General features: G+C 43.8%; 1 protein-coding gene and 1 non-coding gene across 3 annotated transcripts; both read left to right on the top strand.

The window, feature by feature from the left end:
* Positions 1 to 407: 407 nt before the first annotated feature.
* On the top strand, positions 408 to 92,963 carry YTHDC2 (YTH N6-methyladenosine RNA binding protein C2). Of its 2 annotated transcripts, XM_051834534.3 has the most exons (30): positions 408 to 818; positions 1,722 to 1,812; positions 10,997 to 11,193; positions 12,470 to 12,669; positions 25,928 to 26,094; positions 27,150 to 27,252; positions 28,468 to 28,624; positions 36,588 to 36,695; positions 38,296 to 38,444; positions 39,266 to 39,401; positions 42,688 to 42,814; positions 42,986 to 43,051; positions 51,182 to 51,360; positions 51,916 to 52,012; positions 52,094 to 52,181; positions 52,259 to 52,339; positions 56,345 to 56,427; positions 60,169 to 60,274; positions 63,750 to 63,869; positions 64,171 to 64,443; positions 66,444 to 66,570; positions 67,954 to 68,159; positions 68,507 to 68,702; positions 73,230 to 73,339; positions 76,987 to 77,279; positions 81,087 to 81,264; positions 88,195 to 88,398; positions 89,369 to 89,551; positions 91,103 to 91,190; positions 91,296 to 92,963. In XM_051834534.3, the coding sequence occupies exons 1-29, from the start codon at positions 626 to 628 to the stop codon at positions 91,181 to 91,183; spliced, it is 4,299 nt and encodes a 1,432-aa protein (XP_051690494.1). In that variant the 5' UTR covers positions 408 to 625; the 3' UTR covers positions 91,184 to 91,190; positions 91,296 to 92,963. The 2 variants fall into 2 exon arrangements, 1 of the variants encoding a protein (XP_051690494.1); XR_016235034.1 differs by lacking the exon at positions 76,987 to 77,279 and having other exon boundaries at positions 494 to 818.
* A 37,314-nt stretch (positions 92,964 to 130,277) lies between these two features.
* Positions 130,278 to 142,605, top strand: LOC127487802 (uncharacterized). Its single transcript, XR_016235035.1, has 3 exons — positions 130,278 to 130,508; positions 137,826 to 137,923; positions 141,376 to 142,605. It is a non-coding gene; the product is annotated as an uncharacterized LOC127487802 (transcript).
* The last annotated feature ends 1,574 nt before the right edge of the window (positions 142,606 to 144,179 follow it).

Genomic DNA, 144,179 nt, shown 5'->3' on the forward strand with positions numbered 1-144,179 from the left:
CCCGCCCGCTGAGGAGGGCTGAGGAGGGTCCGGGGCGGCGAGGGGGCGCCGGAGGGTCCCGGGAAGAGAGGGGCGCCCTCCGCGGGGGCGGGCTGAGGAGGGTCCCGGGAGGCGAGGGGCGCCCTCCGCGGGGGCGGGCTGAGGAGGGTCCCGGGAGGCGAGGGGCGCCCTCCGCGGGGGCGGGCTGAGGAGGGTTCGGGCGGCGAGGGGCGCCCTCCGCGGGGGCGGGTCCCAGGAGGAGGGGGCGCCCTCCGCGGGGGCGGGTCGCAGGAGGAGAGGGGCGCCCTCCGCGGGGGCGGGTCCCGGGAGGAGGGGGCGCCCTCCGCGGGGGCGGGTCCCGGGAGGAGGGGGCGCCCTCCGCGGGGGCGGGCCCCGGGCGCCGCGGCTGCTGACGTCATCACGCCCGCGCGCCGCCTCGCCGGGCAGTGGCGGCTGTGGCGGCTGTGGCGCCGGCGCCTCCGCGGCTGTGGTGGCGACCGGGGGCTTTCCGGCGACCCGGGCCCCGCGCAGCCGCTCTCGGAGCCGCCCGGCGCCGGCGGAGGCCCCGCTGCCTGCGGTCGCTGTCCCTGGCCGCCCGCCAGCAGGCCTGGCCGCTGCGGCGCGGGGAGAAGCGGCCCTCAGGGCCATGTCCAGGCCGAGCAGCGTCTCCCCGCGGCCGCCCGCGCCCGGCGGCGGCGGCGGGAGCGGCGGCGGCCCCGCGCCCTGTGGCCCTGCGGGCGGCGGCAGGGCCAAGGGGCTGAAGGACATCCGCATCGACGAGGAGGTGAAGATCGCGGTCAACATCGCCCTGGAGCGCTTTCGCTACGGGGACCAGCGAGGTGAGGCCCGCCCCCGCCGCGGCCGCGGCCGCCGGGCCCGCACCCCGAGCGAGGGGCGGCCGCCGGGCTCCGGGCCGAGTTCCCGCAGCCCGCGGCGGCGGCGCCGCCTGCTCCCGCCGTCGGCAGCCCCTGCCCTGTGCACAGAAAAAGTTGAAGGGAGTGAGCGGAGGACTCGATACATTCGTGGAAATGCACGCTGCGAAACGGCTACGCCTGGATTTCTTTCTTTTCTTTCCTTTTTGCAGCAAAAGAAACGTCTCTTTAGTTCCACTTTCTGTGCGCTCGCAGACAAGCAGGAGGACGCCGGTGGCTAGGTGCGCCGGGCGCAGCTGCTCCGGACGTGGGAGGCCCTTCCGCGCTTGGCATTGGTCGCCGAGGGCAGGGCCGGCGGCCACCGTGGGCACCTGCCCGGGGCGCGGTCGGTGGGCCGGCTTCACCCGGGACCCCGCACTGGGCCGCCGGCTGACCCGGCAGGTGCCCCGAGCCTACCTTCCACAGAGGGGAAGCCGAGCAGTGGACACAGCCCAGTCTGTTCTGCAATGGCGAGATAAGAATTGGTGCAGCTTTGGGAGCCGAGGCAGTGCAGTTTCACGTGGAGGATCGCTAATGCTGGGCGTCCTCGGAACACAGTCCGCCGTTCCCTCCGCAGGGGAGGACTAATAGTAAAACAGGTCCATCTGTCATTTACTGACCCCAGATTCCAGCACAAATAAGAGGAGCAGTCTGGTGAACATCAGAGGCCTTTGTCACAATTGGGTTTAATTCTGGTAGACATTCTGTAGTGATTGAATTAAACTTTTCACATAAGATATAAATTTGTATGTAAGTTTTTTTTTAATCTGTGTATTGCTTGAAAGAAAATTGCCTGTCCACACTGCACTGCTTTTTTTTTTTCCCGTGTAGAAATGGAGTTTCCCTCTTCTTTGACCAGTACTGAAAGAGCCTTTATTCATCGACTGAGTCAGTCTCTTGGTTTGGTGTCTAAAAGTAAAGGGTAAGCGGATAGCTTTCTTATTTAAAAAAGAATTATTTACCAAAAAAGGGGAAGTTGAGAAATGTTTTTGACAATGTTAAATAATTATTACTGTTTATCACTGCATTCTTAGTTATATGTCTGTAGATAAACTGGCTAGGTCCCTGTCAAATTCAGCTCTTTCCTCTTAGGTCCTCCCTGAAAAAAAATGTGAGCATGGAGAAAACTTTTCCTCTGTTATGTTAGGTTCATTGTCTGGGACCCTGCAAATTAGGCTGATAAAAGAGATGAAGAAAAAAATAAGTTTATTAACATGTGCATTGCTCACTCACACAGGGGAGAGCTGATGATGCATAACTCAAACCTGGGGCTTACGTAGCAACAATAAAGACCAATAAATTTGTAAAAAAAAGTGACAAGACAAAGGAAAAGGACTTTGAGCTTCTGGGTGTGGTAAATTATGGTTAGGTAAATATATGGGGAAGCTAACAGAATGGAGGAGAGGTTTTACCAAGGTTTTTTGTATGTGCTCTCCTGGTGCCCTCTCTGGGTTGACGAGTCTGGAGTAGTCTCAGGAGTAAGAACTTCCCTCCCTTCCTATTAAAGAGAGTGAGAACCCAGTTTTCTCTTGAGTCTTTTTCTTAGTTAGCCTCAGCTCCTTATCACTAGAGTGGCATATCTTAGGGTGGTATACTTTGAACCCCTTCAAAGGTAGATTTTAAAATGTAAGAAAAAAAATTTTTAAAGTTGAAGGTAGTTGCTGTTAGCTGGTTCACTCCCTAAATGCCTCTGGTAAGCTGGGTTAGGCCAGGCTGGGTTTCCCACATGGGTAGCTGGGACTCAAGTACTTGAACCATCACCTAGTGTCTTCCAGGATGTGCAGTAGCAGGAAGCTGGATTGTAAGCAGAGGTACCAAGACTCCTTTTTTTTTTTTTTTTTTTTTTGACAGGCAGAGTTAGACAGTGAGAAAGAGAGACAGAGAGAAAGGTCTTCCTTCTGTTGGTTCACCCCCCAAATGGCTGCTACGGTCGGCGCAGTGTGCCGATCCGAAGCCAGGAGCCAGGTGCTTCCTCCTTCCTCCTGGTCTCTGTGGATCCTTTTCATTTGGGAATAGGGATGGTGGGATCTGTGTAGAGAAGTTTCTCAGTGTTGGTGCTGTTGATACTGTGGGCAGTTCTTTATTGTGTTGTGTTCTATAGGTTGTTTAGCAGCATACCTGCCTGGTCTTTACCCATTAGATGCCACCAATGTGCTCAGTCCCAGTTGTGACAGCCAAATAAAACCTGTAGACATTGCCAAATATTCCGCATGGAGCAAAGTTGCACCAGATTGAGAACCAGAGGTATACAGAAAAAAAATGCAGCTTACATGTTTAGGTTACCAAGAATAAAAACAAAACTTTATAAATATGTTAATTAATAGCAGGAAGGTCTTAAGGTGAAAGTAGCTGATGTAGTAATGTCTTGTGTGTGCAGGCCACCACCCTGATAGATCGCTAAGATGGGTTTGGCTTAGGTGAATATACACTGTTAATATACACTGTTAAAGGCTGGAGCTGGAGTGGTTAATTCTTGAACATGCTCATATTGTAGTCCACTAGGTAGATAAAATGCTGCTCTTGACAAAAAAGTAGAAGTATAATATAGAGCTGCAGTCTTTTATCCAAAATCCCCTAGGCCAAAATTTTGAGGTTCAGATTTTTCAGTTTAGAAGGGTTGTTAAGATGTATTTGCAGTGTATGATGTAATAGCCCCAATAATGGATAAGCCATCTTTAATCACATTAATATTTTGCTGGAAAGCATGTGACTATTCACAAGAAGAAGAATGTTAATAACTTCATATCTGTTTAATCATGCTTTCTTACCGAGTGAGATTGCTGCAGACTTCTAAGAAAATTTTGGTTTTCAAAGCTGTTTGGGTTTAAGGGTTGCAGAGATGTTTTGGGCCTGTGCTGGAAACACCTGTTAAAAATGTGCTGTTCTGCAGCCGTCTCATTCTTTGGTTAAATGGGGCTTGAATTTTGAACAGCAGACTTAGAAAGTGATCATGAGAAATTATTCTTAGAAGAGCAGTCCATTACAGTTGATGAGTTTACTTCTGTTGAGTAGCATGCTCATTTAAGAGGTGACCCAGAAAGGAGAAATGTCTAGGGAGAGCAGAACAAGAAGGAAGTTAATGGCACAAGAAAAGGGGGCGGAGGAAACGTTGAACCAGGAAGAGAGAGAGAGAGGGGAAAAGATGCCAAGAGAAGCAAGGCAGTCTCATGTACTTACACAGTCCCTGATGCTTGTGACTGTGACGCCCCCAAGTCTTGTCTTAGGAAATATCTCAGCTCCCTTCCTCTCTTCTTCATCTTTGAACAAACTTTTTCCTGTTTTTATCTAGTAGTCCTTGCAACTTTCAAATGCTTTTCCTAGAGTTTACATGAAGAACTAAATTACTTTGTACTTCTCAAATCTGTTCTTTTCATTATATGAAACTGTACCTGGCTTATATTTTATGGGCTCTTTTGTTCAGCCTTCAGCAAAGACTTATTTTTTAAATCTAGCATTAACTTAGCTAATTGGAGTGTGTGTGTGTGTGTGTGTGTGTGTGTACACATGATAGGCTTCTGTAGTACATATTTGATAGGCAACCTGGTATGGAGCAAAGGGCAGGAAACCTTTTTTTTTTTTTTTTTTAATGATTTATTCATTTATTTGAAAGGCAGAGTTACAGAAAGAGGGGTGGGGAGAGAGTGAGGGAGATTGAGTGATCTCCCCACCGATTCACTCCCCAAATGGCCCCATGACCAGGGCTGGGCCAGGCCAAAGCCAGAAGCCAGGAGCATTATCCAGGTCTCCCATGTGGTTGCAGGTGCTCAACTACTTGGGCCATGTTCTGCTGCCTTCCCAGGTGCATTAGCAGAGAGCTGGATCAGAAGTGGAGCAGCCAGTACACAAACAAGCCCAAAGGGGATGTCAGCATCGCAGGCTGCATCTTAACTCATGATACCACAACTCAGGCGCCAGATACCTGCATTCTATTCCCAGTCTCTCTTTGCTTCATTCTGCAACTTTGGCCAAGTTTCTTCACTTTGAAGGCCCATTTGAAAAAATGTACTGTGCAAGGGCCAGTGCTGTGGTGTATCGGGTAAAGCTGCCGCCTAAAGTGCCTGCATCCTGTGTGGGCTCCAATTTGAGTCCTGGCTGCTCCACTTCCATTCCAGCTCTCTGCTAAGGCCCGGGAAAGCCATAGAAGATGGCCCAAGTCCTTGGGCTCTTGTACCTGAGTGGGAGACCTGGAGGAAGGTCCTTGCTGCTGGCTTCAGATTGGCCCAGTTTTGGCTGTTACAGCCATTTGGGGAGTGAACAAAGAGCTCTCTCCCTCTCTCTGACTCTGCCTCTCTAACTTTACCTTTCAAATAAATAAATACATCTTTAAAAATAAAAATATATATATATATATAGTACAGAGAAATTACGCCTGTGACTGTCAGTGTCACTGCTTATTAGGTACTGATACATGCTACTCATCCTGACCAGGGGGCTTTACCTTACCAGGAAACCCTCCATTTTCCCATTTAGTTATTACCTCGTGCCTGGGAAGATTGCATTGTGCCTTCCCCCAGATAAAATAGGAAACATGGATTTAAAATTATGAACTCTTAGTGAATTTTTGCACATCCATAAAAAAAGAAACCTTGCTGTGTCCATTAATAATAGCAGGAAGTAACATTTATTAAGTGATCTTTTGCAACAGGCATTATTCTAGGTACATTACATGGATTTGTCATTTAATCCTTGCAACAGATTTTTTGAAACATATCTTTCTTAAAAAAATATTTATTTATCTGAGAGTCGGGATTACAAGGAGAGAGAAGGAGAGATCGAGAGAGAGAGAGATATCTTCCATCAGCTGGTTCACTCCCCAGATGGCCACAGTGACCAGGGTTTGGCCATGCTGAGGAGCCAGGAGATTGTTCTAGGCCACTCATGTGGGTGGCAGGGACCCAAAGATTTGGGCGATGGTCTGCTGCTTTCCCAGGTGCATTAGCAGAGAGCTGAATTGGAAGTGGAGCACCCGGAACTGGTATGGGATGCCAGTGCTGCAGGCTGTTGCTAAACTCACCGCACCATAGTGTCAGCCTCTTAGAGAAACAGGGAGAGGGAGCTCTCATCCATCAGTTCATTTCCAAAATGTCTAATGGCTGGAGCTGGGTGGGGTAAATTGGAAGCTGGGACTCTCAATCTAAATGTATGTGGGGAGCAGGAGCCCAATTACTTGAGATACAACCCTGCCTCCCAGGGTCTGCATTGGCAGGAAACTGGAGTCAAGAGCCAGAACTAGGTATCTAACTCAGGCACTGTGAGGTAGGATGTAGGCATCTTAACCGTGAGGCTAGATGTCTGCTCCCACCCTCCAACAGCTTTGTAAGTTGTGTTATATATTATTATTATTATTATTTTTTGACAGGCAGAGTTAGACAGAGAGAGAGAGAGACAGAGAGAAAGGTCTTCCTTTGGTTCACCTCCCAAATGGCCACTACGGCTGGTGCGCTGCGGCTGGTGCACTGCGCCGATCCGAAGCCAGGAGCCAGGTGCTTCCTCCTAGTCTCCCATGTGGGTGCAGGGCCCAAGCACTTGGGCCATTCTCCACTGCCTTCCCGGGCCACAGCAGAGAGCTGGACTAGAAGAGGAGCAACCGGGACAGATCTGGCGGCCCAACCGGAACAGAACCGGTGCCCCAACCGGTGTGCCGGCGCCGCAGCGGAGCATTAGTCTAGTGAGCTGCAGCGCTGGCTGTTTTATATATTATTAATGTCTTGTACCTGTATACCTGATGTGGCAATTAAACTTAGAACTATTAAGTGATTTTCTTGAGGTTGGACAACTAGCATATGGCAGAGCCAGGATTTGAATATAGTTGATGTGTAACTAATTAATTTTTGACATTCACAATAGGTTAATAGCAGTGTACTTGGTACTGTGGAAGAGTTAGAACAGAAATTAGATAGATTTTTACCTCCAGCTTGCTTATAGTCCATTAAGACCATACAAGGAACAAATTTTACTGTAAGCATAGTTAACATGACATGAAAGCAACTGTTCAATTTAGTGACAAAATAAAGTTAATGGGCTGGCACTGTGGTGTAGCTGGTTAAGCCTCTTCCTGCAGTGCTGGCATCCCATATGGTTTGAGTCCCGGCTGCTCCACTTCCAATACAGCTCCCTGCTCATGGCCTGGGAAAACATAGGAAGACGGGATAAGTCCTTGGGCCCCTGCCCCCATGTGGGAGACTGGGAAGAAGCTCCTGCCTCCTGGCTTCAGGTGGGCCTAGCTCTGGCCATTGTGGCCATTTGGGGAGTGAACCAGCAGATGGAAGACCTCTCTCTCTTTCTAACTCTCAAATAAATAAAAATAAATCTTTTAAAAAAAGTTAACAGATTTGATGTATAATATTGTCTAGAGAATCATAAAAAAAGCCAAATTAGTGTGATAGACTTTTAAGAAGTTGTAATTCTGTGTAACAGTATTAGGGAGAAAAGGATCTGGAACTAGATCTTTGCATCTGTGTGCCTAATGGAAGTACAAATTAAGAGAGTGTGAAATTAAGTATTTAGCAGACATCAAACAAATGCCTGTCACATTTTTAGCTCCATGGTGACCGTGACCATTTAAACTAATCATTTCAGAGTTCATTTCTTTAAGTAATTTTTAAAATTGTTCTCAGTTTTGGGAAGCAGGGCATAATGAAGCATACAGTTCTATTTGAGTTAAATATTTACTAATGTTTAGTAAATTGATATATCAACTTTGATTAGTTATATCATCTTTTTTTTTAAGGTTTTATTTATTTGAAAGGGTTTCAGAGAGAGGTAGAGACAGAGAGAGGGGTCTTCCATCTGGTGGTTCATGCCCCAAATGGCTACAGTGGCTAGAGCTAAGACAAAGTGAAGCCAGGAGCTTCTTCTGAGTCTCCCACGAGGGTGCAGGGGCCCAAGGACTTGGGCCATCTTCTCCTGCTTTCTCATGCTCATTAGCAGGGAGTTGGATTGTAAGTGGAACAGCTGGGACTCAAACTGGCACCCATATGGGCTGCCAGCTCTGCAGACTGGGGCTTTAACCTGCTGCACCAAAGTGCTGGCCCCTATATAATTTTTATTTAAAAAGAAAAAGCCATTGAAATGCTAAAGGTTTATTATGGCATGCATTGGTTAGGAAGTTATAAGAGTTATGTAAGTTAAGTTATGATCTTATCTGTGATCTTAATTTTTGTTTATATTTTCTATTTTATTTATATTTAAATTGACAAATATTAGCATATATTTATATGGTACATGTGCTTTATCATGGAAATTGGGTAGTTAGCATATCCATTACCTCAAATACCTATTTTGTTGGTGAAAACATTTTAAATTCTCTTATTTTGAAATATACCCATTGTTAACTATAGTCATCCTATTATGCAATACAATACTGGAACTTGGTCTTGTTGACTGTGACTTTAAACCCATAGTGTCTTCCTTCCCTCCCATATTTATTTTTATGCTTTACATTTTATGATTTAAAATAAATTGTGAAGTTGTCTAACATCTATTCCATATGTAGTTGCTAGTTAATTTTGCTTTGTAAAGCGTACTACTCTTTGGTTTTTCATAAAGACATAGTGTTATTTACCTTGGGATGAATGCATGATGGGATTTCAGTGTATCAGATTATACAGCAGAATGACTCTCTACTGTGTTGTGGACCCAGCATTGTGGTGCAGCAGGTTAAGCTGCCTCTTGCAACACCGACATCCCATCTGAGCACCAGTTCGAGTCCCACTCTGACCCAGTTCCCTGATAATGTGCCTGGGAAAGTGGTGGAAGATGATCCAAATCCTTGGGCTCCTGCCACCTACATGAGGGACACAAATGGAAGTCCTGTCTTTTGCCATCTGGGGAGTGAACCAGTTGATGGAAGTTTCTCTCTCCCTCCCTCTACCTACCTTCCTACCTACCTTCCTCTCTCTCTCTCTCTCTCTCTTCCTTTCTTTGTAACTCTGCCTTTAAAATTAATATATACATCTTTAAAGAAATATCTACTGTTTTGATTGTTTCCATCCTCATAGTGATGAAGCAAATATTTTACCCACAGCTTTATTAATCTTTTTATGCTATATCATAAGATGTGTATCACTGACATCATAGTGCTGAATGTGGTAGGAATGAGCAGTAATAGCCACAGGCAGAATTTTGTATTAAAACATTGAAACTGTCAAGTTAATGCTATCTTTTTGTCCTACCATCTGTATTGAAACTGAATTCAGACATTTTTAAGTGGTAATGACTAAGTACTTGCCCCTGATTAATTTGAGTTATTTTTATACATAAATGTTACAGTATTCTTAGACAGCCTATGTAAGGAAGGTTTCAATGTGATCCATTATTTGAGTTGTCAACTTGTTGAAAAAAGTCTATATTTTACTCAATTTTGTAATCCTAGCTTCTACTATAGTTCCAGGCATATAGTAAATGCTTAATATATGGTGAATGACTGAAAAGATAATCAGGTTAAAGGTAAAATATAGCAAAAGCTTCCTGAGATGATTTTTAAGAAAAAGCATTTTAGAACAAATAGAAATTAGAGATTTTTTAAAAGATTTATTTATTTGAAAGTCAGAGTTACACAGAGAGAGGAGAGGGAGAGAGAGAGAGAGGTCTTCCATCCACTGGTTCACTCCCCAGTTGGCCGCAACGGCCAGAGCTGTGCTGATCTGAAGCCAGGAGCCAGGAGCTTCTTCCGGGTCTCCCACGCGGGTTCAGAGGCCCAAGGACTTGAGCCATCTTTCACTGCTTTCCAGGCCATAGTAGAGAGCTGGATCAGAAGTGGAGCAGCCGGAACTAGAACCGGTACCCATATGGGATGCTGGCACTGCAGGCGGCTGCTTTACTTGCTACGCCACAGTGTTGACCCCAGGTTATGTTTTAACTATTTTATTTTTATAGCCTCATTTTAAGTATTGCTAAGTACCTGTTGAGGAGTAATTGACAGTATATAAAGCTTACTGTTCATTACAGCATTCAAGTAGTTTCTAGAGTTAAAAATCTTGGTAAATTGGAAGTTTCACTTAGAAGACATATATATCTAAAGCTGTATAGGTTAATGCTTAGTTTAGTATCAATCTAATAATGAAGATGTTGACAAAATTTTAATGAAAACTATAAAATTATACATGTGATTTTCACTGTATTTGTGGCTGTGTTGCTCATTTCGATAATATGATAGTGACTAACAAATGGTAAAACACTTCATGGAATATTCTGGATAACTTTACAATTTAAAAAACTGTTTTCTCCTAATTGTGATAATTTTCATTTATTTAGAACCTACTATGTGACAGATACTGTACTTCATATGCATGATCTTATTTAACCATATGAATGATCTTTTGAAACAAACTATTATCTTAGGTGCAGAATCATTAAATAATTTGCTTAGGGTCCCCATAGCTAGCAAGTGGTAGAACTGGATTACAAATCTAGGTCTGTGTGCCTTTAGAGGCCGAGCTCCTAACCAGTATCACACTGCTGGATTATAGGTGTGAACCACTTAGGAAAACAAATATAGTTATAGCAAATCATCACTATTTTACAATTCAAGGGTAGAACCAGAAGCTTTGAAAAAATTCTTTCACTTGAAAAAATGTATATTAAAAAGAGTTACTAGTGATTCAGATTTATGCATTTGTGGTCCAGCTGCTATGCTTGGCTCTCTTAACAGGTGTTCATGGGAGTGTAACATTACCAGCAGACTGTAGAAACATTTAGTGCAACACACTAGTCAGAATAGTGAGCCATCACTTTTTCGTGATCATTTTTAGGTTCCGTAGTTCAGATTGTTTTTTCCCTCTGTATGCTTCCCAGCATGTATTAACTGGTGGTGTTTCATCTACCATGAAGTCTGCTAAAGAACTGTAACATTTATGGGTAAATGATTTTAAAACTGGATCTATAGCATTTTGAAATTTTAATTGAAAATAGTTTTGTGGCTGCTTGAGCCCCAAACCTCTATGTCCTGAATATTTTGGAACTTTTAGCTTAGCTCAAAGCATTTTAATTTGTTTTTCAGTGTTTAGCTTGAGATGTATTTTTTAAGTGGGCATATATCATCTATGAAAAAGTTGACTTACTCTCTCTATATGTGTAGTAAATAAATGATTTCTGTTAATATTCAGAAAGGGAGCAAATAGATACCTAACTGTGAAGAAGAAAGATGGATCAGAAACAGCTCATGCAATGATGACCTGTAATTTGACCCATAATACAAAACATGCTGTTAGGAGCCTAATTCAAAGATTTCCTGTCACCAATAAAGAGCGCACTGAACTTCTGCCTAAAACAGAAAGAGGAAATGTGTTTGCAGTTGAAGCCGGTATGTATTTTCTGGGGAGATTCTTGTTTGCCCTATTATTTGATGATCGTTTTCCATTTTAGATTTATTTTTAAAAACTAAGATGAAGTAAGTTTTCTCAAATTGAATAGTTTTTTAGAAATGAGTAAGAGTTGTGAAAGATTTAAAACAAAATGCAACATTAAGGCATGTCAGAGTTGAACAAGTTTGTTTTTTAAGGAGTTATAATAATAACTACCATTTATTAAGCACTTGCCGTGTGCTAGGGAGAATACTGTGTCAGAGGTCTCATAGCAACAGCCATTGCAAGGTACACATTTCCTCTGTTTCAGAGGGGCAGAAACTGGGGTTCAGACGACTTCAATAATTTACTCATGGCCTCTCAACCAACCAGGAAACCGTAGACCTGGGATTTGACCCTAAGTTCTGCACTTTGCTGCTTTGTACTGTCACGATGTGCTCAGGAGTGAGATTGTGAATGGGGCTTTAGCTTCTGGTAAGGGATGGGACAGACTCATTATTACATTAAATTGCTCAAAGGTAGATGAATAAATGTATTGTAAAATGAAGTTGTAGTTTTACTATTTGGAAATATAACTTCCCTAGTGAGAAAATTGTTTCATTGCCTATGGTGACAGAATTTGCTTAATTATTACCATCTGTTAGAGCAGATCTATAGAATGTGGGAAATATGTTATCCTGGATATTATGCAAAGAATATTTCCAGCTATATGAAGAACATAAAATGCTTCATGCCTCTTTTTTATTCCTGCCTACTTTGTTAATCGTGGATGTTGGCTGAAATGTTTGATCAGGACATTTCTTAAGCCTTAGGGCCCTATATTGATGCATGCTGTTCAGTTTGTCCACTTAGTCTTTTGAGTATAACTTTAAGGATATGTATAGAGTATTTTCCTTTTTTTGTAATGTATTTTCATATTGTTTATAACATTTTATAGTGCACATTAGTTACTGTAAAATTTTACTATTCTATGACATTAACAGAAACTTAGAACAGGTTTGAAAATAATTTAGATTATCAAAATTGTGTTTAAAAATTTTTAATAGTTATCGAATGATTAATTTTTATTCATTTTGCAACATTATGCATCAGAAATACTTTTGAAGGCTTACTTTTTGGAATAACAAGTGTTGTGCAGTAGTTGAGGCATTGCTTGCTAACATTGTCTAAACTAAGAAGAAATGCTTGAAAGGACATTAGAAATGACTTATCTTTACTTTTAACATTTTTTTCAATGTTGGTCATAAATTTTTGTTCTTCTATTCACGTTCAAAGAAAACCGAGAAATGAGCAAGACAAGTGGGCGACTCAACAATGGCATACCTCAAATTCCAGTGAAAAGAGGGGAGTCTGAATTTGATTCTTTCCGGCAATCTTTGCCAGTGTTTGAGAAACAAGAAGAAATTGTTAAAATAATTAAGGAAAATAAAGTAGTTTTGATTGTTGGAGAAACTGGGTCTGGAAAGACCACGCAGGTTTGTTTCTTTTTTGGTGTTTATAGAAGAAATTTAAAATATCCATGTTGTAATTTTGTACAAATGTATATGTGTTATAAAATACAGAAAAAGAAACATCTGGTTATCCTAATGGTTATTTCAGAGATAGATTACTGCTGGGGATACATTTTGAGCATTTGTAAAAAGCAAATGGTTTAAATTATTTATTTAAAAATTACTATTTGGCTTTTATTTAAACAGAGATGATGATGTGACTTGGTGTTATTGTAAGAATATAGGCTTGGGCTTGGGCTCAAATTCTAGTTTCCTCACTTACTGGATATGAAGTTTCAGGCTAGTTTTATACTCTCTGAGCTAGAATCTGGGACTAAAAATTACTGCTTTTCAAGGTGAGAATTAGAGAAAATCTCTGTAGTGTCTGTGTTAGTGTTTCACATGTAGGAGCTAAAGGTGGGACCAGGAATGTGGTATAGTGAGTAAAGCCGCTACCTGCAGTGTCAGCATCCTGTAAGGGCACTGGTTAGAGTCCTGGCTACTCCAGTTCCCATTCAGCTCTCTGCTATGGCCTGGGAGAGCAGTGGTAGATGAACCAAGTACTTGGATCTCTGCACCCACATTGGAAACCCGGAAGAAGCTCCTGGCTCCGATCGGCCCAGCTTTGGCCCTGCAGCTATTTGGAGATTGAATCTGTGGATGGAAGATCTCTGTCTGTCTGTCTGTCTCTCTGTTAACTCTAAAAACAAAAGTAGCTAAGGCTAAAGTAAAAGCAGTCACAACACAAGTATTAATATAATATAAAGTTGATTGAAGAATGGATTAAATCGGATAGGTTTTACTTGGGTATTCAGAATCAAAGTACCTCATCAGCATGGTTCCTATCTGTTCATGGTAACAGATAGGAAGTAAGTGTGGCATGATATGGTGTTTTCTTATATATGTTCTTTTAGCATTTCACTGTCAGCACTAAAATTACTTTGTTGTTAATAGAGTTCAGATAAGATAATATGTTTGCACTTTTTCTTTTTTATGGTATGGACAAAATTTGCTTTTTACAATTACTTAAGATTTCCCATGGTTATATTGATGAGTTTAATAAACTTAGCCTATAGGTAAGGCAAAGTGGTGGAAAAGTGAATTAGTCCATTTTCCGTTGCTGTAACTAAATCCAGTAGATTGGGTTGTTTATAACAAATAGAGGTTTACTTAGCTCACAGTACTGAAGCTAGGAAAAAGCATGGCACTGCCATCTAGTGAGTACCTTGCAATGGGGGAAGGCATCAGTGGTGAGACAGAATAAGTGTACTAGTGTGGGTGTGTGTTCCTTTCTTATACAGGTGCTCATGCCATTATGGGGACCCTATCCTCATAACCTCATCTAATCCTGATTGCCTCCCAAAGACCCTGATTCCAAATACCACTAACTGTGATTTTGGGTGTTAAATTTCTAACATGTGAATTTTGGGGCAACACATTCAAACTGTAGCAGAGAGGTTGACTATCAACTTTCACAGTTACGTACTTATTGGACTTCACTGTTTTCAGAGTAGTACGACTCTTTATCTTTAAAACTTGAGCCTGCAAACCTAAATAATGAAAAAATAATAACATTTTATCTGACAATATATAAAAGTTTTGTTTAGTGTGAGTCCTTTTAGAATTCAGTCAGGCTTTCATGGAGTCATTCTAAAGAATCTGTTCAGATGTCTTTGGTTGTTTTATTTTTATTTTATTATTTTTTAGTGGATATTTGGCATGGTGCTTAAGATACCATTTGGGATGCCTGCATCCAGATTAGAGTGCCTGGATTCAAGTCGTGGCTCTGCTCCCAATTCCAGCTTTCTGCTAGTGCACACCCTGGGAGGCAGGAGGTTATGACTTAAATAATTGGGTTCCAGCTCTCATGTGCAAGACCTCGATTGAGTTCATGGCTACTGGCTTCAGCGAAGCTTAGCCTTGGCTGTTGGGGGCATTTGTAAATGGATCAGTGGGTGAAAGATGTCTCCCTCTGTCTGCCTCTCAAATTAAATAAGTAAACATTTTTTTTTTAATGGAGTAAGTTTACCATTAGGTGTTAATTGTAGCAGTTTTAATTAAACCGAGTGGAGATTACGGAAGTTTTGATAAATTATTAATGCTCTTATTTAAGTTATCTGAATGTCCCTTCTAATGATATTTGTATATCAGACTGATGAAGGGCTGTTTTTCATAATTATATATATATATATATAATTTTAATACTTAATAATTAAACTTATAAGTAAATATTATACTCTTGATTTTCAAGAAGGAAGTAGTAATTTAATAGATTTAAACTTAAGAAATCTATTTTGTTAAGGAGATAAAGTAAAATCGCTAGTGTTTCTTCCCGTGAAACACAAAACAGAAGATAAAATAGTGCTATTGGTCAGTTTTATCTTAACTTTGGTGGTATTAAGAAGTTAAATGCTTTTATGTTTTTCCCTTTTTCATGTTTACTATGTAAAACTTAAACATTGGGGCCAGCACTGTGGCATAGAAGGTTAAGCCTCCGCCTGTAGTGCCAGCATCCCATATGGGAACTGAGTTCGAGACCCAGCTGCTCTTCTCCTGATTCAGCTTCCTGCTAATGAGCCTGAGAAAGCAGTGGAAGGTGACTCAAGTGCTTGGGACCCCATACCCATGTGGGAGACCCGGAAGGAGCTCCTGGCTGGCTTTGGCCTGGACCAGCTCTGACTGTTGTAGCCATTTGGGAAACAAACCAGTGGATGGAGGATTTCTCTCCTTTTCTCTGTATTTCTGACTTTCAGATAAACAAATACATCTTGATTAAAAAGTGTAAACATTGTGGAAAATGTTACATAGGAAGTAAAAGAGAATTGTAATTTCATGCCACCTTTTCTCCTGTATTATTTTCAGAAACTTGAAATACATGTTTTTGGTTTCTTTCTTGGGGATTGATTTGTGTGTTTTTGTTTTCTTTGTAAGACTGATATAAATTACTTTTTTTAAAAAAAGATTTATTTATTTGAAAGTCAGTGACAGAGAAAGATTTTCAATCTGTTGGTTCACTCCCCAGATGGTTGCATTGGGCAGGGCTGAGCCAGGCTGAAGCCAGGAGCTTCTTCTGGGTTTCCCACGTGGGTTCAGGGGCCCAAGCGCTTGGGCTATTATCTGCTGCTTTTCCCGGGCCATTAGCAGGAGCTGGATTGGAAGTGGAGCAGCCAGGACATGAACTGGCACCCATATGAGCTGCTGGCATCACAGGCAGTGGGTTTTACCTGCTGCACTACAACACTGGCTCCTGTTTACTTGAGAGTTACAGAGATAGAGGGAGAGACAGTGTCTGCTGGTTCACTCCCTAAACAGCCACAACGGCCAGAGAAGGCTGGTCCGAAGCCGGGAGCTGCTTCTTGGTTTTCCACATGGATTCAGGGACCCAAGCATTTGAGCCATCTTTCACTGCTTTCCCAGGCACATTAGCAGGGAGCTGGATTGGAAGTGGAGCAGCCAGGACTCAACCTGGTGCCCTTATGGGATGCTGGCATCACAGGTAGTGGCTTTTAACCTGCTATGCCACAATTCTGGCCCCAAACTGATTTTTAAAAAACAAACATGGGATAGTCATATACATAAACTTTACAAGTTGCTTTTTTCTACTTACCAGAAATTGGATGTTTCCCCATACCAGTATGTAGAGATGTATGTTGTTTTTGAAAGAACTGTGTAGCATTCTTGTGCATTTTGGTAATGATAAAAAAAGACACAAAGCTGATAGTTTACTATGTTCTGAGTTTTTACAAGGGTTGTCTCATTTCAGCCTCTCAGCCCTAAGACATGTTACATTATCTCTTTTTTAAAAAAAGGAGTAAAAACTAAAATTCGTGGATGTTAGGAATCTTACTATTAAATTGTACATTCTTATGTTGTATATTGATACTGCTTTCCTTCTTTGTGCAAGTTTTTCAGTAGGGTAAATTCCAAGAATAGGAAAAACCAGATTAAGGGTATGGCAGTTAAAATTTTAATACCTATATGAAGTAGTTATTGTGTAATAACTCTGAAGAGTTTAAATATATGATATTGAGGGGCTGGTGCCATGGCTCACTTGGTTAATCCTCCGCCTGCGATGCCAGCATCCCATATGGGCGCTGGTTCTAGTCCCAGTTGCTCCTCTTCCAGTCCAGCTCTCTGCATGGCCCAGGATGGCAGTGGAGGTTGGCCCAAGTACTTGGGCCCCTGCACCCGCATGGGAGACCAGGAACAAGCACCTGGCTCCTGGCTTCGGATCGGCACAGTGGCGGCCGTAGCGGCCATTTAGGGGGTGAACCAATGGAAGGAAGACCTTTCTCTCTGCCTTTCTCTCATTGTCTACGGCTCTACCTGTCAAATAAATAAATACACGATATTGAAAGTTTGCATTTTCCTAAAGCTTAAGCAAAAATGAATATTAATTTTTTACCCTTATTAAGCTGGTAAGAATACAGTGTTTGATTTACATTTCTTTGATTCTTAGAGAGTTAAGTATATTTTCATTTGCTTGTTATGTGTTTGTTTATCTTCAGTTGAGATTCTTACTTATGTCCTATTTTTCTTTTGGCTTAATTATTTTGAAATTTTTTTAGACCATGTATTATAGATGCATGGGTGTTGTTTTTTAAATATCTTAAAAATAATTTCTTCTTATTTTTGTTTGTTTTTTAACTTTTTTTATGGTACCTTTTATGGTACTTTTATTTTTTTATTTAGTCAAATTTGTCATTTTTTGGTTAGGTTTTGGACTGTGCTAAAGAAGGCACTTCCTATTCTCAAATTTAAAAAAAGAAAAATGACTTTCTTTTTTCTCCTTTCTTTTGTTGTTGTGATCATATTTTTTCTTTTAATTGTTTCAACCAATTTTTATTTACAGAATATAAATCTCTTCAAAAAGATGTATTCCTTCATTTAGCCAGTGGTAAAAAGCCTTATTAAACAGAAACAAAGCCTAAACATCATCACTTATATTTAAACAGAGATACAGATCCTTAAGAATATATGAACATAGAACACAAAATGTGGTTTTTACTTAGGCAGTTACATGGATGAGGCTGTTTTTGTTTCTTCACTGACAACCCCATTTTAACCATTGAACAAATTGTGTTTAATAGTAGTAAAAATATAAAAATTCAAATTTAAGCATGAAAATATGAAAGAATAACAACAAAAGAACAGGAAATATCTTCATTACCAAATAGATGAACAAATTCACAGATACTCAAATATTTTCTGAGACATAGCAAAACACCTACATCAAAGGTCGCATTCATTTGAGAGGTATCAATACGTGTCCAGTCTTGAGACTATTTGTAGCACTTACAGTATATACAAAGCAGCATTAGACTACTTGAGACACAGATTTAAGCTTTATGCTACAACTTGCCAATTTAACATTATAGCTAATGCAGTGACAATTACTCATTTCATATTTTTTCTTCTGAAACTCAGTAAACACATTATCATTTAAGTATGTAGAATAATGCCATGTTTTCTTCCTTATAACAGTAAATTTTAAAATCCAAATACTTTGTATCCTGGAAACATTACCTAGCTGTACAAAGCTCCCAAATATAATACAGTTATAAAGTTTCTTCTTTGTAGATTTCATTAATTCACAGTTATTTTAGTACAGATAAATGTACGACACTACTCCAGATTGTTGGGCAACAAAAATGTTGTTGTGTCACTATCTGTTTTTAAGTACGAGCAGACCACACCACAACCATGGCAAGTAAATGCCCTCCCGTATCCTCCACTGCTTCTGGGGTTCCTTTCCACGTCCCAGGAGCTGGTTTAGTGGACATTGTCACGTCTCACCTATCTGAAAGTCCCTTTCTTACAAATTTTGAAGTTTAATGGAACATCTGCAGTCTCCGTAAGCTGGCATTTTTTTCTTACTCTTCACTAATTCAAATACAACATGTAATGTTTTAAATTTTATAGACGCCTTATTAAAATGATTTAAAGTATCTACAATACCATCAATGGGTAAAATATTAACAAAAATGACACTAAGAGTATTTTTGAGACTTTTTCCTAACTATAAAAGCTTTGGGATTCATAATGAACACAGATATACTGACACTTTAACCCTGCTGCTTTAAAGCATCAGTAATAAGATTAAATGCATGAAGCACAGAAAAGAAGAGCAGGATTTCAGGGGAAAAATCTAGTAAACACTTGATTCAATTTGGAAGCCTCAAACACGAAAGGGTACACAGTGCTTATAAGCACTATCAGTATTTTCATTCTGTAAGTAGTTCAAATCTATATTTCATTTCTATTTTTTTCCAGAAAAATACTTATATAATTCAAATATTTAAAAATAAAAAATGATTAAAAAATATTATACCCCAGTGGGTATAATGTTTGCACTGCCACAAGAGCCACACGCAAAGGCTCTGTGCAATCCTTGGTTTGAGCACCGATCCTGCAGCAATGACTTTCACCAGGGAATCAGGGCGCCCTGAGCATGTGGAGCCTCCCACAGTGACTGCCAGAGTCCCAGCTGCACCCTGTGCCCTCACACGCAGCCACAGTGCTTTCACAGTCCCAGCACCCAGCCCTTTGTCCTGGCCAGACTCAGGCGTCTGCATTTGTCTGCTTGCTGGGTTGCAGACGTGAGCTGGCCCAGCTGTTAGTATGTCCAAAATGGCAATGGTGCTGGGTGGTCGGGAGAGGAAAGAAGTGGCCCCTTTTTCTCCTCCTGGTGTGGCAGGTGCACTGCCTTCCACAGGGCTTCCAGCCACATCCACGCCAGGCTCTTCCTGCAGCTTTGTCGCCAGTGGCTTGGGCTGTTGCATTCTGGTCTTACCTCACTCTCCACTCTCCACTCTCCAAAGCTGGTGTTGAGGCGCTTGGCTGCTGGAGTGCTGAGTTGTATGCATCTACACCCTCTGTGTAGGTTCATAGTGTCCCTCTAATTTGTGTGGTGTTTCCTCTGCTGATTTTTCCTTAACTCTTCCCTGGGATTGCACTCTCTCTATTTTCTTTTAATTACCTTCCCCTAGACTAGAGCAGTAAGCTCCCTCTGTGTTCTGCTGTCTTGGTGTCTCATAAAACCGTTTCTCTTTTTGTTTTTAATTCTTTTTTTATGTTTTTAACAGGCAGAGTTAGACAGTGAGAGAGAGAGAGAGAGAAAGGTCTTCCTTCTGTTGGTTCACCCCTCAATGGCTGCTACGGCTGGCGCGCTGCACCAATCCGAAGCCAGGAGCCAGGTGCTTGTTCCTGGTCTCCCATGCGGGTGCAGGGCCCAAGCTCTTGGGCCATCCTCCACTGCCTTCCCGGGCCACAGCAGAGAGCTGGAGTGGAAGAGGAGCAACCGGGACAGAACCGGCGCCCCAACCAGGACTAGAACCTGGGGTGCTGGCACCGCAGGTGGAGGATTAGCCTAGTGAGCTGTGGCACTGGCCTTGTTTTTAATTCTTGGTTATTTATTTATTTGAAAAGCAGATTAACAGAGAAAGAGAGAAAAAGAGCTATCTTCCAACCACTGGTTCACTCCTTAAATAGCCACAACTGGGGCTAGGCCATGCTGAAACCAGGAGCCAGGAATTGCATCCACGTCTCCTATATGGGTGGCAGCAACTCAAGTACTTGAGCCGTTATCTGCTGTCTCCCAAGTGGTATCAGGAGGGAGCTGATTGGAAGGAGAGTAGCCAGAACTCGAGCCAAGCACTCTGATATGAGATGCAGGCATCCAAGCAATGTCTCAACCTGTTGCGCCATAATGCCCACCCCTGATGCCATTTTTCAATCAAATCTGTTTCTGTAATGCCTGGGTTTATTTCTAGAATTTTTATTATTTGTGTTTGATCTCACTATTCTTGTACAAGGATCCCACTTTTTATAGTTTTCAGGTGTTAGGTAGCATAATATTCCTTTCCATCATCATCTACTTCTTTTAGTGGTTGCCGTACAATTTTTTTCATTTAATTGAAAAACAGAGACAGAGAGGTAAACAGAGATATCTTTCATCTGGTGATTCACTCCCCAAATGTTTACAACAGCCTGTGCTGGGCCAGGCTAAAGCCAGGGTCCAGGAAATCATTCCTGATCTCTCACTTGGGTGGTAGGGATTCAAAGACTGGAGCAGAACCTTCATTGGATGCATCTCAGGGTGTGCATTAGCAGGAGGCTTGATTGGAAGCAGAGTAGGTAGGGCTCAATCCAGGCACTCCAATATGAGATATGGGCATCCTATGTGATGACTTAGCCACTGTGCCAAACACCCACTCTCCGCCCTAGAATTTTCAGTATATGTTTGTAACTCATCTAAGAGCTTTCCAATGACTCTGTATCACTTCACAGGTAGTGTACCTTAAATAACAAAATCATCCTAATAATGTCTTCCTTTTCCTTATAGTATTGCCATCATTCATTTCACTTACATATAAAAAACATACAAATACACACATAGATATAAAGATACATAATCAAATATGTTGTTATTTTGAACAAACTTAACTGTTGATTAAGAATAATAAAAGTTTTTGTTTCACTTATTATTTCTTCAGTGCTCTCTTTATGAAAATCCAAATTTCTAGCCTGTATATATATATTTGAAATATATATATATACACACACATATATATAAATATATACGTGTGTGTGTATGTGTGTGTATATGCAGAGCGAGAGAGAGGGAGAGACAGAGATTTTCCATCTGCTAGGTTACTCCTCAAATGGCTGCAACAGCCAAGTCTGGACCAGGCCAAAGCCAGGAGCCACAAACTTCGTCTGGTTCTCCTGCATGGGTGGCAGGGGCCCACCCACTTTGAACATGATCCACTGCCTTCCCAGGTGTGTTAGCAGGAAGCTGATGTGAGGCAGAGCAGCCAGGATGGGATGCTGGTATTGAAGTGGCTGCTAAACCTGTGCCACAGTGCTTGCCCCCTTCTGGTGCATCTCCTCTAAAGAACTTTTAAAAAAATTTCTTGAAACACAGTTTATTGGCAATAAATTCCCTCAGGTTTTGTTCATTTGAGAAAGTATTCACTTTTGAAGGGGAATTTTGCAAGGAACATACTTTAGCATGGTGGGTTTTTCTTTCAAGACTTTCAGTTTTCTTGCATGTCTTTGAGAAGCCAGATGTAATTCTTATCTTTGTGCTTCTCTAAGTAAGATTTTTTTTCCCTCTTTCTTCTATCAGGGATTTTTTAAAAAACATTTATTTATTCATTTGAAAGACAGAATGAAAGAGAAAGAGAGAAATCTTATATCTGCTAATTCATTCCCCAAATGGCCACAGTAGAGCCAGGAGCTTCATCTGGTTCTCCCCTGTGGGTGTCAGGAACCCAAGCATTTGGGGCATCTGCTGCTGCTTTCCCAGACACATTAGCAGGGAGCTGGATTGGCAGTGGAGCAGCTGGATTATGAACCAGTGCCCGTATGGGATGCTGGCATCACAGGTGGCATTTTAACTTACTACACCACAATGCCAACCTGGGGATTTTTTTTTTTTTTTTTGGACAGGCAGAGTTAGACAGTGAGAGAGAGAGAAAGGTCTTCCTTTTCCGTTGGTTCACCCCCAAAGTGGCCACCAGGGCTGGCACGTTGCAGCCTGCGCGCTGCGCTGATCTGAAGCCAGGAGCCAGGAGCCAGGAGCCAGGTGCCAGGTGCTTCTCCTGGTCTTCCTTGCGGGTGCAGGGCCCAAGCACTTGGGCCATCCTCCACTGCCTTCCCGGGCCACAGCAGAGAGCTGGACTGGAAGAGGAGCAACTAGGACAGAATCCGGTGCCCCGACCGGGACTAGAACCCGGGGTGGCAGCACTGCAGGCGGAGGATTAGCCTAGTGAGCCGCAGCGCCAGCCCAACCTGGGGAATTTAAAAAAAAATCTTTTCTGTAGTTTGAAAGTTATATGCATAGCTTTTCTTTTTATATAGTAATTGGTAGTGCTTATACATTTCTGCTTCAAGGATGAACTGATGTTAAAAAAATTATAGGGGCTAAGATATGTGATGGAACAATGACGCTCCAGCCCCTGGGGGTTGAGGCCTTCTGTCACATGTTCCATCAGTGTGCATGCGGGCAGTTGGTCACCCACCTCTATGGATTTATTTTCTCTGAATAAATTTGGTCTGTCTGTAAATTTGTATACTGCCTCCTCTCTATTCTGCGCCTCTTTTTTTAACATGTTGGTGCCCCATGTGAGGAGGCACCAATTTGCAACTTCTTTCCTAACAATATGTATGAAAAGATGATCTATTTCACTCACAATTAAAGAATGAAAATCAAAACTCTGTTTTAAGCTATGAGATTGGCAGAAATTAGAAAAATTTATGATACCCTGTATATATGTGGGTATTGGAAGATAGCACTTCGGCTTTGTTGGTAGAAGTGTGAATTGTTTTGAAGGACAATTTGATAATTTTTCTATCTACATTAGGGATTTAGGCAGCTGGCATTGTGGCATAGAGGGTAAAGCTCCTGCTTGTGATGCTGGCATCCCACATGGGTGCAGGTTCATGTCCTGGCTGCTTTGCTTCTGATCCAGCTGTCTGCTACTGGCCCGGGAAAAGCAGTGGGAAATGGCCCAAGTGCTTGTATACAACCCTGCCATCCATATGGAAGATCTGGATAAATCTCTTGGCTCCTGGCTTTGGCCTGGCTTAGCCCTGGCCATTGTGACCACTTGGGGAGTGAACTGGCAGATGGGGATACCTCTCTCATATTTATCCTTTTAAATTATTTTTTATAGATTTATTTGAAACTCTGAGTTAGAGAAGAGAAGAGAAGAGAGAGATCTTCCATCTTTTGGTTCACTTCTCCAATGGCTGCAATGGCGAGGGCTGGGACACGCTTAAGCTGGGAGCCAGGAGGTTCATCTGAATCACCCCTGTGGGTGGCAAGGACCCAAGCACTTGGGGCATCTTCTGCTGCTTTTCCCAGATCATTAACAGAGAGCTGGATTGGAACCAGAGAAGCCGGGACAGGAACCTGTGCCCCTATGGGCTGCCAGTGTTGCAGGTGCAGCTTTACCCACTATGCCACAATGCATTCCATCTCTAATCTTTCAAATGAATGGATGGATCTTAAAAAAAAAAGAAAAAAATTTATATGCTTTGAGCATTTTCACTGCTAATGATTTATAATACATACATCTTTACAGAAGTATGTGAAACTAGATGTTCATTGCAGCATAACAAGCAACAACATCAGTAACAACCTAAACAATGGAAATTACTTACATGTGTAGTCATATATTTGTTAAATTATAGCATAGCCATGAGATAAATATGCAGATGTTAAAATAAATTAGGTAGATTTGATACGTTACAGTTGTTAATTGCAAACATTAGTTACAGTAACTTGGTATGAATAATATGTTTCTTTTTTTTAAGATTTTGGTTTTTAATTTTTTAATTTTAATTTATTTATTTGAAAGTGAGAGTTACAGAGAGGCAGAGGCAGAGAGAGAGGTCTTACATCCACTGGTTCACTCCCCAATTGGCTACAATGGACGGAGCTGAGTTGATCTAAAGCCAGGAGCCAGGAGTCTCTTCCGGGTCTCCCACATGGGTGCAGGGGTTCAAGGACTTGGGCCATCTTCCACTGCTTTGCCAGGTCATTAGCAGGGAACTGGGTCAGATGTGGAGCAGCTGGTATTCAAACAAGCACCCATATGGGTTGCTGAAACCATAGATGGTGGCTTTACCTGCTATGCCATAGTACCAGCCCCAAAGATTTTATTGTATTTTTTTGAGAGATGGAGTTACAAACAGACAGAGGGAGAGACAGAGGGAAAGGTCTTCCATCCACTGGTTCATTCCTCAAGTTACCACAATGGCCAGAGCTGTGCTGATCTGGAGCCAGGGGCTTCTTCCAGGTCTCCCACACAGGTATAGGGGCCCAAGCACTTGGTCCATCTTGTACTTCTTTCCCAGGCCACTAGCAGAGAGCTGGGTTCAGAAGAGAGGCAGCTGGTACTTGAACCAGCGCCCATATGGGATGCTGGTGCCACAGACGGAGGCTTTTGCATATTATGCCACAGCACTGGCCCCTAAATAACGTGTTTCTATACACAAATATTCTTAATTGTATACACTTTTCTTGAAAGAATTAATAAGAAACTTATAAGTAGTGACTTTTTTTAAAAAAGATTTTATTTATTTGAGAGGTAGAGCCACAGAGAGAAACAGAGATGGAGAGAAAGGTCTTCCATCTCTTCCCCAGATGGCCACAACAGCTGGAGCTGAGCTGATCCAAAGCCAGGAACCAGGAGCTTCCCCAGGTCCTCCCATGTGGGTGCAGGGGCCAGCACTTTCCTAGGCCATAGCAGAGACCTGAATGGGAAGAGGAGCAGCCGAGACTCAAACCTGTGCCCATATGGGATGGCGGTGCCACAGGCAGAGGCTTACCCTATCACACCACAGCACCGTCCCTAAAGTAGTGACTCTTAAGAGAAGATGATGGGTATTGGTGGTGAGGATGATGGATAAGACTTTTACTTTGTAGTTAAAATTTTTTCTGATCTGTTTGAGTTTTATTTATAGAAAAGTATTTGTAATTGAGTAATTGTAGGCTATTTCTGTTTTCTTTATGCTTTTCACTATTTAAAAAAAATTTTTTTGAGATTTATTTATTTGTTTGAAAGGCAGAGTTAGAGAGAGAGAGAGAGAGAGAGAGAGATCTTCCGTCTGGTGGTTCACTCCCCAAATGGCCACAACGCTGGGGCTGGGCCAGGCCGAAGCCAGGAGCCAGGAATTTTTTCTGGGTTTCCCTTGTGGGTGCCAGGGCCCAAACAATTGGGCCATCTCCTCTTGCTTTCCCAGGCATATTGGTGGGGAGCAGGATTGGAAGTAGAGCAACTGGGACTTGAGCATGCCCATACGGGATGCCAGTGTCATAGGTGGTGACTTTACCTGTGTGCCACAATGCTGGCCTATCAATGGAATTTTTATTGCCATTTTATCGACTTTATAGAATAATTTGGGGAGAATTAATTATTACTAATTATTGCTATCCAAAAGTATGACATGTTTCTTTATATATTCAAATGTTCTTTTACATTTTTCAATGGCATTTTGTAATCTTCATATAGAACTTATATATTTCTTGATAAGTTTGATTTGAAATATTTTAGTTTTTATTATGAACAGGATCTTTTAAAACTACATTTTCTGTGTGAATATTGCCAGCTACACAGAAGTTGCTGATTTTTTGATTGTTTACATTTGGACGTGTTACAGAATTTTTTTGGCTGCAATGGTTTTCAGTTGATTCACTTGGATTTTTCTGAGTATTTTAAAACTTTCATTTCAGATTCCTCAGTTTCTTTTAGATGATTGCTTTAAAAATGGTATCCCCTGCCGTATATTTTGTACTCAGCCACGACGGTTAGCAGCAATTGCTGTGGCCGAAAGAGTTGCTGCAGAGAGAAGGGAAAGGATTGGTCAAACGATTGGTTATCAGATCCGACTAGAAAGCAGGTAAAGACAGTCCTCCTCTATCCTGTATTTCGTCCTACTTAGAAAAGGCCATGTTCTCTTTTATTTAAAAATAGATGGTGTGTTATTTGAAATGTGAGGTAATCATTTTGCTGCCAGCAGTCACTGTCAGGATGTCATGTCTAAACTCAGTGCAGGTTTGAGTAAATAATCTGAAGGCGACTTACAGCACAGCGACTTACATTGATCGCATATCGTAGTTTCATACTAAGTGCAAGTTACTTCACTGAGCCTCAGTTCCTCCTCCATAAAATGAGGCTGATAAAAGCATCTGGAGTGCAGGTCTGATGTGATGATGTTGATAGTAATCACTCAGCAAGTGCTAGTGGCTGAATTCAATATCATTAGTGCAGGTTGAGTATCCCTAAGCCACAGTGCTTGGGACCAGAAGAATTTCAGATGTTGGGGATTTTTAGGTTTCAGAATGCTGTCATAAGCACTACCAATTAAACAGGCCTAGTCCAGAACGCTCTGGAAAGTTTCAGCTTTTTGGAGCATTTCAGGTGTTAGATTTTTGGGTTAGGAATACCCAACCTAGAGTAATACTAGTATTATCTTCTTGACATGTATTGGTAGTTCTCTGATCTGAATAATGATTTAAAAACTGGTTCCTTTTGAGATGTGTTTTTTACCCAAGCAAAAACTGTTTTAGTTTTTTTTATTACAAACCCATTTAAGATCTTTAACTAGATATATCAACTAATAAAAAGTTGGTATCAGTAACTTTGTAAAGTTCTAAGACATGAAATACATGAGAGTACTTGAAAAGTTTGTAGAAAATGAAATATAAAGAAGTTTATTTTGACCCAAAAAACTTGAAATCCATCCTCTTTTTTTTGTAATACACATTTTTCATGAACTTTTTGAAGATCCTTTGTATTTCACAAAACTTTAATAAGCCATACTTACTAATATATTTGTCTAATTTATTAGAGTATATACAAGACCAGCATTTAATGTGATTATATTTTAAGTACATAAAAGATGTGTAAAATGTATAATTGTGCACTTTTTTCACTTTTTTTTTTCTTTAAAAGGGTTTCACCAAAGACACTTCTGACATTTTGCACTAATGGGGTATTGCTTCGTACACTGATGGCAGGAGATAGTACATTGTCAACGGTGACACATGTTATTGTGGTAAGGTTATTGAGACTTTATAATATATAACTCAGATTGCTTAAGATTTAAATATATAATTATACTTTTAGAATAGGGTAAAAATAAAAATCAGTTTATTCTTATGAACAGGCTGTTTTGATCAAGTTATTTTTGTTGTGTAAAATTATTGGATATAACTTTTATATTAAAGATAGTCTTTTTTTTTTTTTTTTTTTTTGACAGGCAGAGTGGACAGTGAGAGAGAGAGACAGAGAGAAAGGTCTTCCTTTTGCCGTTGGTTCACCCTCCAATGGCCGCCGGCGCCCTGCGGCCGGCGCACCGCGCTGATCCGATGGCAGGAGCCAGGAGCTTTTCCTGGTCTCCCATGGGGTGCAGGGCCCAAGCACCTGGGCCATCCTCCACTGCACTCCCTGGCCACAGCAGAGAGCTGGCCTGGAAGAGGGGCAACCGGGACAGAATCCGGCGCCCCAACCGGGACTAGAACCTGGTGTGCCGGCGCCGCTAGGCGGAGGATTAGCCTAGTGAGCCGCGGCGCCGGCCCTAAAGATATTCTTACCATCAGGTTTTATTTGAAGGAAATCAAATGCTTAGGTAGTTTTAAAAAATGTGCTTTTCATGTGAGCATGATTCATGTACTTAGAGTTTTCCTGAAATGTAGAAGTTTTACCTCTATGCCTACTCACCTTGTCCTCCCATACCATGTATTTCCCCATTGCACTGCTATACTCTTGTCATTTAAGTTCATGATTAAGCTGCTTAATTAACAGCTGATGAAATAAGTAGCTGAATTGCCCTCTTATTAAAGAATTCAAAGCTTCTGTGCAGTTTTCTATAAGAGAAACATTGTTTTATAAGCTTACAATAAGCAACTGTTAGAAACGTACCCAAACCAAAGGTTGCTTTTAAGTACTAATGCTAACAGAAGCCTATTTTACTTGAGTTTGTTTACTTTGAAAGTACATCAATTTGGACTTCCACTAATCTAGAACTCATTATAGAGGTTTTATATTCTGTAGGGGGGAAAAAGGCAGTATTTTTTCATCCATGGTGGATTGTTATAATGTGTGATTATTTCTGAATTGTCCCTAATTTCATCTACAAGCTTTCCACTAATATTGATAGGCCTTGTCCACATTTAGCTTAAATTAATATAAAACCTAGCAATGGCATTTTAAAGATTTAGTCATCCATAATATTTTAACTGTTCCATGGTTTTATTTCTGTTTACTGCAGGATGAAGTGCATGAAAGGGATCGATTTAGTGATTTTTTACTTACGAAGTTAAGAGATTTGTTGCAAAAGCACCCATCTTTGAAACTAATTCTTTCTAGTGCTGCCTTGGATGTAAATCTCTTTATAAGATATTTTGGGAGTTGTCCAGTGATATATAGTAAGTTATCAAATTATAAAATTTTTATAACTTTTATGAAAGAGTAATTTGGGTTATGATTTTATTTATTTCATTCAAAAATTGGAGAATGTTCTCAGGTACAGGGCATCCATGTCTGCTTATTCTGAGGTAGATTTCATGGTCGATCTCCCTGTTTTCAACTTCTCCTTTTCCATTTATAGCTCTCTGGTATTGTGTTGGAGCCTAATTCTCTAATCTTAGAAGTAAATGTGTTTTTATTTTGATCTGTGTTCCTCTTGTCACTTCTTCCTATTATTGTTAGATTCCTTGGAAAATTGTTCTGTGTTCCCATATTTACTTAATTTTCACTTCTGAATATGCTGAGACTTAAATTTTCTCTCTGTCCTTTAATAAAAACTGATTTTACCATCAATCCTTATATTTGAAATAACTTTCTGAAAATTATTAAGTTGTGTTTACTTCAGTGAAACAAAATTTGTACAAAGATAGACATTTATAGGGAAAAAGTTCATGGTTGTCCCTATCGTCATTTTGTTCTGTGTTCTATTTTCCCAATATTAAGGATTTTTTAAAAAAAGGATCATTTATTTATTTGAAAGTCAGAGTTACAGAGAGAGAGAGAGAGGTCTTTCATCCACTGGTTCACTCCCCAGATGGCCGCAATGGCCAGAGCTGAGCCGATCCGAAGCTAGGAGCCAGGAGCCTCTTCTGGGTCTCTCGTGTAGGTGCAGAGGGCCAAGGACTTGGGTCATCTTTCACGGCTTTCCCAGGCCATCACAGAGAACTGGGTTGAAAGTAGAACAGCCGCAACTCGAACCAGTGCCCATATGGGATGCCAGCACTGCAGGCAGCGGCCTCACCCACTACACTACAGCGCCGGGCCCCTCCCCCCATACTAACGATATTAAAAACATTGTTTATCTCCTTTCTTATCTTGTTCATGCTCATACAAACATATATGTGGTTTGTAAAAACCGACTTTACAAAAATGAGCATATACATAATACATTGCAGTTTGCTTTATTTGTATAACAGTGCATCATAAACAGTTCTCCAGTAACTGGATCTAGTTAATCATTTTAAGCAGTGCTTTTAGTATTTCAGAGAATGTATGTACTATGATTTACTTAACTCTTTCTTTTGGACATTCAAATTGATTCTAGATCCCCCTCCCCCCAACTATAAACAGTATTGTAATGAACACAAATATCCATATATTCTCTTATTTCTAGGGGTGATTACTAGAAGTGAAATTGCCGACTAAAGAAATATTTTTATGTTAATAGATTTTTCCATTTTTTTTGCACACTTGTAAATTTTTTAAATATTTTTTTTATTTGAAAGGTAGAAAGGGAGGTGTGGGGAGCAACTCGGACTAGACTAAGTTACTGGAATTAAGACTTATTCTATGCATCTGCTCTCCCACAATATGGCGCTGGGAGAGAAGAAAACAGCTTCTACACAGCTGCCTCCAGTTCAGCCAATAAACTGTAGGACTTGCTCCTGATTGGAGGAGAGCAGCGTGCTCGGCGTGTGGGCAGCCGAGTTGGGATTGGCGGAGGAGGACTATAAAGGAGGAGAGAGAGAACATGCACCAGGAACATCTAAGGGGAACATCTAAGGGAACACCTGTGCAGCCCCCGAGAGAGCCGGCCGGCGGTGTGCCGCTCCCCTGCGGAAGTGGGGAAAGTGGCCAGGGGGAACCGCCCTTCCACGGAGGTGGAAGGGACAGTAGCCAACCCGGGAAGAACCAGCAGCAAACCCGGGGAGGGCCGAGCAGACGAAAGAACAGCGCAGGGTCCTGTGTCGTTCCTCCACGAAGAGGGGGAGCAACAGGAGGGAGGGGAAAAAGGAGGTAGGGATGTGGGGGGGAGAGAGAGAGAGAGAAAGAGAGAGAGAGAGAAAGAGAAAGAGAGATAGGTCGAGATCTGTGCTGGTTCACTCCCTGAATGATTGCAACAGCCAGGGCTGGTCCTGGCCAGAGTCAGGAGTCAGGAATTCCATCTGGGCTTTCCAGGTGTATAGCAGGAACTCAAGTACCTGAGCCTTCTGCTGCTGCTTGCCAGGTGCATTAGCAGGGAGCTGGGTTGAAAACACAGTAGCTGGGATTCAGATCAGCCCTCCAGTGTGACGTAAAGCTGTCCCGAGTAGCAGCTCAGCTTCTCCACAACAAACGCCTTAACTTGTGAATTCTTTTTTTTTTTTTAAAGCTTTATTTTCCAGTAATTTTTTTTTTTGACAGGCAGAGTGGACAGTGAGAGAGAGAGACAGAGAGAAAGGTCTTCCTTTTTCCGTTGGTTCACCCTCCAATGGCCGCTGCGGCTGGTGCGCTGTGGCCGGCGCGCCGCGCTGATCCGATGGCAGGAGCCAGGAGCCAGGTGCTTTTCCTGGTCTCCCATGGGGTGCAGGGCCCAAGCACCTGGGCCATCCTCCACTGCACTCCCTGGCCACAGCAGAGAGCTGGCCTGGAAGAGGGGCAACCGGGACAGAATCCAGCGCCCCGACCGGGACTAGAACCCGGTGTGCCGGCGCCGCTAGGCGGAGGATTAGCCTAGTGAGCCGCGGCGCCGGCCTTAACTTGTGAATTCTTACTGGCAGTGTTTGACATTGTTTTGGTGGCCAAAACTGATATATTCAAAAAAATCTTGTTGAGTTGTCTGTGGTATTTCTCATGGTTGGCCCTCCTTTTTGTGTGAAATGCTCAGATCCCTTCATTTATTTGGTAGCAATGCCTCCTGAGTCTTACTCTATGTTATAACCTGTACTTGTTCTTCCTTTTTAACCAGCACAGATCTCGACCTATCTCTCTCTCTCTTTCTCTCTCTCTCCCCCCCCACATCCCTCCCTCCTTTTTCCCCTCCCTCCCTTTCTACCTTTCAAATAAAAAAAAATCTTAAAAAATTCACAAGTGCACAAAAAATGGGAAAACTAATTTATTACTACGTTAGATTCTCAGGGTCACAGCAAATGCATGATAATTATACTATAATTCTCATGTTAAAGTGGTATTAATAAAAGAGAATACATTCATTGTAGTTCATAGATAAAATTCTAGGAATATAATGATGCTTCACTTCCCTGCCTGCCTGCCTCTTTTTTCCTTCCTCCTTTCCTTCCTCCCTCCCCTCCCCTCCCCTCCCCGCCCCTTCCTCCTTCCTTCCTCCCTCCTTCCTTCCTCTCTACCTCTCTCTCTTTTCTTCTTCCCTTCTTTCCTTCCTGCTTTAAGTTTTGAGATTACATTTTTAATTTATATTATACTCAAAAGCCTCCTGCTGCACTAAATAAAGAGTTAAAGTGAAAAGACCATACTTCAGCAGCACTATAGGCAAGCGATATAAAAGTAATGAGAAGAAAAAAATGTTCATTTTGCTCATGTAGTAAATTTTAAAATAATTATAGATCATTGAAACTATGGTAGTTAGTATATCTATATGTATTTACTACAGCACATAAGACAAAATGTGATATTTTTCTTTTTGGGCCTATTTTATTTCAGTTAACATTATAATCTCCAGTTGTTGCAATCCATTTTGTTGCAAATGTCATTCACTGTTTTATGGCTGAATAATATTCTATCAGGAATATATTCTGTATTTTTTTTTTGACAGGCAGAGTTAGAGAGAAAGAGACAGAGAGAAAGGTCTTCCTTTTTTTCTAATGGTTCACCCCCCAAATGACCGCTATAGCTGGCACGCTGCTGCCAGCGCACCGCGCTGATCCGAAGCCAGGAGCCAGGTGCTTCCTCCTGGTCTCCCATGCGGGTGCAGGGCCCAAGCACCTGGGCCATCCTCCACTGCCTTTCCGGGCCACAGCAGAGAGCTGGACTGGAAGAGGAGCAACTGGGACAGAATCTGGCACCCCAACCGGGACTAGAACCCAGGGTGCCGGCGCCACAGATGGAGGATTAGCCAAGTGAGCCGCGGCGCCGGCCAATTCTGCATTTTCTTGATGCAGTCAAGATCAGTTGATGGACATCTAGGTTGGTTTCATATCTTAACTATCATGAATTGAGCTGTTATAAACATGGGAGTGCAGGTATCTCTTTCATATGTTGATTTTATTTCTTTTTGATATATTTCTAGGAGTGGGATGGCTGGATCATATGGTAGTTCTATTTTAGTTTTCTGAGGAATCTCTGTACTGTCTTCCATACTGGTTGTACCAGTTTGCATTCACATCAACACTGATTAGGGTACCTTTTTCTCCATATCCTTGCCAGCATTTGTTATTTTTTGATTTTTTGGATGATACCCATTCCACCTGCGGTGAGGTGATACTACATTGTGGTTTTTATTTGCATTTCTCTAGCGGCTACTGACCCTAAGCATTTTTTCCTGTGTGTGCTGAGTAGAGCCAGGGAGCTCTGGCCACTGTTTGTGGGTGAGATATGAGTCCAGAGTGACACCTATGTTGGGCATGGTGGAATGCCTCTGTCCAGTCTGTGGCACCAGGGGGTGTTAGAGCTGGCTAGTGTGTTCAGATCCCAGCCCTTTCCAAGGTGAACCTGCTTAGAGTGGTCACTGCTTAGAGTGGACTTACAGAGCCGGTGCACTCCACCCACCAAGCGCACGTACGTACTGAACACTGATCCACCTCGTTTTGTGTTCCCCGAGCCTTCTGCCGACCTGTCCCCAGCACGCAGGGAACTCTTGAGATTCTGCAGACTGTGCAGGTCTACAGGAACCCAGGTAACACTTGTGTCCCTGTCAGCCCCGTGACCTATTTCTAGAACGTACAGTCACAGCGTGCAGGGGCTCTGCTCTCCACACAGTGCTTAAATATTGATGTGTTCTAGAATTGTTCCCTTGATCCATTTCCTTTTTTATATCCCCTCCCCCCTTTTTAAGGGGGGGTATTATTTTATTTGTTAGGCAGAGTGAGAGTGAAAGAGGGAGAGAGAAAGAGAGAGTTCTTCTGTCTGGTTTACTGCCCAGATGCCTATAACTGCTGGGGCTGAAACTAGGACCCAAGAACTTTATCTTGGTTTCCCAAGTGGGTGTCAGGAACCCAAACACTTGGGCCATCATTCATTGCCTTTTCAGGCACATTAGCAGAAAACGGATCCGAAGCAGAGGAGCTGGGACTTGGAAGGTACTCTGATATGGGATGTGGGTGTCCCCAGTGGCAGCTTAACCCAGTGTCCCACAGTGCACACCCCCATTAGCTTTCTTCATTCCTGTTCTCTGTCTCTCCCTCCTTTCCTTAATTAATTAATTAGTTATTACTCTACTTCCTTGGAGGCTTCCATTCATGGCCTTGGCTTCTACTTCTTCTTTCATGTTTGTAACTTCTGAATCTTCATTTCCAGTTCATACCGTTCTCCGCAGTTTCGGATCTAGATACAAGCAGTTCACTTCTAATAGGGCCCAAATGGAATGATCTTTTCTACAAAATTTGCTTCTTTTGGTGTGTTGCCTGTTTTGCTTAGCCGTACTATGTAATACTAACCTAATCACCGAAGTCACAAACCTGTATGTTCTTTATTTCTCCCAACAGTGTTCTTGAATGATTAGGCACATAAAATCTAATCGACCCCTAGTTGAGTCTGTTTTGGCACCTCACTTTGATGCCTGAAACCAAACTCCAGCTCCTGCCAGCTGGCCTGTTCTTTTCAGCTGTCCTTGTTACCTCAGAGAATGACATCATCGTCCTTCAGTGTTTGCAAGCCTTACGACGAGAACTGTAAAACTTACCCTTCTTGGCCGGCACCGCGGCTCACTAGGCTAATGCTCCGCCTAGCGGTGCCGGCACCCCAGGGTTCTAGACCCGGTCGGGGCGCTGGATTCTGTCCCGGTTGCCCCTCTTCCAGGCCAGCTCTCTGCTGTGGCCAGGGAGTGCAGTGGAGGATGGCCCAGGTGCTTGGGCCCTGCACCCCATGGGAGACCAGGATGAGTACCTGGCTCCTGCCATCAGATCAGCGCGGTGCGCCGGCCGCGGCGGCCATTGGAGGGTGAACCAATGGCAAAGGAAGACTTTTCTCTCAGTCTCTCTCTCACTGTCCACTCTGCTTGTCAAAAAAAAAAAAAAAAAAAAAAAAGAAAACTTACCCTTCTTTTTTTTCCTTTCTTATTTAATACGATGGTAAATTCTGTGGATTTTACCTCCTGTCTTTGTGTATCTGCCTGTTTTCTGCTTTTACTGTAACTAATCTCATACAAGTTGTTGTCCTTTTTCACCTGAACTGTTGCACTGCTTCCTCCCTGGTCTGATGCACCCCTTCTCCTGTCTGTAGTATCCGTTACATTGTAGCGGCGGCCTTTTCCAAAGTGGAATTCTGGTGGTGCTGAGATTCTCCAGAGTTTAATTCTTCGGCCTTTATTTCAGGAGAGACCTAAACCCTTAGTAAGACAACTGGCAATCTGATTTGGGATGCTGGCATTTCGAGCAGAGACTTAACCTGCTGTGCCTCAACACTAGCTCCTATCCCCTTTTCTCTCTCTCTCTTTTTAAAAATATTTATTTATTTACTTGAAAGAGTTACACAGAGAGAGAAGGAGAGGCAGAGAGAGAGAGAAGTCTTCCATCGCTGGTTCACTTCTCAGTTGGCCGCAATGGCCGGAGCTGAGCCAATCCGAAGCCAGGAGCCAGGAGCTTCTTCCGGGTCTCCCACGCGGGTGAAGGGGCCCAAGGACTTGGGCCATCTTCTGCTTTCTCACGCCATAGCAGAGAGCTGGATCGGAAGTGGAGCAGTCGGAATACGAAGCGGTGCCCATATGGGATGCTGGCACTGTAGACAATGGCTTTACCTGCTATGCCACAGCTCCGGCCCCCATCCCCTTCTCTTGATGTGGTAAAGTCCCACTATTATATACTACCTAATATTTTTCTCTATAGAACTCTCTCATAGAACATTTTGAAATTCTAATTTTTCATTTATATTCTTGATTGTTGAATTAATGTTTGTCTTTTTTGTTCATTTACTGTAAAGCAGGCAGGAGGTAGCTCTGTTTCTACTTAACATTTGTATTCTTGGTGCCCAACGTGATGCCATAAGTAGATAATACACGCTGTATAAGAAGATAATACATACTGGAAAATAACCAAGAAAAATTAATCATTGTTTTAAATAACAGACAGTTATCTGTTAACAGTTGTCTGTTATAATTATTTGTAAATCAAAGTTACATATATATACATATTTAAAAATTATTTTATTTGAAAGGCAGAGTTACTGAGGAGGGAGAGACACACAGAGAGGGAAATCTGCCATCCGGTGGCTCAGTCCCCATTTGATTGCAACGAAGCCAGGAGCCTGGAACTCCATCCAGGTCTCCCTCCGGAGTGACAGGGCCACAAGCACTTGCGCCATCTTCTGCTGCTTTCCTAAGCGCTTTAGCAGGGAGTGAATCTGAAGTGAACCAGGACTTGAACCAGTGCTCACGGGATACTGGTGTTGCAGGCAGTGGCTTAACCATTGCCACAGTTGTGGCCCCCAAAGTAGTTACATGCATATATATGTATATACACACACAAACACATACATACACACACACAAACATATATACATACATATATATATATATTTTAAAGATTTATTCTTTCCTTTGAAAGGCAGAGTTACAGAGAGGTAGAGGCAGAGAGAGAGACCTTCCATCCACTGGCTCCCTCACCAAATGGCTGCAACGGCCAGAGCTGGACTGATATGAATCCAGGAACCAGGAACTTCCTCCAGGTCTCACATGTAGGTGTAGGGGCCCAAGGTCTTGGGCCATCTTCTGCTGCTTTTCCAGGCATATTAGCAGGGAGCTTGATTGAAAGTGGAGTAGCCGGGACTCAAACTGGTACTCACATGGGATACTGGCACTGCAGGCAGTGGCTTTACCCACTAAGACACAGCCCTGGCCCCAAAAGTTATATTTTTAACGTATGGTATGAAAATCTTAAATTTTAGAACTTTTTTTGGTATACTTAGGTTCATGAGCTTGGGTTCTTGTCTTTATGTAAATTATCTTGATACAAGTAAACTATTTCTATTATTTAGTACAGGGAAGACCATTTGAAGTGAAAGAAATGTTTCTGGAAGATATCTTAAGAACTACTGGATATACAAACAAGGAAATGTTAAAGTACAAAAAGGAAAAGCAGCGAGGTAAGAATTTTACTCAAATACAAAAGAAATTTCTATTGATAGTGACTTTTTGTAGTATTTGGAATATTAAATTATGGAGGTAGAAGTATATTTTTTCTTGTGCATAATTATTATAATGTCCCAGATGTACCCTGGCATTCTGGTTTATGTCCAGAAGTTACAATGTATGGAGAAGAACTGCAAGAGGTTGCCAGAATTGAAGATTTGAGTGTCTGCACCCAGAGGTGGAACCAGCATTTTAAGGGAAGTAGATTGGAGGAAGTAAAAGAGCATGTGAGCAGTGACAGCCTTATCTTTCGTAGAAATGTCAAGGTTTCTAAATCCTGCTTTTGTTAGAGGATTACATGTGTACTTTATTTTTTAATTCACTTGCCAGATGCCTGCAGTGGTGGGAGTGGGGTGGGGTATGAGGGGTGGCCCAAACTGGAAACTGAGAGTTGGGAATGCTAAACAGGCTTCCTGTGGGAGTGGTGGGAATCCAGCTACAAGAGACATCACCTGCTGCCTCCCAAAGACCACTGGCCGGAAGCTGGAATCAGCAGCTGGACTGGCCATTGAATTTGGGCACTCCAATATCGGACATAGGTGTTTTAACTGGTGTCTTAACTCCCTGCATCTGTACTTTGAGAGTGTCATTATTTAAAATGTCTTTTATTGGCTTATCCTGTGTCTCAGCTTTTATTTATTTATTCATATTTAAAGATTTTATTTATTTATTTGAGAGGTAGAGTTACAGACAGAGAGAAAGGTCTTCCATCTGCTGGTTCACTCCCTAGATGGCTGCAACAGCCAGAGATGAGCCAGTCCGAAGCCAGGAGCCAGGAGATTCCTCCAGATCTCTTACATGGGTGCGAGGGCCCAAACATTTGGGCCATCTTTACTGATTTCCCAGACCATAGCAAAGAGCTGCATTGGAAGAGGAACAGTTGGGACATGAGCTGGCGCCCATATGGGATACGGGTGCCACTGGCAGAGGCTTAGCCCACTAGGCCAAAGCACCAGCCCCTGTATCTCAGCTTTTAAATTAGGGCTTACATTTCTTTTACTTACCTTGAGCTTCATTATTTATCACAAAAGATGTTTTGATTCTTTTGTTTCCTCTATATGACCTTCCACAAATAAATAATTATTTGGATCCTTCGCTTGAAAAATATAATTAGCAATGCATATTTCACTGGCTAGTGTGGAGTCTCTGATGTGGAAATTATGAAATCTTAGATCTTGAAACTTTTGAAGATGAAAATTGCATATAATTGTTGTATCTCAGACAACTGGCATTGTGGTAGAAGTTCAATAAATGGTTTTCCACAAAGTGATATATGAACGTTAGTACTTGATTTCAACAATACAGATAAAGATTACTTTTAATTCTGGGCTTCTTAGAAGTCACTCCTTACTTCAGGATGAATTAAGGGACAATTTCATGTGTCCTTATGGTTCAGCATAGTATATTTTATTGAATATTCTCAATGTATTTTTAAAAAAGTAACAGCAGAATAAGGCCAACTTAAAGATTCACTTTAATTTTTGAAAATAAGGGAATACTTTTCAAAAAGGAAAGAACTGATACACTTATTTCTTTCTTTGGCGATTAATTTAGAAGAGAAACAACAGACCACACTTACCGAATGGTATTCGGCTCAAGAGAATACTCTCAAGCCTGAGTCTCAGAGGCAGAGAACTGTTCCAAATGTGACTGAGGAGTATGATTTATTGGATGATGGTGGTGATGCTGCCTTTAGCCAGCTGGTAAGACCTCACTGGCTTCACGCTGATACTTTGAGTGAAAATTGTATAGATTAAAGAACATTTTATGAGATTACAATTCTTTATTTCGTAATTGAAGGGTAATTCTTTTAGATTATCCTAGGCTACAACAGATTTTTCCAGAGCAACTTTTCTATGTTTTGGAAAATAATTTTATGACTCTGTGGAAAGGAACTTAATGCAGAGATGCTTGTAGTCTGTTAACAGTTTTTAACAGTTCTGTTGCAACAAATGAGTTATGTAAGTGCTTTAGAAAATACTTCTAAAGAATGTCTAAAAGGTATATTTAGTATGAGGAAGACCCACTGGGTCAGTGAATAGCGTTCTGTCATATAAATCAGTGGTTCTTAAGCACGGCTGCACATTAGATCACCCGAGGAGCTTTATAAGCCCTGTGCGATCTGGGCCCCCAGCACCAGAGATTCTGAGCTGGGGCCTACCATCCGTTTTTAAAAGGTCTAGATGATGCTTCCTCTGATGTCCAGTTGGAAGAGAGAACCAGTGGTGTGTTTGGTCCATTTAGCAACATCTATCAGAAACACATCTATGTGAAGCACAGTTAGTATTGTGACCAGGTCATAGTCCTTTGTTGACAAGCTCATTCTCACCTAAAGGATGAGTGTAAGGACAGGATGTAGTATTGTGAATGATAATGTTTGTGATGAAACGAGAAACTTCTGTGTCGAAACTTTAAATGCTATAATATTATTTGGTGAGTAGCTCTTGTGGCCATTGAACATTCTTTGAATGCCAGTGTTAAGCTGTGAGGTAATTTATAATCACTGCTTTTTTTTTTTTAAAAGACAGAAAAAGATGTGAATTGCCTTGAGCCATGGTTAATAAAGGAAATGGATGCCTGTCTTTCTGATATATGGCTACATAAAGATATTGATGCTTTTGCTCAGGTTTTTCACCTTATTTTAACAGAAAATGTTAGTGGTGAGTTTATTTAATTTCTTTTATTGCTGTTTTAATTCTTCATGGAAGAAGTATAGTTTAATGCAAGATATATGTACTGTATTTTTTGTACATAACAATAATTTATTCTTTTAGATGATTTATTTCATATGAGCAAACAAATCTTGTAGATACCATAGTAGAGTAGATACTGTATTAAATCAGGGGTTTGTAGCCAAGTATCTCCAGAGTATATACATGTGGTATATAAATACATGACCGTTTTTTGCAAGAATGCTTTTATGTATATGTGTTGTGTATATACATATGTTCTGGTCCCCTTGAGGGAAATTGTCTCTTGGATTCTCAAAATTTATTATTTCAAAAAAAGGAAGAATAAGTGGTTAATAACCTTTGTTCTAGATTATTAATTTAGTAAATGAAAAATTATGGTACATCTTTTGTTATATGGGCCCAAGTTCTCCTTCACTTGTATATATTTTATGCCATGTATTGTGTTTTCACTGATGAGTTGCCCTGATTTTAGTAGTTGATTAAGGTAGATATTGGCAACCAGAGGTAAGTGAGAATCCTGAGGCTTCTGTGCAGGAGGCAGGAAGTCAGTTCTGGAAAGGGATTTAGATGTCAGTTAGTCTGTTTCCTCACGTAGACCCTTCAGCGTTCATATCACTATAGCTTTATCGATCACTCCTTCTACAAACATTCTGTTCAGTCGACTTAATGATATTCCACCCTTGGCTTATTTTCTTTTCATTTCCCTGGCTCTAATTTTTGGTTTCCTTTGCAGGAGGCTTCTGTTTTTTTTTTTTTTTTTTTTTTTTTTTTTTTTTTTTTTTTTTTTGACAGGCAGAGTGGACAGTGAGAGAGAGAGACAGAGAGAAAGGTCTTCCTTTGCCGTTGGTTCACCCTCCAATGGCCGCCGCGGCCAGCGCGCTGCGGCCGGCGCACCGCGCTGATCCGATGGCAGGAGCCAGGAGCCAGGTGCTTTTCCTGGTCTCCCATGGGGTGCAGGGCCCAAGCACCTGGGCCATCCTCCACTGCACTCCCTGGCCACAGCAGAGGGCTGGCCTGGAAGAGGGGCAACCGGGACAGAATCCGGCGCCCCGACCGGGACTAGAACCCGGTGTGCCGGCGCCGCTAGGCGGAGGATTAGCCCAGTGAGCCGCGGCGCCGGCCTTTTTTTCTGACTTTTAAATATGAAATCCTTGGCTTTATTTCTATATATTTACTTACTACCTATATATCTCACCTACTCATTTCTTTAAATATCTATCTTAGTTTTATTATTTATTTGTTTGAAAGGCAGAGAGAGAGAGAGAGAGAGAGGCAGACAGACCGAAACAGAGACAGAGATCTTGTACTTATTCTCTCCCCAGATGCCTGTAGCAGTTAGGGCTGGGCAGGCCAAAGCCAGGAGACAGGCACTCAATGCTAGTATTCTGTGTGGGTTCAAGGATCCAAGTGCGTGAACCATCCTTACCTGCTGCCTTCTGTACATTGGCAGAAAGCTGCAATCTAGAGATGGTGCTAGGAGTTGAATCCAGGAGATGTGGGCATTTCAGGCAGTGTCTTAACTGCTGAGCCAAATACCTGTCCTATATGTATCTATCTTAAATGACCCTAATTCCGCTCTCCAGTCCTGACATCCGCATTGCCTTTAATGCCTGTTAGGGTAATAAAGTTGGATATGTCCCAAACAATTTTTGATCCCCTCCACACTAACCTCCTTCAATTACTTTTCCTTTTGTGTTTCCCTTTTCAGTAAGTTGTTAAAGCACTGGAGCGTACATTTGCTCCTCTTTGACTTGGCTGTCACACTCTGCATAAAATTCATGTGCAAATCCTGATGGCTTCACTCGCTGAAATAAATGCTGAATCTGACTACATTGCACTGTCCTGCAAAGCCCAAATTCTTCTTTTGGTCTACAGTAGCAGTCCTTTAACTGCTTCTGTTTTTATGTTATTGTTGTCTGTTCTCCATAGAACAATCAGATTGATCTTTCAAAAATGTTACTGGGAAAATGGTGATGTGGTGCAGTGGGTTAAGCTGCTGCTTGCTATGTGGAATCCCATGCTGGAGTATTGGTTTGAGTCTTGGCTGCTGCACTTCCAAACCAGCTCCTTGCTAATGTTCCTGGGAAAACAGTGGAAGGTGGCCCAAATACTTGGGTCTCTGCCACCTATGTGGGAAAACCTGGTGTGAGTTCTGGGCTCTTGGCATTGGCCTGTCCTGTCCCTGACTGTTGGAGGCATTTGGGGAGTGAACCAGTGAATGGGAGATCTTTCTCTCTCTCTCTTATTCTGCCTTCCAAATAAGATGAAAATAAGCTTTAAAAAAAGTATGATGACAGATAATGAAAGTATGAGTTTATAAATAACAGCAGGATAAGCAGAAATAATGAAAAAGTTTCAGTTTTAGTCCGGTGATTATAAAAGTCCTCTCTGAGAAGAAGGTAGTCTAATTAAGCATTTTGGAAAATATAGCCTGGAATAGTGGAAGATTAAAAGTAAAAAAAAACAACAAAATTATCTCAAACTTTGCTTTGTAAGTTTTGAAGGATTCATTACTAATTATTCATAAAATTAAATTTTTAATTCTCTATGTATTGTCACTTGGTGATCAAGATGACATTTAAATTTAGAAGGACTCTTAAGGATTCTGTGAGTTAATATCTTTCCTTTTCCATTTAAACAACCTTTTGTTTTTTTCTTCTGCCTTGCAGCTAACAGTTTCTGTTGCATCCTTTTTTTTTTTTTTTTTTTTTAAAGATGTATCTTATTTATTTGATAGGCAGAGTGACAGAGAGAGGTAGAGACAGAGAGAGAGGTCTTCCATCCTCTGGTTCACTCCCCAGATGGCTGCAACGGCCGGAGTTGTGCCGATCCAAAGTCAGAAGCCAGGAGCTTCTTCCAGGTCTCACATATGGGTGCAGGGACCCAAGGACTTGGGCCATCTTCTACTGCTTTCCCAGGCCATAGAAGAGAGCTGGATCAGAAGAGGAGCAGTGGGACTAGAACCGGCGCCCATATGGGATGCAGGCGCTTCAGGCCAGGGTGTTAACCCGCTGAGCCACAGCGCCGGCCCCTGTTGCATCCTTTTTATACTGAGGGTGTATTAATAACAGATTTGCTTGAATGATCTGAGTTAGGGGTTAGTTAAATAATGCTATATTGAAAAGTGAAGGAACAAGTCCTGGGTTAATTCTTTATTCAGTTTTACTGTTTAAATTTTTATAAAAACTGAAATGTTTTAATAATTTAAGAATTTGGACATTCAGCAGTTCTGTTTACCTTTTCCTTCTTTCAGTTGACTACAGACACAGTGAGACCAGCGCCACAGCTCTGATGGTTGCTGCAGGACGAGGCTTCACCAGTCAAGTGGAGCAGTTAATTAGCATGGGAGCCAACGTCCACAGCAAAGCGTCAAATGGCTGGTGATTGGAAACTTACCTTCCATCCTTTCTGTGTAGTTCTTGTAGAGCTGCACAGGCCTTTTTTGATTTCTTACATTCGTCTTTATAATAAAAGCTCTTGTGTAATGAGTGCTTGCACGTCACTAATGGCTGAATAAATGGTGATTAGTTTTATAATTTTGAATTTGACAGGATGGCTTTAGATTGGGCTAAACACTTTGGGCAGACTGAAGTTGTGGACCTTCTGGAATCTTACAGGTAAAAGTTCATACTATTTTTAATTAATCCTACTTGTTTTTAAAAATAATCATGTAAATCATAGAATATACAAATATTTGTAGTCTTTGCTAGAATTTCTCTTTTTGTGATTCTAAGTTTTTTTTTTGTGATTTTTTGTTTTTTTTTGTGATTCTCGTGTGGTTTTTTTGTTTGTTTGTTTGTTTTGTTTTTTTAATTTAACAGAGTTAGACAGTGAGAGAGAGAGAGAGACAGAGAGAAAGGTCTTCCTTCTGTTGGTTCATCCCACAAATGGCCGCTATGGCTGGTGCTACGCCAATCCAAAGCCAGGAACCGGGTGCTTGTTCCTGGTCTCCCATGCGGGTGCAGGGGCCCAAGCACTTGGTCCATCCTCCACTGCCTTCCCGGGCCACAGCAGAGAGCTGGCCTGGAAGAGGAGCAACCGGGACAGAATCCGACACCACAATCAGGATTAGAACCTGGGTTGCCGGCGCCACAGGCAGAGAATTAACCAAGTGAGCCAAGGCGCCGCCCCCCCCCCCCCCTTTTTTTTTATATTGTGTTTTATAGTTCTGTTATTTTCAGTTTTGTTTAAAAAAATCAGAAGTTGGGCCGGCGCCGCGGCTCACTAGGCTAATCCTCCGCCTAGTGGCGCCGGGACACCAGGTTCTAGTCCCGGTTGGGGCGCCGGATTCTGTCCCGGTTGCCCCTCTTCCAGGCCAGCTCTCTGCTGTGGCCAGGGAGTGCAGTGGAGGATGGCCCAGGTGCTTGGGCCCTGCACCCCATGGGAGACCAGGAAAAGCACCTGGCTCCTGGCTCCTGCCATCGGATCAGCGCGGTGCGCTGGCCGCAGCACGCCAGCCGCGGCAGCCATTGGAGGGTGAACCAACGGCAAAGGAAGACCTTTCTCTCTGTCTCTCTCTCTCACTGTTCACTCTGCCTGTCAAAAAAATAAAAATAAAAAAACAAAAAAACAAACAGAAGTTAATAGATACAACAAATGCGTTTCTCTCTGAACTTACTCACTAACTCACTAAAATGAAGCAATATTAAAGATATAAACTGACAGAGACAAAGTGAATGGAAGAGGACACGTCAGCTGATGGAAGATGTAGTTAAGTTTTGGATGATAAATAGCTAACAAATCAGTGATAATCAGATCAGCAGGATTAAAAAAACTCACAGTGGTAATGAGAAACGCCTCACTTTTGCTTTAGAATCCTGGAGAGTCATCTGGCTGCCTTTGAAGCAAGCAGTGAAAGAAGGGGCTGGGGGCTGATGTTAGGCACAGTGGGTTAAGCCACTGCGTGGGCTTAGATGCCTGCATTCCATGTGGGAGTGCTGATTCAATCTCTGAAGTTTTACCTCCAGTGCAACTTCCTGGTAATGCACCTGAGAAGGCAGCAGATGGCCCAATTGCTTTGGCTACTGCCATGCGTGTGGGACACCAGGAGGCCCGGCCAAGACCTGGCTGTTGAAGCCATTTGGGAAGTGAACCAGCAGATGAAATATGTCTGTTTCTCTGTCACTGACCTTTCAAAGAAGCAGATACCTCTTAAAGGGGAGAGTGATGCTAAAAAATAGCAGAAAGGGTTGAAATTCTCTCTGATGAGCATTGAGAACTCCAGATCCCCTTCTCCTCGCCATCAGGTGATATCCCTTCCTCACTTTGGTCAGAAATAGGTTTATAAAAAATTAAGCTACAGAGGCTTTGGACTCAGAGTTATTAAATAATTAGCCATGGAGGGTTTGAACGTGGGGTTCCCAGGCACAGTGGAAAAGTAGGGGTAAGGTACCATACAGGGAAAGGATTTTGTGCCCCAGTGTCACATTCCATTCTAGCATCCTATAACTGAATGCCTCATAGATCGACTTCCAGTCCAGCTTCCTGCTAATGCACCTGGGAAGGCAGTAGAAGAGGGCTCAGCTATTTGGGCCCCTTTCACGTGTGTGCTGACTTCTGCCACAGAAATGACTGTTGGGCCATTTGGGGAATGAATCAGCAGATGTCGGATCTCTCTCACGCTCTCTCTCCTTTTCCCTGTGTCACTTTGCCATTCAGTTAAATAAATCTTTAAAAGATTAGGGTTGGCACTGTGACGTAGTAGGCTAAGCCTCTGTCTGTGGTGCCTGCATGCTATATGGGCGCCCATTTGTGTCCTGACTGCTCCTCTTCTGATCCAGTTCTCTGCTTATGGCCCAGGAAAGCCGTGGAAGGTGGCCCAAGTGCTTGGGTCCCTGTGCTCAGGAGACCCAGAGGAGGCCCTAGCCTTGGATTGACCCCGCTGCAGCCATTTCGGCCATTTGAGGAGTGAACCAGAGAATGGAAAACCTTTCTCTCTGTTTCTCCCTCTCTTTATAACTCAGCATCTCAAATAAATGAGAAAATAATAAAGTAAAATAAAATAAAACTTTAAAAATAAGAAAGATTTAAGTGAAAATCTCTAGACTGAAATTTGAAATAGGGTCTGTTCTTTCTACCACCCACTTTACCTTTCCCTGTTAGAATTTCATGTTCTTTTAAAGAAAACTTGAGAATTCTTTCCTGGAAAACTAGACCAGGCCTATTTAGAATTTTAGGTGATTTGTGTTTTCCAAACACAAGATGTGACCATCTTTAAATCAGATGACTCAGTAATATGTACTCACAGAGTTTTTTTTTTTTTTTGATTCTTTACTCTTTAAAAAGGAACAAACTGCTAAGGATTGATCAACAGACGTTTGAGGCGGGAAAACACCCATAATTCAAACGAATCAAACAAAACAAACAGCAGTAGTGACATAAAACCTTGGAAGTAGGATGTAACTAAGGATCAGTGACCAGAAGAAAGCATATCAAAAACCGTAATAGATATTATGTTCCTGAAACAGTCAGTATGCTAGGCGACAGGAGTAGAGCACAGACCTTTGTCCAGATTCCGTCTTCATGGCCCCCAGATCTCCTCTGCTCAGTACCGCAGTCCACCTCTGCACTGTTTATCCTCCTTAGCCTGCTTGACTCTTTTTTGTATTCTTGGAACCTACCACTCTTTGATATATGATGTAATTTGTGTATTTATTGTTTTTGTTGGTTGTCTGTCTCTTCTCCACACTAGAATGTAGTGATCTTGTCTGCTTTGTTCAAGAACAGTGCCTAGATATGAGCACTTGGGCCATCCTCCACTGTACTCCTGGGCCACAGCAGAGAGCTAGACTGGAAGATGAGCAACCGGGACAGAATCCGGTGCTCTGACTGGGACTAGAACCCGGTGTGCTGGCGCCGCAGGCGGAGGATTAGCCTAGTGAGCTGCAGTGCTGGCTGAGTAACCTCATTTTTCATTAGTTAGAGGTTCACAGATAATGACTAATTGATTAAATCAGTAAATAGATACATGTTGCTTAAAAATTTGCCATTAAATACTAAAATGATTAAAGCATTTGAAAAAGTCCTAGTCTGTTATACCTTTTTGAAGAAACATTTATTCTATTTTTTGTTTGAAAGGCAGAGTGAGAGATAGAGGAAGTGACAGAGAGAGAGAAGGATCTTCCGTTCCCTCATTCACTCCCCAAATGGCCACAACAGCTGGTCCTGGGCCAGACCAAAGCCAGGAACCTGGAACTCCATCCAGGTCACCCACGTGGTTGGCAGGGGCCTAAGCAACTGGGCCATCCTCTGCTGTCTTTCCAAGCACATCAGAGGGAGCTAGATCAGAAGCAGAGCAGCAGGGACTCAAACTAGAGCTCCAATATGGGATGCCAGCATTGCAGGCAGTGGCCCAACCCACTATTCCACAACACCAGCCCCTGTTATAACTTTTATGAGACCATTTTTAAATTAACACTATGAATATGTATTTTTCATTATAAAAAATCAGAAAGGCTGTATAGGCACTTTAAAAATCCTGTGACCCCATTCTAATTATCTTTTAAATGATTACAGATTTTGGGATAAATTTATTATGTATTTGAAAGGTAGCTTTACCCTGGCATAACAGGTAAAGCTGCCACCTGCAGTCCTGGCATCTCAAATGGGCGCTGGTTCTGGTCCCGGCAGCTTCACTTCTGATTCAGCTCTCTGCTATAGTCTGAGAAAGCAGTGGAAGATGGTCCAAGTGCTTGGGCCCCTGCACCCACATTGGAGACCCAGAAGAAACTCCAGGCTCTTGGCTTCAGATTGGTGCAGCTCCAGCCATTGCGACCATTTGAAGAGCAAACTGGTGGATGGAAGACCACTCTCTCTCTCTGCCTCTGCCTCTCTGTAACTGTGCGTTTCAAATGAATAAATCTTTAAAAAAAAAAAAAAAGTGATGGAAAGACAGAAAGAGCCAGATATCTTCCATCTACTGGTTAGCTCACCAAATGCCCACAACAATAAATGCATAAAGTATGAAATTGTGTATTTTAATTTTATGAAATGGTAATAATGATAGATCCAGTTACTAATTCTGATAAGGTCGATTTTGTGATCATTTTAATAATCACACTGAGAGCTTGCAATCCTTTTAATGCTAACACTTTGAATGTTTTCTGTATTTTTCTTTTTAAAGATTTATTTTGTTAGAAAGGCAGAGCGACACAGAGAAAGGGCAGAGAGAGAGAGAGAGAGAGAGAGGGAGAGAGATTGATCTTCTGTCTACTGGATTACCATCCAAATGGCTGCAGTGGCCAGGGCTGAGCCAGGTTGAAGCCAAGAGCCTTGGAACTCCATGCTGATCTCCCACATGGGTGTCAGGGGCCCCAGTACCTGGATCATCTGCTGCTGCTTTCCCAGGCACATTAGCAGGGAGCTGGGTCAGAAGAGGAGCAGCCTTGACTTAAGCAAGCAATCTTGATATAGGAAGCCAGGGTTGCGAATGGTGGCTTGATACACTGTGCCACAGTGCCAACCCCTGTTCTTTACCTTCTTTCAGTAGACACTACAGAGTACCAAGTAAAACAATCATCGTGGCTAACTGGACTTTTTTTTTTTTTTGTAAAGATTTATTTATTTGAAAGGCAGAGTGACAGAGAGTAAAGAGAGAGAGAGAAAAAGAGATCAGAGAGAAATAGAGATCTTTCATCTGCTGGATCACTTCCTAAATGGCTACAACAGCTAGAACTGGGCCAGGTTAAAGGCAGGCGCCCCAGCACTTGGGCCATCTTCCACTGCCTTCCCAGGAGCATCAGCAAGAAGCTGCAGTGAAAGTGGGGTAGCTGGGACTGGAACAGTCACTCTGATATGGGATGTTTGCATTGCAAGCTTAACGCATTACATCACAGTGTAGCCCCTGGGTTTTCTTTTTATTCTTTTGGTCGTGATGTTATCAATTGTAATTTCAAATATTTAAAGTTACTCATACACACATATTTAGGTTTATTTAGTTTTTATTTTTAATATTTATTTATTTGAAAGAGTTACACAGAGCGGCCAGCACCATGGCTCACTTGGTTAATCCTCCGCCTGTAGCACCAGCATCCCATATGGGCGCCGGGGTCTAGTCCTGGTTGCTTCTCTTCCAATCCAGCTCTCTGCGGTGGCCTGGGAAGGCAGTGGAGGATGGCCCAAGTGCTTGGGCCCCTGCACCCACATGGGAGACCAGGACGGGGCACCTGGCTCCTGGCTTCGGATTGGCGCAGCGCCGGCCGTAGGGGCTATTTGGGGAGTGAACCAACAGAGGGAAGACCTTTCTCTCTGTCTCTCTTTCTCTCACTGTCTACAACTCTACCTGTCAAATAAATAGTAAAAAAAAAAAAAATAAAAAAAAATAGTTAGAGAGAGAGGAGGAGAGACAGAGAGAGAGAGAGAGAGGTCTTCCATCCGCTGGTTCACTCCCCAATTGGCCGCAGCAGCCGGAGCTGAGCCGATCCGAAGCCAGGAGCCAGGAGCTTCTTCCGGGTCTCCGACGCGTGTGCAGGGGCCCAAGCGCTTGGGCCGTCTTTACTGCTTTCCCAGGCCACAGCAGAGAGCTGGATTGGAAGTGGAGCAGCTGGGACTTGAACTAGCGCCCATATGGGATACCGGCACTGCAGGCGGTGGCTTTACCTGCTAACAGCGGCGGTCCCATAGTTTTAAGTTAAATTTAAAAATTGTTTTAGGAGACTGAGAAATAAGGACAGAGAAAAGGAGACAGAAAGAAATAGAAAAGGCTCGGTTCTCTAAATGCCCGTAACATAGGCTAGTGCTAGGCCAGGCTGAAGCTGGAAGCCAGGAACTGACAAGTCTCATGAGCTGTTATTTGCAGCCTCACAACTTGGGCTTTATTAGGAACAGAGCCAGAACTTGAACCTAGGTGCTAGTGGGTATCCCAGGCCAAACACCTGCCTCAAAAAGCTAAAGTTTGCTACATAATCTGTAATTGATATCTAAAGTTTATATGTTTAAGCAAAGAATATGTCTTCTAATTTCATCTATGAAAGAGTAATAAACAAGAAACTTAGAGTGTTTTACAATAGATTTTGAAATTCAAGTGTAAAGTTGCCTAAGTTTAATATTTTCCCTATTGAAAACAGACATTATTTTTCTGGCAAGCTCTTTAAGAGAGGTTAGGAAAAAAAAAGAAAGAGAGAGGTTAGGCAGAACTGAAGTTAGAAATCTTGTGGAGCTTTTAAATTATGCTATTGATAATTACTGATGGTAACAGTAGTTCATACTTTTACATACAGGATGGAGAAGCAAGGTGTTTATTTTAGCAATGTTTTATTTTCTTTTAGAGACAGAGAGGAGATAAAGAGAGCTTCCAGTTTACTCCCCAAATGCCTGCAATAGCCAAGGCTGAGCCAGGCCAAAACTGGGAGCAGAAAAACTAAATTTAGGTGTCCCACTGGCTGGCAGGGACCTACCTATTTGAGCATCACCTGTTGAGCCCCAGGGTGCACACTAGCAGGAAGTTAGTGAGGACAGAGCTGGGATTCAAACTGGGTACTCCAACCTGTGGCTGAACTGCTAGACCAAAACACCCGGCCTTTTTTAGAAATTTATGCTGATTCTGGCTTTTGGAAAGATAGCATAATCAACCTACATTTCATATAGAATTAGTTAGTAAACAGCCCTATTAAGCTAGTGTCTATAGAGTTTTTAATGTAACTTATCCATCAGAGTCTAGTTCATAATAGTGAATAATTAGGAACAACCTATTAAAATATAAATGAAAACACAAAGTTTTTGTTTTTAAATAATTCTATTGAGATAGAATTCATATACCTTAAACTTTGCCAGTTTCAATGTACAGTCTGATGGTTTTTCATATGTTCAGTCTTGGGCGCTGTCACCACAATCTGCAAGCCTCTATCCGTTAGCAGTCATTCCCCTTTCCCCCACATCTCCCAGCCGTAAGCCAACGACTAACCTACCGCCTGTCTGTCTAGGTTTGTGTTTTCTGGACATGTCGTGTCAGTGGAATTGCATTACATGTGATCTTTGTGGCTGTCTTTCACTTACGACAACATTTTCAAGATCCACCTGTATTGTAGCATTCTTTTTGTGACTGAGTAAAAAATACTCCAGTCTGTGGATATACCACAGATTGTATGTTTGTGAACTGATGAACATTTGGGCAGTTCCCACTTTTTAACTATTAGGGATAATTCTGATATGAACATTTGTATACAAAATTTTTCTAACTGGCAGATATTTGTGGATTCTGGTGGTGTTTTTGTTTTTCATTTAATTTGTTATAAAGGAGAGGATTGCCAGGGCATATGGTAACACTGTGCTTAACCTTTTGAGGAGCTGCTGTATTGTTTCCAAAGTAGGTGCACCATTTTTACACATCCCTCCCCAAGGACTGTATGAGAATTCCTATTTCTCTACATCTTCTGCAACGCTTGTGACTATCTGTCTTTTTAGTTGTAGCCATCCTAGTCCATGTGAAATGGTATTTCATTCTGATTTTGATTTGTGTTCCTTGATGACTACTGATAATGATCATCTACTCATGTTTTGATAGGTCATTTGTCTATTTTCTTTGGATAAATGTGTTCAAGTTGTGTTTTTTTAAAAGCACTCATTGCCAAGTTTTACTTTGAATAGCATACTAGAGGCAAAAACATATTATAGCTATGCCATTGTCACTTACCTTCCTTAAGATATATTGGAAATTTGACAAAGGACAAAATAGGAATTACTGACCTTTAAGAGTTAATCTTTTTAGTGAAAATAGACCTGGCCTTTTATTTATTTATCTATTTTTTAAGTGCTTCATTGGAATTTGGAAATCTGGATGAAAGTTCTCTGGTTCAAACCAATGGAAATGACCTCAGTGCAGAAGACAGAGAACTCCTGAAAGCTTATCATCATAGTTTTGATGATGAAAAGGTAGACTTGGATTTAATCATGCATCTTCTGTACAATATCTGCCATAGTTGTGATGCTGGTAAGTATTTTCTGAAAGGGCTGGAACAAAAGCTATATTCTGATTTTTTTTTTTTTTTTTTGACAGGCAGAGTTAGACAGTGAGAGAGAGAGAGAGACAGAGAGAAAGGTCTTCCTTCTTTGGTTCATTCCCCAAATGGCCACTATGGCCGGCGCTGTGCCAATCTGAAGCCAGGAGCCAGATGCCTCCTCCTGGTCTCCCATGCAGGTGCAGCGCACAAGCACTTGGGCCATCCTCCACTGCCTTCCTGGGCCACAGCAGAGAGCTGGACTGGAAGAGGAGCAACTGGGACAGAATCCTGCGCCCCAACCGGGACTAGAACCCGGGGTGCTGGCGCCTCAGGCAGAAGATTAGCCAAGTGAGCCACAGCGCTGGCCTATATTCTGATTTAAAAACTAATATTTTGATTGTACACATTTTATATAATTTCACTGATAATGTTTATGACAGTTTACCATCACCTAAGACTTAAGATAGAGTTCCTTATAATTAGTTCTCTTGATTGTCTCTGATTTCACAGAGAAATTTAATATTTAAAAAATATTCTTCCCCAAGGTGCAGTATTAATTTTCCTACCTGGATATGATGAAATTGTTGGACTGAGGGATCGTATTCTCTTTGATGACAAACGATTTGCTGACAATACACATAGGTAAAAGTTAAAACTTTATATATGTTGTTGAAGACAGTGGAAAGGTACTATAGTATATATTTTTCTTTGAATTTTTAACAGATATCAAGTCTTTATGCTTCATTCAAATATGCAAACATCTGATCAGAAGAAGGTATTAAAAAACCCACCAGCAGGTGTTCGAAAAATAGTAAGTGTCATAAAATCTTTGCATATTTTTAGTCATTGGTTCTATTTTAATATTAATTATAAAATTATATCTTGTAGATCCTTTCCACCAACATTGCTGAAACCAGCATCACGGTTAATGATGTTGTCTTTGTTATTGATTCTGGCAAGGTAAAAGAGGTATGTATGGATAAGTTATATTTTTACTTAAATGAGGAAGGTTCAGTTCCAGTACAACAACTGCTTGTCTATAAGCAGAATTCACTTTTTTTTAATAAAACATTTATTTTATTTGAAAGGCAGAGTTACACACACACACACACACATACAGAGAAAGAGAGAGAGAGAGAGAGATCCATCCATCCACTGGTTCACTCCCTAAAGGCCAGGGCTAGGCCAGGCTGAAGCCAGGAGCCAGGCGCTTCCTCCTGATCTCCCACGTGAGTGCAAGGACCCTAGCACTTGGGCCACCCTCTGCTGCTTTCCCAGGCACATTAGCGGGAGCTGGATCAGAAATGGAGTAGCTGGGACATGAACTGGTGCACACATGGGATGCTGGTGTTGCAGGCGCCAGCTTTACCCGTTATGCCACAATGCCGGCTGCAGAATTCACTGTTTTAGAGACATTTCTTTTTCTAGATAAATTTAACTTAGCAAATGTTGATTTCATTGTAGGAAATATTCTACCGTAAATAGTTCAGTATATAGGATTTCTTTTGTTATTTTAATAAAGTGTGCAAAAATTTAGCTTTTGCTCACTAAATAATATGAAAAAGTAAGGGATTTGACTAGTTACATTGAAAATTGTGCCACACAGTGTGGGAATTCAATTACATGTATATTTTAAAGTTTTTATTTAGTTATTTGAAAGGCAGAGTGACAGAGAGGGAGACAGACAGACATCTTCTGTTCACTTGTTCAGTCCCCAAATGCCTACAACAGCCAGGGTTGTCATGAATCCAGGAGCCTAGAACCTAATGTGTATCTTTTTTTTTTTTTTTTTTTTTTTCTGACAGGCAGAGTGGACAGTGAGAGAGAGAGAGACAGAGAGAAAGGTCTTCCTTTGCTGTTGGTTCACCCTCCAATTGCCGCTGTGGCCGGCACACCGCGCCAATCCGAAGGCAGAAGCCAGGTGCTTCTCCTGGTCTCCCATGGGGTGCAGGGCCCAAGCACTTGGGCCATCCTCCACTGCACTCCCTGGCCACAGCAGAGAGCTGGCCTGGAAGAGGGGCAACCGGGACAGAATCCGGCGCCCCAACTGGGACTAGAACCCGGTGTGCCGGCACTGCTAGGTGGGGGATTAGTCTATTGAGCCGCAGCGCCGGCCTAATATGTATCTTCCATGTAGGTTACAGGAACCCAAGTACTTGGGCCATCATCTGCTGCCTCTCAGGCATTAACACAAACTGGATTGGAAGCAAAGTAGGCAAGACTTGGACCAGCACTCCAGTATGGGATTTGGGCATCCTAATTAGCAGTTTCAATTGCTGTGTCACAATGTCCACCATAGATTATTTCGTATTTTGTGTGTTTTCTTGCTAGTGTGGATGCAGACTATGTCTATGTTGTTCATATCCCTAGTGCCTCACAAATAGTAAGTATTCATAAAATATTGAGAGAACTATGCTGGGGGCCAGTGTTGTAGCATAGCAGATAAAGCTACCGCCTGTGATGCTGGCATCCCTTATGTATACCAGATTGAGTCCCGGATGCTCCACTTCCAGTTCTCCCTGCTAATGCACCTAGGAAAGCAGCAGTACATGGCCCAAGTGCTTGGGCCCTTGCCTGGCCCAGCTGGGGCTGTTGCAGCACTTGGGAAATCCCGAAGAAGTTCCTGCTCCTGGCTCCTGCCTGGCCCAGCCCCGGCCATTGTAGCCATTTGGGGAGTGAACCAAGAGATGGAAGAGCTCTCTCCCTCTTTTCCCCCTCTCTGTAACTCTGACTTTCAAATAAATAAATCCTAAAACCAAACAAAAAAACCCTAGAACTGTGCTGAAGGAAGCAAATACATAAGCTAGGTGTCAAGAGTTTGTAGCTAAGCAGTAAAATAGGATTCCCCACCTGTACTCTTTGACGTATTATATTGCTGCTTTCATACTACAGTTTGAAAGATTTGAGTAATTGCAATTAAGGCACTCTCTAAGCCCAAAATACTTGCTAATTGCCCCATTACAAAAACAATTTACCAACCCTTGATATAAATAAAAGGCAGTGTTTATTTCTCTTCAGTATTGGAATGTCCAGAAATTCTCAGTGCCCCTTTTTTAAAAAAGATTTATTTATTTATTTGAAAGTCAGAGTTACATAGAGAGAAGAGAGGCAAAGAAAGAGAGAGGTCTTTCATCCTATGGTTCACCCCCCAGATGGCCGCAATGGCCGGAGCTGCACCAATCCGAAGCCAGGAGCTTCTTCCGGGTCTCCCATGTGGGTGCAGGGGCTCAAGCAGTTGGGCCATCTTCTACTGCTTTCCCAGGCCACAGCAGAGAGCTGGATTGGAAGAGGAGCGGTCCGGACTAGAACTGGTGCCCATATGGTATGCTGGTGCTTCAGGCCAGGGTGTTAACCCGCTGGGCCACAGCACCGGCCCCAACCCCTAACTTTTGATCTGTCCATTCACAAAGGAGGAAAAAAATGATAGAAGTAATTGATTTATCCAAGGGGAGAGATACTATTCATGTTGTGGAAAACAGTATATTTCTTGTTTAGTGGATATAAATCATCATTTTAATGTGAAAAATGAATTGCTTTGTAAGGTCAATGTAACTTTTAGGAATATCTTACAGAGGATCTAATTTTTGAATAAAATATGATCATGCTCATTACAGCTGGATACTATAAAAGAGGGATACTTTTTTTGGTAATAAGACAGTAGTGAATATAATCACTAATTCTCTGATTGGTGAGCTAACGAGGATTCAGGTTTTATTTCTCTAAAATGATATAGTGCTGATGAAAGAAATTTTGAATATCTTAGATGTTAATTCCTTTATGTATTAATTATCTAGTAAAGCACAGTTTAAGCATGGTGGTAGTGCCAAAAGTCATTTTCTGTACAAAAATGACAAGTGTGGTGTTTTATATAAAACTAAATAAGCAATATATTTTTTAAGTTCTTTAATTAAACTATTATGAGAATACATTTTATTTGCTCAGTGTAGTTATTTTATAAAGAAAAAAGTTATAGAGGATTGAAGTATATGTTCTGTTAGGAATGTATTCATTTACAATACTTTTCTACAGATTTTCATTTTAGATCCATTAAGGAAGTGTGGGGGTACTAATGGGTCTTTATAGTTTTTCCTTTATGACATTCAGGCTAGGCTAACTTCATTAATAGTCTACCATCAGGTAAAGTAGAAGAGTTTAAAAATTCCTTGCTTTGGGATAAGATTAGTTTAGTGATTGTTGTTATCCTCACTTTTTCAGGTCAGCTCCCTGAAAAGTGTTTCAGAAATGTCCTTCCGTGGTCTCTCCTGTTCCCCACAATGGTGTGAATCTGGTAGAAATGTGACCTCAGAAGAACCGGTCACTTCTCTTCTGGTCTTGACCTCTGATGAGAACTGCCTGCCATTTCCCAGCTGTGGCTGGCACAGCAGATAGCTCAGCAAAGCACAGAATGGGGACGTTTTGTAGCTCTGTTAGTTTTATTTTACTTTTTTTTTACTTACAATTTTTATTACCAAAAAATCTAGATTTTAAAAAATCAGTACTCTTTTGTAATCAAGAGGGGTTTTGAATTAAACTTGACCTGTTAAAATATGTTGATGACAGGGGTCCACATCGTGGTGCAGTGTATTAAGCTACTAGTTGTGAAGCTGGCATCCCATATCTGAGTGCTGGTTCAAGTGCCGACTGTTCTGCTTCCCATCCAGCTCTCTGCTAGTGTTCCTAGGAAGGCAGGAGAGTATGGCCCAAGTACCTGGGTCTCTGCCACCCATTGAGAGACCCAGATGGAGCTCCTGGCCTCTGGCTTCGGCCTGGCCCAGACCTGATATTTGGCGGCCATTTGGGGAATGAACCAGCAGATGGAAGATGCCTCTCTCTCTCTGTCTCTCCTTTTTTCTTTGTTGATCTGCCTGCCTTTCAGATGAATAGATCTTTTAAAAACATGTTGATAGCATTTTTTTGGTATTTCCTCTAAAATACTTTCTATGCTTTAACACAAAAATGATTTAAATATTACAGAAATCCTTTGATGCACTGAATTTTGTTACAATGTTAAAAATGGTATGGATTTCCAAAGCTAGTGCCATACAGCGAAAAGGCAGGTAATGTATCTTTAATTTGTATTCTTTTAATTGCTTATAAAATGGAAACATCTTCATGTATTTCATTGTATATTCTATGTTCTATAAAATATTAGTTTTCATGTTAGCTTTAATTTTTATTATTTTTGCAAAGTGGATTCTTTTAATACTTTTATTTACTTTATTTATTTATTTATTTTTTTGACAGGCAGAGTGGACAGTGAGAGAGAGAGACAGAGAGAAAGGTCTTCCTTTTTGCCGTTGGTTCACCCTCCAATGGCCGCCACAGCTGGCGCGCTGTGGCCGGCGCACCGCGCTGCTCTGATGGCAGGAGCCAGGTGCTTCTCCTGGTCTCCCATGGGGTGCAGGGCCCAAGGACTTGGGCCATCCTCCACTGCACTCCCTGGCCACAGCAGAGAGCTGGCCTGGAAAAGGGGCAACCGGGACAGAATCCGGCGCCCTGACCGGGACTAGAACCCGGTGTGCCGGCGCCGCAAGGCGGAGGATTAGCCTAGTAAGCCGCGGCGCCGGCCTATTTTAATACTTTTTTAAAAAGTTTTAAGCTTTTTATTCAGTGAGAGAAATGTGCAGGAAAATGAGGGCTTTATTTAGGGGAGGAGGGGAAATCTAGAGGCTAAGTTGGATTGGATCCATACCAAGCAGAGAGCAGGCCAGGAGCGAGCCAAGTGGAACAAGCATATGGTTTTGAGCAGCCGCATGTAGCTTAATGCCAATACTTTCTTACAGGTCAAATTTAGATTATAATTAAAAACCCAATAATCTACCCTAAGAAGATTTAAGAAGTTTAAAAAACAAAAGTAAAGGTTCTAAACCTTTGAAATATAGGATAAAGTACTAATATGTTTTTATATTAAGAAAACTGTTTAAAATCAAATAATAATCCAATAAAAACAATAATCCAATTCAGATGGATAAAGGGCATAAATGGGCAGTTAACCAAAATGTGTTAACAAAAATGTGTTTATGTCCTGTTAATACACTAACCTCACGTGTGCTCTCATAAATACCAGAATTAATGCGAGTGAAGCAATTCTTTTGATTGTCAGGTTGGTGTTGATCACAGTGTTTCACAGTACACACAACATAGTGGCAAAAATATGGGCTAGTAGGCTTTCATATTTTGCTGATGGCAGTGTAGATTGATTGACTTCTTTAGAGGGTAATTTTAACTTTTTTAAAGCCCAGAACTACCATTTGATTGTTGATTCCATTTCTCATAATTTGTCCTGGTTATACTTGCACAAATGCACAAAGATGTATGTTTAAGAATGTTCTCTGCAGCATTGTTTTTTGTAATAATTACAGCTGTGGGAATGGTGTGGTGTTCATCAGCAGGGATGTGATTAAATAAGTTGTATTGTGACCTACAGTGGCCTATGAGGCACCTGTTAGAAGGGAAGATGTAGAGCTGCGTGTTTTTATTCGGAATGGATTTTCGGGATGTATTGGTAAAAGTAAGGTACTGAACACACATTTGGGAGTCTCTTGTGAAAAAATAGGGGTATGTGTGTGTGTACGTACTCAGATACAAATACAGTGCGAAGTTTGGGAGACACATTAAAAACTGAGTTTGATTACTCTGAGAAAGGGGATTTGTTGGGCTCTTGGGAGAAGATACTGTATTCATTTTATGTTTTGTTTGTAGTTACTAATTTTACTATGTGATTTGTATTATGGATGATAAAGGTCAGAAATTATGGAAGTTTTGTCATTTTTTCAACAACCATGTGTTGAAAACCTTTATTCTGCAAGTAATTAATAAACTATAGCTGATGGGTGAGGTTTAAGTGGGGGCAAATGTTACACTTCATGTTGGGGTTCAGTAATTAAGCAATTACAGTGCTTTGTGATCTGTGCTACAGCTGGATAATGCTTCTAGAGTGTTAGCATCGATTCTGAGATATGAATCAAGAAGAATTGTAGAAGATTGTAGAAGGGCATTTCTGAGGGGCACAGAAGAATGGCAAATGCCTGCGATAGGAGTGAGCAGGAGAGTTTTTTATTGCAGTTTATTTTAGTGAAGAATAGTGAAAGATGAGCTGAAAGTTCGGGAGCAGACCTATGGATCATTTTTTCTTCCTGTCTCTTTTTCAAATATGAAAAAGAGGGGATAGATGACATGACTATAGCATTCTTTAAGGTTTTTAGAGAATGGATTAGTAGAGACAAATGATGGTGGGAGGACCCAGCAGAAGCGCTCTCGCTCGCTGTCTCTCTCTCTCCCCCCCCCTGCTCTCTTTTTGGTAAGATTTATCTATCTATTTATTTATTAAGATTTACTTATTTATTTGAAAGTCAGAGTTTCACAGAGAGAGGAGAGGCAGAGAGAGAGAGAGAGAGAGAGAGAGAGAGAGAGAGAGAGGTGTCTTCCATCCAATGGTTCACTCCCCAGTTGGCAGCAATGGCCGGAGCTGCGCCGATCTAAAGCCAGGACCCAGGAGCTTCTTCCAGGTCTCCCATGTGGGTGTAGGGGCCCTCTTCTACTGCTTTCCCAGGCCATAGCAGAGAGCTGGATTGGAAGTGGAGCAGCTGGGTCTTGAACTGGCGCCCATATGGGATGCAGGTGCTTCAGGCCAGGGCATTAACCTGCTGTGCCACAGTGACGGCCCCAAGATTTATTTATTTTAAAGGCAGAGTTATGGAGAGGCAGAGAAAGAGAGATCTTCCATCCACTGGTGCACTCCCCAAATAGCGGCATTGGCCAAAGCTGGACGTATCTGAACCCAGGAGCTTCTTCCTGGTCTCCCACATGGGTGCTGGGGCCCAAGGACTTGGACCATCTTCCACTGCTTTCCCATTAGCACATTAGCAGGGGGTTGGATCAGAAGTGGAGCAGCCGGGACTCGAACCAGCACCCATATGGGATGCCTGCCCTGCAGGTGGCGGCTTTACCTGCTATGCCCTGGCCCCAGCAGAAGTTCTTCCATTAAAATTTTCTTTTACATAGCAGAGAGTTGAGAGTAACATACATTGTTAGAACAGTGGTGGAAATAAAGTAGATAATTGATTCAAAAGATATTAGTGTAATACTGGTGATAGATTATATATCCATGGCTTGGGAATCATGGATGTCATCCAGATTTCTGTCTTAGAGAATTGGATGGTGGTACAGTGTCACACAGGGATAATGGGAAGTACTTAAGTTAAGGAGAAGGATTAACTTGATTGTGTTGAGATTGAGTTGATTGTGGAAAATCCAAGTAGAGCTGCCTAAGTTATGTTTCCTCTCTGGCTTCTGAACTCTCTGAGGTTCCGGATAGTCCTATATCCCTGTCACTCGGAATATGCATCCCTGACTTGCTTTACAGTGACATGGCTGATATTTTTCTGCTGCTTCCCATAATATAATGGGATAATTGGTTTTCCCTTAAAGTTGTATAATGCGTGAGTCTGAACACAGTGCTTGATATCAGCTCAGTAAAATTGTTTGAATTTGAATTTCCAAGCATTTATCTGTGATTTTCTTTTTACTTGATTTCATATCTAATGTGTTTTGATTTGTACCATAACACTAGAAGGCATATCAGGTAAGTGTCATTTATTATCTAGTCTATAAATGAATTGAGTTGCAGACAAGTGAATTGCATTCTAAAAGGATTCGGAGAGGAAAAGTAAGGATTCTGACTCAAATGTCTTGATTCTTGTTCATTTCGCTGTCTTCTAAATCACATTGCTTTTGTAGTTTGTTTATTACAGACTTTATTCTTTTTTTGAATCTTAATTATGTATTTTGTTTTTAAGAGCTGGGCGTTGTAGACCTGGAATTTGTTTTCGTCTGTTCAGTAGGCTCCGATTCCAGAATATGTTGGAATTTCAGACCCCAGAACTTTTGAGAATGCCATTACAGGTAGAAATTTATTTAATTGTAAAAGTCATTTTCTTGTGGATGAGGGAGATGAGGGGCCATTTCAGCATGATAGCAATTGGACTTTAAACAAATCAATTTAGGAAATGCATATTTAGTGCAGTAGTTAAGATGCCTGTGCACCAGAATGGAGTACATGGATACCTGGCTCTGGCTCCTGCTTCCAACTTCCTGCTAATGCAGATCTTGGGAGACAATGGTAATGGCTCAAGTAATTGGGTTCCTGCTACCCTTGTGGGAGAACTGGATTGGGTACCTGGCTCCTAGCTTTGACTTGAGCCAGTCCCAGCTGTTGCACGCATTTAGAGAGGAAGCTGGTGGAGGGGAGAATTCTCTCTCTCTCTTTCTCTTTCTACCTCTCAAAAGAATTAAAAACAATTTATAACATTAATTTATGAAGCAAAATTGTAAAATATATATTATGGACGATGGTTATGTCTATAACAAAAAATCTATACAAGACACATTGATTCACAAACTTTGAAAATTTTAAAGACTTATTTGAGGCTGGTGCCGCGGCTCACTAGGCTAATCCTCCGCCTTGCGGCACTGGCACACCAGGTTCTAGTCCCGGTCGGGGCGCCGGATTCTGTCCCGGTTGCCCCTCTTCCAGGCCAGCTCTCTGCTGTGGCCAGGGAGTGCAGTGGAGGATGGCCCAAGTACTTGGGTCCTGTACCCCATGGGAGACCAAGATGAGTACCTGGCTCCTGCCTTAGGATCAGCGCGGTGCACCGGCCGCAGCGGCCGTTGGAGGGTGAACCAGCGGCAAAGGAAGACCTTTCTCTCTGTCTCTCTCTCACTGTCCACTCTGCCTGTCAAAAAAAAAAAAAAAAAGAAAAGAAAAGAAAAGAAAAGACTTATTTGAGTATATTTAAATTGTGCTGCCCTCTTTAATGTGACGTTTTAGGAGACAGCTACGTTGTTTTGCCTTTCATGTCCTCAATAGGATTGGAAAATAAAGTACTAGGTCTGCAGAACAATGTAAACCTCAGTGTAAGATGCTGAAGTTACTTTGATAGTTTTGGAACTGAGTTCATTAAATTTCCTGTCTTTACTGACTGTTTTCCTTTATGTTTTCTGACTTCATGGCCATATACTGCAGTTTCTAGGGAAAGCTACCAGAAATGCATTAATTTGATTGATTCTTCAGTGTTTTGGGCTAGATGCTAACTTCCAAACCTTTAAAGAGATGCAGAATCATGTTTTTGACATCCACATCCTACAAAGATCTCTTACTTCCCCATGCCTATGGCAGTTTTATTTTTTTTTTTTAAGATTTATTTTATTTATTTGAAAGACAGAGTTGCAGAGACAGGTACAGACCAAGAGAGAGATCTTCCATCTGCTGGTTCACTCTCCAGATGGCCACAATGGCCAGAGCTGCACCAATCCAAAGCCAGGAACCAGGAGCTTCTTCTGGGTCTCCCAGCGGGTGCAGGGGCCTAAGGATCTGGGCCATCTTCCACTGCTCTCCCAGGCCATAGCAGAGAGCTGGATCGGAAGTGGAGCAGCCAGGACTAGAACCGGCGCCCATATGGGAGGCAGGCGCTTCAGGCCAGGGTGTTAACTTGCTGCACCACAGCGCCGGCCCCCAGCCTGTGGCAATTTTCTGTCCCTCCTGGGATAAAATCCAGAATTTTTTTTCTGAAGATTTATTTTATTTATTTGGAAGTCAGAGTTACAGAAAAGGAGAGGCAGAGGTAGAGAGGTAGAAAGATAGAGAGAGAGGGAGAGAGAGAGAGAGAGAGAGAGAGAGTGAGTTTCCAACTGGTTCATTCCCCTAATGGCCACAACAGCCAGAGCTGGGTCAGGCTGAGGCCAGGGGCCAGAGGCTTCTTCTGGGTCTCCCGTGTGGTTGCAGGTGCCCAAGCCCTTGGACCATTCCTCTCCTGTTTTCCCAGGCCATTATAAGGGAGCTGGATTGAAAGTGGAGCAGCTGGGACCCGAGCTGGCACCTTATGGGTTGCTGGCACTGCCGGCAGCGAATTTATGCCACAATACTAGCCCCCAAGTCCAGTATTCTTAAGCTTAACAAGAGCCTTAGTTACCTGTTCTTACCTGTGTCTCCAGTTTTATTTCCTGCCTTCTGTTCTTAAACTAGCAATTTCAGTTTCTTGAATATATCTTTTATTTATTTATTTTTTTAACATTAGGGTCTTCACATGTGCAGTTCCTTCTCCGTAGGATCCCTCCCCTTCACCTCCCAATTTCTTTTGTTATTGACTCCTACTCAATCTTTGCATTTAGTGTAAGGGTTATTTCCTATTTCTCAGAGCTCCCTCCTCTTGCTGTTCCTTTTTTTTTTTTTTTTTAAAGAATTATTTTATTTATTAGAAAGACAGAGTTACATGGAGAAGTAGAGTCAGAGAGAGAGAGAGGTCTTCCAACCTCTGGTTCACTCCCCAAATTGCCCCAACGGCTAGAGCTGAGCCAATCAGGAGCCAGGAGCTTCTTCCAGATCTCCCACGTGGGTTCAGGGGCCCAGGGACTTGGAACATCCTCTGCTGCTTTCCCAGGCGCATTAACAGGGAGCTGGATCAGAAGTGGAGCAGCCGGGACTCGAACCAGTACCCATAGAGGATGCCAGCACTGCAGATCAGGACCTTAACCCACTGTGCCACAGTGCTGGCCCTTGCTGTTTCTTGAATTTGCTTCGGTCACTCTTTGCCTCCCTGTAATTTCATAGCACTTACCACAATTCTAATAAAGTTGTTAATTATATAATTAGCTATTTCAGGTCTGTTTTTACACAACAGTGTAAACTCCATGAGTACAGACACTTGTCTGTGTTCCTCTTCTACAACTTGCTGCATAATGCCATGAACCTAGAGAGCACTTAAGTATGGTTGAACAAATAAAAGATTCTAGGATGTAGTAAGTATAAAAAAAGCAGGGAAAAGATTTATTTTTTGAATAGTGCTCTAACAGTTGTATATAAGAATTCTTTTTTTTTTTGTTAAGCTTTATTTATTTATTTGAAAGGCAGAGTTACAGAGAGGCAGAGGCAGAGAGATCTTCTACCTGCTGATTCACTCCCCAAATGGCCTATATGTGGATGTAGGGGCCCAAGTACTTGGGCCATCTTCTACTGCTTTCCCAGGCCATAACAGAGAGCAGGATCAAAAGAGGAGCAGCTGGGTCTTGAACTGGCATCCATATGGGATGCTGTCACTGCAGGTGGTGGCTTTAGCCACTAAGCCACAGCACCAGCCCCTGTATCTAAGAATTCTGTGAGGAGATGTAGCCAGAAGGGACAATGGTACGAGTTGACTGATGGTGCTGATGAGGATTCTGGCCGATCAGGCTAGTTGTGAGCCCATGTTTCATAGGAAGATGTTGTTCCTTCTGCTGTTCAGTTTAATAAGAAGCTTTCTAGTCTGTGTTTGGGAGCTGTAGTTTGTGTAATTCATTTACAGGTAAAAGTCTAAAGTACATTCTTTACTGTTTTGATTTAAAGGAACTTTGTTTACATACCAAGCTGTTAGCCCCAGTTAATTGTGCCGTTGCTGACTTCCTTATGAAAGCTCCTGAACCCCCGCCAGCTTTGATTGTAAGAAATGCTGTACAGATGCTGAAGGTAAGTGTCTTAATAGTTCCTAGCTTTTTTTAAATTTAAGATTTAAACTGAATGAGGATATATAACCTATTTATACTTTGAAAACATTTTAGTGTATCATGCACTCTAAATAATACTGTCACAGTAGTTAATAGTAGGTAATACAGTGTATTGTTCTTTTATGTAAGTATAATATATTTGAAGTGAAATATTTTTATGTGACAAAAGATTTTATATTTTTTTACTTATGGATTTTTAAGTATGTGGTGTGGTTAAACAGTGTTTGGTCATGTCAGCTTCTTTTCTGTATCCTTTTATTTAGACAATAGATGCAATGGATGCCTGGGAAGATCTGACTGAACTTGGATATCACTTGGCTGACTTGCCAGTCGAGCCACATCTTGGCAAAATGGTGCTGTGCGCTGTTGTTCTGAAGTGTCTGGATCCCATTCTTACAATTGCCTGCACTCTGGCCTACCGAGATCCTTTTGTGCTGCCCACCCAGGCCTCTCAAAAGCGTGCAGCGATGCTTTGCAGGAAGCGTTTCACTGCAGGAACTTTCAGTGACCACATGGCGCTTCTCAGAGCCTTCCAGGTACTAGTGCTGGGGCTTGTTTCTGAAAATGCTGTGTTGAACGCATTTCTGGGTAAAGTGTAGCAGTTTAAAGAGATAGAAAATAATTTCATTAGTTTTCTATTTTAATTATTATTATTATAGTCAAAACCTTAATGCTCCGCTAAATAAAGAGTTTAACAAATAAGAAATAAAAAGACCATAGTTCAGCAGGAATGTAGGCAAGGGCTTTAAACAGTAATCAAATCACAAAGATGTGTGTTTCACTCATATACAGTAAACTTTTAAACTGAGGTCACATTTAACTAATAGCCCAGAAAAATACTTCTTGCTGTTAATATGTTAAAAATATCAATCTTTCTTTACATGTTTTCCCCTCATTTTCTCCTTAGATGAATATTATATTTAATACTCATGCTTATTTTTTCATACTGAGCTCCTTATCTTTAAATCATATATTGGACAGAGAATGCTCTAAAATTTTATTTGAACGTTGTCTAAAGTTTACAGAACAAAGGTTGGAAGAAAATTATCTTGAATTTAATATCTATTGATTTTTTACTCTTTATTTTAAAATTTAAGAAGTATATACAGAGAGAGCTCAACTTTGTGTTGAAAGTACTTTTTCAGGCATGTAAGATTTTTCTAAAATACATTATTTTTTTAAGATTTATTTATTTGAAAGAGTTAGAGGGAGATACACATGTATACACACACACACACACACACACACAGAGATCTTCCATCTGTTGGTTCACTCCGCAGATGGCTACAACCTCCAGGGCTGGGCCAGGCAGAAGCCAGGAGCCAGGAACTTCATCCCCTACCCCTATGTGGGTGCCAGGGGCCCAAGTACTTGACTTTCCTAGGCCATTAGCAGGGAACTCGATTGGAAGTGGAATAGCTGGGACAAGAACTTGTGCCCATACGGTATGCCAGTATTGCATATACATATATGCACATACATAATATGCATATATTCACGTACATAATTCTTAAAAATAATCAAAAGTTCTGTTATGAGTGCTATGGAACAGTGGATGGCTGTTTGCTATTAATTGGGTGTTAAATACTATATATTATAGTATGGCAGTTGAATAGTAATTACTGGGATATTTGGAGTAGAATTCCTATCTGTTCTTTGCTTTCCCCCTGCTTCTTCTAAAACAGGATAATTATTGCTTTGGTCTTCGAATTACACCTAAAGCAAGAAAACTGATTTTCAAAAGGGAGCTTTTTATGCTGCATAGAGGGTCATTCCTAGAAATCCAAGTTTCCATTCTCAGATCAGGAGGTTGATACAGAGACTATGATTGGAAGACTACAGTGGCAGAATTCCTAGATACAAGTGGATTAGGATGGCGTAATTGAAACTACTCACACTTGTGTGGAATAAAATTGGCAGGTTTACCTGAGAATGTGAATATATCTCATAGCTGATCATTTAGGTTGTTTGACACTTAGTTCTCCTAGGGGTTTTGTAAACCCAATGACTTTCATAGTGTTTGAGTATGAATTGGTGATAAATTTGAAATTTATTTATTTGATAGGCAGAAAGAAATAGAGGCAGCGAGTGCCAGGAAGAGAGCTCATACAAGTGAGCTTGCCCCCATTCACTGGTTCACTCCTGAAATGCTATGGGCTGGGGGGCTGAAGCCAGGACCTGAGAACCCAAGCTAGGTCTCTCATATGGGTGGTGGGAACCCAGCTGATTGATCGATCATTGCTGCCTTTCTGAGTCCACATTTGCAGAAACTGGAGTCAGGAACTGGAGCTGGGAATGTACCCTGGGTACTCTGATGTTGGATGCAGGCCTCCTAACTGCAGCTTATCCACTGTGCCAGATACCTGCCCCTAATATCAATTTTATCTGATCATAAAGTGTTAGATTTTATAGAATAATTAGAATATGGAGAATTGACTTTGAGTGATTACCAATGGTGGTTTTCAGCTACTTTGTTGCCTCCAAGAAGTGATTGGTGGTAAATGTGTCTTGTTATGTAACTATTCTGTTTTTATAGGCTTGGCAGAAAGCTCGAAGTGATGGGTGGGAGCGAGCCTTTTGTGAAAAGAATTTTCTTTCACAAGCTACCATGGAAATAATTATAGGCATGAGAACACAGTTGCTTGGTCAACTTAGAGCATCAGGTAAAGTTTTTCCATGAAAGAAATTCTTTACAGTGTTTAGAGTCTGCTGACCGTGTCTCATCCTCTTTCTAGTGTTAATTGATGCTCTTGGGATTTTTATGACATCATGTTGTGTGTCTCATGTTCATGAACCGAGTTGTAGACTTCTGCATGACCGCAACTTCTGTTTGTTGATGAAAAACATGATATTGAAGAATTTGTATTTGAGAAGTACATAAACAGAGTTGATACCTTTTTGATACTGTTAGCAGGGAGCAATTTATATTTGTATGTGAAGATCCATTTAGATATTGTTGTTATTATAATTTCTTATATCACTATCAATGAAGTAGTGATATAAAGTGGTTCTGTGAAATAGGAGTTACCTAAATTTAAGCTGCTTGATGTGAGTGCTATGTTTCATATTCTTGGAATATTAAAACAACTGATAATCATTTGAAGAAACTTGATTTTTTTAAGATTTATTTTATTTATTTGAGAGACAGAATAACAGAAAGAGGAGGAACAGTAAGAAAGAGATCATCTATCCACTGATTCACTCCCCCAATGGTCTCAAGAGCCAGAGCCAGGTTAGGCTGAAGCCAGGAGCCTGGAGCTCCCTCCATGTCTCCCACATGGACAGTGAGGACCCAAGTTACTTGGGTCATTTTCCACCCCCTTCCAGGCTTACTATCAGGGAGCTGGAACAGAAGCTACAAAACCAGCCTTCAAACTGGTACTTGATATGGGATGCCAGTGTGGCAGGTGGCAGCTTAATCCACTGTACTATAACACTGGCCCTGACACTTGATTTTTTTAATTGCTTCTTTGAATAATAATTATAATTATAATTATTATTATTATTATTATTATTTGAGTAGCATAGATGTTGAAGTGCATTGGTCAGAAGAAAAGTACCAGAGTCTAATTTCATGGGTTAGCTGAAGTGCCAAAGTAACAGAAGGAAGGAACCAGAGGAGTTGCAGTTTTCTTCAATGTGGAGAAATACAAAATGTTTTAAAATTGAATCAAGAATGCTATAGATTGACTTATCTCCAGAATTAATGTCATAACCAGAATGTTACTAATACCAGTCAGAAGAATGGTTTAGGTTTTCAACTGTGAACTTAATGTGTTTCTGACAGTTATTGAAGTTTATTGCTGTAATATGCTTTTAAAAAACCCCTTAAGCCTCCAGTGGGTATTGTACTTTATCTGAGGCAGATCTAAACTATCATAATTGGTTTTGTATTTCAAACTTCCCAGAGCAGATTCCATTAATTATTGTGGAATTGGAATATCATTAAAGTTACATCAGTTATACAACTTTTGGTAAAAAACGCTGTAATTTAAAAGGATCTTTGTACAATAGAAAATGTTGTTGTGGGTTTTTCCTCTCTCTAGGTTTCGTTAGAGCACGAGGTGGTGGTGACATTCGCGATGTTAACACAAATTCTGAGAACTGGGCTGTTGTTAAAGCTGCATTGGTGGCAGGCATGTATCCTAATTTAGTCCATGTGGACAGAGAGAATGTAGTACTGACAGGGCCAAAAGAGAAAAAAGTGCGCTTTCATCCCACTTCAGTTCTCAGTCAGCCTCAATATAAAAAGGTAAACCATTTTTGATACTCTCAGGCCTTGAGGTGAAATTAATTTTGGTCATTGGAGATCAATAAAAAAATGTTCTAGATAGCTGCCTGGTTTGATATTAATCATATATGTAAAATTAAAACATTGGAACAAAATTTTGTTTGAATTTTAAGAGTTGTAAGAGATAATATTGGAAAAGTAATGAAGATTTTTATATTAAGTTTATTAGCTGTGATTTTCTTTAATTTTTGCCTGGATACTAAACTACATCCTCTATTTAACTGAACAACTTTGCATGTTTTAAAAGTATTCCCAGTCACTTTGGTGATCAATACAATGAGGGGATTTCTCACTTATTTCTGTAATAGATTCCTCCAGCTAATGGCCAAGCTGCGGCAATTCAAGCACTCCCCACAGACTGGCTTCTTTATGATGAGATGACCAGAGCGCATAGAATAGCGAATATCAGGTGTTGCTCGGCAGTGACGCCTGTCACTGTGTTGGTATTCTGTGGACCTGCTAGGTTGGCAAGTAATGCTCTCCAGGAACCCTCCTCCTTTAGAGGTAAATGTACTAAAAATGAAATAAATATCTGTTTGAAGCAAAACTTCTTTACTAAACCCCAAAATTGTAAAGTTATAAGAATTTATGTCGTAGCAACATACTTTTGATATTGTGACACTATTAGGAAATAGCAAGAACTACTGTTCTCCTTTTTTTAAGATTTTTTTTATTTATTGAAAGGTAGAGTTACAGAGAGACACACACACAGAGAGAAAGATCTTCCATCTAGGGGTTCACTCCCCAAATGGCCGCAACAGCCAGGGCTGGGCCAGGCCGAAGCCAGGAGCCAGGAACTTCTCTGGGTATCCCACAAGGTGCAGGGGCCTAAAGACTTGGGCCACCTTCCGCTGCTTTTCCAGACGTATTAGCAAGGAGCTGGAATGGAAGTGGAGCAGCTGGGACACAAACTGAAGCCCATATTGGATGCTGATGTTGCAGGTGCAAGCTTAACCTACTGTGCCAGAATGCCGGCTCCAAGAACCACTCTCCTTTAAATTGATTTCTGCCAGCGCCGCAGCTCACTAGGCTAATCCTCCGCCTGTGGCCGGCGCTGGCATTCCGGGTTCTAGTCCCGGTTGGGGCGCCGGTTCTGTCCCAGTTGCTCCTCTTCCAGTCCAGCTCTCTGCTGTGGCCTGGGAAGGCAGTGGAGGATGGCCCAAGTGCTTGGGCCCTGCACCTGCGTGGGAGACCAGGAGAAGCACCTGGCTCCTGCCTTCGGATAAGCTCAGTGCCCAGTGGCTGCAGCAGCCATTGTGGGGTGAACCAATGTCTCACTGTCCACTCTGCCTGTCAAAAAAAAAAAAAAAAAAAATATATATATATATATATATATAAAAAGAAGAGGATGATGGCAGCTGATATGAAAAGCAGTAGCTTCAGAATTATTTTAGATTAGCTGGTGACTAGGGCATTGAATGTAGTTGGTAAGGGAAAGGGGGGAATCAGGTGTACCTGCAGATTCTGTCTGGAGTAGCTTGCTGATGGTGATGCCAGTTACTTGAGATTGGGAGGAGCAGGATGTACGGGTGGGCATCCAAGAGTTCTGTTTTAGACATTTTCCCCTCACTAAGATTTACTTACTTATTTGAAAGAGAGAGAGGCAGAGACAGATCTGTGTCTACTGGTTCACTCCCAAAATGGACACAGTGTCTGGCTCTGGGCCAGGCTGAAGCTGGGAGCCTGGAACTCCATCCACATCTCCCACATAGGTGTCAGTGACCTAAGTAGTTGGGCCATCATCCACTGCCTTCTAGGCACATATTGGCAGGAAGCTGGATTGAAAGTGGAGTCGCCAGAATGCAAACTGACACTCTGATATGAGATGCTGGTGATCGGGGGAGGGGGCGGGAAGAGGCCTGAGCAGTGCAGATGTGGACCTCATCAGCCTGTGGAAGGTCTTTCAAGACTTCAGTGTGGATTGCCTGAAGAGTAAGTATGTTTGAGCACAGGAAGGAAGAGTGGACCAGTGTTGGAGGAAGGTATGCTTGAAGAAGGGAGTCAACACTATTAATCGTTACTCTGAGATAATGAAAAAGGTGAAAGTTTTGTGTTGTATTTGGCAGTGTGTGCAGTGATCAGTGAGCTTGACAAGAGCAGTCTCAGTGAGGTGGTGGGCCCGCAGCAGGGTGTGTGGAGAGAGTGGAAGTGCCCCTGTGATGGGCCACTCATGAGACTGTGGACAAGACAGGGGCGTTGGCACGTGGATGTCTTCATCAGGGTGTCCTACTCTCATTCATTTCATATTTTCCTGATTTAAAAGTCTTGGAAGTGGAATTACTTGATAAATGTATATGAATATGACTTATGGTTCTTCCTCTATACCAAAACATATTAGGACTAATTATTATTGAATACTTTCTTTTTATATACCCTATTTGTTAGATTGTATGTATTCTGCTTTAGAAAACTTACTTGTTTACAAATTAAATTTGGCCTGTGTAAGCTTTCTGAACACGTTTTACAGTTCTTCCTTTCTATTGTTTTTTCTTCTTCTTTTTTTTTTTTTTTTTTCTTTTTTGACAGGCAGAGTTAGAGAGAGAGAGAGAGAAAGGTCTTCCTTTTTCCGTTGGTTCACCCCACCAAGTGGCTGTTACAGCCTGCACGTTGTGGCTGGCGCACCGCGCTGATCTGAAGCCAGGAGCCAGGTGCTTTCTCCTGGTCTCCCATGAGGTGCAAGGCCCAAGGACTTGGGCCATCCTCCACTGCCTTCCCGGGCCACAGCAGAGAGCTGGACTGGAAGAGGAGCAACCGGGACTAGAACCTGGGGTGCCGGCCTATTGTTCTTTCTTATGTAGCAGGTTTTTTTTTTTTTTTTTTTTTTTTTTGACAGGCAGAGTGGACAGAGAGAAAGGTCTTCCTTTGCCGTTGGTTCACCTTCCAATGGCTGCCGCGGCTGGTGTGCTGCCGCCGGCGCACCGCACTGATCCGATGGCAGGAGCCAGGTACTTATCCTGGTCTCCCATGGGGTGCAGGGCCCAAGCACTTGGGCCATCCTCCACTGCACTCCCTGGCCACAGCAGAGAGCTGGCCTGGAAGAGGAGCAACCGGGACAGAATCCGGTGCCCCGACCAGGACTAGAACCTGGTGTGCCGGCGCCGCAAGGCAGAGGAGTAGCCTAGTGAGCCGCAGCGCCGGTCTTATGTAGCAGTTTTGTTTATTAATAAGTGTTAGTACCTGGTGTTGGAAGGTCTGCCTGTAACTCTGCTGCCTTTCTGTGGTTATAAGTCATTTTACTGCTGATTTCGCTTAATAGGTGCACTCCAATGGATTTTAGCATGTTTTATTTGCCCTGCTACTTCACCAATTTCTTACTAATTTTGGGGAATTTGTATTTATTATGTTGTACTACCTTTAGGTGATAATACTTACATTTTTTACCAAAACTTTTGCTTTTGATTCTTTTTTCAAAAGTTTGGAAAACTATATTAATTACCACTGTTGAATTTTAAAAGTTTAAATTCTAAATGTACTATTGATCATAATGTTAATTTTTGTTTTATTAACAGGGAAGTATTGTTTTTTAGAAAAATGTCTTGAATTTATCAAATAGCTATTGAGGATTTGTCCATGCAGTCAGAATTTGGTTAGCCTGTTGATGTTGTATATAGGTTTTCTTAAGGAGCTATTTTTTTTTCTTAGAATAAACCTTCCTTGGACTAAGTAGTACTTATTATGTGGCTGCATGTTTTTCTAGCATTTTACTTAAGAGTGTTATATATATGTTTATTAGTGAAGCTGTAGGTTTTGTGGAGTATTCTTGTGTGCTTTCAGGTATTTTTAGATTTTAGGTATTATCAGGTTTTAGGGTTACGTTCAAATTTATATCATTAAAGGAACTAGTTATTATCTGATTCCCTCAAAGTTTGAGAGACTTGATATTCTGATTTACTTTGTTGCTGTTCTTTAAGTCATCTTTAGTTTTGTTTTTCTTAAATAGCTTTATGTTTTTGTAGTTCTTTTTTCTTTCTGTTTTAGTAATTTTCTTGGTAGACTATGAATAATTTTTTAAAGATTTCAGATTTACTCTCTAATTAGGTATATTTTATGTTTCAGCTTATATTTTATAATCTTAGATTAATTTTTAAAGATTTATTTATTTATATAAAAGAGTTATACAGAGAGAGGAGAGGCAGAGAGAGAGAAAGATAGAGAGAGAGGTCTTCCATCTGATGGTTTACTCCCCAGTTGGCTACAACGGCTGGAGCTGTGTTGATCCGAAGCCAGGAGCCAGGAGCTTCTTCCGGGTCTCCCATGTAGGTGCAGGGACCCAAGGACTTGGGCCATCTTCTGCTGCTTTCCCAGGCCATAGCAGAGAGCTGGATTGGAAATGGAGCAGCTGGGTCTCGAACCGGTGTCCATATTGGATGCCGGTGCTTTGGGCCAGGGCATTAACCCACTGTGCCACAGCACCAGCCCCAATCTTAGATTAATTTTTATAATCTTATTCTCACTTCTGATTTTGTAGATATATTTGTGCTTCTTCCTTTATTAAAATTACAGAGGTTGTCTGTTAGTCCTTGCAAAGAAATGGATTATAATATTAACTGTTAACATTTTAGCTCCAATTCATTAATTTTTGTTTTCTACTTTTCTTTGGGTTTTATGCAGATTTTCTAAGATGTATTTAACCATACAGTTCTCAACTTTCTAAATTGGTTTAAATGAGTTTATGCGAGTGTTGCTTTGAGCATCTACCAGAGCTCTTGATATATAGTGTTGTCATACCGTTCTTTAATTATGTTCTTAGTTACTTCTTCAGTTACTATTTGAAGATCGTGCTTTAGTTTCAAAATTCCTGTTTTTTGTTCTGTTTTGTGCATTGTGATTAGAGATTGCAATCTTAAAATGTCTTCTTTTTCTCTCTTTAAATATTGGGATATAATTTATGATCTGTTGGGTTTCAAGAACTTTGCACATAAATTGTTGGTATGGCAGGCTTTCTGTACCTGGGGATGATCGTTCTGCTTAGCTTTTTGCTGTACTGTAAGATGGTAACAGAGGTTTATTCTTTGATATGTGTTGGGACAGCGGATGGCATTCCCAATGACAGTAGTGACAGTGAGGTGGAAGACAGGACTACGGCTCATTTAGCAGCTCTGAAACTTGATGAGTGGCTCAACTTCAAGCTGGAGCCCGAGGTAAGTAGCTTGTAAGTAGGTGATAACTTTCTTTCATTCAGTTAGTATGAATTGGTTATAAAAATTTTTATCTTCAATATTGAGCCCTTAGTATTAGAGAATGCTGCTTGTTTTTCAGTTTTTATAGGACCTTTATGCATTTTTATTGTATAGAGGTTTATTACAATAGACTTGAAAAACTGAGGTGTAGCTCAGTATTTTTTTTGAAGATTTATTTATTTATTTATCTGAAAGGCAAAGTGGCAGAGAGTGTGAGACACACACACAGACTGCGAGACAGATACCTTCCATCAACTGGTTCGTTCCCCAGATGGCTGCAGCAGCTAGAGTTGGGCCAGACTGAAGCTAGGGACCAGGAATGGTTCTCCCATGTGGGCTGCAAGAACTCCGCTGTTTAGACCATCAGCTGCTGCTTCCCAGGCACTTCAGTCAGACTGGAAGCAGAGCAGCCAGTACGTGACCCAGCACTCTGATATTTGGGGTGCGGGCGTCCCAAGTGACAGCTTAACCCACTGTGCTGCGATGCCTGCATTGGCTCAGTATTTAAGCGTAATAAAATTCTCTTAGTCCGTTTTGGCTGCTGTAACAGAATATCCCAGTCTGGTAATTTATAAAGAACAGATTTTTTTCCCTTCACGCTTCTACATACTGGGAAGTCCAAGTTCAAAGTGCTCGCATCTGATGAGGGCAGCTGTCTTCTTCCCAGAAGTCACTCTGAATCCGTGTCCTCTGGTGCGGACGAACACTGTCCTCACAGGACAGAAGGCAGAGGGCTGAGAAGGTGAGAAGGGACAGCTCCTGTCAGGCTCTTTGAGAAGGGATTTAATTCCATCCATGGGAGCAGAGCCCTCATGATTCAGTCATTGCCTAGAGACCATGCCTCCCAGTACAGTTGCATTAGCGACCATTTTTGGAGGGACCAAAAGCATTCCAAACTATAACAGTAGTATCTGAATATTTCCAAATATGTATGTACTGAGTATTACCTGAGTATTTCCAAATATGTATGTACTGAGTATTACTGAGTATGTGAAAACTTCATTTTTTTTTGTATAATTCTGAGAGAAAGATATGAGTTCATTCTGTTTTCATATGCCTCTGAATTGGGAGAGAGAAATGTTTTTCGAATTAAAATTTTTTTGACAAAAATCTTCCCAATCTTTTTTTTAAAGATGTATTTGTTTATGTTCAGAGTTCCAGAGAGAGAGGAAGAGAGAGAGAGAGAGAGCTTCCATCTACTGATTCACTCTCCAGATGGCTGCAATGGCCAGTGCTGGACCAGGCTCTAGCCAGGAGCCCAGGAGCTTCACCCAAGTCATTAACAGAGCTGGATGGAAAGTGGAACAGCCAGGACACCAGTGCCCATGTGGGATGCTGGTGCTGGAGGCAGCAGCTTTACCCACCACGTCACAATGCCAGCTCCTCCATCTTTACTTTTATTTAATTTTTTAAAGATTCATTTATTTATCTGAAAGGCAGAGCCACAGAGAGACAAAGACAGAGAGAGAAGTCTTCCATCTGCCGTTTCACTCCCTGAATGACCACAACCGTTGGTGCTGGGCCAATCCGAAGCCAGAAGCCAGGAACTTCTGGGTCTCGCACGTGGGTACAGGGGCCCAAGGAGTTGGCCCGTCTTCCAGTACTTTCCCAAGCCATAGCAGAGAGCTGGATTGGAAGTGGAGCAGCTGGGACTTGAATTGGTGCCCATATGGAATGCTGGCACTGCAGGCAGCAGCTTTACCCACTATGCCACAGCACCGGGCCCCATCTTTCCTTTTAAAGATGATTCTGGGGGCTGGCACCGTGGCACAGTAGGCTAAGCCTCCATCTGTGGTGCTGGCATCCTTTATAGGTGCTGGTTCATGTCTGGGCTTCTCCTCTTCACATCCAGCTCTCTGCTGTGGCCTGGGAAAGCAGTGGAAGATGGCCCAAGTCCTTGGGCCCCTGCACCCACATGGGAGACCAGGAAGAAGTTCCTGGCTCCTGGCTTCAGATCAGCCTAGCTTCAGCCTTTGCAGCTATTTGGGAAGTGAACCCTTGGATGGAAGGCCTTTCTGTCGTAACTCTGCCTCTCTAATAAATAATATATCTAAAAAAAATAAAATGCTTCTGTACCCATCTGGGAGGACAGTGTTTTGGAAGCCTAGCTGTAGTGGACATAGGCCAGGGTTACTTTGTTTTTACCCTCCGCTCCTTTATCATCACTGCTATCTGTAGTCTCATTTCCATTCTCACCATCCCTTTACTTCACTGAACTATAGTTGCCAAGGTCAACTCTATCTTCCCTGTCGTCACACCCACTCTGCTGCCCTTGATGAGCATGACCTCTCTCTAGTAGCTGCCACTGTTGTTCATACACTCCTGTCTGTAATCTTGTCTTCTCACCTCACCCCTGCCCCAGCTTCTCTGTACTAGTTATTGTGAGGTGAATCTTCCCCAGTTCTTCTTCTGTGGTCATTCCTTCTTAGGTTGCATCACTGACTCCTCTGTATGCGTTTATATCTTAAAATCTCAATTCTCTAGTACTCCATGCCTTGTTCTGCTGTTCTCAGTTTCTTTGCACGACCCCTGGGTACTTTGTCCCAATGTATAGATTTAGTAACCATTTATACACTGATGACTCTGAAGTTTCTATCTCTTGGCCTTTCTATGGATCCATTTGCCTTGTGGACATTGTGGTTTGAATAGAGGCAATTAATACACTATGAATGGAAGTAAATGAAATTAAAAAAAATTATTTATTTGAAAGAAAGAGAGAGAGAATGTTCCAACTTCAGATTCATTCCCCAAATGCCCACATTTGGGGCTGGTCCATGCTAAATCCAGGAGTCAGCAATTCCACTTGGATCTCCCACATGGGTGACAGGGATTTTCAAGTACTTGGACTATCATTCATCGCCTTCCCAGGCACAATATCAGGAAGCCAGATCAGAAGCAGAGAAGCCAATGCTTGAGCCAGCACTCCACAGTAGAGGTTTAACACACTGTGCCACAATGCCTTCTGTATTTTTCTTTTTGTTTCCTTTTCTGGTTTAAGATTAATTAATTAATTAATTAATTAATTAATTTAAAAGGCTTAGTTACAGAAGCAGAGAGAGATCTTCCATCTGCTAGTTCACTCCCAATATGGGTGTAATGGCCAGGGCTGGGCCAGACTGAAACCAGGAGCCAGGAGTTTCTTCCAAGTCTCCCATGTGGATGCAGGGGCCCACTTACTTTGGCTGTCTTCTGCTGCTTTCCCAGGTGCATTAGCAGGGAGCTGGATTAGAACTGGAACAGCTGAGACTTGAGCCACTGCCCGTATGGGATTCTGGCATCACAGGTAGTAGTTTAACCTGCTGCACCACAATGCTGGCCCCTTAGGTATTTTTATTTATTTACCCTGTTGCTACATTTCTGGTGCTGTTTACACTCTATGACAGCTGTTGTTTACTGTCTCTTATTAGACTGTTGATTTTGTGTTTCTGGTGCCTATTATATGGCAAATGAGAAATCTTATTTAATTTATGTAGTAGAAGGAATTATAGGAAACATGACTTAAATTCTTTGGAAATAGTTGTAGACCTTCACTAACAAACAGGTGTCATTTGTTTGTGATACAAATTTTGCTTGTGTCTTTTTGAACTGAGGAAAGTGTTTTATTACAGGCAGCCAGTTTATTGCTGCAGCTCAGGCAAAAGTGGCATAGCTTATTTTTACGCCGAATGAGAGCTCCATCTAAACCTTGGTCCCAAGTTGATGAAGCCACGATAAGAGCGATCATAGCTGTTTTGAGCACTGAAGAGCAGTCTGCAGGTTTACAGCAGCCCTCTGGGATTGGCCAAAGGCCCAGACCCATGTCTTCAGAAGAACTCCCCTTGGCATCATCTTGGAGGTCAAATAATAGTAGGAAAAGTACAGCAGATACTGAATTTTCTGATGAATCGACTGCTGCAGAAAGGTAAATTTATAATATTTTATCAAAATAGGAGATATTTTCTCCAGGAAAATTATGTATCATAGAATCATGTGCTTTTATGGTATTTAAAAATTACTTTCTTACAATCTAAGATACATAAAAAGGTTACAACAACACAAGTGTTTTTTACTTGTAAGATGTAATTCTTACATGTATTAAGGTGATATGACATATTTTGAGCTACTGGTATCTGTGAATTATTTTATTTAATACGGTGGTGGTGGTTTGTCAGGAAGAATGCAAAATGCTTTATTTCCAGAATTCACAATTTTAGACTCTTTAAGAAAAATGGCAACATTTTAAAATTGTATATTTTAGTTCATATATCTTAAGTGATTTTTTTTTTTTTTGACAGGCAGAGTGGATAGTGAGAGAGAGAGAGACAGAGAGAAAGGTCTTCCTTTGCCGTTGGTTCACCCTCCAATGGCCGCCACGGCTGGCGTGCTGCGGCCGGCGCATCGCGCTGCTCCGATGGCAGGAGCCAGGTGCTTCTCCTGGTCTCCCATGGGGTGCAGGGCCCAAGCACTTGGGCCATCCTCCACTGCACTCCCTGGCCACAGCAGAGAGCTGGCCTGGAAGAGGGGCAACCGGGACAGAATCCGGCGCCCCGACCAGGACTAGAACCTGGTGTGCCGGCGCCGCTAGGTGGAGGATTAGCCTAGTAATTTACATTTTATTGAAGGGAGTCATGTTGTAACCACGTAAACATATTTACTGCCACATGACCATATTACTATTACAGTGTAACTACATTCTATTGTTTATAGTATTTTACAATTAAAGATAAGGTTTCATCGGCTTCGAGTCTTTTGTGTTAATGATAGATGAGCCGTAGAGTTCAGGTAGGTTGATTCTGATAAGAAATACAGTGAGGACTCTTGGGAGAATTTATTTTTAAAGGAAAAAATTACAATCTTTGTAGGATTACTTCTTGGGAAAAGATATTTAGAGTTTTCACCCTGGGATGGTAACGTGCAGATTTAGATGACAATTTCTTCTAAGAAAAACTTTAGGCTGGCGCCGCGGCTCACTTAGCTAATCCTCTGCCTGCTGCTCAGGCACCCTGGTTCTAGTCCTGGTTGCTCCTCTTCCAGTCTAGCTCTCTGCTGTGGCCCGGGAGTGCAGTGGGAGATGGCCCAAGTCCTTGGGCCCTGCACCCGCATGGGAGACCAGGAGGAAGCACCTGGCTCCTGGCTTCGGATTGGCGCAGCTCTGGCCATTGCGGCCACTTGGGGAGTGAACCAACGGAAGGAAGACTTTTCTCTCTCTCTCTCTCTCTCTCTCTCACTGTCATGTTCTATCCTAAAGTTAAACCAGTTTATTTAAATATTATTTTCTAAATAGTAGTGGGATAGCAGGGGACAAGCTTACCTTTTCTACTTGAAATTAAGGTAAATTTGCCATTTTATCTATATTAGAACTCTTTGTTCTTTTGAAGTGAAAATTTAGGTAGAAGAATTGAGGAAAACCTTATTTCTTTATAAGTGAAATTTTGGTGGATGGCCCTACATGAGAGAGAAAAACTAGACTATATCTCAGAGCAGAAGACAAATTTGAAAACCACAATACTAGACATTTAGTTCTGTTAACAACATCATTTTAATTTTAGTAAAATTTTACTCCCATTCAGGCTGTCACCTGATTTTCAGGTCAGTTAGGTTTGAGTACGAGAATGATGGGATTTAGCGGTTGTGATCAGGTAACTCACTGAATCTCAGTTCATTGGCAAAACAATTCCTGAAGGGCAGTCGTTTGGCACAGTGGTTTAATTTGCCTGTTGGGGTACCCACATCCCATAGCTGATGCCTGGTCTGAGTCCCAGCTACTGTGCTTCTGATTCAGCTTCCCGCTAATGCACATTCTGGGAGGCAGAAGTAGGTGATGACTCAAGTACTTGAGTCCCTGCTACCCATGTGAGAGACCCAGATGGAGTTTTGAGCTCCTGGTTTTGGCCTGGCAAAGCCCTGGCTGTTGCCAGTATTTGGGGACTGAAATAGCAGGTGGAAGATCTTTGTCTCTGCCTTTCAAATAAAATCAACATAAATAGAATTTTTAAAAAACCCTGAAAAGTTGTCTTCACACTTCTTGCCAATTTTTTATTAATGATTTAAATGTGCATTCAGTATACATTTTAATATTAATAGCTTTGTTTTAGTTTTTATTTCATTTGTGAAAAAATTTTGAATTTATTTTAAGAGAAGCAAATTTTTGGGATAAGCTACTTTCATTGGTCTTGAAGATAGAGTAATTATAATTGCAAGACTATGGAAGCTTATAAATTATTGAAGGCATCTTTTTTTGTTTTAAAATTATTATAAATATTGTGAAATGCTAAAAAGTAAATGTATGACAGTGGACACCGTAGACCAGATTCATCATTTACCAGAATTTTCAGCTACTTGATTATCCACTCCAGAGTACTTTTTTCTTTCTTCCTTTTTGTTTTTGTTTATAGAGTTCAAAGTAAATCCCCATATCTGGTCATTTTGCCATTTCATGTTCAAATGTGCATCTCTTAAAAGCAGTTACATTTTTTTCCCTACAAAACCACAGTGCAGTTACTAACCCCTATAAAATAGTCATTTTCCGAGTTGTGCTAAATGTTGTTTGTTTGAATCAGCATGCAGGAAGACTCCTGCAGTGTACTGTGATCTCAAGTAGCTCCTCTCCTGATCTTTGAAGAAGCAGGGTCGGTAGTACTGAGAGGTCTCTGCATTCTGGATTTGTCTGTTTCTGCCTGTCATTTCCGCCTACACTTGATCGTAGCCAAAAGGCCGAGAAGCGGTTGGCATTTACTACTCTGCTCCATGTATTGTATGTAATCTGGTAGTTGGCTGCAAAATTTGATTAGATCTAGTGTTCTTGACAAGAGTATTTTATAGGTGGTGTTTTGAACCTAACACTGCCACATACCAGGAACTAACTTGTCAACTCTTGTTATATATTACAAACACACATACATTTTTAAGAATTAGAAAGTTTTTGATTGCCATGTTTGTGACATTTGTTCTGAGAATCTAAGAAACAGAAGAATCGTAGTTTTTGGTACAATTGTTTCATGTAATAGATAGGGACATCAAAGCTGAGATAAGGGAAGAGAGTTGTTCAGGATCAGTTGTGAATTTACCGCTGATGTTCTGGAAATCTCGTATTTCTTGATTCTGTTTCAGTATTCTTTCCACTTTACCACACCGAAATTTTGAATATGCTTTGAAAATCTATATTACCTGAAGTTCATAGCCTTTCTGATTTTTGTGAATTATTTTAAAAATTAGTTTTCATTTTATTTTTGAAACACAGAGATTTTCCTTCTGTTGGGTCTCTCCCCAAATGGCTAGACAACAGCTAGAGGTAGGCCAGACCAAAGCTAGGAACCAGGAACTCAATTCAGGTTTCCCACATGGGTTGCAGGGTCCCAGGTACTTGAACCATCATCTGCTGCCTTCCAAGGTACACATTAGCAAGAAGCTGGGACAGAAGCAGAGTAGCTGGGACTTGAGCCATGCATTCCAGTACAGGATGTGGGAATCCCAAGCAGCATTTTCACTGCTGCTCCAAATGCCTGCCGCAGATTTTTGTGGATTTTTTAAAATGTATTTTTGCCTGCTGTTTTTTAAGAGTACCCTTATAGACCAGCTGTTTCTTGCCTTCATAGGTAACAGAATAATGAACTTCCCTATTTAAATATTATTCTATAAATAGTAATGTCTGGGACTTTAGATTGAAATAGCATCTGCTTTGTTTAACAAATACTTGTAATTAATCTTTGCTTCCTCCTTCTTGCTCAAGAGTATTGATGAAGTCTCCGTCTCCAGCATTACACCCACCTCCGAAGTACAAGGATAGAGGAATTTTGCATCCCAAACGAAGCACTGATGACCGATCGGATCAGTCTTCTGTGAAATCCACAGACAGCAGTAGTTACCCTAGTCCTTGCGCTAGTCCTTCTCCTCCGTCCTCAGGAAAGGTAAAGTATATGAAAGCAGACATGGTAATGAACGATTTGCAACACATCTAATCTTACACATTTAAGCAAAAATAATAAGACAGTTCTACTTTTCTAATTGTGGCCTCTGTTGTATATATAGGTTAAAGCTGGTAAACTTGCGAGACTTAGAGTAAATTTTTAAATTTTTCTTGTTTACCAGGTATTTCTAGTTATTACCACTTTCAAGTGCTTTATTTTTATTTTTTTGGAGATTTATTTATTTCTTTATTTTTTGGACAGAGTTAGACAGTGAGAGAGAGAGAGAGAGAGAGAAAGGTCTTCCTTTTCCATTGGTTCACCCCCCAATGGCCACCACGGCTGGTGCACTGCACTGATCCGAAGCCAGGAACCAGGTGGCCCCCCAGTCTCCCATGCGGGCCCAAGCACTTGAGCCATCCTCCACTGCCTTCCTGGGCCACAGCAGAGAGCTGGATTGGAAGAGGAGCAACCGGGACAGAATCTGGCGCCCCAACTGGGACTAGAACTCAGCACCCATATGGGATGCTGGTGCCGCGGCGCCGGCCTATTTATTTACTTAAAAGGCAGAGTGAGAGAGAAAGAGAGACAGAGAGATCTTCTATCTGCTGATTCACTCCCCAAGTTGCCACAGCTGGAGCTGGTCCAGGCCGAAGCCAGAAGCCAGGAACTTAATCTGGTGGTAGGGGCCCACACCTTTGGGTCATCTTTCCCTGCTTTGCCCAGGCCATTAGCAGGGAGCTACATCAGAAGCAGAGCAGCTGGGATTTGAGCAAGTGCTCTGATATGGGATGCCATCATCACAAGTGGTGGCTCATCCTCTGTGCCACAACGCTGGCCCCCACTTTTGGGTGTTTTAAAACTAACGCATCGTTCACTAATGGGGTGTAGCTTGGTGCTTTATTATTTCTTTAGAACTTTCTTGGTTTAAAAAAATTTAAAAATAATTTTGGTTTAAAATTTCAGAATTGGAAACAGTAGTTTCTTTGCACTATTAATTGATTTCTCAATTCAGTAGTTACATTGTAATACCAAGGCATATGGGGTCAAGAAAGTAAGAAATGTTGATGTGAAATTAAAAACTTAAAAGTTTGTGATATGGATGATTGTATAAATTCAGAATATGTTTACATATAGTTTTTTGCAGTTAATATCTGAGTATTTGGTAAGGAGTTATTTAGCTACATAATGTGTTTTGGTGAAAATGCCTGCCAAAACACTAGGCCTAAGATGAAAAGAAATATTTTTGTGGATATGCATTCTTGGGTTTAGAGGTTTTTTGTTTTATCTTTAGGTACTTTTATTATCATATTACACATAATAGATTTTACCAGTTTAAAGTGTACAGTTTGGTGATTAAAAAATATTTATTTATTTGGAAGGCAGAGAGAGATACACACAAAGACAAAGAGAGAGATCTTCCATCTGCTGGTTCACTTCTCAAATGCCTTCAGTAGCCAGGGCTGGGCCAGGATGAAACCAGGGGACAGGAACTCCATCTGGGTGCCCTGTGTGGGTGGCAGGGACCCAAGAACTTGAGCCGTTACCTGTGGCCTCACGGGGTGCACATTAGCAGGAAGCTGGAATTGGAAGTGGAGCCTGGACTTGAGCCCAGACATTTCAGTAGGGGATGTAGGTGTCTTAGTTGGGATTCTTAATTGTTAGACCGAACCCCACCCCTCCACCTTCATTTAGTGAATTTTGACAAATGTATACAACAATGTAACTGTACCACAGTTTTGTACAGACTATTTCCTTCATACCTAGTCCCTTTTAATCACTGATCTGCTTTCTGTTCTTGGAGTTTTTGAATTTGTTGTAAATGGAATCATGTGCTTGTAGCTTTTTTGTGTCTGGCTTATTTCACTTAAAATAATCCTATTGAAATTTATCTGTATTGTGGAATTCATTATTTTTTAAAAAGGTTACTGTTAATGAACTTCTTAAAAGATTTATTTATTTGAGAGGCAGAGAGAAAGAGAGAGAGAGAGAGAACGAGAGAGAGATCTTTCATCCACTGGTTCACTCCCCAAATGGCTGCAATGGCAGAGCTTGGCCAATCCGAAGCCAGGAGCCAGGAGCTTCCCTCTGGTCTCCAATGTGGGTGCAGGAGCCCAAGGACTTGGGCCATCTTCTGCTGCTTTCCCAGGCCACAGAAGAGAGCTGGATTGGAAGTGGAGCAGCCAGGACTTGAACTGGTGCCCACATGGAAAGCCAGCACTGCAGGCGGTGGCTTTACTCACTATGCCATAGAATTTATTATTAATTGCTTTTTTCCCTTTCATGGATATACCACTGTTTGTTCTTTCACCACATGATGGACATTTGGATTATTTCTACTTTTTTGGCTATTACGAATAAAGCTGTTAGAATGTTGCAGTGCTGAATCAAGCACAAGTCTTTGCATTAAATATGTTTTCTATCCTTGAGCAAATACCTAGAAGTAGAATTGTTGGTTTATAAAATAAATGTATGTGTAAATTTATGTGAAACTACACCACTGTTTCCAAAAATGGCTGTACTGCTTTTCATTCCCTTCAATAATCCTTAAGAATTCTATTTGTTCCATATTGTTGGTGATGCTTTGCATTATTAGACTTAGTAATTTTAGCCGTTTTAGTGGGTATATATGAGGGGACTTCAAAATGCTTACAGAAAAATGGAATTAAAAGATTAGCTTGTTTTGATGTAAAAATTGTTTGAAATTCCTGCATAGTTTTGACATACTACAAATTTTTCAAGAACTTTTTGAAGATGTCAGTATGCGTGGTTTCAGAAATTTTTGCACCAAAATAAACTTCCCTTTTAATTTCGTTTTCCATGAACATTTTAAAGTACCCTTGTAGTGATAACTCATTGTAATTTTAATTTGTGTTTCCCTGTTTATTTATAATGTTGAGTATCTTATTTGCTGCTCTGTGTATAGTCTTTAGTGAAATATGTGTCTAAATTTTTGTTCACTTTTTTGTCACTTTTTTTTGCCTTTTGAAGTTACAAGAATTTTCTAAATATTCTGGGTACAAGTCTTAATCATATCGGTTTTGGAGATTTTTTTTCTAACAGTCTATGACTGACTTTCATTTTCTTAAATAGTGCCTTTTGAAGAGCAAATGCTTTTAATTTTGATACAGTCTCTTTCTTTAATTTTTTTATATGGTTCACGTTTTTTGTGTCCTAGGAAATTTTTACCTAGCCTACTAATCACAAAGATTTTCTTTAAGTTAATTTTTTTATTGTGTGAGTGACTCAAGGGTCATATTTTTTGCTTTTGCCTACATGATTATTGAAAAGATGACATTTTTTTCCATTTTTTACTTGTGGCACCTTTGTCAAAAACTAACTCACTGAGACTAGCGCTGTGGTGTAGTGAGCTAAACCTCTGCCTATGGTGTTGGCATCCCACATGTGCGCTGGTTCATGTCCCGGCTACTAATCTTCCAATCCAGCTCCTTGCTATGGCCTGGGAAAACAGTGGAAGATGGCCCAAGTCCTAGGGCCCTTGCACCCTCGTGGAAGACCTGGAAGACGCTTCTAGCTCTGGATGGGCTCAGCTCTGGCCATTGCGGCCATTTGAAGGGTGAACCAGTGGATGGAAGACGTTTCTGTCTGTCTCTCCCTCTCTCTGTGTGTAACTCTACTTCTCAAATAAATAAATAAAATCTAGAAAGAAAAAAAACAGCTCACCATAAATTTGTGGTCAGTTTCTTGGATTCTACTAAGTTTAATTGATATATGTATTTCTCCTTTTGCCAATGATACTGACTTGATTGTATAACTTTGTATTAACTCTAGAAATTAGTTAATGTTTGTTCTCTAACTTCAGTCATCTTTTTGAAAGTTATTTTGGCTATTCTTAGGTCCTTAATACTTTGGTAGAAACTTTAAAGTCAACTTGTCAAAATCTATAGAAAAAATTTTTTTAGTATTTTTGAATGGGATTGCACTGAATCTATAGATCAGGTTAAAGAAGATTGATGATTAACAATTTTAGTATTCTAGTACACAGGTAAATATTTAAGTATTCTATAATTTTTCTCAATAAAAATTATTGCAGATCTCAGTGTGCAAGTGTTACTTTTTGTTAAATTTATCCCTAAGTATTTCATATTTTTGATGCTTTTTAGAATTTCAGCTTCCAAATGTTCAGTTCTAGTATATGGAAATAGATTTGGTTTCTGTTTGCCCTGTGCCCCTGTGCCGTGACCTTACTTGGGTGTTCTGTCAGCTCCTCACGTACGTGTCTCAGGATACTCTGTGTGAATAGCTATACCCTCTCATCTGTTCAGGAGGGACATCACTGTGCTCTCCTTCTTCTGTTACCTTTGTGTGGTTATCATTTAGGGTAGTGCTGGCCTCGTGTTAGTTTGGAAGTGTTCCTTCCACTTCAGTATTTCAGAAGAGGTGTGTAGAATTGGTAGTATGTCTTCCTTATGTCTTTCATAGAATTTACTCGTGAAGCCGTTTTGATTTACCCTAGTGTATCTTTTATCAGTATTATACTTCCTGTACAGCTGGAGAACCTTCAGAGGTTGTTCCTTTAACACTTGATCCCTTGTGTTGTTCTTTTACCTTTTATTACCATATATAAATCTAAAATGTATTATTTTTATTTTAGTAAATTATCTTTTACTAAGCTTTAGAAGTCATAAAAATGTCTTATAGTTACTCACATGTTTATCAATCTTGTACTCTATTCTTTTGTATTGATAAGTATTTTCATCTGTATCATTTACTTCTGTCTGGCAGAGGCAGAGAGAGAGAGAGAGAAGAGAGAGAGAGAGGGGGGTCTTCCATCTGCTGGTTCACTCCCCACGTGGCCACAGTGACTGGGGCTGTGCCCATCCAAAGCCAGGAGCCAGGAGCTTCTTCTGGGGCCCAGGACTTGGGCCATCTTCTGCTTTACCAGGCCATAGCAGAGAGCTGGATCAGAAGTGGAGCAGCCAGGACTCAAACCAGTCCCCATATGGGATGCCGGCACTGCAGGCAGTGGCATTACCCACTACGCCACAGCACCGGCCCCTGAAAGACTTTCTTTTAATATTTCTTCTAGTGAGTTCTTCAAGCTTTTCTCTAAAAAGTCCATTCATTCTTATTTTTGGAAGGTATTTTTGCTGTATATAGAATTCTAGATTGATGGTGGTTTTCTTTCATTAAAGTGAAGAAGCCATTCCTTTTTTTTTCCTGAATTGCATAGTTTTTTTTTTTTTTTTTAAGATTTCTTTGTTTGAAAGAGATACACACAGAGAGAAAGAGAGGCAGAGAGAGAGAGAGAGGTCTTCCATTCACTGGTTCACTCCCCAGAAGCTGCAACGGCCGGAGCTGCGCAGATCCGAAGCCAGAACCCAGGAGCTTCTTCCAGGTCTCCCACGTGGGTGCAGGGGCCCAAGCACTTGGGCCGTCTTCTGCTGCTTTCCCAGGCCACAGCAGAGAGCTGGATTGGAAGTGGAGCAGCCGGGACTTGAACTGATGCCCATATGCGATGCTGGCACTGGAGGTGGCAGCTTTACCCACTACACCATAGTGTAGGCCCATTTGTTGTTATTTTTTAAAGATTATTTATTTATTTACAAGGGAGAATTACTGAAAGAGAAATCTTCCATCTACTAGCTTTCTCCGCAGATGGCTCCTGGGAGCCAGAGGATTCATCCAGGTCTTCCACATGGGTGACAGGGGCCCAGATACTTGGGCCGTCTTCTGCTGCTTTCTCAGGTGTGTTAGCAGGGAGCTGGATCAGAAGTGGAGCAGCCGAGACTCGAACTGGTGCCCACATGGGATGCTGGCACTGGAGGCAGCAGCTTTACCCGTTATGCCACAGCGCCAGCCCAGTAATTTGATATTGATGAGACTTGATCTAGTTCTCTTTATATTTCTTGTTCAACCTGCATATTGGTAATTTCCATCAGTTTTAGAAAACTGAAAGCTAGTGTTTATTCCCTTATTTTTAATGTCTCTCCTCTCTCCTTTCTGGGACTGTGGATACCATAATGTAAGCGCAGCCTGATGTTGTCCATAAATCAGTGATGTTCTCTTCATTGCTTTCAGCCTTTTTTCTGTCTTTGTTTTAGATAGTTCCTGTGGCTGTGCCTTTCTATTACTGATGTTTTTAGTGTCTAATCTTCTGTTCATTCTCTCTAATGTGTATTCAGATAGTATATTTTTGTCTCTAGAAGTTCCCATTGGTCTTTTAAATATATGTCTTCCATTTCTCTTCTCATTATGTTTATTCTTGAACAAAGTTCTTTCATGTCCTGAACGAAGTAGACAAATAACTGTTTTAACATTTCTTGTCTCCTAAACTTGCCTTTACTGAGTCTGTTTCTGTTGATTACTTTTTCCCTCTGGTTGTGGGTCATATTCTCCTATTTCTTTGCATTTCTTATAATTTTGTGTTGCTGTTAAATTTTTGTTGTATTCCTTTAAATAGTGTTGGACTTGGTTCTGATACACAATTTAGTGGCAGTACTTAAGAGGCTTGCTTATAAGCATTGTTAGAGTGGGTCTGTGTAGTGTGCTGCCAGACAGATTCTAGCTGTGTTGGTTTCTAAACCCCTGTCTCTGTCTTTACATCTCAGACTGCCTGGCTCTGTGTTTTACTTTGTCACATGGACACTATTTTTTGTTTTGTTTTCAGATTTTGAAAATTTATGAAATATATTCTGAAAATAGATTTGGAGAATTAATCAAAGTTGATAATTCAAGATCCTTTCTTGAAAAAGCATTTTTGAATGCTTTGAAAATGAGTACTTAATTTTTCCTCTTTAGCTTACGTTTGATTGAGCCTTATACAGGTATAAGTTTCCAGGCATTTTAGAGCTATTTGCATTTGTTGGATATTTGGTAAATTATTTCACTTTATGTGTTTTATGAAGATACGGATGCTATTGGTTTTGAAAGATTAAACTACATTTTAGGTATGTATGCATTCTTTTTTAGGGCTCAAAATCTCCTTCTCCAAGACCAAACATGCCTGTTCGATACTTCATAATGAAGAGCAGTAATTTGAGAAACCTTGAAATTTCTCAGCAGAAGGGCATCTGGTCTACGACCCCTAGTAATGAGCGGAAGCTGAATCGAGCCTTTTGGGAAAGCAGCATGGTTTACTTGGTGTTTTCTGTTCAGGGGTCTGGACATTTCCAGGTAGGCCATCCTCAGATGATGGAGTGGGGTTGTTCTGGCTGGAGGTTAGACCATGGAGACAAAAGCCAGGTGAGCAAAGCTGGCTTTCCATTGCTTTGGAATGCGAGAGTCCCTTTCACTTGATTGAGAATAAGGGATGTCTTGTCTCTTCAAGGGAATCAAAGAACTAGGGTCCCTTTGTTTTTCTCCTGTCTTAAGGAGAACCTTTCTATATAAGCAGTTTTTCCTTCTGAAGACAGTTTTAGAATTACTAATTCTCAGGTGAATTAAAAGTAATGAGAAGCTTGATCTTTTGATAAAATATTTATTTAAATAGGCCCAAGAAAGTTAGTATTGCCAATCAAGAAACTAAGCATGTTTTTTTTTAAAAAACACATTTTTTGAAAATATTTATTTTGGAAGCCAGAATTAGAGGGAAAGAGGTAGAGAGATCTTCCATCCAATGGCTTATTTTCCAGATGGCTGCAACAGCCAGTGCTGGGCCAGACCAAAACCCAGAGCCAGGAGCTTCATGCAGATCTCCCATGTGGGTGGTAGGGACCAGCATGTATGTGGGATGCCGGTGTCACAGGCAGTGGGTTTACCTGCTGTGCCACGATACTGTGCTCTTTTTAATGTAGCTTGACTTAATATATATCTGAATTTACAAAACAGTTATTTATTTGATATTATAATATTTGAGGATAAAGGCTTAAAGATTTGATGGTATCCATTTCTTGTATAATAAATGTGGACTTAAATTATTTTGAACTATGTTGATATTTGAAATCATGTTACAAAGCTAGACTTGGTCTTTCCTCTCAAATTTGTTAATAGCTCTTAATGAAAATTTTAATAAATACTTTATTGTACATTTTTGTTAAGTATCCATTACTTTCATACTGCATTGTTACCTTAAACTTTTGAAAAACTTAGCTGTAGGTGAATTTAATAACGTTTTTGCCTCCTCCCTTTCTCATTATTCCCACAGGGATTCTCTAGGATGTCTTCAGAGATAGGAAGGGAGAAGAGCCAGGACTGGGGCTCAGCTGGACTAGGAGGAGTGTTTAAGGTGGAGTGGATACGAAAGGAAAGCCTTCCCTTTCAGTTTGCACACCATTTACTCAATCCTTGGAATGACAACAAGAAAGTCCAGATAAGCAGAGATGGGCAGGTACACAATAGCATTAAAGTCTTCCTTTTACTTTTGGTTTGGTTTAGTTTTGCTGTTGTGTAGTGCTTAGAGGAGGAAATGTAAGAACACAAATTGTGTTCATTCCACACTTGAGAAACAGTGGTTGCAGTTTGTGGAAGAGCTAGAAAAACCCACTTGCAAATGTGTCATACAGCTCATTGCTTACTTAACATTTTGTAGAGTTGGCGTCTCTCTGGTATTGTTTATATAAATCTTTCTAAATCCCTCATGGAAGCTTCTGTTGTCTGACTAAATATCTGCTCAGAACTGAGTGCATTTCTGAGGTAATTTGGTAAAGTCTTAAGATGACAACAGTGTTTAACTTCCTTGCAGCTCTAGTTACTGTCAGTGACAACCTTCTTATAATCTAGTGTCTTGTTTTATTTCTATTATGTTTTTGCCTTCCTTTCATAGTGTTAACTTATATACATTTTAAACTAGTTAAGGGGGCCGGTGCCGTGGCTCACTTGGTTAATCCTCCGCCTGCGGCGCTGGCATCCCATATGGGTGCCGGATTCTGTCCCAGTCGCTCCTCTTCCAGTCCATTTCTCTGCTGTGGCCTGGGAGTGCAGTGGAGGATGGCCCAGGTGCTTGGGTCCCTGCACCCGTGTGGGAGACCAGGAAGAAGCACCTGGCTCCTGGCTTTGGATTGCTGTAGCGGCCATTTCGGGGGGTGAACCAATGGAAGGAAGACTTTTCTCTCTGTCTCTCTTTTTCACTGTCTAACTCTGTCTTTCAAATAAAAAATAAAAAAGAGGGCTGGTGCCGTGGCTCACTTGGCTAAATCCTCTGCCCGCGGCGCCGGCATCTCATATGGGCGCCGGGTTCTAGTCTCGGCTGCTCTTTTTCCAGTCCAGCTCTCTGCTGTGGCCCAGGAAGGTAGTGAAGGATGGCCCAAGTGCTTGGGCACCTGCACCCGTGTGGGAGACCAGGAGGAAGCACCTGGCTCCTGGCTTCAGATTGGTATAGTGCCGGCCATAGCGGCCATTTGGGGGGTGAACCAATGGAAGGAAGACTTTTCTCTCTGTCTCTGTTTCTCACTAACTCTGTCAAATTAAAAAAAAAAAAAAAAAACAAAACAAAACTAGTTAAGGTGGTATCAATTTACATATTGACAAAGTACTATACTAGCTGTTTTATAAAATATAATTTAATCCTTATGAATAAAATGAAATATTTGAACAGTTTTATGCAGGATAAAAAAGACTCAGATAAATTTAGCTAGCATCACACAGCTTCTGATTTATCTGGACCAGTGTGGCCCACTTCAAATCACTTTGGAAAAAGTACTATGGGAGGACTAAAATGTGGCATTCTCACTTGAAGAAGAATTTTTTTTTAAGTCATTCAACTCTATACACCTTAAAGCAATAAATTATAACAATATTTTCCATATAATTTCAGCATGTTTTGCTGGAAAAAATGAAATTCATAGTGATTTTCTTACCTTTTTATCAGTATAGGTTTTAATGTTTGAAAAAATTTCAGTACAGTTCTTTTTATGTTTATTTTGACTTTTGATTTATCCAGGAACTGGAACCTCAGGTTGGTGAACAGTTGCTCCAGTTATGGGAACGCCTTCCATTGGGAGAAAAAACCACAGCTGACTGACAATCAGGTTAGGTATCATGCTTGACACTGAAAGCTGTCATTATTTGTGGGCATTAGGATCCTTTCAGGTTTTTTACTTTTTCCCCCCCTTTTTCTTTTCTTACCCTTCTAGAACATTATACCTATTTATAACCATTGAATGCACTGACTTCCAAAAACTGAGATAAGGTTCTGTGTCACGAATGGACTTTTCTGGTTTAGAGTGTTGCTTCAGAACGACCGTCTTCATATACAAGAGAAAAGGATTATTTAAATTTCTCTAATGATCACAGAGTATGATTAGGTAATACCTGTTAATTGTATGTTTATGAAGAAAGTAGTGTTGTCATTTGATACAACAGCGTTGAAGTTCAACATTTCATTTCCTTAAACACTGAATTATAACTCTTACTGATGACTTTTTAATGCAAAGTAAATTGTTTACTTTTCAGAAAGTTGTGAATACATCAGTACATCTGAGCACCATTTTAGGAGTCAACTCAAGAGTTAGTATTTAAAAAACCAATCAAATTCTAAAAATAGTACTTTGAAAAATACTATGTATTGATTAAGGGCTATTCACATTACCATTTTAACCTAATACACGTTAACACAAAAAGGAGGGATATTCTTCCCTGGGATTGTGAATGCAGTAGAATCTGAAGAAAGGCAAAGAGTTGCCCTTGCCTGCACCGTGTTCTTGTCCCACCTCTTTCAGCTGGCACATACCGTACTCCCTCCACCTGCCCTCACGGTAACCACCTTCGCACGTCTCAGATGAATAGTCATGATGACTCTACTTTTGTTTTGGCTACAGAAACTTGATTTAGACACATTAAAAATTTAAAGTTCATATAGTTTAAAAATAATGTTCAGCAGTTATTGGTAGCTTGGTTGCTGAGTATCTTCGAAACAAAAGCCCACAAGCACCATAATTCTAAATGCCTTCTTCCATTTCTTCAGTTCCTTTTCTCCAACTTACATGTTCAGGTATGATTTTCTCATTTTTTTATTATTTGTGGTTTAATAAGTGGGACATATTTTTTTTTGGTAAACCTGTGATAGGGACAGTCTCATACATTATGTTGTCATCTCAGAACAATTTGGCTTGACCTTTTTACCACCACTGTTCATAAAGTTTCTTTAGAGACTTTTTGAAGGAAAAATAGAAGTATGGGGAAAAATGAAAGAAATGTCTTGATTACTGAACTCTAGATAGAACAGTTTTTCTTATCACTTCTTATAACACATGGGGTCCTTGTTATAAGGAAAAAACACGAATCTCATTTAAAGACAAAGAACTCTGGTTCTGTATTTCAGAACAAAGAAGTGAAAAATCAGGGTCAGCATAAAATCTCAAGAGCCCTTCTATTTTCTCTGGGAAAGCACTGTATATTGGTGCACTAGTTTAGAATGTCAACTGTGATTTTTGCCTGTATTTGTAGTTATTAGGTTTTGTTTGTTTGTTTTGGACTTTGAGCCATACCTGTAAATTGAGCCTATGTGAATTATGTTCTATTGTATGTATATTACAGAACTTTTCTTATTAGAGCAACCAACTTGTGTTTTCCTGATAATGTGTACCTTTTTTTAGGTATATAGTCACAATGTTCTAAATTTGGAATGACTTTTAAAATATAAAACTTGTTTTAATTTTCATCTGTTTTCTGATATCTAGCCCTGTATGTAAATGATGGATTTGTTAGTATTTAAAATGAATATAATTTGAATGTAATTAAAATACTGTTTTTGGAAGATATGAACTTTAAATATACTTAATAAATGCAATTCTATTAAATTATTCACATCTTGCTATTTCTGATACTGTCTAAAAGAACTAAGGGGATAATGATCAGTAATATCTCCAGAGCTACTAATGATTTCAGACACACTGAAGAATCGATACGGAAGGTAATGGTTTCATATCAGTATCCCTCCCCACCCCCACAAAACTTCAAGCTGTGTTTAGTGGTAAGGTTTTTAAATATTGGTAAAACATGCAGAAGTAGAAATGTAAACATTTCTATGTATTATGAAGAGTGCCTTGTACTTCAATGTTAGTATTTTTCCAACCTTAATATAAAGTTCTTTTCTAAACACATAGGAGAAAGTAACTTATAGTGATTTATAATATCATATCTAGATGGCTAATACTGCTCTTTTTCCAGAGTATTTAGTTCTGTGACCTGGTTCATATTTTGTTTCAGCCAGTGGAATTATCTGCTCAGAAAATGTAGAGCACCTGCTGTTTTCAAAATAACTGTTGAAGTGTTTCTTTTAGAAAGTACTAGTATCTTAGATGCTTGGTTCGCATATGCTTTCACCTGGTGAAATCTTGTATTTTCACTAATGTAATGGGAGTAGTTTGTTGTGTTTTGTGATAGTATTTATTCATTCATTTGTTCATTCATTCATTCTGACAGGCAGAGTTAGACAGTGAGAGAGAGAGAAAGAAAGGTCTTCCTTCCGTTGGTTCACCCCATAAATGGCTGCTATGGTCGGCGCCCTGCGCCGACCCAAAGCCAGGAGCCAGGTGCTTCCTCCTGGTCTCCCACGCAGGTGCAGGGCCCAAGCACTTGGGCCATCCTCCTCTGCCTTCCCAGGCCACAGCAGAGAGCTGGACTGGAAGAGGAGCAACCAGGACAGAATCCGGTACCCCAACTGGGACTAGAACCTGGGGTGCCAGCGCCAGCCAAGTGAACCACAGCGCCAGCCACATAGTGTTTATTTAATATCATTTACAGTGGCATACTGAAATAGATCAGTTGAAACTCTTGCTGTCTTGGAGGAGCTTATATTCTGTGGTTGACAATTTTATTTGGCATCCTAGAGAACAATTAAGTTGATTTAGACCAAGTGCAAAGACATTTAAGAGGCAGACAGTCATTGAAGACTTACTTCATGGTGGCGTTGCATTTCCACATGTCTTAAAGAATGGATAGAACTGTAAAAGCTTTGGGATGGAAAGCTAGAACTAGTTAAAAGCTGGAAAGGAACGAGGCATTTTGGGAGAATATACAGTTCTCTGTATACTGTATAGAATATACAGTAGTCACCTGCAAACTTTTATGTAGGAGATTTAGTATGTGGAAAACCGTGTGTATAAGAAAAAAATAAGTAATAATTGAATCCATGGGATCTTGAATTTTGGTGTACAGATAGGGTTCCTGTTAAAGACTCCCTTGGCTCCTACACAGGGTCTGCTCACTTGGTCAGTGGTTTTGTAATAGGGCTTACAAATCTGCATGTTGAGCAACACACTGAGTATTGTTGGTTCAAATGGACCGTTCATCATACTGAAACAGATTGATAAAATCAAAATTCCAGTGACAGTAGCATGAAATATTCACATTGTTATTCATATTGTGCAATGAAATAGTAGAGGTGACTGGAGTACTAAATGTAGAGGTGTTTAATGAGCATTTTCTTGTTTCAAGAGGTACGAGGCTGTTTTAAGAAAGCACTGTGGACTAAGTACTTAATATTACTTAACAGTGTCCATTGTTTCAGACACTAGAGTAAGGTCGTGAGTACATCCCACCCTGCATAGCTTGTCTTATAGTGGAATATGTCCTGAAACTACCTTGAATAACCCCATAATACACAGGAAAGTGTCCTATGTACACAGTAATGAGAAGACCACAGATCCCTTAGGAACATGATGTGCAGGTAAAGAGGCCTGGACTAGTATATTTTGTAGTCATCAACAAAAACATAATTTTGGGACTTGAGGGGCAATATTCACCCTTTTTTTCCCTCTACTAACTTCAAAGTCAATTAAGAAAAAAAAGGAAAAAATAAAAATATTACCTTTATTGTTAATAAGGTTGAAGTAGAGATCATGGCTTAGACTCCTGGCCACACAGACTTCCTAAATGCAAACCATCTCTCCTCTGTTTAACTAAATCCTGTGGTTGTAGGCCTCGCCTCCCTGGCCACATATCAAGTCATTGCGGAAGAGAGCATTTGCATCTGAGGCAGAACACTTTGAAAAGAAAATACAGCAAGGACAGGAAGGAAAGAAAGGTTGAAATGCTCTTGGCCCAAGCAGGAGCTCTGCAGGGGAGAGAAGGTACGTGCATTTCTCCTCAGGGTTGCCCTCAAGTAGAAGGAAACCAGAATAACCAATGCCAAGCACAAGGTACAAAGTGCTAAGAGTTGGTCCTATTTGCTGTAGCACTGGATTTTTTTTTTTTTTTTTTTTTTTTTTTTTTTTTTGATAGGCAGAGTGGACAGTGAGAGAGAGACAGAGAGCAAGGTCTTCCTTTTCCCTTGATTCACCCCCCAATGGCTGCTGCGGCCGGTGCGCTGCAGCCGGCGCACCGTGCTGATCCGAAGCCAGGAGCCAGGTGCTTCTCCTGGTCTCCCACACGGATTTTACAGATACCCGTCTGATGCCTGTCAGTTATTGTGCAGGTTAGGTCACAGGGTATTCTTTTTGTTGTTATTTACAGAACAGATTATTTCTTTTGAGTTTTATTTATGTTTAAAATGTTTGTTTTCATTTTATTTGAAAAGAAGTGAGACAGATCTTCCATTTGCTAGTTCACTTCCCAGATACCCACAATATCCAGGGCTGGGCCAGCCTGAAGCCTGGAGCATGGAACGAAATTCAGGTCTCCCATGTGGGTGGCAGGGAGCCAAGTACTTGGGCTGTCACCTGCTACATCCCAAGTGGAGGGACTTGTGCATCCACTGAACGAAATCTCCACCTGGAGTGTCCTCTAATGGTGAAATGTGTCATGACTACCTATTATGGAGTCTGGTCTAATCTGGGTTACCCGAGTATTTAGTGAGTGTTCAGGCACTGTTCTTGTTTGTTCAGTTTCTGTGAAAGGCAGGAAGTATGAGTTAACTGGGTGGTTTCTTGTGGGAAAAGGGACTGTGTGTGCTCAGCTCATCTCTTCCTGGCTTCTCCATCTTTGTATTTTTCTTAGGCAGTTGACCTTTTATTTGGAAGAAATGCCTAGTCTAAATTAAAATGAAAGTCAATAGGAAATAATTTGTATGCTAATATCCTCATCACCGCTTTCAGTGTTACACAAATAAAGTGGAATCAAGTCATCTGAGCATAGATACTAATGGAAAGAAACTCTTGGGGTTATTTTTTCCAAGTTTTGTCCCTCTTTCTGTGTACTTCTGCACTATACACATTAAGTCAGGGTAACATATGCACATTGAAATTCAGTGAATTAATGCTTGAGAAATATTTCCAAGTCTTAACAGCAATTTGAAAGTAAATAATGGTTTACAAGATTACTTATCAATTTATTTAACACACTTAAATTCAGAAAATTCTCATTGAGTCATTGGAAGAAAATGACTGTAATGTGATTTATCAAAATGAGAGATCAAACCTAGACTTAACATAAATGTACACACACATGCTTGTGCATATATTGTGCACACACAAAAGAAACTAAAAAGAGCAGTTTGTGGTAGGCAAAGTTGTTTGGAATAAATGTCAGTGTGGCAAAAAAGAGCAAATACCACATTCCAGACTGTCACCATGGTCAGTCAGTTCTAGAAACAGGCTTCTGATGTTGGTTAGTATATGGATCAGATAGTTCATGTTTGTTTTTTTTTTTGTTTTTTTTTTTTTTAAAGTTCATTTTATTTATTTGAAAGAGTTAGAGAGAAGAGGCAGAGGGAGAGGGAGGAGGAGAGGGAGAGGTCTTCCATCTGCTGGTTCACTCTCCAGTTGGCCAAATGGCCGGAGCTGCGCCAATCTGAAGCCAGGAGCCAGGAGCTTCTTCTGGGTATCTTCTGGGTATCCCACGTGGGTGCAGGAGCCCAAGGACTTAGGCCATCTTCCACTGCTTTCCCAGGCCACAGAAGAGAGCTGGATGGGAAGTGGAACAGCTGGGACTAGAATCAGAACCCATATTGGATACTGGCACTGCAGGTGGTGCGTTACCCACTACGCCACAGCACTGGCCCTGTAGTTCATGTTCTAATTCACACTGAGACACAAGAATCCACTAGATACTTATAAGAAAAAAACAATTTTAGGAAATAAAAATGTCTCTTTTAGAGATTGTATAAGTGAATGGATGAATAGATAAAAATATTTATTCAGTGAAGAGTGTTTTGTGAGGTGGATTCTTTTTTTTTTTTTTTTTTTAATATTTACTTATTTAATCAAAAGGCAGAGTTACAGAGAGGCAGAGGCAGAGAGAAGAGGTCTTCCATCTGCTGCTTCACTCCCCAGATGGCTGCAATGGCTGGAGCTGGGCCGACATGAAGTCAGGAGCTTCCTCCTAGTCTCCCACATGGGTGCCGAGGCCCAAGGACTTGGGCCAACCTCCACTGCTTTCCCAGGCCATAGCAGAGAACTGTATTGGAAGTAGAGCATCCAGAACTTGAACCAGCGCCCATACGGGGTGCCGACACTGCAGGTGGCAGCTTTACCCAATACGCCACAGTGCTGGCCCCAGTGAGGTTGATTCATATACACTACTGTTTTCACTTGGCAGTTTAGCACTTGACTGATAGTAAAAATGAGATGACAAACATAAAATGATGCAAAATTTGCTGTTCTCAGCAATTTCTCAAGGCAACATTCTCTGACTTCTTATCATTCTGAAAGAGTATTTAATGGTTGGGCCAGCGCTGTGGAGTAGCGGGAAAAGCCACCTCCTGCAGTGCCAGCATCCCATATGGGCGCCAGTTCGAGTCCTGGCTGCTCCACTTCTGATCCAGCTCTCTGCTGTGGCCTGGGAAAGCAGTGGAAGATGGCCCAAGTCCTTGGGCCCCTGCACCTGCGTGGGAGACCTGGAGGAAGCTCCTGGCTCCTGGCTTCGTATTGGCACAGCTCCGGCCATTGTGCCCATCTGGGGAGTGAACTAGAGGATGGAAGACCTCTCTCTCTGCCTCTCCTTCTTTCTCTCTGTAACTCTGACTTTCAAATAAAATAAATAAATCTTTAAAAAAAAGTATTTAATGGCAAAACAGTTACCCTGTGATAAATATTGAGGAGATTATGGAGGCTTCACAAAAGTATAGGAGTCGTTAAGCCCCAACCGCACTCCCTTGAAAGTCAGTACGTGGATAACTTAGTATTTGAATCTTGATATTTGTTTGAATTATCCCTATGTCTCCTGCACATATTTAGAGAGCGAAGATTTGGGTTAATCTTGCTTATTCTCTAATTTTGGTTTCTAACATCAATTAAATACCAATACAAAAAAGTCTTATTTTCATGATTTTTTCCAAATACTATATATTTTTTAGAAGACATTTATTTGTTTAACAGGCAGAGAGAGAGGGATACAGGGAGAGAAAGAGAGAGAGATACCTTATATCCGCTGGTTCAATCCCCAAGTGGCTGTAATGGCCAGGGCTAGGCCAGACTGAAGCTTGGAGGCAGAAACTCCCTCCAAATTTCACACATGAGTGGCAGGGCCCAAGTGCTTGGACTTTCTTCTGCGGCTTTCCTGGGCACATTGGCAGGGAGCCGGATTGGACTTGAGCCAGTATTCAAACACAAGATGCTGGCATCACAAGTGGTGGCTTAACCCACTTTACCACAATGCCAGCCTTAATACTGCTTCAGGATTAAAACTGGGTACTGAGGGTTTGTACTTAACACCAGGATGGCATAACATGGACCAGATTTACTCTCTTGCTAAAAACAAGAAACAAAAAAGACACCAAAACATGAAACAGCAGTTCTTAAGGGATTGAACATTAGGCAGTGAAGGATCATAATCTGGACATGTGATGCCAATAGATGAGCACTTCAGTTACCCAGATTTACCACCCTGAGAGTTTCTAGGCCATGGCCTGGGAAAGGGGAAGAGAAGCAGAACTGGACAATTTCCGAGTTGAGGAGACATAGTTGAGACTGGGAAACCACAGCGACCAGAGTTCATATAACAGAAACTCAGAAGGGGGCCAAGCGCGTGGAGAAGTGCACATGGCTGCAGAGGCCCCTGCAGTGCTCAGCAGAGTGCTGATCAGGCACAGTGTGCAGAAACTCCCTGCCACCAGAACCTTCTGAAGGGCTGAAAGGGAACAATTCCTGGTGCTTAACAAAGACCAGAAATAGGCCGGCGCCGCGGCTCACTAGGCTAATCCTCCACCTAGCGGCGCCGGCACACCGGGTTCTAGTCCCGGTCGGGGCACCGGATTCTGTCCCGGTTGCCCCTCTTCCAGGCCAGCCCTCTGCTGTGGCCAGGGAGGGCAGTGGAGGATGGCCCAAGTCCTTGGGCCCTGCACCCCATGGGAGACCAGGAAAAGCACCTGGCTCCTGGCTCCTGCCATCGGATCAGCGCGGTGTGCCGGCCGCAGCGCGCCGGCCGCGGCGGCCATTGGAGGATGAACCAACGGCAAAGGAAGACCTTTCTCTCTGTCTCTCTCTCTCACTGTCCACTCTGCCTGTCAAAAAAAAAAAAAAAAAAAGAAAAGAAAAGAAAAAAAAAAAGACCAGAAATAGTGCCCCCCCACAGGAGACGTAAAAATCAAAGAAAAAGCAGAACGTGTACAAAGAACAGATAGAAATAACAAGTAGAAACAAAAACAGATAGAAAAAATTGTCAGGTGATAGACTAACAATGCATAATTATGTTAAATGTAATGGTTGAAAAATTCTGAACAAAAGGAATTACTTGTCAGAATGGGTAAAAAGCCATCACTCAACTCATGATGCCTTTGAGAAATGCACTTCCATTATAAAGATCAAATAGATTACAAATTTTTAGATGGAAGAATTTATAATAGGCTAATATTAATTTTAGAAAAGCTAAATGATTATATTAATATCAGACAAATGAGAATTTGGAGCCAAGAATATAACCAGGGATTTTAATTTAGTATTGCTAAAAGGACCAGTGAATATAATACTAAATGCTGATGTATGTAATAAAAGGGATTCACAATACTTTAAATGAAAATTGATAGAAAGCAAAGAAAAGTTCAGAATTACATTCAGATTTCAATAACCAATACAAAATGTAGGCATAAAAGAGAGAAAGCTTGAAGAGCACTCTCAACTATATTGACTTAATTAACATTTATAGACCTTACCACCCCAAGTCAACACAATGCACATTCCTTTCAATTGCACCCAAAACTTTTACCATGGTAGGCCATATTGCAGCCCATAAAACAAATGTCAATAAATTTAAAAGGATCCAGTCACATAAATCATGTTCACATGGACTGATCACCATGGACATGGATTGGAAATCGGTAACATCCTACTTCAAACTGGCTAGAAATAGCAATGATTGCCACTAGTTTTCTTCTAAGTTCCAGAATTAATTCTCATTGGATCAGTGGTCACGTGCTTGTGTCTGCACAGTCATTGTGCTATTGGCAAAGTCTTTTTGAAAAAAAGTCACCCAACATGTGGACTAAGAGTAGAACAGAAATAGTTCTCCAAAAGAATATCAAAGTTATGTTACCATAACAATGATTAGGGGGCAGGCAAAATTATTAGCTATCCAGTATCAAAAGCTACTAGAATTAATTAGTGAGTTTAGTTGACAGGCTACAAAATCAATATATAGAAAAATCAACTGTAATTCTACATACTAATAACAAACAATTAGAAATTAGACAGTAGTGTTTTCAGCAGTATAAAACAAGCACCTAGGAATAAATGCCAAAAACTGTGAATGACCCATACACTTAAAAGTACAAAATATTGCTCAGACACAGATGACCTAGAGAAACAGATTTACTTGCTGGATTGGAAGACTGTATCATTAAGATGTCAGTTCTGTGCAGCATCTATACATTCGTCACAGTCCCAAGCTCAATTCAGAGTTCATATGGAAATGCAAAGGACCTAGAATAGCCAAAAACACTGTTAAAAAGAACAGCTTTAGAAGGCTCACACTACTCGATTTCAAGACACATAGCAATAGTACACAGAACAGCTTGGTACTGGCTTAATTATAAATAGATCCGTGAAACACAATGAAGAGTGCCAGAAGTGTTGGGTTTTCAACATCTATGGATAACTGATTTTTTAAAAGAACACAAAGGCATTGTGATGGAGAAAGTATAGCCTTTTGAATCAATGAAACATTTGGCTTAGTCATATGGAAACTAATGCACTTAGATCCATCTATCACACAACATTCAAAACTGCTGATGGGTCATGGCCCTAAATGTAAGAGGGAAAACTGTAGAATCTTTCTTACCGTGTTATCTGCTCATTTGGGTTGTTGTAACAGAATACTATGGACTGGATAACTTACAAACAACATGAATTTATTTTCCATAGTTCTGGAGACTGGGAAGTTCAAGACCAAGGTGTCGATAGTTTTGGTGTCTGGTGAAGACCCTGCTTCCTGGTTCACTGCTGGCTCTTTCGGCTGTGTCCTTACCTGGAGGAGGAGTCGAGGGAACTCTGAGACCTCACTCATAACAGCATTGGTCCCGTTCACAAAGACTCTGCCCTCAAGACCTGATCAGCTCCCGAAAGAAGGCTCCACTTCCCAACACCATCATGTCGAGAATTAGGCCTTGATGTATGAATTTGGTGCCCTCTCTCCCTTTCCTGACTGGTTTTAGGCATTTCTTGTTCTTGTGCGCAATACATTGCCTTCAGAGCCTTGCTTAAGCAGTACTGGGGTTTACTGAAAGGTTGTTGAGTAGTTCAGAGGATTGATGGGTTGAAGAACCAGGTCCTGAAATGGGAAGAGAGTGGGGAGATGAAATTTGAGCCAAGGAAAGATCAGGCCTGGACCTCACCTCTGGCTTTGCTGCCACTGGACACTGTATACCGCTAATGCTAGATTCTTCTTTGTTCGAGAGTCTGCAGCCTGCCCTGCCTCTCCAGAGTCGCAGTCTGACGGGAGCAGTGAGCCCCCATCAGGTGTTCTTGCTGCCAGAGCAGGAAGCAGAAGTCCTGCCGTCTTCTGCCGAGGAAGGTGCAGCCTTGCTACTCCTACTACAATAAAGTACCCTCAAACAGGAAGGGGGCTTGGATTATAGTTAGTTTATTTTTTTTTATTTTTTTAAATTTTTATTTATTTATTTATTTTGACAGAGTAGACAGTGAGAGAGACAGAGAGAAAGGTCTTCCTTTGCTGTTGGTTCACCCTCCAATGGCCGCCACGGCCGGCGCCGTGGCCCATGGGGTGCAGGGCCCAAGGACTTGGGCCATCCTCCACTGCACTCCCTCGGGACAGAATCCAGTGCCCCGACCAGGTCTAGAACCTGGTGTGCCAGCGCCACAAGGCGGAGGATTAGCCTAGTGAGCCGCGGCGTCGGCCAGTTTATTTTTTTTTTAAAGACAGCAGATGTACTATATCATTTATTGGTTCCTGATGATTATAGATTATTTTTCATTTTCCTAATGATTTAAAGAATGTGGTCTATGCATATAATTGGGGGTGGATTGTAGAAAGTCATACATTCTTGGGGCTGGTGCTGTGGTACAGTAGGTTAATCTTCCACCTGCAGTGCCGGCATCCCATATGGGCACCAGTTCAAGTCCCGGCTGCTCCACTTCTGATCCAGCTCTCTACTATGGCCTGGGAAAGCAGTGGAAGATGGTTCAAGTCCTTGGGCCCCTGCACTCACGTGGGAGACCTGGCTTCGGATCAGGATCACTGTATGTAACTCTACCTCTCAAATAAATAAAATGTTGTAAAAAAAAAAAAAAAAAGAAAGTCATACATTCTCTAAAGGTGTCTTCAGAAAGTTGACGTATTTTTTCTGCATTTTTTGGAGGTGTGATTGGATTCCTCAAGAGCTCTGTGATCTACAAAAAGTTAAGAAATGTTTTATGGAAATTTCTATGTAATTCTTTTCTCCTGTGACAGTTGAGTCATCTTTGTACTAATTGTTGCTGGTATTTCTCTCTTTTGTCCACTAGATGGTGGTGGTGTGTATACTTTCAAACACCAGTTTCCTTGATGTGAACTGAGACACTTCACTGGCTTGAATGGCTTATTTTCAAGGTCGTTTAGGGGTGGTAGGGAAGTTTAGAAGTCACATGTTTCCTCTCCATGCTTTATAAGCAAGGAACCTTTGGGAAACTCTCAAAGTTTATGGGAGAACTTTGCGTAGAAAAGTACTTTTTGAAAAATGCAGAGTTGCATGAGTGGAAGGATTCCTGGAGCCGGCTACTCCACTTCTGATCAGCTCCTTGCTGGTGTTCCTGGGGAAGCAGCAGAAAATGACCCAAGTGCTTGAGCTCCTGCTGCCTTGTGGGAGACCCAGATGGAGTTGCTGGCTCCTGGCTTTTAGGCTCAGCCCCTACCATAGGTGTGACCTTTAGAGGAGTGAACCAATAGATGGAAGACCTCTTTCTCTCTATCTCTGCTTCTCTGTCACTCTGCCTTTCTAATAAATAAAATAAATCTTTTAAAAATGCTATCGATATTTGTATGTTAATTTTATGTCCTGTAAATGTACTGAATTCTCTTAAGAAAGTTTTGTATTTCTCCTAATAAAATTTTATTTTAATAGTCTAATCTTAGTGGAGACTTTTGGTTTCCCTAATGGCTCTTGCATCCCTGTTTGGTTCCGTATCTTAGTGGAAATGCTTCAGCTTTTTCCCCGTTCAATATGGTGGTAGCTATGGGTTTATCATTTATTGCCTTAATTGTATTGAGATATGTTACTTCCATATCTAGTTTTTTAAAGGTTTTTTTAAATCATGAAAGGCTGTTGTATTTCATCAACTGCTTTCTCTGCATCTATTGAGATAATCATGTTTTTTAAATCTTCCTTCTGTTGATATATCACATTTATTGGTTTGCATGTGTTGAACCATCCCTGCATCTCTGGGACAAATTGCACTTGGTCCAGGTGGATGATCTTTTTGACTTGTTGTTGAATTCAATTTGTCGTGCATTTTGTTGAGGATTTTTGCATCGATGTTCATCAGGGATATTGGTTGATAGTTCTCTTTTTGTTGTATCTTTCTCTGCTTTTGGAATTAAGGTAATGCTGGCCTCATAAAATGAGTTTGGAATGGTTCCCCTTTCAATTGTTTTGAATTGGTCTATTCAGGTTTTCTTTGTCTTCATGCCTCAGTTTTGATAAATTATATGTGTCCATGAATCTATCCATTTCGTTTATATTTTGTAATTTGTTTGTAGCTGTTTATAGTAATTCCTAATGATTATTTGTATTTCTGTGATATCAGTTGTAACATAGCCTTTCTTCATCCCTGGTTTTATTAATTTTGGTTTTCTCCATTTTTTTTGGTTAATTGGGCCAATGGTTATCAGTTTTATTTATTTTTTCAAAAAACCAGCTCTTCATTTCATTGATCTTCCCTGTAGTTTTGTTGTTGTTCTTATTTCTTATGTAACTTTCATTATTTCTTTCTTTGTACTAATTTTGGGTTTAGTATGTTCTTGTTTTTCTTGATCATTTATTTGATACCTTTCCATTTTTTTATGTAGGTGCTTATTGCTGTAAATTTTCCTCCTAACACTGCTTTTGCTGTGTCCCATAGATCTTGATAGGTTGTGTTTTCATTTCCGTTCATTTCATGGAAATTTTTGATTTCCCTTTTGATTTCTTCCATGACCCACTGTTCATTCAGAAGCCTGTTATTCAGTCTCCAAGTGTTTGCATATTTTCTAAAGTTTCTTTTGTTACTAATTTCCAGCTTCACTTCATGGTAGTCAGAAAAGATTTGATTTCAGTTTTTTGAATGTGTTGAGACTTGTTTTATGACACAGAACATGCTCTGTCCTTGAGAATTTTCCATGCACTGCAGCTATGGGATGCAGTGTTCTGTAGATATTTGTTGGGTCCATTTGGCCTGTAGTGTAGGTTAACTTTTCTGTTATTGTTGTTGATATTTGTCTGGTTGATCTGTCCATTGATGAAAGTGGGGGTGTAGAAGTTACCCTTTATTGTTGTATGTCTCCCTTTAGATCTGTTAACATTTGTTTTATAAACTGGTGTACTAACACAAGATACATCTTGTTGAATTGATCCTTTAATTGTTGCATCACGACTCTATTTGTCTCTTTTAAAAGTTTTTATCTTAGAGTCTATGTTGTCTGATATTAGGATGGCTACTTCTGCTTGTTTTTACCTTCCATTAGCATTGTATATATATATTTTTAAAGATATTTATTTATTTGAAAATCAGAATTACACAGAGAGAGGAGAGGCAGAGAGAGAGAGAGAGGTCTTCCATCCACTGGCTCACTCCCCAGTTGACTGCAATGGCCGGAGCTGCACCCATCTGAAGCTAGGAGCCAGGAGCTTCTTCCAGGTCTCCCACATGGGTACAGGGGCCCAAGGACTTGGGCCATCTTCTACTGCTTTCCCAGGCCACAGAAGAGAGCTGGATTGGAAGTGGAACAACCGGGACTCAAAGTGGCGCTGATATGGGATGCCAGCACTGCAGGCGGTGCCTCTACCTGCTATACCACAGCGCAGGCCTGGGGACATCTTTTTTTTAACCCTTCTCTTTCAGTCTGTATTTTTATTGGTGGAATGTATTTCTTGTAGGTAGCATATAGGTGGGTCTTTTTTTTTTTTTTAATCCATTCAGTCTATATTTCACTTGGAGAATTTAGTACATTTACATTCAAGGTTATTATTGTTAAGTGATGACTTGGTTCTGCCATTTTCCCATGAATATTCCTATTGTCTGTTTTGAATCTCTTTTGTTCTTCTACAGAGATTTTCTGCCTTCATATTCTTTCATGATCGTGGTTGCCTTTCTCTGTTTCTATGTATAGTATATCCTTAAGTATCATTTATTTGTAAGATTCAGTTGGTGGTAACAAATTCTTTCAATTTTTGCTTATCTTGAGAGATCTTTATTTCACCTTCATTTATGAATGAGAAGTTTGCTGGGTATAATATTCTGGGTTGGCATTTTTTGTTTTCTTTTTGAAGTGGAACTTTATTTCTGCATTCTTTCCTGTGTTTAGGGTTTCTGTTAAGAAATCTTCTGTCAATCTTATGGGAGTTCTTTAAAGATGATCTGGTGTTTCTGTCTTGCATATTTTAGGATATTCTCTTTGCTTCACTTTTGAAGGTGTGACTATAATGTGTCGTGTTGAGAATATTTCTGATCATGCCTATTTGGGGTTCTACATGCTTCCTGTATTTGGATGTCCATATTGTTCTCCAAATTGGGGAAGTTTTCTGCTGTTATTTCACTGAATAGGTTTTCTAAGTTCTTTTTCTTTCCACACCTACAGGAACTCCTCAGGCTCATATATTTGGTTGTTTGATAGTATCCCATAGATTCCAAACACTGTTTTCGTTCTTTCTAACTTTTTCTTCTTTTTTTTCTTTGACAGAGATATTTCGAATGATCAGATATTTCTTCTGTCTCACCAAGTCTGTTGTTAAGGCTTTCCACTTATTTTTTATATGACTTACTGAATACTTTATTTCTAATATTTCAGTTTGTTCCCCTACTAATATCTTTATCTCTTTGCTGAATTTCTCATTCATGTCATATATTGATTTCCTAGTTTTGTTTAACTGTTCCTCTGTAATTATGAGTAAGCTTACAATCTTTTCAGGATTTCAAAAGAATTTGAATTCATTTTTAGGCACTGCACCAGTCTCCCCTTCCTCACAGCCCAATATCAATGTGTTCTGTTCTTTCTGAGGAGTCACATTGCCTGCCTGTTCATGTTTTGTGTTTCTACATTGAGTTTTGTGCATCTTGAGGGTCTCTTATTTCTATCTCTTCTGGAAGAGGACAATTCTTTTTTTATTATTTTTTTTTATTGAGTGTCTTACAGGACGCGGTAGAATGCTAAGACTTACCCTTGATCTCCAGGAGTGTGTGCTGCATTGACTGTCATTTGTTGACGAGGCAAGAGTCCTAAGTGACACCAAAAAGGGGTGTGGTGGAGGGCCTGTGGCTACAGTCAGTGTGAAGGAAGGGAGGTTGGAACCAGCTAGTGTGTTCAGAGTCCCGGCTTCTCCCCATGCTGGGTGAGCTAGCTGATTCTAGTGTGTTCACAGTCCCGGCTTCTCCCCGTGCTGGGTGAGCTAGCTGATTCACGGTTTACAGTGAGCTCATGGTGCCAGTGCACTCTACCTATGCATGTGCACCACTCAGAGCAGTGGCTCACTCTGTAGTGTCTCTGAGCCCTCTCTCAGGTCCATCCCTCGTGTGCAGAGAGCACTGAGTCTCCAGTCAGACGGTCGTGTGCATGGAAACCCACCTGCAACCTGCAACCTTTTGGCTCCATGGCTTATGCCCAGAACGCCCACAGAAACAGGATGCAGTGGTTTGCTCTCTGTCCTACAGGGTGCCCTGTCCCTGTCTCTGGCTCTGGTGGCCTCCAGCAGCAGCCTGGCCATGTGTTCTTCTCCCCCTCACATCATAATGTTCACTCCCACAGTACATTTGGATCTCTGCTCAAATGCACTTCCCGACCTCTTACACAATCACTAACTGTCTTGTCCTTTTACTTGCTTTGCTTTTCTTCATGTTGCCACATTTCATTTAAAATTAAATTATTTTTGTTTGTAACTTTATGTCATCCATTTGAGGATGAGCTCCACAGAGCAGGAATTGCACTTTTTTTTTTTTTTTTTTTTTGACAGGCAGAGTTAGAGAGAGACAGAGAGAAAGGTCTTCCTTCCTTTGGTTTACCCCCCCAAATGGCCGCTTCGGCCGGTGGCACACCGTCCCGAAGCCAGGAGTCAGGTGCTTCCTCCTAGTCTCCCATGCAGGTGCAGGGGCCCAATCACCTGGGCCATGCTGTTTCCATTATTTTTAAGTGCTTGACGTATAGCAGGTGTTGGACAATAATTATTGAATAAATGAGGATACAGGTTAGAAGATAAAACTGAGACACAGAATAGGTAACGTTCATTTATAAAATGCTATTTATTCATACTTTATGAGAGAGAGAGAATGAGAATCTTCCATCCACTGGTTCATTCCCCACATGCGTGTAATAGCCAGGGCTGTGCCATGACCAGGCTAGGAGCTGGGAACTTAATCCAGATGGATGGCAGGTACCCAAGTGCTGAGCATCACCGGCTGCCTCCCAGGGTGCACATTTGCAGGAGATTGGAATTGGAAGCAGATCCAGAAGTGAATTCAGGCAGTCCCATACCGGATATTTTAACAGCTCCACCAAGTGCCCACCTGGGAAGGTTGATTTTAAATGGAGAAAACAGTGGTAAAGGCTGTTGAGGGAGAAAACGTTTGAATCAGACCTTGAAGGATGGGAAAAGTTGAGAGACAGTAGAGGGACTCCCGTGAGGAAAGGCACTTCCCTGGGACATTTATAAGAGTGAATGGTCAGGCCGGCGCCGCGGCTCACTAGGCTAATCCTCCGCCTTGCGGCGCTGGCACACGGGGTTCTAGTCCCAGTTGGGGCACCGGATTCTGTCCCGGTTGCCCCTAATCCAGGCCAGCTCTCTGCTGTGGCCAGGGAGTGCAGTGGAGGATGGCCCAAGTCCTTGGGCCCTGCACCCCATGGGAGACCAGGAGAAGTACCTGGCTCCTGCCATCATATCGGCTGCAGCGCGCCGGCCGCGGCGGCCATTGGAGGGTGAACCAACGGCAAAGGAAGACCTTTCTCTCTGTCTCTGTCTCTCTCTCTCATTGTCCACTCTGCCTGTCAAAAAAAAAAAAGAAAAAAAAAAAAGAAAAAAAAAAAAGAGTAAGTGGTCCACTGTGGCAAGAGTTCTGGGACCAAGGCCAAATCATTGGTGCTGGTTTGTCCTATGGTCCGGGTTCAGTTGATAAGTAGCACCTCGCCTTGGAACTCACACTCTGAAAAGATACTGCTGCTACTCTCTACTCCATGGTGTGCAGACTAATCATTTGTTGTTCCTCTCAACAGTTCAGACTAATTTACCCACCTGTGCAGCACAGCTGGCTAGTTGCTACTTGCTTTAGGATCTGCAGTTTAAAGTTTCCTTCTCTGTTGCCTGGTGTAGAGAAAGCCAAGGTTCTTATCCTGACAAGGAATGAGAAGAGGGTGAGTGACAGGGTTTCTCAAATCTGTGTCAAATGTTCACATTTTGATCAAAGCTTAGGAAAACGTTCTTGCCAGGACTGTCAGAAGAGATTGTTCATGCTTGCATTTCTGGTATTTTGTTTTTGACATTTAAAGCTATATAGTTCTACCTATGTATGTACCTAATATTTAACCAATATTTAGGTAAGTATCAAGCCAGTAATTTAAATGTTTAAATTAGAAAAGTTTCTGGAAAGATAGAATGAGAGTAGTTTTTCCTTATTTTGCTCCCTGAAACCTATAGAAATGAACAAAAACAACAAAAAAAAAAAAAAAAAAAAAAAAGAAAGAAAATTGTGTTACCTACAGTGAAACTAGCAAACAGCTAAATACACATTGTAGATAAGGGGTATCTCGGCCTGCACCGTGGCTCAATAGGCTAATCCTCCGCCTGCGACTCCGGCACACCAGGTTCTAGTCCTGGTCAGGGTGTGGGAATCTGTCCCGGTCGCTCCTTTTCCTGTCCAGCTCTCTGCTGTGGCCCGGGAGTGCAGTGGAGGATGGCCCAAGTCCTTGGGCCCTGCACCCCATGGGAGACCAGGAGAAGCACCTGGCTCCTGGCTTCGGATCAGCGCGGTGCGCCGGCCGCAGTGCACCAGCCACGGTGGCCATTGCGGGTTGAACCAACGGAAAAGGAAGACCTTTCTCTCTGTCTCTCTCTCTCACTGTCCACTCTGCCTGTCAAAAAAAAAAAAAAAAAAAAGGGGGGGGGGTATCTCCTAGAAACAATGTCATCTGGACCAAACTAAAGAAGGATGTTCAGAGCTGATGTTGGGAAAGAGGCAGAGTTCAAAATGCAGATCAGTGGGCTGAAAAGAGCCCTACAGTAATCTCTAACGTGATGTTAAACAGGGAGAATCTACGGGGGTGTGCCTCTATTCCAGAGGGTGGCAAGGGAGATAATGTGGAGGAGACATGTGTTCCCCAGCCATTACTGTTTGTTTCCTAGTCCCAGGCTCCTATAACCCAGAATTTCTAGTGTCCTACCTGACCCTCACAAAACCAGGGTGCTCACATGACAGAGAATCGGTCAGTCTTGTAGGGAAATAAATTATTTCTTTTTTTAAAAAAATTTATTTATTTGAAAGGCAGAGTTATAGAAAGACAAAGGCAGAGAGAGAGGTCTTCCATCTGCTGCTTACTGGGCCAATCCAAAGCCACGAGCCAGGAGCTTCTTTGTGGTCTCTCATGTGGGTGCAGGGGCCCAGGCACTGGGCCAACTTCCACTGCTTTCCCAGACCATAGCAGAAAGTTGGATCAGAAGTAGAGTAGCCGGGTCTTGAACCGACAACCATATGGAATGCCAACACTGCAGGCAGTGGCCTTACTCGCTATGCCACAGCGCCATCCCTGGAAATAAATTATTTCAAGGCTGCTTTTTGGCTGTTTTCTGGCTCCCTGCACATCCTTACATCAAAAAGATAGATCAGAGACTAAGGGATCAAGATTGATCTAAATAAAATATTAGAAAATGAAATCACTATGGGACATTAAAACATAATATTGTAGGGGTTGGCATTGTGGAACAGCTGGTTAATTTTAGGTTAAGTTGCTGTCTGCAAACACCAGCATTCTATTTGGGTGCTGGTTCAAGTCTCAATTGTTCCAACTCCCTGCTAATGCATCTGGAAAAGTAGCAGAAGGTGGCTGAAGAGCTTGGACCCCTGCACCCACGTGGGAGACCTGGGTGGAGTTTCAGGCTCCTGACTTCTGCCTGACGCAGCTGCCGCCACTGTGCCATTTGGGGATTGAACCAGAGATGAAGGATCTCTCTCTCTCTCCTTCTCTCTCTGGAACTTTGCCTTTCAAATCATAAATAAAGTCAATCTTAAAAAAAAAATGTCCAAATGGAGTTTATCCAGAAAGTCCAGGATGATTCAATATTAGGAAAGAAAGGCATGGCAGAATAAGTTAGATGACACCACAAAGAAAGTGGAGTGTCTATAAGAAAACAAGCCAGGCTTCCTCAAAGCCAGTGCATCGGGGAAAAGTGAGAAGCCATTCCAGACAAGAGCTGGAGGAAACCTAACAAATGCGTTGTATGACTTCAGTAGAGTCTGGTTTGAGAAAAATAGGGTAAAATAGATTGCAGGAAAGTGAATATAAATAGAACTTAAAGAATCATAAGAAATTATTGTTTTCTTAAGGTCTGGGGGTGGTGTTGTAGTTATGGAAGACAATGTCCTGACTCTTGAAAGTTACCTGGTAAGATTTTTAGGGATGAAGTATTATGATGTCTGCATCTTATTTCCAGATAATTCACAAATCCACACAGGTGAAACGAATAATGGCAAAATGTTAGTAATTTTTGGATCTAGGTAGTGGATATTGATGTTTATTATACTGTTATTTCGAATTGTTTGTATGTTTAAATTTTCTCCATTATAAAATAACTGGGGGAAAAAGAATACATTTGAAGATATAAAACAACTAAATGGTGCTCGTCAGATCGAGCTAATGCAAGAAACTCAAGAACAAATGAATGGAAGGCGCATTTGTAGCAGCACAAAAAATTCAGTTTGAAACAGCTGAAAGCAGGGATTATGACATGAGATGTATTTGAAAAAATCACACAGGATGAAGTGAAAACAGATGAGAAAGATGACGACAGGTGTAGCTCAAAAAGAAGACTGACCTTGAAGGTCCTGTGAGTCTCCGGCTGATATTCCTGGGGATGGCAAGATGTGCTCTGAGACCTCCCTACCTGATTTAACTCTCTGAGGGCTCGTTGTATTCAAATCTATATTCAGTATCTCGTGTCACTCAAATTTATGTAATAGGGGATTCCTGGCTTTGATGGAAAGGCCCAACGTTTAAAAAAATACCCCGAACTGTAGGAGTGGGAAATGGAGGTTGTAGTAGAGATTCTCAAGCAAATCATTTTGATGATAAAATAGGCAAAAAAGAAAGTAATTGTTAAAACGAGATTCTGCTTCATGCTATTGTGCCATGAGGGGGTAAACACGTGGTCGCAGTCTGGACACAGAGCAAGGAGAGGGGGGAGATCCTGAAGTCATTTGCTCGCCGGCATAATTCACACCAGCCCTGTTCCACTATCATTTCTCTGATGTTATAGCTTCATGGTATTAGTTTTCTGCAGCCTGAAAGCATTTTTATACTAAATAAGAAGAGGAACCAGTGAAAAAAAATTGGGGCCTTGTCTGTTTTCTGTATCCTTAAAGGATCCAGAGTTGACCAGCAGTGAAAGTCTTGGGAAGCCTTTGTCAGCGGTGGTACACAGATTACCCGCTTTCTTTGCTCTTACTATGCATAGAGATCCTGCAGTTCAAACCTAGTGGATTAAGTTGTGCATTTGCTGTTTATTTATTTTGTGACATGGTGTGTATTTTAAGAATATGCTCTGATTTTACCTTTGTAAAATGCAGATAACACACACCTCATAAAGTTGTGAGGATTAAACAAGGTATCCCAGAAAGCACCTGGTTTAGAATCTGAAGAAGAGAAGGTAAACCGATTATATACTCTTATTTCTTATTTAATGATAAGGGCTCATAGTTAATGAAATAAGATAATGCCAAAAAAGTAGCTTCTGCAGTGAAGGATTTTGTCCTGCCTCGGTTGTGGCCTGCTCGTGACATCTGTCACATTGTTCCGTAGCATAACATTTGGGTGGACACTTTATGGTTGGAAATAATTAGAAATTTTATTTTTTGGTTCAAATAATGGTCCCTGAGCACATACAAATATCCTAAATCATTGGCAATGAATTCAGAAATTCCACTGGATCTATAGTTGTGAACCAACTCTACATATCCTTTGGACACTTTTAACATACTTTAACTTGATGATAATTATTAACTTAATAATTGATGCTAAGAGAATTTGATGTGTCATGACGAGAGAAACAAACAATAAAAAATGCGTGTTTGGATAAGGGCCTTGCTATTAGAATAACAGAGAAGCTGGGGATGTGACTTGACCTTGGATGACATATGAGCACTTTAAATGCCTTCCACCCCTTGAGCATGTCCTTCTCTTAAACAGTGATCACTGGGGCTGGCGCTGTGGCGCAGTGGGTCAAGCTACCGCCTGCAGCACTGGCATCGTGTATGGGTTACTCTGCTCTCAATCCAGCTCCCTGCTAATGTGCTTAGGAAAGCAGCAGAGCATGGCCCAAGTGCTTGGCCCCTGCGACCATGTGGGAGCTCCTGGCTCCTGGCTCCTGGCTGTAGATCAGCTCAGCTCCGGCCATTGCAGCCATTTGGGGAGTGAACCAGCAGATGGAAGATCTCTCTCTCTCTCTCTCTCTTTCTCTTTCTCCCTCTTTCCCTTTCTCTCTTCCTCCCTGTAACTCTTCCTTTCAAATAAGTAAATAAATTTTTCTTAAAAAAATAATGACAGAGACAGAGAGGACAATATTTATTTGAGGGAGAGAGATCAAGAGATCTCCTGCCCGTGGCTCTTTCCCCAAGAGGCAGCATGCATGGCAGGAACCCCATTACTTGGGTCATCTCTGCTGCCTCCCAGAGTCCTCATTAGCAAGAAGCTGGGGTCAGGAGCTGGGTGCTGTCTCAAGTACTCCAGTATAGGATGCAGTGCCTTAGCCAGTTTTAATTGCTAGGCCTAATGCTCGCTTCAGCATGAGGCCCTGCTAAGTGTGGGGCCCTGTGTGACTGCACAGTGTGCATGCCCATGAAGCTGGCCCTGATGCTGATCATGAGAGTCATTTTGTAGTAATTTGTTCAGCTAGATACTCATATTTTAGACATTCCTTTTCATTTCTTAGGTTTCATAATAAAATGATTACAAATAATTAAAAGGCATCTCAGAATAGGACAAGGAGTGGACTTTAGTCAGTTTTAATGATGAGCTTGAAGAACTTTACAGATTAGGAAGAGTTCAAAGGGCAGACAATATAAATAGAATCAACAACTATAGAGGCTCCAAAGAATGAGAAGAAATAGGTAGAAAAGAGCAAATTTTTTTAAAGATTTATTTTATTTATTTGAAAGACTTATAGATAGAGGCAGTGAGAGAGAGAGAGAGAGAGAGAGAGGTCTTCCATCTGCTGGTTCACTCCCCAGATGGATGCAATGGCCAGAGCTGAGCTGATCCGAAGCCAGGAGCCAGGAGCTTCTTCCGGGTCTCCCACGTGGGTGCAGGGGCCCAAGGGCTTGGGCCATCTTCCACTGCTTTATCACGAGCAATAGCAGGGAGCTGGATAGGAAGTGGAGCAGCCAAGACTTGAACTAGCAGAGAACAGCAAATATTTTAAGAAATAGTGGAGAATCTTCTCAAATGAGAGGAAATACAAGAAATCAATAGATTTCAAACAAAGAAGATAAGAAGAAACTCATATGTGGGGAGCAACTCGGACTAGACTGTTACTGGAATTAAGACTTATTCTATGCATCTGCTCTCCCACAATATGGCGCTGGGAGAGGAGGAAACAGCTTCTACACAGCTGCCTCCAGTTCAACCAATAAGCAGCAGGACCTGCTCCTGATTGGAGGAGAGCAGCGTACTCGGCGTGTGGGTAGCAGAGTTGGGATTGGTGGAAGAGGACTATAAAGGAGGAGAGAGACAACATGCACCAGGAACATCTATCTGAAGGAACACCTGTGCAGCCCCCGAGAGAGCCGGCCGGCGGTGTGCCGCTCCCCCGCGGAAGTGGGGAAAGTGGCAGGGGGAACCGCCCTTCCACGGAGGTGGAAGGGTCGGTAGCCAGCCCAGGAAGAACCAGCAGCAAACCCGGGGAGGGCTGAGCAGACAAAAGAACAGCGCAGGGTTTAGTGTCGTTCCTCCACAAAGAGGGGGAGCGACATAATGGTACCGTGACTCGGATAGGAAACCTAGGCAGGGTTTAGTGTCGTTCCTCCATGAAGAGGGGGAGCGACACTCATACATAGATTAATAAAATGCAGGGACAACTAAGAGGAGAGAAAACTCTAAAAGCTGTTGGAGAAAAAGAGAAAGCTCTGTCTCCAAGGCGTTTGTCGAGAACAGTCAGTGGGGATTGTTGAAGGACTCAGCTGTCTGGGGCTGTGATCTCAGCTGGGGAAAACACCCCTGGCAAGGAAAATCCGGGCATCCAGATGTGCGTGGGGGCTTTGAGGAGCTCTGGCCTATTCCTTGGAGTCTAAAATACTTTGTACCTGTGGAAACCCAGGAAAGACCAGAGAGGGCGTCCATCTTCCACTGCTGGCTCTCCTGAGGCCTCCTTGTACACGCAGGAAGTGAAGGCGCAGGCAGCGCTGAAGCTCCTGGGTGCAGAGGGCATGCCCCAACACACACCTACAGCCTCCTGCCTGGACCCCCAATCTTCCCTTGAAGTTGTCTCAGAAGGGCTGAACACAACTGTAGGGTGAAAAAGATGTCCGTGTCCAGAAAATGAGTGTCCTGTCGGTGAGCAGGAGACAAAGGCCGAGCACCCTCGGACACCTCTCTTCTGTGCAGATCCTGCTGTGATGGCTTTACTACAGCTTCCCTCTGCTCTGCTTGCACATTCTCTAGGGGTTATAGCGGCGTCGGAAGCAATGTGGAGAGGGATACAGGTTTATCCTAGGGCATACCTTAGTGTGAGCCTCTATTTTCACTAAGCATAAAACCAGACAAGAAAAGCAAGTAAGTGTGTTACAGAAACCTGGGGTGGGAAAACCCACTTCGTTCAAACAGGCACGGAGACAGTGGAGGGTCGAAGCAGTTTGTCAGGCCAGTGGGCTTAGCTGGAATCATTTCCTGAGAGCTGAGCAGCAATCCCCAGTTTGTTACAATATCTGTACGTTCATCAGCATCATACCTTGGCTGTAAGAGCATTGGTGGGTTAGATTGCAGCCTCGTGACTTAGGACCACACTTCCAAAGGTCGGTGGGTCCGGCATGTTTGTAAAAGGGATAACTGGGGAAGATTTATTAGGACAGGTTGATGACTGGAGTTACAGCAGCCGAACTTAGGACGTCTGCCCTCCCTAGCCAGGATAACAGTGGCAGTTGTTTCACTAGTTAACTACAAGCAGCCACTTTTCAAGGTTTGTGTTGGGGGAAGGGTTCTGCTTTTCTTTCTTTGTCACTGGCTGCAGCCATATTTCCTCTGCAAGTAACATAAACCACCTAATTGGTTTTAAAGCATAAAAATGGATTTGGGGTAGGGGACCACAGTGGCTTAGCCGATAAAGCCACAGCCTGTAGTGCCGACATCCCATATGGGTGCCAGTTTGAGTCCTAGCTGCTCTGCCTCCAATCCAACTCTCTGCTACGGCCTGGGGAAGCAGTAGATGATGGCCAAGTCCTTGGGCCTCTGCATCTGCATGGGAGACCAAGAGGAGACTCCTGGTTCCTGGCTACAGATCGGCCCAGCTCTGGCCATTTTGGCCATTTAGGGAGTGAACCAGTGGACAGAAGACCACCCCTCCACCCCGCCGCCTCTGGCTCTCTGCAACTCTGCCTTTCAAATAAATAATCTTTAAAAAAAATGGGTTCAAGGGTGGAGGAAAATTCAGGAAAATAGTTTTTATAAAGCAAGATTAAGAGAAATGATCCTGAAAAGATAGGGTAAGTGTTGAAGAGATTTCACAAATAAGACCAGTGTAAGCAAATAATGAAAGATAGAATCAAAAGGGAGAGAATGATCCTGCGGGGGAAGCAGGACACACAGCAGACTCATAGAATGGCAAATGCCCGAAACAGCACTCCTGCCTCAGAATCAACCCTTGGGACATTCGGATCTGACTAAAAGGTCCATGAGAGTCTCGCAGGCATGGAAAGCCATGACACGGTGGCAAAAAAAAAAAAAAAAAAAAAAAACAATCTAAATGAAGGATCCTGGTGAACAACACCCCAGCAGAAGGAACAGGCCATCAAGGAGAGAGGCACCTTTCTCTGAAGGGAGGAAGGAACCTCCACTGTGATATGGCCTTGACTAAACAAATTCAGAGTCGGTGAACTCAAGGGGCTTCCATAGCCTAGACAGCTCATAGCAAGAGTCTCGGGTGATTGCTGACGTCATAAATAAGAGTGCCAATTGTTAAATCAACAACGGGAGTCACTGGTTCATGCTCCCCACGCAGGATCTCTGTCCTTAATATGTTTTACTATGAAACTTAAAAACAACACTACTAGTCGAACAATACCCTATACCTTGTGCGGCTGTGTGAGTGCAGCCTGTTGAAATCCCTGCTTAGTATATACTAAGTTGATCTTCAGTATATGAAGGTAATTGAAAATGAAACGTGATGAAGGGCGGGATGGGAGAGGGAGTGGGTGAGGGGAGGGCCACGGGAGGGAGAGAGGTCGGGGGGGGGGGGGGAGCCACAACAATACAAAAGATGCATTTTATATTCTACTTAAAGCTATTGGTTGAGGCCGGCGCCGCGGCTCACTAGGCTAATCCTCCGCCTTGCGGCGCCGGCACACCGGGTTCTAGTCCCGGTCCGGATGCCGGATTCTGTCCCGGTTGCCCCTCTTCCAGGCCAGCTCTCTGCTGTGGCCCGGGAGTGCAGTGGAGGATGGCCCAAGTACTTGGGCCCTGCACCCCATGGGAGACCAGGAGAAGCACCTGGCTCCTGCCATCGGATCAGCTTGGTGCGCCGGTGGTGGCGGCCATTGGAGGGTGAACCAACGGCAAAAGGAAGACCTTTCTCTCTCTCTCTCTCACTCTCACTATCCACTCTGCCTGTCAAAAAAAAAAAAAAAAAAAAAAAAAAAAAAAAAAAAAAAAAAAAACCAAGCAAAAAAAAAACCACTATTGGTTGAACTCTGTAATTAATACACAATTACTCTTAGGTGTTTAATTAATGCTATAACTAGTACTCAAATAGTATTTTACACTTTGTGTTTCTGTGTGGGAGCAAAATGTGGAAATCTTTACTTAACATACGGTAAATTGATCTTCTGTATATAAAGATCATTGAAAATTAATCGCGATGTGAAGGGGAGAGGGAGTGGGAGAGGGGAGCGTTGTGGGTGGGAGGGAAGTTATGGGGGGGAGGAAGCTATTGTAATCCATAAGCGGTACTTTGGAAATTTATGCTCATTGAATAAAAAAAAATAAATTAAAAAAAGAGAAATGATCCTGAAAGCACATGGAAGTTGATACCTGTTTTGAATAAAATGGGCTAAATTAAAGACTTCGAGGCAGTGCAGGTAACACAAGAAGCATGCTATTGAGCTGAGTGTGTTCTGAATAAGGAGGAATCCCAGATCTGCTTGGGGAGCCTTTTCCATTTTGCACTCATAAACGAAGCCCCAACATTCAAGGGTTAATCCTTTGAATAGAGCCTTTATCTGTACAAGAGTCCTGCTCTCCCCAGTGGTGTGGAAAATGGCCACAGCACTGCCCCTGAATTAGTCATGCAAGTGGGCCCTCATGGCTCTTTGGCATCTCTCACCACAGGCGAGGAGGGAGAGTGGTCTCATGCGAGTTTTCTTGTCTGTTGCCCAGTGTTAGACGTGCCCTATTTCTGAAGCGTTACCCTTTGTGGAGTTTAGGAGAGAGTTGAGTCAGTGCCCCCAAGTTTACTTCCTGCTAGTTGCTGTACGAGCCCCGTGCACACCTTCCCTCCTCCCTCTAGGTGTTGTTATGTCCATCTGGGCGTCTACAGGCAGAGGAAGCAACAGATAAAATTCCCAGGCCACGCTCTATCAAGGACCACAACATGCTTTATAACTGGTTTAGCCCAAAAAGTTATCAGCATTTTTCAAATTCAGCCAGGCATTGACGGTGCCCCAGGCCCGGTGCCCCAGGCACGGTGCTGGTTACTTCATTTTTAGCTTTATGCGCTCCCCACAGTTGCAGTGGGAGATTAAGCAACGCTCCAAACCCCGTGTGGCTGAAATGCTGCCGAATGCAGAGAAGGTGCAGGCAGAGCTTCCAGTGAGTGGTTCATTTCAGAGACCAACTGACCCAGTCCTAGATGCTTTTCTGTTGCAGTTCAAACTGTGTTGTTTGCCCCTTTTCTGGGGTCCCCTGTGCCAGGGGGTCTGCGAACTTGTCCCTTTGAGTCCTGGAACAATGTAGACTCACTTGAAATGTGAACTCTGCAAAGACACCAGAGCTGGCCTACCCTTGTCAAAAAGTCCTTTTATTACATTGATTCCGCAAAAGAGTTTGCAGCTGATCATTCCTTTAGGTAATTTACAAGGCGCTCTAGATTCCAGGAAAGAACAGCCAAGCCAGTGCGTGCATGCAATGAGCTAGCAGGGCAGGCCAGGAAGTGCACCCTGGGGCGTGGCTCTGAGCCTGTCACCCACATGAGAGGTCAGCAGAGGGACCCGTGACTGGGTGGGACTGTCTGGAGGGCTGGAGCTCACCACGGCCCATCACAGCTCCAGGTGGAAAAACGCCAAAAGGCTGCAGGTGGGAAGACTTCCTGCCCTGGGTTTGACCCCTACAAAAGGAATCTGGGTTCAGAGGTTAAGCGGTAGGTACTTCAGAGGCAGGGCCAAGCCCAGCGCCACCATCGGACTCCGGCTGTTTTCTCAGGGGTGAGCGGTTCAGCACACCTCGTAGAGGTGGCCATCAGCTGGGGGTCAGTGGTGGTGGGGGACGGGGAGCAGCTACCTACAGAGACAGATGCTGGAGCAGCCAGGATGAGGGCCTCAGGGTCCCCAGTCACGCCAGGACAGAGAGTGGGGCTTAGAAGTGGTGACAGTGTGCCTCGTGGAAGGTCTTAGAAAGCCACTCGAGTCCTCCACAGCCCGCGAGCAGTGGGAGGGCATGGCTGACGGGGTTTTCACATGCAGACCAAGGACACAGCTGTGCGTGTGTTCATGGTGAAATACGGACGACATAAAACTTTCCATCTGAACGTTTTTTATTTTTATTTTTATTTTTTGATTTTTTGACAGGCAGAGTGGACAGTGAGAGAGAGAGACAGAGAGAAAGGTCTTCCTTTACTGTTGGTTCACCCTCCAATGGCCGCTGCGGCTGGCACGCTGCGGCCAGCGCACCGCGCTGATCTGATGGCAGGAGCCAGGTGCTTCTCCTGGTCTCCCATGGGGTGCAGGGCCCAAGCACTCCATCTGAACATTTTTAAGGGCCCAGTTTGGCGGCTTGAAGTCCTTTGTGGTGTCGTGTGGCCGTCTTCAGAACTTCTCCACATTCCGAGTGGAACCTCTGTACCCATTCAACAACAACTCCCCATTTTTCTCTTCTCGCAGCCTGATCACCGCTGCTGCTTCTCGCTGGACCTGAGTATCCCGGCACCTTGTGTAAGTGGAATGTGACACGTCGGGTGGCCAGCTTATTTCAGGTAGCGTGGTGGCCTCAGGGTCTGCTCACCGTGCAGCATGTGTGAGCGCTTCGTTCCCTTCGAGGGCTGAGCACTGCTGGGCTGTGAGTGTGCCACGCTTTGCGTCCCTCTCACGTGGGACCCTGCTGCTTTACGGCCCTGGGGCTGCCAGTGCGAATCCTCTGAGAGATGCTGTTATGAACGGGAGTGCAAGAACATCTGAGAACTCTGCATTTTTATCTTGAACAGTTATGTTCAAGGGTGGAGCAGTGTTGAGTCTTCTTTGGGTTAAAGTTTTCATCCTTGAACAGGGTCCCAGCCCAGGAGAAAGATGGGTCTTGTCAACGCTTTGCTAGAGCAACTCAGCAGAGCCTAGTCGTGTAGCACACAGCTCCCACGGTCAGTGCGGGCTTGGAGCCAATCTTTGGATGAGAAAGTCTTTGTGAGATGCACACGCTGCCGGCTGAACTGTGACGTGCGGGTCCCTCTGACGCTCCAAACCCTAACGGATGTCCTTGGCTTTGGTTCCCAGGGCTCGGGAAGCAGCTGCTGGGGTGGGCCTACCTGCAGGCCCACCCCACCCCACCCCACCCCACCCCACCCCACCTCACCCCACCCCACCTCACCCCACCTCACCCCACCTCACCCCACCTCACCCCGCCTCACCCCGCCTCACCCCACCTCACCCCGCCTCACCCCACCTCACCCCACCTCACCCTGCCTCACCCCACCTCACCCCGCCTCACCCCACCTTACCCCACCTTACCCCACCCCACCCCCTGCTAGAGAGGAGATGAGGCAGAGCTGATGGAAGGACATGGTTGTGGTGTTCTTTTTGGTTTGTGGTCGGAAAAGGGAAGTCAGAAGCCAAGACGGTGCTAATGTTGAGTGACAGCCCGGCAGGGCAGCAGAAAAGAGCAGGCTTAACCCGTGGCTCTCTCTGCACTGCTGTTTTCTTTGACCCATAAAGCCGACAAGTAAGTGTTGAGGACTCCTTATGAATTTGGGGGTTTCTGTGTATTTTCTAGTTCTAGTTGGAGTCACTAACATTTCTTTGTGGTGTGTTGTGTTCTTGTCGCTACGCTGGGAAAAGTTAAAGCCTCAGGCATTTGCTGTTTGCTTTTGATGTTGTTGATAGTTTCTCATCTGTGAAAATCTATACCAGCTGAGCACACTATAAAATAGGCCATCCGAGTCACAGTAACCATGGCAAAAGTGTCTCGGAAATGAAAGAGCTACATAAAGCCAGCCATGGCTAACCGATGAAGAAAAGGTGAAGACGTTACTTCCTAGCATTTAAAATCTAATTGTTTCTTATAGTTTTATCTCAACAGTAAAGATGTAAATGTACCTGTTGTTAACCAAAATAAAGGTCAATTTAGTAGCTCATATGTGACATAAATAAGAAAAGTCTCCAAGATTGAATAGAGGAAAATTGAAAAAAAAGATTAGGAGGATTTGCATACAATGATCAGAAAATGTGCACACTCAGAGCTGTTAAATGAGAATGACTGATAAAACTGCTTTTTCTTAGCCTGATGGGACCCTGTGGCTGGGGGTGGGAGACACGGCAAAGCACTGTTACAGCAGGAACACAAGGGAAGGAAGGATTTGCACTCAGTTTCTGCCGTTTCAAACCGCGTCTTGCTTGGCAATAGGATGGCAAGACTATTGAGAAAAACACTTCTCTTGATTTCCTCAAATTTTAATCACATCTGGAATCAAACAGGAAGGGCTTGGATCGCAGCTTCTCTATAAAGGTGAAAAAGATGCCCCTCCAATCAAGAACAGATGACACGAAACCCAGTGTCTGAGGGATCCTGTGATCAGGAGGGAGTGCGGAGGGAGCAAGAACCGTCCCCACCTCCCCTTCCTGGGCCAATCTGAGAGGACTGTCAAGGGCAGCAGGCTCTGTGCCCAGCTGGCATTTTGGTTCTGGGGTCGGGGTTATTTGTAAAGGATCCCTGGGAGGCCACACCACATTAAACTTGCTGGGTCTGTGGTTCTGGGTCCAGAAGGCCAAGTTTTCTCACTCACCTTTGGCTAATGCCCAGATTAGATCCAGGAGCTCCTGGTGTCCCCTAGGAAGGACACAAAATTTGGCTAAGAGCCCAGCTGAGGAGTTTGCTCCAGGTCGTGGGGTTTGGGAGGTGGGCAGAGAGCCAGACACCGTCGCGAACCAGCTGAAGGCCAAGACTTCCAGGGGCCGAAGACGCTGATGAGCAGCGCCAGGCCTGACCGGAGTCGTCTTTTTCTCCTTCTTATTTTTAAACATTTTCTTCATGTGAAAGGCAGAGAGACAGGGAGAAACAGCCACAGATCTTCCGTCTGCTGGTTCACCCCCTGAATGCCCACAACACCTGGGGCTGGACCAGATCAAAGCTGGGAACGCCATGTGGGTCTCCCCCGTGGGTGGCAGGGACTCTCCCACTTGAGCCTCCACTGCCCCTCCCAGGGTGCATGTCAGCAGGGGGCTGGAATCGGGTCTTGAGCCCAGGTGCTCTGAACTGGATGTGGGCCTCCAAGCAGCAGCTTTAACTCTGCACCAACCCCCACCCCGACCTCCCTCTGCACTGCAAATTCTACGCACTGACTTGTGCCACGGTGCCGGCCGAGGGAGAGGGAGCCCTCCTGGCTGGCGAGGTCGGTGTAGAGGTCAGAGGAGTGAGAGGACACTTAGTTTCCCAGGCCCCTCACTCCACTGGCATGAGCACACCACTCCAGCATGTCCGCCTGGGCAGGCCTCAGGTGACAGGAGCTCTGAAAAGCTGTGGAAGTCTGGCTCCTTCCGTCCCCTAGAGGACCCCAGCCATGGGCACTGCCTTGCAGCTTTCAAAAAGTTGGGTGACCTCAGACGCCAGTTCCAAGCCTGGGCTCAGACAGACTGCCAGACGGAATTACGGTGGGAATGCGTTCCCTGGCCTGCTAGCCAGGAGCTGCCTGTGTGTGTGAGCGGAACAGTTGTGGGCCGGATTTTCTAGAAGTGCCTTCCTCCGCCTATCTGGGGAGTTTTCTGCCCAGAGAGGGTGACTGTGTGGAGCCGGGGACAGGGCCTTCCCTAGGAACCCTCCCTGCTGGCCTCTCCATGGACGTCCAGCCTCTACAGCTCTGAGAAATAAATTCCTGTGGCGTAAACCTCCCAGTGTATGCACTTTTGTTATGGGAGCCAGAAGTGACAAGGACACATTTCTTACTTGTGAACTGGCTGACGTCTGGGAAGGAAACCCGTGGCATGATCTGTCTCTTAAAGGTAATGGGGTCCCTCAGTTTGTTGCCACACTGTGAGTTACATTTATTTGTTCAATCCAAGTGCTTCCCTTTGCTACTTAGCAGACAAAAGAAACGGGGAAACAGGTGTTCTTTTTTCCATGCTGCATGCTCATCTTTCAAATGACAAGGTTTGAAAGTGACCTGGCAAGTGAAACGCATGATTTATAAGAAGGCAGAAGACACTGCTCTTTCCACCCCAGTGAAGGAGAGATGATTTATGAAAAAGGCTGCAGGCTCTCTCACAGTTTGGTCCAAATCTCTCTCCTAGAGCTACAGTGTGGGGCTTGTTGTCTAGGACACCGTTTCTGAGCTAGACTTCCCCGCTTTGCTGAGGGGCTTGGTTGAATGCAGCATCCCAGGACGATCATCTGGGATGATCAGACTTTTTACTGGGGAATTGTGGCAACAATTCAAGTAGCCAGAGAGCCAGCAGCTCTTACGGAGTAGCTGTGTGTTCAGTACGCTGTGCTTCTGGGGGAGAATGTCTGGAAAGCAAATCGGCATGTTTCTAGGCCATTCTCCGTGTGCCTTCCACGTTCTGCATATCCTGTGAGCAAAAGCACCCTTCCCTTGCTCTGTCTTTGCAGGGGTGTTCGTGTAGCTACAGCCTTGGGAGACAGACCCAGCATGTCCCCTGGAACCCTGTCACACATCCCACTGCTTGTGCAGGTGCCACCTGGCCCTCTTTGCATTGCTCTAGGCTGGAACTGGGGCTCTGAACTGGCATAGCAAATGCGAACAGTCTGGCAGCTGCTCTTGCTACGAGTAACCAAGGGTATGAACCCTCCTCCAGGAGTTTAGTGTTCTCTCTGGGAATCTGTGAGTGAACCGTGGCGGCTGAGAATCACAGGGGAGTGGACCACGAGAGGAAAGTGGGATGCGGTTCTCAGAGAGGGAAGGGAGCCTTGCCAGCTGCCGGCTCTGTGATGCGCACCTGCCGGTGCCCTGTCCTCCCACGGATTCCCTGGCCGCCTCTCCTCGCCCAGTGCTGGTCTTCACTCAGGAATGCCACTGAACTTCCTGGCCCCTCATTACTGCAAAGACGCATTACAGCACAGAGGGTCTCAGTGAATGCTTGTGCCTGACGCTTCTGGTCTGCGTGAGGCCTCCTGCGCCCTCTGCCTATGAACAGGCTCTTGGGGGACGGGAAGTACCCATCAGCGCTTAGTGAGTATTAGAGTAAATGTAAAAGCCCTCCCGGCCTAGTGAAACACGCACCAACATGAAATACGTTTATAAATAGTTCATTACTGGTGTCAAGCTTACGTTTTGGGAAAAAAGATCACCCTCAGTGATGTCAAATAGCTATAAAGTCTTCTCCAGGTAAATGCACGCTGTGTTCTACTATGTTCTGGGGCTTTGGATTTTATGCAATAACTTCTGACTACAGCTGGATACTTTGAGTCAGTGTGAGGGGAGATACATCCCGGGAAATATTTTTACCTAAAATATCTGACTCGAATCATGGCAAATTTGGTTAAAAATTGTTAAGAATGGCAAGATAAGGCATGATTTCTGTATGGAGAGTTGTTTAACTCATGTGTGGCTCAGCCGAACTCCTGTTTCTATGAAGTGAAAGTGGAGGTGAGGGTGTTCAAAGCTGCATGTAAGTACATATTATTATAAACAAGGCACGGATTGCAAGTGTTTTTGCATCGAAGTACACCTACCTTTTAAATCCACTTTCCACAAACTTCCAGGAGTTACCTCACAAGGGATGTCCTAGGTCCAAAGGAATCGCCTAAGATTCTGTCTCAGGTCACCAACCTCATCCGAGAACATTCTGCACCATCTCACTTGAAATATAGGCATCTATTTTCCATACCTGTATCAGAATTCCCTTAAAATCACATTTCTTCACTTCTTTCTCTCTGGGTTAATATCGATAGACCTTAAAGGCTTAAATGTTTTCTTAAACAAAAATTTAAAATTGTGCTCGGCACATAGCTATACTTAGAAGGGTTTTTCAAAACTTCAGTGGAGATGTCACTAGGAGAGAAGCTTACGTGGTTGCCAAACACTTGAGATCTTGCACATCAGGTTCAGAAAAAGGTGTGTCATGAAGAAACTATGCATGGATTTTGTTTTCCTGACCCAAAGCCAACTTATCTTTTCGTTTTTTCCATGAATGTTTGTGAGGTACCCTTGTGTGTATGGGGTGTGGTGTGTTATTTCAATCCATGTCTACAATGAGTAATGATCAGACCCTGAGAACTGCTGTATTTGTCCCCTCATTTATTATTCTTTTTCTATGTTGGGAATGCTCAGAATCCTCTCTGCTAGCTATTTTGAAATATGCAATTAATTATTGTCAACGGTAGCTATGGCTCTGTGCTCTAGAAGAGGCGGAGCTGTACTCACTAGCTGCACCCCTGCACCTGCTAACCCTGCTGGCTCCATGCCCTCAGCCGAAGCTCCGGGGGCCACGGCTCCGCTCCCGACTTCTATGAGATCAACTCTCCTGTAATGCTTTAATCACTGCTTTTAGGGCAATCCTTTGAAAACGACGTGCAGCCCCAGGGGCACAGACCTTCACTGAAAGCAGTTAAAATCCAGGGCATTTTACCTGTGCTTTGGGCAACAGCGTGTGTTCCGGGGCGGGCCTGCAGAACGGGTGGATCTCAGGGGTGAGAGCAGTTCCTGAGTTCTCATTAGCAAGATCAAAGGCAAACCACAAAACGCGTCCAATAAGACACTCTCTGTTCTTATGCAGTGACTCTGTTTTAGCAGAGACATCACAGGGAAGAAAGGTTTAAGGGTTTTAGTAAGCGCACAGTGAACGCAGGCGTTTTGAACTCAGAGATGAAAGTGAAGCCATCCGGACACAGAGAATTTCTGTGAAAGCTGCGGCTCCCAATCTCCCGGGAATCCAAGCACTGCCCAGGCCTGCTTCTCGCTCTCGGACACTTGCCTTGGTCAGCGTGGGGGCCCAGAGGGTGTGGGGTGTCCCAGGGGATTCCAGCGAGTGAGACTTTCGGAAGTGCCACCCCTTCTTCCAGAAGATGCTTCCTGCTCTGTGACAGGTCTGCAAGGGCGTGACTCACCTGCTGGAGCCACATGCTGGACCCCAAAGGCTATGTCCACACCTTACGTCACCTTATGTAGAAAGAGTTTGTGAGGCTGGCGCTGTGGCACAGCAGGTAAAGCCGCGGCTTGCAGTACTGCTATCACTTATGGGCACAGTTTTGAGTCCCAGCTGCTCCACTTCCAATCCAGCTCTCTGCTATGGCCTGGGAAAGCAGCAGAAGATGGCCCAAGTCCTTGGGCCCCTGCACCCACATGGGAGACCCAGAAGAAGCTCCTGGCCCCTGGCTTTGGATCCGCTGTGACCATTTGGGGAGTGAACCAGCAAATGGAAGACCTTTCTCTGCTTCTGCCTCTGCCTTTCAAATAAATAAAAAATAATAAATCTTAAGAAAAAAGAGTTTTTCCAGGTGGAATTGAAGTCCGGGTCCTGAGATGAGATCATCCTGAAATGTGGCCCTAAATCTGGTGACCAGTGTCCTTGTGCGAGGGGGTGCAGTGGGGCTAAAACAGGAGAGGTGGCCTGCACCGAGGAGCCCGCAGGCCCAGGAGCTGGAAGCAGTGAGCGTGCACTTCTCTGGGGGCTTTGTCGGGAGGGTGGCCCTGCTGACACCCCGACATGGACTCCGGCCTCCAGAACCGGAAAGAGTGAATTTCCCTGGTTTCGTGATGATTTGTACAGCAGCCCTCGAGGACAAGCACATGAACTCGTGCTGCTGTGGCCGTGCCGCTGTGGCCGTGGAGCTGATGCCGACGTGCGGGACAAAGGGGACGCGCGCTGGCTTCTTGCCACAGGGCCGCTGTGTGACTCAGGTTCATCCGTCCCCACCTCGGGAGCTTGGCCGGGGCACCAGCTTGGCAGGCCATTGTTTGCTGGAGTGAAACCTCCTCTGCCTGATGGACTTTATACCGTTCAGGACTTTCTCAGTTGTGTAAAAAGAAAAGTCACGGGCCTCTCCCCAACTGGCAGATAGACGAGAGGCGCTGATGGAATGCTCATTGGCTCAATTGAGGGCGCCGGCATGTAAATGGGACGGGGCTGCTTTGCATCTGCCGCTCTGCTCCCTTTGGCCTGGCCTCCACTTTCAGGCCAGCTCTGTCCTTTGGGAGCAGCTCCCGATCTCCCATCCTCACACTCTCTGGCAGCGACAGGGTCGGAGGGGCGTGGCTGGGCCAGCGGCTGTGGCCAGGAGCAGCCTACGCTGACAGGCGCAGTGAGTGTGCCTGGCACACCTGTCTGGATTTGTGCTGATGCCGTGCATGTCGGAGTCTGCCTCTGAGCCGCACTTCCACTATTAGGGGCCTGATGCATTGCAGTCTACCCTTACAGAGCGGTGCTTGCGTTTTGGTTCTGCCAGCTTACTCTGTTAGCATTCACAACTGTCTGGTGGCTATTTTTCCTGGGGTGGTGTTTTCCTTTGGCTGCAGGCCTGGCAGGGAGGACACCTGTCCCATGTGATGATTGACAGGCCCCACGAGGGCCTCCACAGGGTGTCTGAACATTCTGGGGACCATGTGTTAAAGCGTTTGGGTACACACATGCGGTACATTCCTGTAGAAGCTGCTCTTGCTGAATAATTAAAACCAAAATACACTAATCCCTTGTCCTGGCTGAGATACTGACATAAGCTTATCTTTGATCCCGGGTAGTCACACACTGAAATACCCCCCTCTTTTTAATCTGTCATTTGGCAAGGGGGACCAGTTAAACAGGCTCTTGCTAGGGACAGGGATATGTAACTATTTCTTACATTGCATTTATCCTCTTTCCTCGATTCAGTCCAGGAGCCCGGGTCGCTTGTTCTGTCCCGCTTTGTGCAGCCTGGGTTTTGCTGGTTTCATCCCTGTGGTGTCACCTAGCACCCCTCCTACTCCCCGTAAACTGCTAATGGGCTCTAGAGTCTTGATCAGAGTCAAACAGAGATTGATCTGGGGCTGGGGGTGGGGGCGCTGGACTCCTGCCAGGGGATTTTGCTCTCGTCCTCAGGAAACACCTGGGGCCTGAGCGCTCCCTGTCTGTAACGTTAGCAGCCATTGATGGTTAATGCCTACATCGGTTGATTCATGAGGTTGCAAAATGGTGATGTTGCAGTTTTATCACAACCTTATGCTTTTATTCAGTTCATGTAATGCATGCGCAGAGCCCTGTAGTACAACAGACAACCCAAAGTAGCCCTCTTCTGATGCTCTCCAAATATTTTCTAAAGCAATTCAGTGGAAAGAGCAGCCTTCTACATTTTTTAAAATAATTTTTGTTTATTTTTTTTTTTTATTTTTTTTTGACAGGCAGAGTGGACAGTGAGAGAGAGACAGAGAGAAAGGTCTTCCTTTGCCGTTGGTTCAGCCTCCAATGGCCGCCGTGGCCGGCGTGCTGCGGCCAGCGCACCGTGCTGATCCAAAGGCAGGAGCCAGGTGCTTCTCCTGGTCTCCCATGGGGTGCAGGACCCAAGCACTTGGGCCATCCTCCACTGCACTCCCGGGCCACAGCAGAGAGCTGGCCTGGAAGAGGGGCAACCGGGACAGAATCCAGTGCCCCGACCGGAACTGGAACCCGGTGTGCCGGCGCTGCTAGGCGGAGGATTAGCCTAGTGAGCTGCGGTGCCGGCCCCATTTTTTTGCAACTCTTTTTAGTGCCTAGGCAATGGAAGGCAGCTGCATTCTCCTGTCTTCCCAGCGTGGATCCTCTGAATACTCCTCTCCACACCGGCCAGGGCGGAAAGAGCAAATGGTGCCCTCGGGTCTCAGAGCCACAGTTAGCGCCTTGCAGACATCCTGAAGTGTCTGGTCCACCCTGCTGCTCTGCAGAGCAGACCTCCCTGCCGTGGCTGGGGTGAGGACAGGCCGGTGGTCTCTCTGTGCAAGCAGGGGGAGGGCCTGGGGTCCACAGAGGTTCGCCCAGTTCTCCTGTCCCGAGCGTCACCCTCACCTCTGTGCTGTCCCCTCGCCTGGATAGGGACATCTTTCTGGGAGGCACTGCCGATCCACAGCTCAGGGGGCCTTGTTCCCACCTACATCCTCTGCAGACTCTGTGATCCCCGCTGGTCCTGCACTGCTGAGTCAACGCATTAGTGGTTTGAAACACAGCTGCAAATACTTCCCCGCTTCTTTCGTGAGGCGGGGCACCTGTGCTGTCTCTTCCTGCACGTGGGCATCTCCGTGACTAGCGTGTTACTGTGTGACAAGACCAGTGGCTTCCTGGGACTCGGCAGAGGAGATGACGCTCCTTATGTCTGGGTCTCTCCCAGTACTCGTCTTTGCATCTCAAGTTGCTACGTAAGCAGGCAAAGGGCCACACAGGTGTTCGGCGACAGCCCAGTGAGGCTTCAACAGCTGGCACGAACTGCCAGAGAGACGAGCCACAAAGCCCCCAGATGGCTTTAGTCCCAAGTTGTTGCATCACCCCAGCTTTTGAGTCTCCCCAGCTGAGGCCGCCAACGCTGTGGAGTGACAAGCCTTGCCTGCCTTCTGTCCAAAGTCTTGACTTCCAGAGGTTGTGAACAGAAAAAGTAGTTGTTTTAAGCTGCTAAGCTTTGGGGTAGTTTGTCACACAGCCACAGGTAACAGCTAGGTTATTCCTCTGTCCACTCATTCCTCTGCTCTGTCTTCCGGAATGTTCTGGTCATCATTTGTTAGCTTTCTTGTTTTCTTTGTCCTTTCGATTGTTTTTTGATTCTGTTACTGTTGTTTTAGGAACTCTGGCAGATAAGAGAGAAACACCCACTCTTCTCACCGGGCTTCAGAGAACGACTTTGCCATGTGTCTCCTATCCCATGTCTCCATCTTCAGGGTGGGGTCTGAGTTAGCGTTCCTGCGCGGGAGTGTGTGTGCACGAGACCAGCACGTGGCATTGTTGGGGAAGAGAAGCGTGACCTCTGTGTGAGAACAGTGTCACGCTTACCGTCAGCTACGCCTAGGGACTTTCAAGGTGAGGAGCCGGAGAGAAACATTTCCCTCCCCCCAGTCCTTGACTCCTGCTGTCTGCTCCGCTTTCCTGCTGACACCCGGGGGGCCTCCTTCATGCGTGGACAACTCCCGCGGCTCCATCTCCTCTGTCTGCTTCCTCTCTGGACTGCGAGCGTCAAAGCCAAGCATTTGGGCCCTTTGCTGTCTCTGCTGCTGCCGCTGCCCGCCGTGTACCTCATATTCTGAGCAAAGGGTGCCATTTGTACGGCTTCTCTTCCCGTAGGCGTATGCTGAGTTTGCGTGCACATGTGCACACTTGCAGGAGTGTGCAGTATGTGGCTTGGTTTGCCTTTTGATTTTTGTTCAGGTTTTAGTTCTAGAGGTATTGTTGTGGCCCTTTGGTCTTTATCCTATCGTCTCCTTCATAAACAGGAGTTACAGCCTCCTCAGTGTGGCCCTGAGGGTCCCAGACACATTCTGAGGGTGGCTGGGCTGGGCAGGAGAGTGAGGGGCACCTGGGTCCCTGATAGCTTCACGGAGCAAAAGTGCCTGCTTGGGATGGCCTTGCCTCGGGCAAACAGCCCTTGTCTTAAAGGAGGGTTTCCCAAGTGTCTTACAGCACAGTTCAACACTGCCTCCACTTGCACTGTGTGTGGCTTTGACCTGTACCTGTCCTCCTGGGTCAGAGAACAGATCCTTTGAGTCGATGCTACTGTACTTTTGCCCTGTGTTTATCTGGGTCACCTCCAGCTGACACTGCTACCCCGTCAGTCCAAGTTCAAGTCCGTACGTGTTGAGTGGACACCAGGGTAAGGAGGCTAGCAGCCCCGTCGGGCCACTGTGGGAGGCTGAAGCCTGTGGCCTTTCTCTGGCACAAGGCAGAGTCGGAGAAGGGCCAGGGTGAGGAGCAGGGCCGTGGGAACATGGAGGAGAAAGAGCTCCGACAGGTGTCGTGAGGGAATTGTGGGCATGACTCAGCAGAGGGGGAGGGCTGCGGGGCAAGCGAGTGGATGGACTCGGTGGGGGAAGGGCTGCCTGGGCAGCAGGGGCAGCGGGAGCGTGGTGGGGGGCACAGGAAGCCTGTGTGTGGGGGCAGTGGGAGGGAGCAGCTGGAGAGGAAGTTGAGGCTGCCTCCTGGAGGACACAGACCGCCCAGGTACCAGGCAGTGGACATCATGGAATAGCGCTAACCAGTAACCAGCTTCCATGGGCTTAACCTTCCCTGCAGCCCATCAAGACACACTGCTCCCTGGGAGCAGAGACACTAGAATTCTTCACGTTAGCATGTGAACAAAAAGCAAGTGTTAATATTTAGCTTGTGAAATTCAAAATAGCATTTAGCAGCAAGACAATAGGCTTGGAAGCCAAGTTTCGTCCTAAAAGGAGAACTCTGTGAATTCCTGTAAGAGGCTGCAACAGAGCCCAGAGCCCTGAACCACAGATTTCCACAGCAAAGCCCCAGAGACGCCCCCTCCCCTTGCTTATGTGGGTCTGCAGGCTGGCACTCACGTGGACCAGGGCTGTCCCCTGAGCTGGGGGGCCCCTGCTGTCTGACAGGCGGCTGTGGCCCTCGACTGGGAGCACCTGGACATAAGCAATTTCATGGGGCTTGAGCCAAATGTAACGAGGCCCCCAGGGCAGATCTCAGGTTCGAGGGCTGGGAGATGCCCCACCTGGCACCGCCTCCGGAAAGCAGCCTGAGGCGGGAGGGTTGTCACCTCGGGACCCACGGCCTGGTGGTGGTGGTGGGGTGTTCACCTTCCAGGTGCAGCCTGAGGGCCAGTGGTCAGGGTACAAGGGGCAGAGGTCAGCTGCCACCCCCACTCCCCCCCCCTCACGGCCCCAGTTTGGGCTGTTTTCCACAAATCAGCTACTTTTGTCCGCGTGCCTTTTCTAACGGTGAGCAGCCTAGGGGAGAGTGACAGCGCCGACAATGCATGTGGTTGTGCAGATTGACTTCCCCATGAGTCTAGAAACGCCAGGTGGGGGAGCTTGAGGGGCCTGAGCACGCGTGCTGTCACCGCAAGGCAGGGAAAGGACCCCGCGAGCTGGTGTGGGGACCCCTTCCCGCTCCGCCCACCCTCGCGGCTGTGGGAGAGGGTGGAGTCGGGGAGCAGCCCTTGAAGCCTGCGCAGTTGGAGGACGGGCCGAGTCCCTGGGAGGTTCCGGCTGAGCAGGCTGAGCCCTGAAACCTCTTGGAGACGCCATTGGAGACGGCAGGGTCAACGCTGACTGCGTCACCAGGCTGCTCCGGCACCTGGCAGCGCAATGTCCATCTCACGGGAGGAGGCAGCCACGCTTCCTGCTCACGTCTGAGTGCAGGTGAGGCGCGTGGGCCTCACCTCGCAGGCCGGGGGGCTTCAGACAACCGCAGGGGCCTCCGCGGCTCCATGCGCGTGCACCGGCCTCCCTCTGCTCACCTGATCCCGGCTCTTCCCCGATGGATGCACGCTGCTCTTGGGACAAGAGTCCCGCCTCTGTGCCCTCAACGACCCCCAGTGAAATCTCTTTTTAATGGAAAATGTGAGAGTTCACATCAGGAAACAGTTGGGGGATTTCGCTAAGCTCTCAAATAATCTGGCCTAATGAACATGCTCTTTAGAATTTTTGTTTCCATCCACACTATTTATCTTCTTTCCGTAAGCCCTAAAGGATACAAAAATAGGTTAGGTAACAGAATGGTGATAAATCCCCTTACATAAAGGGGCTATAAAGAGATTGTTTTTAAAGCGCTGGCATTGAGACGTCACCAGAAACCTCCCGGGAAGTCTGCAGAAGCGGTTTTGGGGCTGGCGTGTGATGCGTGAATTCTAACGCTGCTTCCCGCGTCCCATGGAAGGATCACTTTACAGAAGTAAAGCTGGAGATGTTGCATGGCTGTTCCCAACGTGAGCTGATTCTCAGCAGAGGCACACTGAAGTCCCCGTCCCATGTGACCCTTGGGAGGTCTGGGGTGTCTGTGAGGGGAGGCGCCCCTCGCTGGCCGTGCCCTGTGCCCTGGCCACCTCCACCATGGCCTTCCCCTCTGCCTGGACCCAGCATCCTCACGCCTCTGCCTGGCTCGCTTCCCTCTCTCCAGGGAGCTTCCTAATATGGGTCCTTCATTTGGAAACCGGCTCTATCACATAATGTCTGGGGGTCCCATGATAACTCTGCTTTCTGATTTACACGGAATTTTTTTAGTCTTAAAAAAGGGAAAATCTCAGTTAAGATGCTCAAGCTTGAAATACATAAAAAAATGACTGTTACTCAGTAAAGTTAGAGCTTCTTTACTGGTTTTTGTCTGAAGGGCACCGTGGAAATCCAAGTGTTGTGAGGAACAGCTGGTGTCCGGATGGTGGTTAAGTCGGGGCTGACGCCACTTCCCTTGGAAATGAGCAACCCGGGCCGTTGTGCTGGAGTCCTTGCCCATGATGCCACCGCTGCTGGCCGTCTGCCTGCCTCGTTTGTCTCCTGGTCACCGTCGGCTGGGGGACACGGCAGTGCTGCCGTTTTAGGGGAGGGTCCTGGGCTGCGACAGCGCAGGTGAGATAAGCGGTTAGACCCCCCACTGACTACAGAGCTCTTCTTCATCCTGGTGTTCTAATCTCTGAATCGGGAAGGAGCGACACGTCCTTAATTTACATGAACTGTAAGCCCTTTCTGTTCCTCTGTGGAGACGGGAGGGATCAGGGCTTCAGATGGGAGTTGTTGCATGTGGACTTGAGTCCTTGGTAAACGCGATCCCCCAGCACCGCAGAAGCAGCCCTCAGCAGCGTCCCCGGGGAGCAGTGATGGCTGTGCACACCTGGGGTAATTACAGGGTCTTTGCAAAGCGGCTTGGAGGCAGACGCGCCATGTAAGTGCCAAGTAGTCCAGGGTGTCCTGGGAAGAGGGGCAGCAGCCCGACGGCCGCTCCCTGCTTCCATCGGTGTGGGCGAAGTCACCTGTGACACTTCTGTGGGGGACTCTGTCCTCTCACCACAGTGGAGCTAGTTCCTGCCAGGTCGGGGCAGTGCGCGCTGGCAAAGCTTGTGCAGTTTCCAGAGAAAAAAGGCCTGGCGCGTGCTGTTGGTGCGGGAGGCACCCAGTCAGCTTCTGCTGGATTTATCTCACCGTGGGTTTCAGGCCCCTTTACCCTTGTGCTTTGGCTTTTCCCAGCACTAGATGGCGCCACCTCACCATGCAGAAGGCTGGCAGGAGCGGCGCTGAGTCTGATTTTGTGATTAGCCAACAGGGTCTGTAATTGGAGGCCCCGCATTTGGTTCTGTAGGAAATGGCGCCTTTGTATCCTGGGCGTGAGATTGGGGCCTACGGTGTCACTTTATCTCCTCAGGAGGCAAGTTCGCCTTCCTCTGCTCCTGCTGTTGAGAAAGGGCAGGATCCCTGTCGCAGTGGGTGGCGTGGGTAACGGGCTGTGCCGGCACCAGCCCTGCCACCGCTGGCTCTCATGTCACACGGCAGTCAGAGGGCAGCTTGAGAAATGAGGGCGCAGGACCGCCTTCTCCCCAGGAGAACAGGCTCTGGCCCTTCCTTCCCTGACAGCTAATGATGGATGGATTTTCATTAGACACACACACTGGTTTTCTCTTAAAAGTGGGAAGTTCCCATACCGGGCTACAGTGTTCCTTTGCCAGTTAACCAGAGTCTGTCATGATCCAAACTGTGACTGGTTTTGGAGAGAATTGAATGGTGAAACCTTAAAGGAATGTACATGAGCAGTTTCCAGTAGACGAGATTCCTGGCTTCACGGCCAACAGAATCCCCTTTGTGGGGACCCAGAACCCTCCTCACGATTTTCCTGGCTCATGGATGCATGGCTGGGAGCTGCTTGGTGTTTAAAACTTCCAGCAGGGTCCTTTAAAGAGCCCCATGGGGAAGGAAGGCGGTGCCTCCCAGCGTGGAGGCCTCATGGACTGGAAGTTGCAAAGTTCAAGAACTTGGGCCGGCCTCTGGTGAGGGCCTGCAGCAGGTGTGCAGGCTCAGGCTTCTCCTGCTCCCTCGCAGCCACTAACTCAGGGCTCTCCCACCATCATGACCTCATCTAATGTTGACTGCCCACCAAAGACTCCCCTCCAAACACCACTGCTATGATTTTGGAGACTATGTCACACATATGAACTTTGTGAGCCACATTCAAATAGCAGTCTCCATCTCCATCATCTTTATCACTGTCTCCATCATCTCCATCTCCAGCTCATTATCTCCATCTCCATCATCTCTATCTCTCTCCCCATCTCTATCATCTCCATCATCTCTATAATCTCTGTCTCCATCATCTCCATGATCTCCATCTCCATCTCATCATCTCCATCTCCGTCTCCATCATCTCCGTCTCCATCATCTCCATCTCCATCATCTCCATCTCCATCATCTCCATCTCCATCTCCGTCTCCATCATCTCCGTCTCCATCATCTCCATCATCTCCATCTCCATCATCTCCATCATCTCCATCTCCATCATCTCCATCTCCATCCCCATCATCTCCATCTCCATCATCTCCATCCCCATCATCTCCATCTCCATCATCTCCATCATCTCCATCTCCATCATCTCCATCTCCATCATCTCCATCTCCGTCTCCATCATCTCCATCTCCATAATATCCATGATCTCCATCATCTCTGTCTCCATCATCTCCATGATCTCCATTTCCATCTCATCATCTCCATCTGCAACTTCTCCATCTCCAACTTCTCCATCTCCATCATCTCTGTCTCCATCATCTCTGTCATCTCCATCTCCTAATGCTTTATTAAGACAGTCTGTGGCTATGCTCAAAGGAAACAGAAAGGAGAAATTTAGAGCAGAAGTGAGAGAGATTACTCGGGAGAACGGAAGCGACCTGATCCAAGTGGAGGAACCAGCCCGGGGAAATGCTAGCTCTCCAGTCCACAAACCGTGGGCCAGGCTGCTGCCCAGGGCCTGGCCTGCGGTGCTTCCAGTGTTGGAGGGAAACGGAGCTGCATCTGTCAGACATCAGTGTTGCTGTCAGATAGTATGACTTTCCTTTCAGTGACATCATACTTCGCACAGCAGGCTTTCTGGGGCTTGACGGGATAGAGGGGTGCTGTGGACAGTGGGTATGGAATGCGCCAGCAGAGCAAGGCCCCACCTGACCGCAATGGGGGAGGGGTCATGCGGGCCGCAGGTGGCACTTCGGCAGGGACTTCAAAAGGTCAGTGGGAGATCTGACTTCAAGGTGAGATTACTTCGTGTACAACGTTTTTGAAATCTGTGTTTTTCATCATATACGTTTTCAGGAACTTTTTGAACACCTTTGGAACACATTTGTAAGTACTCATGGCTTTTTTTAAAAAGTGTAACTTTTAAGTTTATGTGTACCATGTTTTCAGACGGCCACCACATCCTTTAGGACATAACACTACGTTTTACTAAAAGAAGCCGGTAGGGACTTACTTGGGCCGGGTGGTCATGAAAAGGTTACTGAGATGCGATGACATGGTGCCAGCTTGGAGCATTTGGGAACTTCCGGTCTAACCTGTGCCGGCTGCCTGGCGTTCCCCGAGGGCGGCCGGTGGAGCCTGTGCTCGCGGGGTCTGTGCAGGGAGGCGCCCTCACCTTCCTCCGCGCCCTGCACCCTCGCCCTGCCCATGGCGCAACTGCCCGCGCCTCACTCTGTTTTGCGTGGTCCGTCAGGTACCTCACCTGCTTCAAGGTTAAGGCTAGAGTTAGTTTGTTATATTCGAAAAGCAGAGAGACAGGCACAGAGAGATCTCCCGTGATGGTTCATGTCTTAAATACTTGGAGCAGCCAGGGGTGTACCAGGCCAAGGCTGGGAGCCAGAACTTTTTTTTTTGACAGGCAGAGTGGACAGTGAGAGAGAGACAGAGAGAAAGGTCTTCCTTTGCCGTTGGTTTACCCTCCAATGGCCGCTGCGGCGGGCGTGCTGCTGCAGGCGCATTGGACTGATCCGAAGGCAAGACTTCTCCTGGTCTCCCATGGGGTGCAGGGCCCAAGGACTTCGGCCATCCTCCACTGCACTCCTGGGCCATTGCAGAGAGCTGGGCTGGAAGAGGGGCAACAGGGACAGAATCCGGCACCCCGACCGGGACTAGAACCTGGTGTGCCGGCGCCGCAAGGCGGAGGATTAGCCTAGTGAGCCACGGCGCCGGCCTGGGAGCCAGAACTTAATCCAGCTCTCCCAACTATTCGCGCCATCATCCGCTGCCTCGAAGAGCTGCGTCAGCAGAAAGCTGGGATTAGAGGTGGAGTGGGGCTCGAACCTGGGCACTCTGATCCGAGTCGGGGCATCCTAAGCAGTCTTAACCTCTGTGGCCAAGCGCCCACTCTGGATATTTATTGTTTGTGTTGTTTATTGTGTGTTCTGCTGAGTAGTACAGGTCTGGGCTCGTGCATTACAGACTCAGAGACAGTGCCTGGCACACAGCCCTCTTGGTGATTATTTGTTCATTGTCCTGGGTATCTCGAGCCTGGTAAGTACACGTTTTTATGTATCTTTGTTGTACGAAGTTACACTGAAGAAAGTAACTTAGTAGCTCTTTCTTGCTTGGGATTTTGGGGATTGCTAAGATGGAAGAACCGTTAACTGTCATTTTTGTTGGTGTCACTGTGCTTAAATACGTTCTTGTGTCTTTGCATCATGGCATGAGCTAGTGAATGGGCCAAGGACCCTGTTCCTGCTCTTCCTGGTTCTCCATTCTTTAAGAGGAGTCCTGTGGGGAGCAACTCGGACTAGACTAAGTTACTGGAATTAAGACTTATTCTATGCATCTGCTCTCCCACAATATGGCGCTGGGAGAGGAGAAAACAGCTTCTACGCAGCTGCCTCTTGCCAACTTGAGTGCTGACCTCCAGGAGCTGATCCTGCTCCTGATTGGAGGAGAGCAGCGTACTCGGCGTGTGGGTAGCAGAGTTGGGATTGGTAAAGAGGACTATAAAGGAGGAGAGAGACAACATGCACCAGGAACATCTAAGGGGAACATCTATCTGAAGGAACACCTGTGCAGCCCCCGAGAGAGCTGGCCGGCGGTGTGCCGCTCCCCCGCAGAAGTGGGGAATGTGGCAGGGGGAACCGCCCTTCCACGGAGGTGGAAGGGATGGCAGCCAACCCGGGAAGAACCAGCAGCAAACCCGGGGAGGGCCGAGCAGACAAAAGAACAGCACAGGGTCCTGTGTCGTTCCTCCATGAAGAGGGGGAGCGACATAATGGTGCCGTGACTCGGATATGAAGCCTAGGCAGGACTTAGTGTCGTTCCTCCATGAAGAGGGGGAGCGACATAATGGTGCCGTGACTCGGATAGGGAACTTAGGAGGGAAGAAATGGGAAGAAGTGGGAAAATACCGGAGAGAGAGACTAGCAAAGAGCCTAGGGAAAGCCAGACGAAAAAGGTGCCGGAAGGAGCTATTGAAAGCCTAGGCATAGACTCGGATACGGACTACGGGGGGAAGCTGGGAGAAATCTCTAAGGTCGAAAGCGAAAGTGAAAGCTAGAACAAACAGACTCGGATACGGACTGTGGGGAGAAGCCAGGAGAAATGAGCGAGGAATATTGTTGGAAGAAAACTTAGGGAAATATACCAGGTAGAGAAAAATGTTAGGGAGGATGAAGCCGCGAGTGCAGGCCGAGGCGGAGACGTAAGCCAGCTTGGAATTCTTTAAGTCAGCCCGGGGGGCAAAAGGCGAAAATCTGGAATCAGAGGCAGAGACGTGGGCCGCCAGGTTGGAATCCGTCAGATTAGCCCGGGGAGCGAAAGACGGGAAGCCAAACCATAAGGCGGAGACGCATAAGCTAGGTTGAATTCGCCAGGTTAGCCCGGGGAACTTAGATTGAATACCGGTGGTGGCGGAAACGTAAGCTACACTGTGTGATTCGCGGAAGCCGCCGCGTGCAGAGAGAGCACGGGGTGTGAATAGATAGGGAACGCGGGGCTGGCGTGAAGGCCGTGGTGCGGGCGCGAAGGGCGTGGAGACTGCGGAGCGCGCGAAGCCGAGCCGCGCAGAGCCGGGAGCCCACCGCAGGGCGGGCAACGGGAAGCCGCGCAGATGAGAGAAGCGCGGGCTGAAGCGGCGCAAAGCCGGGAAGCCGCCACGGGGCGGCGAGGCGCTGAGAAGCAGCCTCGGGGCGGGCGCCGGCGGGGCGAGGCGCCGGGAAGCCGCGCAGAGCTGTGAAGCTGCCGCGGGGCTAGGTGCCGAGAAGCAGCCTCGGGGATAAGAGAAACAGAAGTTTAGAAGTAAAATGAGAGAAATAGGAATGCTGGTAGATAGAAGTAAAATAGGAGAGATAGGAATGCCCGGAGATAGAGAAATAGAGAAAAATAAGGCCTCCCCACAACACGGCAATGAGAGAGCTTGGATTCGGTCTGCCTGATTAGTAAGACGATAAGCACCTGCGGGCGGCTAGCAGCTTATGCGCTGCAGGTCACCGAAGACAGGCACGAATTAACATCAGTAAGGCTTCCCCACAATACCGCAATTAGAAGGCTTGGATTCGGTCTGCCTGATTAGGTGATAAGCACCAGCAGGCAGCTCGACCAGAGTATGAGCTGCAGGTCACCGAAGATAGGCACGAATCAACACCAATAAGTCTCCCCACAATACGGCAATGAGAAGGCTTGGATTCGGTTTGCCTGATTGGTAGGGCTTGTAAGCACCTGCAGGCAGTTCTAGCAGAGCAGAGCATGCGCTGCAGGGCACCGAACACAGGCACGCATCAGCGCCTAAAAACCTCCTCACAACATGGCGAAGAGAGGACCCGGATTCGGTTTGCCTGATTGATAGGGCTTGTAAGCACCTGTGGGCAACTCTAGCAAGCAGAACAGAGTGTGTGCCGCGGGGCACCGAAGACAGGCGCGTATCAACGCCAAAAATAAAAAGAAAGGGGGATCTGTGGGGAGCAACTCGGACTAGACTAAGTTACTGGAATTAAGACTTATTCTATGCATCTGCTCTCCCACAATATGGCGCTGGGAGAGGAGAAAACAGCTTCTACGCAGCTGCCTCTTGCCAACTTGAGTGCTGACCTCCAGGAGCTGATCCTGCTCCTGATTGGAGGAGAGCAGCGTACTCGGCGTGTGGGTAGCAGAGTTGGGATTGGTAAAGAGGACTATAAAGGAGGAGAGAGACAACATGCACCAGGAACATCTAAGGGGAACATCTATCTGAAGGAACACCTGTGCAGCCCCCGAGAGAGCCGGCCAGCGGTGTGCCGCTCCCCCGCAGAAGTGGGGAATGTGGCAGGGGGAACCGCCCTTCCACGGAGGTGGAAGGGACGGTAGCCAGCCCGGGAAGAACCAGCAGCAAACCCGGGGAGGGCCGAGCAGACGAAAGAACAGTGCAGGGTCCTGTGTCGTTCCTCCATGAAGAGGGGGAGTGACATAATGGTGCCGTGACTCGGATATGAAGCCTAGGCAGGGTTTAGTGTCGTTCCTCCATGAAGAGGGGGAGCGACAGAGTCCCACGGTTTCCAAGAGCTATGCTTGCTGAATTCCTTTAATTCCATCCATCAGCTCATTCCCTAAATGACTGAAATGGCCAGGGCTGGGCCAGGCTGGAGCCAGGAGTCAGGAACTCCATCCAGCTCTCCCATGTGGGTGGCAGGGGCCTGAGTACTTGGGCCATCTTCTGCTTTCCTAGATGTGTTAGCCCTGGAGCTGGACAGGAAGTGGGACAGCAGGGACTCGAACAGTTTAACCCACTGTGCCACAACACCGGCCCCTAGTCAGTATCTTAAAACCAAGGATAGGGATGGTCATTTTGGCATTAGAGAGAGGGCTCCAGCTCTCCAAGAGAGAGAGCTCCTTCCACAGCTCTCCACAGAACATGCATAGCTCCGTGGTCTTGATAAATCCACTAATTATAAAAGCAAATTATAGAAATTAAAGAAAAATAACAAATATTGATGTAAGGGAATCTACTATTTTTACAGTGAATACATAGTTTATATAAAAAAGAAGAGGGAATGTTATTAGTAAGGAAATTGACCTATGAGAAGACACGTGGAGCTATCCGGGGAGGAGGAGGAGGAGGAAGCCGGATCACGGAGAGGATTCGCGGGGAGGAGTGTGAGCATGTTTTTCTCGAGGCCTCGTGAGCGTCGTAAGTCCATGGAAACAGGAGTTTCTTTTGCTTTGGTGAAAAAGAACTGTGTGGGGCGTCACCCGAGTGCACATTTGCATTTATAAAAAGCTATAAAAATTCCTGTAAAACCTTGTCTTTAACCTCGCTCTCCCACAGGTTTCACTGCCCGGGGGGTCAGCACTGCAGCCACAGGAGCCCACGAGAGGTGGTCACCGAGCAGCGCAGGGCGCAGGCGCTGCAGCGAACGGACGGCACAGAGATGTGGCCTGCGCCCCGTGAGGCCGCGGGGACCGTGTAGCAAACACAGGCACTTGCACGTGGCCAGGCCCCGCCGAGCCGCTCCCAGGCAGCCTCAGTCCAGACGCGGGCTCCTGTCCTGTCTCCAGTTCTCGCGAGGGACCCCCTACTCTTTGGACACCACAGATGGACTCATCTGTAAATGCAAATCCTAGCAGAATGTACAGCCAGTTTTTATGATGTTTCTTATTTTATAGGCTCATAAAAGCAACTTTAATGCTTTATGTTAGGTTGAACCATAAAATGATCCTTTTTGTAGGTCGAGATGGTTGAATATTGGCAATTTTGTGTAATTTGGTCCCATTCTGTTAGTGGGCTCCATAGCTTTGGCTGAAGCCGTGCTAGTGGCGTGATGCCACTGAGACATGAGGTAGTTTCTGACGGGGGGTGGATTCGGGCTTTTGTCTCCGTTTCCACGAGATCTGTGGTCTGGAGAAGGCGGGGTTGGAGGGAGCCACTTGCTCCTCTGCTCCCCGAGACCCAGGTCACCGTTTGGAGAACGTGCGCCTGTGGGCAGGAGGCCTCTGGTCATAAATGCGTTGCACTTCTACTCCCAGAGAAGAACACACGGGATCCTGGCCCGGGACCCTTCGTTCCCCTCGTCCTGGAGGGAGCTGTGAGGCCGTGTCGATGGGTTCCCCCCGGGCCCGCCTGCCTGCAGGATGGGTTTTGCTGACTCCTTATTAATTTTCCAGAGGAGCAGTCCCAGATCTCCACAGCTCCGCCTTGCCCTGTCAGCCGATGACCCCTAAAGGTTCTGGAAAGTTCTGGATAAAGAGGTCAAAGGTCCCAGCCAGAGGTTTATGTTCATATCAGTGTAGGTGAGGCAAAAGCATCTCATTTAAAATTTTTTAAAAATTTACTTGAGGGGTAAGTCATAGACAGAGAGAGGGAGAGAGAGAGAGGGGTCTTGCATCTGCTGGTTCACTCCCCAGCTGGCCACATTGGCCGGAGCTGCACTGATCCGAAGCCAGGAACAAGGAGCTTCTTCCAGGTCTCCCATGCAGGTGCAGGGGCCCAAGGACTTGGGTCATCCTCCACTGCTTTCCCAGGCCACAGCAGAGAGCTGGATCAGAAGTACAGCAGCCAGGTCTCGAACTGGTGCCCACAGGGGATGCTGGCACTGCAGGCAGCGGCTTTACCGGCTGTGCCACAGTGCCGACCCCTCAGTTTTTCTCATATGGGCCACGTGGTCTCTGTTTCAGCAGCAGGCGTGCACCTCAGTGCAGCTCTCCAGCTCCTGGCAAGCGTGTGTGGCTCGTCACAGCTGTTGTCACAGCCGCCTGGGGCTCACCCATTCTGGCCTCCGGGCAGCACCGTCTCCACCCTCTTCTCAGTTCCCAGAGGGGATTCTAGACAGGTGTCCAGCCGGCGGAACCACAGCGTGGGTCTTCTGTGAGCTTGGGCGTTTGCAGTGAGAGCCCTGTGGTGGCCCTGACTCGGCAAAGGCAGGGCTGAGCCCCTCAGTGCTGGCAGGTTCCGGGTGACCTCTCGTGAGTCGTCTGCTTGCGTCCTTACGCTGACCTCAAGAAGTGGACTCTGCAAGTGCTCTGTCCCTTGGCTACACAGGAGGTCGAGCACCTTGTTTGAGTATCGCACCCTCATTCTGTGCCTCCACCTGAGAGGCGGGCCTCTGGGGGCTGGGTCTCCTTCTTAAACACTCCCCTGCTCAGGTCTACACCGCGTGTGGTTAGGACGGAGTGGACACTGTTGGGTCGCACCGGATGAGGGCAGGCACAGCACTGAGAAGAGGACACCCGTGGTGCTACTGTTGCAGTTCTGAATCTGGGCCGATCCTGCCGCACAGCCCTGCCGCGGGGCCTGCCGGGGAAGTGGTGCAGAATCGTTTCCTCACTTCACCACTGTTCTTCCAGATCCCCTGAACTCTTGCCCCCAGGAGTGGGCACCTGGACAACATGTGCTGAATGGGTGAGTGAGTGCGCGTGGAAGGCGGCGTGACAGGTGCACTGCTCTGTGCCCTGAGCACACCGGCTCTGTGACACCTCCTGGGTGTCTCCTGCGCCTTCCGTCCTCGGCCTCCACCTGAACTGCCCCGCCGGTGCCGTCTCCACCAAATGTCGCCTGCTCTTGGGTGACTTGTCCCACGGCCACCGTTTCGCAGAGGGGCCTCACAGCGCAACCTTCTGTCCTTTGGCGGCCAGTGTGTTTTCCTTGTGTCGCCATCAAGCACATACGTGACGTCTTCCTCTTCAGAACTCAAGGTCTCCGAGAGCCTACCCTGCTGCGTTCCTCTTTGTACCTTGGACGCTGCCACATTTAGCAGACGTCGCACAGGCTCACTTCTCAGCCTGTTTTGTGCAGTGAATTGTTCTTTCTGTATCGTAATACCGATAG

The sequence above is a fragment of the Oryctolagus cuniculus genome, chromosome 6 (genome assembly GCF_051225735.1).
Source record: "Oryctolagus cuniculus isolate XC-2025 breed Fujian yellow rabbit chromosome 6, ASM5122573v1, whole genome shotgun sequence".
NCBI lineage: Eukaryota > Metazoa > Chordata > Mammalia > Lagomorpha > Leporidae > Oryctolagus > Oryctolagus cuniculus.

What these genes read in the sequence shown, in the direction of transcription:
- YTHDC2 (XM_051834534.3), top strand. Translation starts at nt 626, where the DNA reads ATGTCCAGGCCGAGCAGCGTCTCCCCGCGGCCGCCCGCGCCCGGCGGC. An exon ending in AGCAAAGCGTCAAATGGCTG is followed by an intron (nt 42,815 to 42,985) that starts GTGATTGGAAAC and finishes TGAATTTGACAG; the next exon opens with GATGGCTTTAGATTGGGCTA. An exon ending in ACTTCAAGCTGGAGCCCGAG is followed by an intron (nt 73,340 to 76,986) that starts GTAAGTAGCTTG and finishes GTTTTATTACAG; the next exon opens with GCAGCCAGTTTATTGCTGCA.